At 37.0% G+C, this 123,806-nt stretch overlaps 15 protein-coding genes and 1 pseudogene across 23 annotated transcripts; 7 read left to right on the top strand and 9 right to left on the bottom strand.

Annotated features, from left to right (window-relative positions):
* The first annotated feature begins 8,165 nt into the window (after positions 1–8,165).
* LOC113771955 (protein O-linked-mannose beta-1,4-N-acetylglucosaminyltransferase 2-like) lies at positions 8,166–9,986 on the top strand. The gene is made up of 3 exons (XM_027316499.1): positions 8,166–8,268; positions 8,397–8,507; positions 8,812–9,986. The coding sequence occupies exons 1-3, from the start codon at positions 8,166–8,168 to the stop codon at positions 9,984–9,986; spliced, it is 1,389 nt and encodes a 462-aa protein (XP_027172300.1).
* A 1,051-nt stretch (positions 9,987–11,037) lies between these two features.
* Positions 11,038–13,611, top strand: LOC113770560 (protein O-linked-mannose beta-1,4-N-acetylglucosaminyltransferase 2-like). The gene is made up of 3 exons (XM_027315057.1): positions 11,038–11,464; positions 11,643–11,792; positions 12,131–13,611. Exons 1-3 carry the CDS (start codon positions 11,359–11,361, stop codon positions 13,309–13,311), a joined length of 1,437 nt encoding a protein of 478 aa, XP_027170858.1. The 5' UTR covers positions 11,038–11,358; the 3' UTR covers positions 13,312–13,611.
* A 3,494-nt stretch (positions 13,612–17,105) lies between these two features.
* Positions 17,106–19,754, bottom strand: LOC113772376 (ribonuclease 3-like protein 2). Of its 2 annotated transcripts, none has more exons than XM_027316971.1 (4): positions 19,118–19,754; positions 18,447–18,599; positions 17,592–17,875; positions 17,106–17,451 (listed from the first exon to the last, which is right to left on the bottom strand). In XM_027316971.1, the coding sequence occupies exons 1-4, from the start codon at positions 19,520–19,522 to the stop codon at positions 17,286–17,288; spliced, it is 1,008 nt and encodes a 335-aa protein (XP_027172772.1). In that variant the 5' UTR covers positions 19,523–19,754; the 3' UTR covers positions 17,106–17,285. The 2 variants fall into 2 exon arrangements, with proteins under 2 accessions (XP_027172772.1, XP_027172771.1); XM_027316970.1 differs by having other exon boundaries at positions 17,592–17,965; positions 19,118–19,753.
* A 7,363-nt stretch (positions 19,755–27,117) lies between these two features.
* On the bottom strand, positions 27,118–32,764 carry LOC113772320 (CCR4-NOT transcription complex subunit 9-like). The gene is made up of 9 exons (XM_027316912.1): positions 32,319–32,764; positions 31,132–31,203; positions 30,666–30,755; positions 30,212–30,254; positions 29,560–29,666; positions 28,766–28,861; positions 28,058–28,248; positions 27,799–27,868; positions 27,118–27,639 (listed from the first exon to the last, which is right to left on the bottom strand). The coding sequence occupies exons 1-9, from the start codon at positions 32,508–32,510 to the stop codon at positions 27,532–27,534; spliced, it is 969 nt and encodes a 322-aa protein (XP_027172713.1). The 5' UTR covers positions 32,511–32,764; the 3' UTR covers positions 27,118–27,531.
* Positions 32,765–35,248: 2,484 nt separating this feature from the next.
* Positions 35,249–46,632, bottom strand: LOC113772535 (1,4-alpha-glucan-branching enzyme 3, chloroplastic/amyloplastic). Of its 2 annotated transcripts, XM_027317157.1 has the most exons (21): positions 46,227–46,632; positions 46,040–46,111; positions 45,703–45,767; positions 44,747–45,427; positions 44,010–44,182; positions 43,823–43,912; positions 43,168–43,243; positions 42,213–42,320; positions 41,441–41,531; positions 41,118–41,219; positions 40,683–40,785; positions 40,006–40,143; positions 39,778–39,849; positions 39,518–39,622; positions 38,844–38,921; positions 38,645–38,755; positions 38,222–38,311; positions 37,523–37,627; positions 36,701–36,786; positions 36,539–36,593; positions 35,249–35,806 (listed from the first exon to the last, which is right to left on the bottom strand). In XM_027317157.1, exons 1-21 carry the CDS (start codon positions 46,556–46,558, stop codon positions 35,774–35,776), a joined length of 2,766 nt encoding a protein of 921 aa, XP_027172958.1. In that variant the 5' UTR covers positions 46,559–46,632; the 3' UTR covers positions 35,249–35,773. The 2 variants fall into 2 exon arrangements, with proteins under 2 accessions (XP_027172958.1, XP_027172959.1); XM_027317158.1 differs by lacking the exons at positions 35,249–35,806; positions 36,539–36,593; positions 36,701–36,786; positions 37,523–37,627; positions 38,222–38,311 and having other exon boundaries at positions 38,665–38,755; positions 38,844–38,913.
* A 1,487-nt stretch (positions 46,633–48,119) lies between these two features.
* Positions 48,120–51,629, bottom strand: LOC113770836 (pyridoxal phosphate homeostasis protein). Of its 2 annotated transcripts, XM_027315431.1 has the most exons (7): positions 51,321–51,623; positions 51,075–51,141; positions 50,471–50,517; positions 50,247–50,334; positions 49,670–49,803; positions 49,180–49,278; positions 48,120–48,465 (listed from the first exon to the last, which is right to left on the bottom strand). In XM_027315431.1, exons 1-7 carry the CDS (start codon positions 51,540–51,542, stop codon positions 48,391–48,393), a joined length of 732 nt encoding a protein of 243 aa, XP_027171232.1. In that variant the 5' UTR covers positions 51,543–51,623; the 3' UTR covers positions 48,120–48,390. The 2 variants fall into 2 exon arrangements, with proteins under 2 accessions (XP_027171232.1, XP_027171234.1); XM_027315433.1 differs by lacking the exons at positions 50,247–50,334; positions 50,471–50,517 and having other exon boundaries at positions 51,321–51,629.
* An 890-nt stretch (positions 51,630–52,519) lies between these two features.
* LOC113772396 (cytochrome b561 and DOMON domain-containing protein At4g12980-like) lies at positions 52,520–54,225 on the bottom strand. The gene is made up of 3 exons (XM_027316988.1): positions 53,601–54,225; positions 53,162–53,416; positions 52,520–53,062 (listed from the first exon to the last, which is right to left on the bottom strand). Exons 1-3 carry the CDS (start codon positions 54,015–54,017, stop codon positions 52,727–52,729), a joined length of 1,008 nt encoding a protein of 335 aa, XP_027172789.1. The 5' UTR covers positions 54,018–54,225; the 3' UTR covers positions 52,520–52,726.
* Positions 54,226–56,910: 2,685 nt separating this feature from the next.
* LOC113770057 (stigma-specific STIG1-like protein 3) lies at positions 56,911–57,378 on the bottom strand. The gene has a single exon (XM_027314409.1). It carries the CDS (start codon positions 57,376–57,378, stop codon positions 56,911–56,913), a length of 468 nt encoding a protein of 155 aa, XP_027170210.1.
* Positions 57,379–63,191: 5,813 nt separating this feature from the next.
* On the top strand, positions 63,192–82,338 carry LOC113770357 (UPF0505 protein). Its single transcript, XM_027314782.1, has 23 exons — positions 63,192–63,415; positions 64,202–64,423; positions 65,043–65,073; positions 65,350–65,534; positions 71,254–71,413; positions 71,603–71,699; positions 73,115–73,284; positions 74,179–74,345; positions 74,648–74,836; positions 74,951–75,040; positions 75,518–75,598; positions 76,239–76,382; positions 76,563–76,645; positions 77,997–78,138; positions 78,228–78,311; positions 78,877–79,038; positions 79,129–79,216; positions 79,574–79,651; positions 80,314–80,380; positions 80,456–80,555; positions 80,934–81,050; positions 81,206–81,262; positions 81,830–82,338. Exons 1-23 carry the CDS (start codon positions 63,302–63,304, stop codon positions 81,995–81,997), a joined length of 2,796 nt encoding a protein of 931 aa, XP_027170583.1. The 5' UTR covers positions 63,192–63,301; the 3' UTR covers positions 81,998–82,338.
* On the bottom strand, positions 68,699–69,787 carry LOC113770359. Of its 2 annotated transcripts, none has more exons than XM_027314783.1 (2): positions 69,341–69,787; positions 68,699–69,011 (listed from the first exon to the last, which is right to left on the bottom strand). In XM_027314783.1, exons 1-2 carry the CDS (start codon positions 69,726–69,728, stop codon positions 68,977–68,979), a joined length of 423 nt encoding a protein of 140 aa, XP_027170584.1. In that variant the 5' UTR covers positions 69,729–69,787; the 3' UTR covers positions 68,699–68,976. The 2 variants fall into 2 exon arrangements, with proteins under 2 accessions (XP_027170584.1, XP_027170585.1); XM_027314784.1 differs by having other exon boundaries at positions 69,365–69,787.
* A 3,332-nt stretch (positions 82,339–85,670) lies between the features above and the next one.
* Positions 85,671–89,604, top strand: LOC113770580 (splicing factor, suppressor of white-apricot homolog). 3 transcript variants are annotated; one of them, XM_027315088.1, is made up of 4 exons: positions 85,671–86,023; positions 86,276–86,436; positions 86,933–87,703; positions 87,958–89,604. In XM_027315088.1, the coding sequence occupies exons 1-4, from the start codon at positions 85,759–85,761 to the stop codon at positions 89,401–89,403; spliced, it is 2,643 nt and encodes an 880-aa protein (XP_027170889.1). In that variant the 5' UTR covers positions 85,671–85,758; the 3' UTR covers positions 89,404–89,604. The 3 variants fall into 3 exon arrangements, with proteins under 3 accessions (XP_027170889.1, XP_027170888.1, XP_027170887.1); XM_027315087.1 differs by having other exon boundaries at positions 86,273–86,436; XM_027315086.1 differs by having other exon boundaries at positions 86,270–86,436.
* Positions 89,605–90,309: 705 nt separating this feature from the next.
* Positions 90,310–97,935, top strand: LOC113769862 (imidazole glycerol phosphate synthase hisHF, chloroplastic). Its single transcript, XM_027314167.1, has 19 exons — positions 90,310–90,564; positions 90,722–90,804; positions 91,621–91,715; positions 92,329–92,432; positions 92,881–93,050; positions 93,188–93,302; positions 93,637–93,692; positions 93,780–93,818; positions 93,943–94,041; positions 94,209–94,271; positions 94,351–94,413; positions 94,520–94,602; positions 94,780–94,888; positions 95,001–95,054; positions 95,623–95,710; positions 96,179–96,216; positions 96,687–96,792; positions 97,131–97,297; positions 97,667–97,935. Exons 1-19 carry the CDS (start codon positions 90,369–90,371, stop codon positions 97,724–97,726), a joined length of 1,788 nt encoding a protein of 595 aa, XP_027169968.1. The 5' UTR covers positions 90,310–90,368; the 3' UTR covers positions 97,727–97,935.
* Positions 97,936–98,075: 140 nt separating this feature from the next.
* Positions 98,076–103,991, bottom strand: LOC113770282 (dihydrolipoyllysine-residue succinyltransferase component of 2-oxoglutarate dehydrogenase complex 2, mitochondrial). The gene is made up of 15 exons (XM_027314701.1): positions 103,762–103,991; positions 103,435–103,507; positions 103,227–103,301; positions 102,426–102,477; positions 102,290–102,314; positions 101,392–101,462; positions 100,819–100,893; positions 100,624–100,679; positions 100,488–100,532; positions 100,088–100,363; positions 99,870–99,964; positions 99,532–99,622; positions 99,327–99,437; positions 98,680–98,874; positions 98,076–98,585 (listed from the first exon to the last, which is right to left on the bottom strand). The coding sequence occupies exons 2-15, from the start codon at positions 103,486–103,488 to the stop codon at positions 98,394–98,396; spliced, it is 1,413 nt and encodes a 470-aa protein (XP_027170502.1). The 5' UTR covers positions 103,489–103,507; positions 103,762–103,991; the 3' UTR covers positions 98,076–98,393.
* A 1,166-nt stretch (positions 103,992–105,157) lies between these two features.
* LOC113770565 lies at positions 105,158–106,280 on the top strand. Its single transcript, XM_027315063.1, has 2 exons — positions 105,158–105,527; positions 105,796–106,280. Exons 1-2 carry the CDS (start codon positions 105,247–105,249, stop codon positions 105,923–105,925), a joined length of 411 nt encoding a protein of 136 aa, XP_027170864.1. The 5' UTR covers positions 105,158–105,246; the 3' UTR covers positions 105,926–106,280.
* LOC113770563 (rab3 GTPase-activating protein catalytic subunit) lies at positions 106,057–114,950 on the bottom strand. Of its 3 annotated transcripts, none has more exons than XM_027315060.1 (14): positions 114,580–114,950; positions 114,348–114,421; positions 113,731–113,922; positions 112,876–112,973; positions 112,233–112,426; positions 111,925–112,106; positions 110,467–110,811; positions 110,314–110,378; positions 108,537–108,585; positions 108,209–108,365; positions 107,769–107,853; positions 107,621–107,690; positions 107,345–107,485; positions 106,057–106,594 (listed from the first exon to the last, which is right to left on the bottom strand). In XM_027315060.1, the coding sequence occupies exons 1-14, from the start codon at positions 114,686–114,688 to the stop codon at positions 106,304–106,306; spliced, it is 2,052 nt and encodes a 683-aa protein (XP_027170861.1). In that variant the 5' UTR covers positions 114,689–114,950; the 3' UTR covers positions 106,057–106,303. The 3 variants fall into 3 exon arrangements, with proteins under 3 accessions (XP_027170861.1, XP_027170863.1, XP_027170862.1); XM_027315062.1 differs by having other exon boundaries at positions 110,716–110,811; XM_027315061.1 differs by having other exon boundaries at positions 114,348–114,418.
* Positions 114,951–116,298: 1,348 nt separating this feature from the next.
* LOC113771954 lies at positions 116,299–121,477 on the top strand (annotated as a pseudogene).
* The last annotated feature ends 2,329 nt before the right edge of the window (positions 121,478–123,806 follow it).

The following is a 123,806-nucleotide window of genomic DNA, read 5'->3' as shown; positions in this document are numbered from 1 at the left end:
CATTGCAACAAAGTGAGGTAACGGTCGTATTTGGTGAAGTATCTTTTGCTATGCATGTTACTAAAGTTTGGATCGGAGATGATAACCTCAAAAAGCTTATGCTGGTTTTATTTTCCATGGCAGATCAGGGCTGTACTTTTTAGTGCTACTTGAAACCTTGTGGATCTTAGGCACAATGGGTATTTACTTGGTACTACTCACTACTCAGGACGGTGCATGCTCGAAACCGACTTTTGATATAGTGAAAAAAAAAGGAAAAAAACAAAAAAGAGAACAAAAAATGCTTAACGCAACTCTAGGGAGAGATAAACTAATGTGGATCAGATAAAACATAAAAGAGACAAATGCCAGGTAGTTTTTTCACTTCAAAAAGTCCGATCCGATGAGATGGGATTGCTAGAGCTACTCAGCCGATCCTCGGACAAGTTTATCCAAATGGATGACAACATTATTGTGTCTTCTTGCCAAAAGCTTCGGTCTCTACTGTTTATCACCGGACATATCTTTATCTCTGCATCTCTAATGGGAAAGAGAACAGGCGAGTATCAAAGATTGTACTTTCCTTTCGTTTATCTTATCAAATCAGTTTCCAAGTTCCAACTAAGCTAAGCCTTAGAGAGTAAGCGAAATCCTCGGAAAGAAACAAAACCGGAGCAAGCAAAAACCCCGGAACAATTTGAACGGACATGCCTACAAGTGAATCTGAAAAGCTCATCCAAACAATAATATTATGAAATTCAAGAGAAAAAAAAAAAAAAGAAAAGCGTAAAAAAGGTGAAGATTATGCCTGGACCGTCAACTTGGTAAATTGTCCGCCTGCTGGCCCAATTGGCCCAGAGCCGTAGAATGGAAAAAAAAAAAAAAAAAAGGAAAAAGTATAATCGGATTTTGTGGCGGGGACTCCACGACCACGACTGCGAGCATGACAATTCTTCGAGTGGGCTTTTAGTCGTAGAGATAAGAGATTCCATCGGAAAACTTAAGCTACTTTGGGACCAGGGCAAAGATCACGCATCTGGATTTCTTACGACAGGAAAAAGGGCGACTGGATGGGTAAAAACGCCGCCGGCCGGTTGAAGCAAGTTAGTGGACAAGAGTAGAAGAGCTGCCTGCCTTTGCCTTTGTATTCTCCTAAAATCAGAAAAAAAAAAAATTCAAAAAGGGGAAAGATCGTGTGGAATGAGAATAATCAGTCCGTTTTCCCACCGACCTTATCGTATGAAAATGTCTAGTCCGACTCAGATGAACTTTTCCCTGTTTCGCGTGTTCTTTGGTCTCCTTGATGACGCAAGTCAGAATCAAAATCTCCTTACTTGAAGTTGACGATGATAAAGTTCAGATTATAGTTATACCACATCTCCCACGCAACTTACCACAAAGTTCAGATTTTTTTATTGATGCACAAAGAAGAATTACCGGCGAGCATTGCAAAGGAAGGCACCTTAGAAAGATTAATGTCTTCCATAAACCCTTTTTTAAAAATAACAAAATAACATGTTACTTATTTTATCATAACAAAGAAACATGTTACTTATTTTTTTTCTTTTTTAAAAAAATTAAAAGAGGATCAAGAGTTATTTCTTACTTATTTCCTTGATAATTCAAACTCATAACATGTTATTTATTTCATACGATATATTTGTACAATAACAATAACATAGTATTTATTGCATATTATACATATATTATACTATATTAAAATACAGACAGGAGGTGAGGCGGGGGGATTGCTCCTCCGCCCCGTCCCATTTAACGTGGGGGAAGAAAAATTGCCCCTATCCCATCCCCACAGTACTAACCCCGACCTCATTCCTCCCTCTATGGAGCAAGCGCCCATTTCCATTGCCATCCCCAAGGATAGTTGCTTGCCCTCCATGGTTGGCAAGGCCTAGTCTAAGATATATTCAAGTTTCAGGCAAATAAATTGAGATTTCCTTGTACAGTAGTAACAACTTTTTGGATTAATTTTCCATATGCTAATAATGTAGATGCCATTAGGTTTGGATGCTCGATAACTAATTTTAGTTTAAATTTGAAATTCAAAATTTTCATGTACGGTGTGCATTTGAACCCAATAATATATATGCATTGTAATGTACGAAAGATTAATTTACACACATAAATTCTAGAATATACTAGTTGGTTATCAATTAATCTATCCCACCACATCATGATTACTTGACAGGTTTCAGGGGAGGACAGCTTTTGGTGGCACCAGGCAAATATGAGTGGACGGTTTTGTCTAAATTAGTTTGGGGAAGATTTGTGTGAGGATATATATAGTTCGAACAATTCTCTTTTATATTTCAACCACTAAAGCTCTATATCCAGGATTTAATTAAACCCTAAAAGACAAGAAAGGATTCGGGCTCCAGTGTAACCCTACCATAACTAAGCAAGTTTTTCCACCATGTTCTGATTGTTTCGTCTTTTTGGAATTTTATTTGCTTCTTTTTGTTGGATTGCACGTTATTCTGTTCAAGGAGTATTAATTTATTTTCATAGGGAATCAGGATAAAGGCAAACCAACATTCTTCCAACCCGGCCCCCTTAATCTGATTTTCACCCCTGCGTCTGTGTATATAAATCAATAGGCCCCTCCACATTTCCACTCCACCGTACTAAAGCATCTACTGCCATTCGCTCCCTGTTCAAAGAAATTACACAAACACAAACAACATCATAGTGTCCATATTCCTAAACGTATTTTATTGATCATGGACAAGTTTAAGAAGTCTCAAATTCTAAAGCTTTTTTTCATAGCTATTCTCCTAAGCGTCACGCCTCTCTTATCTACATCATTGAGGTCTCCATATCTCTACTTTGTTTTCAATCTTCTCATCGTCGCGCTTGGTGCTGAAGCTGGCCTTCTTTCCTTCATTCTCAAAGCAGCAGAAGACAAGAAATCTCCTCCTTCTAAAAGTCATGAAACACAAAAAGCTAAGATGATAATTCCTTCAGATCAGTATTCTCCGAATGATAAAGAAATATCTGCTAACACCACCACCAAGGCAATGCTTCTTGAATCTGAGCCTACAACAACCAAGAAAAAACCTGATGTGGCCGAGAAGTTGTCGTCTGAGAAGATTGTTGCAGGTGTCAAGGTTCGGAAGATTGTCAAGAAAAGCCCTTCTACACCAAGCCTATTTTTTATAGCGGGTGCTGAGACTGAAGTAGAAGATTTTAGTTCAGATGATGATCAACAGGAAGCTGTTGGGGATGAGCTTAGTGGGCAGGAGCTATTTCATAAGGCCGAGACATTTATTGGGAACTTCTATGGGCAATTGAAGATGCAAAGAGAAGACTCATGGAAGAAAATTCATGAGCTTTACCATAAAGCCTTTTGATCAGCCGCAGCACCCCCACATACTCCTGTTTCTCCCAAAGTTCCTGATGTAAGATTTGGTGGCCTCTGATATTTATTATTGGGCTCGGCCGTTTGGGATGTGCATGCGATTTTCTATTCATGTTTCTCCAAAACCTTAGGAAAGGTCTGCCATTGTTTCTGCCAACTAGCCAGGTTGGTAGTTTTTAAAGTGCCAAAATTCTTGCCGTCCTTAGAGAGGTGGCTAATTTACCTAGTACGTATGGAGGATCTTATCCATCATCTACATATAATTTGTGTCAGATTGGACATGACACTGGTGAAAAAACAAATAGTACATTTCAAATTATTGAATTAGATAAAGTTTGCAGGTACAGGTTGAACCTATGTGTATATAATGTAAGTATTTTATTTTAATATAAATGACGTCTTGATGCTGTATTGGTACTTCATTTTTCATGATCACCGCTACCTAAAAAGAAGGCTACAAGGTGCATTAATTCAGAAAAAAATGGCAAAGGTCCTTGAGCTCTTTTGTGTAGCTGCATGCTCTTTATTTGTTCTTTTTTGGCTGTCAAGGGCAAAAGTTTGAATTAGCAAAGGCTAGATGTTAGTCGCATGCTTTTCCCCTTGTTTTGCTTATTATGGAGTGCGGGTTTTACCATTCGAAATTCTAACCATTATGTTCAAGTTCAAGGGAGGTAAAGAACGACTACTTTCATGATGTTGCCCGCTTTTCCAAGTAATCCAACTACGATTCTGCGGTATCGATGCAACTGCTTGGAGGCTACGACTTAAAAACGGTTTGCAAGGGTGCTGACTTGGCAGATAAAGCTAATATATTTGATACGCTTGTCAGTACGAGGTTTTAACTGTCCAAAATCTTATTCCGGGATTTTACCCTGTTCTTGTTGATACAGAGAGATAGGGTTAATCACACTTTACCCTCTTCCCCCCCCCAGATTTGGAAGTAATCACGCTTTAACGCCCTAAATCTTAAAAGTGTACGCTTTACACCCTAAGAGGACTAGTCAACTTTACAAATCTTAATTCCACGAAATGAAAAGTAAGTTCTATGAAAATATTGTCCTTTTTTTCCGAGTTTATCTTTAAAAAATAACAAGCTAAATATTACGTTATGTTTCCAAAGTTTTGCTAACTATTATAATATTTATTGTTATCGCCATTGTTATTCGTTTTAAATTATAATAAACTGAATAAAATATTTAAAACATGAACATGACCAATATGAGTAAGAAATGATTTATTTATTTTGTTTTTATCAATTTGATATTTTTGTATAGTGGATATTGTATTGACCATGCATATTTTTAGCAATAAAGGGACAACAATAGTAAAATACTAATAATTTCATAACTAAAAAATGTATAATGTCATTACACTTACATTTTTCTTTTTGATGGAATCAAGAATTTCTAACTTTGACTAGTTTTTACGGGGACAAAATGTATACTTTTAAAGCTTAAGACGGTAAAGTGTGACTAACCCCAAAGCTGGGGGGGGGGAGTGTGATTAACATTTTGCAGTATTAATCACCTTTTTTTTTTTTTTTCTCATAACCATCAAACTATCCCTTTGTATGTGGTATGAACATAATTATACTACGAGTTTTTACCAATAAGTCGTGCATTGGATACTCGCGAAAACACGGGACATTAATTACACAGGTAATTTAATCCGATCAAACGATGATCTGAATTTGCGGCAGAGAATCTAGTATTAACACAACTATAGAGAGGATCAACTGGAAAAGCAATACTAATCTTTTTTCTTTTTTTTGTTTGTTTGTTGGGCTTTTCCTCTCAAATTTATTCATGTTAGAAGCTTTCTAGCTCACACTCGAGTATTCTTTTTTGTGTTTTAATTAGTAAAAGTTTCTTGCCCTTTTCGTATGCAGCCAAATCCGTTTGCACCATGTGAAATCATATCTTTTCCTTTTGCGACGTCAAATCTGAAGGGAACCGGGGACACGGAGCAGGCCACTATATGCTTCAATTGCGACTCCTCATAGGGAAAAGTGCCATGCCACTTGCGTTAGTCCGTTTGGATGAATTGTTTTTGGGGTATTTTTAAAAAATTTGGTTGTAGCAAAATTTTTAGATTATATTTTAGGATATTTTTCCCAAAATATTTTGGGATATTTAAGAGTAAAAGAGTTTCTAGAATATATTTTGAAATATTTTTTAAAATTTTAAAAAAGTTTTAACTAATTTTTAGATTACCTTTTAGTGTACTTTTTAAAAATTTTTATTGTATTTAAAAAAATTAGTTTTTGAAAAACACTCCCATCCAAAAGTCGTTTTTATCGGATCCACCATTTCTTAGTTCCATTTTATCATCATCCAATTTCTATACTTCAAATCACAATATATATATATATATATATATTTTGCATTGAGAATTATTCACGTACATTTCTTCTCTTTGTTATAGGTTTTGTCTTCACAAGATTACCTAAAGAAGAATCTGCGAAGCGAGAGGATGGAGGCACTTAGGTCAGCTTACATATTATACTACTGTTTAGAATAGACACATCAAGTTGAAGTACGTCTCCTGGCTCTTTCTCGGGCAAAACCATGAATACGATGAGCTGTTGAAATTGTGAAGAATGTTCCTGCGAGCTGTATATTTCCCTTTCAAGATTTGATCTTTTTGAATGTTCTTCTCCATTTATCCGTATCAGTTGAGATTCCGGAATTTGTAAAAGATAAAGCCCTTTACTTTTTTATTATTATTTGATGGATAAGTGGTCGTCCCTGGGAAATAGTAGTGACATTTCTATGCTTTGAATCTCGGATTCCATTCTGCGCTTCCTGGCTTGTAAACGTCCATCCGGATTGAAAACGAGCCCGCTTACGCAGCAGCTTCATCACACCTTTATCTCGCTTTTTCATGATATTGCCTCTCAATTCATGCCTATAAAGATTTTTCTGTAGAATGTACGTTTACTGCTTTCCACGGATTTTTTTTTTTTACCCCTTTGTTCCTACCACATATAGAGATTTAACTTCACTGTACCCTAAACCCAGCTCCAATCATGGGTTGGCATGGCAAGACCTCAAATAAATAGCACACCCCAATATCTACAATTTCTTGGTTTGACATGGCTGTTTTTGAAAGAGTTTTTATGATTTCCTCTACACTTTGGGCCAAGTTTTTCGTGGCAGAGCTTGAATCTTTGATAAATCCACTCATTCTTCTTTGAAGTTTGGGTCGGACAAACTCCGGGCTGTGGCCCAGGAGAATATGGGCTGGCCTTTTATTAGGTTTTGTACGTGACGAAGGCTCGTACTCTCCAATCTCTCTCGCCGCTCCCCAAACCCGCCAAAGGAGCAGGGGGGGTGCCGGGGAGGGGGGTTTCGTGTGTGTGTGTGTATGGTGTGAGAAAGGAAAGCGAGAGCTTTTGGAGGTGAGGCTGCGGAATGGACGCAAAACAACCAATTTGGCTGTAGAGTTATTTCCATAATTGTCAATCAAAAATCAGCAACCTGGCAATTTCTTTGTTGGCCTCTGCCAACCAAACAGATAGATACTAAGCAGGGATGGCAGGGATGGTTTTGGGACTGAGCAAGCTTCCCCACCCCCCCACCCCCGCCCCACTGCAAAAGTTTCACGGTCCCCAGTCCCCGCCCCACTACTTCACGGGTGCAGCCGGCCCACCCCACTAGTATTATTATTATTTAATTAATTTTTTCTATTTATATAGATCTAATAATAATTTTATTAATCATTTTTTTTAAGTTTTAGCAAAATATTATATCACTGTATCATAATAACAAAACATGTTACTTAATTCATATAAATATATTTATACAATAACAATAACATACCATTTATTTTATATTATATATATAAAAACATACACAGATATTATACTATGTTACAATTTAGGCGGAGGAGGGGTGAGAAAAATTCACTCCGCCCCGCCCCATTCCTCCTCCTATGGGGTGGACACTCACGACTCTGCAAGCACTCGTCCCAATTATCATCGCTAATGCTAAACATTTTGCAATTAAGGAAAAAAAAAAACATAAAATTGCTTCTCGTCAAGGAATCCCACAGCTGTACCATGCAGCATGGTTGGATTAAAAGGAGAAATAGATTATACAGAATAAACACGAAGGCTGTCCAATAAATTCATACTCTAAGCCGTTCGAGGAGGAACGCCCGTGTGTTCATGCACGAAGCGTCTTTAAATCCTACATTGAACTAATCCCAGATAGAATATTACTACTACTTAACAAACGAATACATGTTATTGCAGTTCTGTTAAACTAATAATGTCGTTGCAGTGTCATGTCGAAGTACGTAGGTGATGAAGCCAAATGATCCACGAGTATAGCTGCCCCTTCAATCTGTGCCTGAGCCCAATGACTTGTTCATACCAGAAATGAGATATATGGGAGAAAGAGGTGAGCATAAAATATTGTCAATGTACTTGTTCGACGATGTAATCTGTGCTAAGTCTAGATAGATGCTCTATGGAAAAACCATTTAAATTCTTAGGTGAAAGATGCCCTCCTGACTTCCTCTGAGTTTGCTCAATTTAAAAATCGTAAAAAGATTGGAAGAGCAAAAGCTCCGGCCTGTAACATGCTCAACTCAACAGACATGCCCTTACAGTCCAGCTGGGAACCTGACATTATATACACCAACCTCAGAATAATTGAGAATTAAAATTGTAGAACCAAGGCAAGATGGGAAACTGAGAAGAAGAAGAAGAAAGGTAATGCCAACTGGTAATGTTGAGAACAACAGGCTAGTCAATAATGTGTGCATTTTAATTCGTAGAGAAATATCTATTGAAACTTGAAGAAGAATGGAGGAGTCAAAGAAGCAGGCTTGCAGCCTCTCAAGTTTCCTGATCAGCTTGCTAATCATTATCCCCTTGGTTTATTGTGCATTTTTCCAGCTTGATCAATGTAATTTAATTAGCTTTTCTTCATAGCGTCAGATTGGCATATCAATCTACCTTTGCATAATGTTAAAATGTGGCTAGTCATTTCATATTTATCCATTCTGATCTGTCAAAAGCATTTTTGATATACAGGGAAGGCAAATTTAGCAAATTGGAATAGTAATCTTGGCTTTGAGAACAAGTTGGATGAAGGTGCACCAGAGCAAGAACCCCTGAAATTTCTTCTCAGAAGGCTACTAAGAGGTTCTTTACTACTTCCCACATTCATCGTATCAATGAACATGAACTCTCCCTTTTCCGGTGATTTCTGAGTGACAGATATTTTTTTGTCCTCCCCTTTCTTCTTTTAAAGTTTTTTTTAATACATCTCTAAGTTGATAGACAGAAAATAGTTCTTATATGTAGATCCTAAATGTAAAGCTTTTTTCTTAGGATACAATTAGTATCTGAGATCAAAAAGAAGAATGTATCGTTGCCCAACAGAATCCAAACATTTTCAATTATCTTGCCCGATATCTTATACAGTGAAATTGATGATTTCAAACAGGAGAGCAGAGGATCCAATTCGAAGACACTGGATTTGCTTATCCATCTGAATTACATTCTGATATCTACGTTTCCAGTAAACAAGTAAGGTTCGACACCAATTCTTCCAAAATTTATATACATGCCAATCAGGCAGCGGCAATACACATAGTTCGGCCGTATGCACTAAAAGGAGATGAGGCGCCAATCCAGTTGATTTCACCTGTTGAGATACAGCATGGAAACACCACTCCACCTGCTTGCAATCACTATCATGACGCCCCGGCCATGGTTTTCTCCTCTGGTGGATTCGTCGGGAATATATTCCATGAATTCAACGATGTCCTTGTTCCTCTGTTCATTACGAGCAGGCACTTTCGATCCCACGTAATATTTATGGTTACTGGTTTCCAGCATTGGTTTTTCAACAAGTACAAGAAAATATTCTCCCAGTTATCGCGTTATGAAGCTATAAATGCAGCTGAAACTGCAAATGGGACCGTTCATTGCTTTCCAGGAGCAGTGATAGGGCTGAAGTATCATGACAATTTGTATTTGAACAGGAGTGACGTTCCCGGGGGTTATTCCATGTTTGAATTCAGGGATTTCCTCGTAAAATCATTTGACTTCAACATAAAGAAAGTCTCCCAGCTGATTGAGGAGGAAAAGCCAAAATTGCTGCTTCTGTCGCGTGCAAAAACAAGAAAAATCCTGAATCAGGTTGAGGTGGTAAAGCTTATGGAGGAGTTGGGTTTCCGAGTGGTTCCTGCTACGCTGGATATGATGATGAATTTTGAGGAATTTGCTCATATTGTGAACAATTGCAGCGTTATTGTTGGAGTTCATGGTGCCGGGCTAACAAATGAACTGTTCTTGCCTAATGGAGCTGTGGTAATTCAGGTGGTTCCTCTGGGTCTTGATTGGCCTGGAAATGCCTGCTTTGGCGGGCCAGCGGTTGACATGGGTTTGCAATACCTGGAATACAAAATTGAACCTCAAGAGAGCTCGCTCTATGATTTGTATGCTCCGGATCATCCTGTGACTGCCGACCCTGAATCCATGAAGGCACAGGGTTATCAAGCTTTCGGGGCTATATATATTGATAAGCAGGATGTCAAAATCAATGTTGAAAGATTCAGGAAGACACTTGTTGAAACAATGAGACTTCTTGGACGCCCAACAAATCCTCTGCCTTGATGGAAAGACTTTAGATTTTGGTGCTCTGTCTTTTTCGTTTTTTGTAGGTTATTTAATGATTCTTTTTGATAGTCATCTTGTAAATGAAGAGGCTTTCAGTAGATTCAATTCAATGCCGTCTGTTTTACTGAAGTACAGTGAGGCATCTAATTTTATAGTCTCAGTAACTTACTTTCATGTATATATGAAGTTCTGATTGTTGAGTTGTGTTTCTGAAACTATTACCTCCCTGATCTTTTGATCACCAATTCCACTGGTACAGACTACAGAGTCAATGGTTCGTTCTTACATATTAATATTGAAGGAATTGGTAGGCTATCAAAAATGAGAACTTCTTCTAGGATTCTAATGATCAAATATCATCAGAGATTAAAGAATCGATACTGTTTTTCAATTGAAAGAAAAGAATCAAAAACAAAAAATTTTTTTTTTTTTTTTTTCTGAGGAAAGCAAAGAATCAATACTTTAGGGTTGGACGTTTTTAAGCAGCAGCAGCAGCAGCTGGTATTCGACCAGTGAGAAAAGGGGAAAAAAAGGACCTGGACCATTAGACTCTTCAAATCAATTACTCAATTAGTGGGATTTCTGTAAAAGACAAAGTCGTATGAAATGCTTGATTATGATGTGGAAAGTTACTTGTGCGATGCAGAAACATATAGATTAGATACAGCTGGCGCAAGAATGTGTGTATTGATTTCCTTGTGTTACGGCTAAAGTATTGAGTGGCGATCATATTTTTAGGTAATAATCTCCCTCCCCTCCTCCCCATTTATGGGATATTATTTATAGAGCCGTCCTAGTCTAGATCTTAATTGTATTGTTTTATTTCCTTCCTTCAAGAAAGGGAAAAAAAAAAAAAATTGAATCGCCTTTGTCTTTGACAAAGAACGGCCCGAGTTTTATATTTCTCAAAATCAAATCTTTGACGTAAGAGATGCCCTCCTACTGCCTTTCCCTAAATATTATTTTATTTTTTTGATCAATTGACAAAGAAATTGTATATGTATATATATATATAGGAAAGTTGAAAGCTACCTTCTTAAGTAATGAAAAGCAAAAATTTGTAGGTCGCAAAGGTTAAACCGCGGCTGCTGCCCAAAAAAATTTCTAGGTCAGTGTTTATATGCATGAACCTTAGTTGCAAATTCTAGAAGCAGGACAAGGAAGAAGACAGAAAGGTAAAGCAATTACATGAAGTAACAGATATTGCTAATAAACAAGAAGAGAGGAACGTTTAAACCATGTTGTCTTAGACTTAGAAGAGAAGAAGAGGTCGCTGGATGAGAATTGAGTGCTTCTTACTCGTACGTTGAAGTCAAGACAGGGACTTGAATACAACAACAATTGTAGTCTGGTGGAGTAAAGAGGATCGATGGTGGAGGAATCCAAACGACTGGTTTGCAGCCCAACTTTCTTAATCTCCTTGCTCATCTTTCACGCTTTGGCCTACTCTGCAATATTTTGCCAGATTGATGAATGTAATCTAGCTCTTCTATCCACCATCCGATTGTTTTCTCTTGTTCTTTTTCTTTTTTGTCTAGCTAGGAAAAACATAATAGATTTTGTTTTCTTACTTAGCCTTTATGTGAAAAAAATTTGGACGGCGATTCCATGCATATTCCTGGATGTTCATCGATGATCTTTAATACGCTGTAGGGAAGGCAAAGTTCTCAAATTCAGACAGCAATCTCGACGCGAAGTTCACAAATTCGAATAACCATCTTGGCACAGGCAGAAAGGTCGCCGTCAAAGATGTCGTACCCAAGAAAGACCCGCTCAAGATTATGCTCAGAAGGCTATTAACAGGTTTGTTATGTTCTACTAGCCAGTCTGAGTTTCGATCTTTAGCACTTTCATTAATATAATATATCTCTCTCCCTTTGATTGTAAGATAAGAAAGATGCTTTCCCTTTCCTTTCTTTTTTTTTTTTTCCTTTTTCTCCCCCCCCTACTCATGAATTAACGAGTTGTGGAGCTTTATGGTGCCATCATACAAATTTGTTGTTCTTGAAAGCGGAAAAATTACTCCACAAGATTATGTATATGTGTAGAGATACCAATTATATTTGTTTAACATCTCCGAGAAATCAAATCAATTTTCGCCAAAAGTCTTATGGAGTCAAGAATTTGATTCTTTGGAGCAGGAGAGCAACGGACTCGATTCGAAGAAACTGGATTTGCTCACCTGTCCGAGTTGAACTCGGATATTTATATTTCTAGCAAAGAAGTGAGGTTCGACACGAATGCTTCCAGGATTTACATATACTCCGATCAGGAGGAATTGCACAAGTACACGGCTCAGCCGTACCCACTTAAAAACGATGGAGTGGCAATGAAAATGGTCAAGCCCGTCGAGATTCAGCACGGTAACATCCGCCCACCACCTTGTGATTTCAAACACAAGGTGCCGGCCGTGGTTTTCTCCTCGGGCGGATTTGCTGGGAACATATTCCACGAATTCAACGACATTATCATTCCCGTCTTCATCACGAGCCGGCATTTCAGATCCAAGGTGAAGTTCATGATCACGGATTACCAGCTTTGGGTGCTCAACAAATTCAGGAAGGTTTTAACCAAGCTGTCGCATTTCGAGTTTATAAATGCCGCTGAAACTAGTAAGGGGACCATTCATTGTTTTCCAGGGGCCATTGTTGGGCTCAAGTATCATGACAATTTGGCCATCAACACCAGCGACACCCCAGGAGCTTATTCCATGGTCGAATTCAGGGATCTGCTTAGAAAATCGTTTAATTTGAAGCCGAGGGACGTGTCCCAGATGCCGGGGACAGAAAAGCCACAATTGCTAATAGTGTCTCGCACGAGAACAAGAACTATAGTGAATCAAGAAGCCGTGGTGAGGATGATGGAGGAGTTGGGCTTTCGCGTGTTCATTCCTACCAATGATCTGATGTCAAATTTGGATGAATTTTCTCGGGTCATCGGTTCCAGCAGTGTTATGGTTGGAGTGCATGGCGCCGGGCTGACAAATGAAATTTTCTTGCCTAACGGGGCTGTCATGATTCAGGTGCTTCCACTCGAACTCGACTGGGTTGGAAATGCATACTACGGCGGACCGGCAACGGGAATGGGGTTGCATTACTTGGAATACAAGATTGAGCCTCAAGAGAGCACACTTTATGATTTGTATGGACCGGATCATCCCGTGCTTAAAGATCCCGAGTCTATCAAAGCACAGGGTTACAGGAAATCGAGGGTTTATTATTTGGACCAGCAGAATGTGACGATCAATTTGGGAAGATTTAGGAATACCCTTCTCGAAGCAATGAGGCTTATTGGGCGCTCCACAACAAACCCTCCAAACTGAAGAAGAAAATAGTTTCTTTCTCGTTTGGTTTAGTTTTGGCTGAGTATTTTTTTGGTTGTTTTATGACGTTACGTAATAGACATCCCCCCTGGAAAGAGAAAACCTTTGCCGCCTTGCTGCGGAGGGAATCAGTCATTGGTTGCAAAATTAAGGCAAACTTTGATAGAGGGTTGGCATAAACTATGGTCCCTCTAATTGTACAAGTCTTATGTGTTAATAATGTTGAGTAGTTCTTAATGTTGAAACAAACAATTGTACTTATTGCATTGGGTTTACAAAACATAGGGTGGTTTTCGAAGAGATTTTTTCTTTTTTGCCCCATAGAGTAAGAGCTAACTGGTAGTTGTGTTGGTCAACGTACGCACCAGAACTTGTATCCCTGTCGAGATTACCTAAACAAACATTCTGCGAAAGTGTTTTGTGCACATTAACTTCGTATACAAAACCTAATACTATGTACTTGGAAACTAGACTCAGATAGTATACAAAAATGTGTTTTTTTTTTTTTTTGTCGAAACGATACTAATTTGGAGCAAAGATCCCTCATTTTTATACAAACCGACACTAATAAGGCTAGACTTTTATTGGGCATTCACGAACATTTGTTCCCCAACGCACTCTTTCCTTCCAACCGGTTTAGTGCCTTCTATAAGTTGGTAAGTTATGCCTTGATGATGGAAGACCAAATTATTTTTCCTTATCAATTTGATAATGCGTATATTATGGTTTGCATTTTCCTGGCTTACTTGAGTGATGGGTCCGGGAGTAGTTGAAAGAATCATCTCAATATAAAGGTGAACTTATCTTTTGTTCCCAATTTTTGTGCTTGATTACGGGTTAATTCCACTTTGTCCCCCCAAACTTTGGACGATTATCCACTTAAGTCCCTAAACTTCAAAATGGGACACTTAAGTCCCTAAACTTATAAATACCTCCCACTTAAGGAAAATTGTTAACAAATCCTGAATGCCGTTGGTGGTCGAAGTGTCCCATTTTATAAGGGTTTAGGGATTTAAGTGTCCCATTTTATAAGTTCAGGGACTTAAGTGGGAGGTATTTATAAGTTTAGGGACTTAAGTGTCCCATTTTGAAGTTTAGGGACTTAAGTGGATAATCGTCCAAAGTTTGGGGGGACAAAGTGGAATTAACCCCTTGATTACGATACCGGTAAACTTTGGCTGCGGGACCAGTTGAACAATCGTCGCATGCATAAAATACAAAAAAGAAAATTCCCGAAATTAAAGTTCAGGTCGTTGTCAAAGGAAAAATTAATGGGAAAAAAAAGGCACACACACACACATATATATATATAACTAGTAGAAAAAAAAAAAAAACTCCAAGCTAGCTGCTGAGTCAAAAGTTGCCTGATTAGATCTTAATCAATTTTGGGGCTATCTACCTAATCTTCAAAGAATTGTAAAGTAACACGAGTAGGAGAAACTGGCTTGCGTTGCCATGCGTTTAAGCATCAGCTCTCACTCGTAAAATGGTGGCATTATTCAACCGTCCCTTGATTGCGAAATTCTAACAAGAAGCCCAAGTACAAAACTATACCATTCCGTTGTTGTCTTTTACATTGGACTAATACTCATTTTGATCAGCGATCTCATCATATCCTCATTGATCCTTGATTCAACCTTGGCTGTTATGACATGAAATTTATTCTCCCAGAATAATAATGGGATTGACAAGTTTTAACCCTTTTGTCGACTGTTAAAAAAAAAAAGAAAAAAAAGAAATCACATATAGGTGGGATTCAAATAATCCACTCATGATAAAAAGGGAAAGGGGTAATTGAAAATAAAATTCTGCATCAAAAAGGGAAAGGAAGTGCTCTACTAGCAAGTAGCAATAACTAAAAAAGGAAAAAGCAGGGTGCTGAATGAATAAAGAGAAGTGGAGAAAGAACATAGAATCTTCTCCACATTATTATTGGTTTTGGAGATTAACAAGAGGTAAGAGGGGCACTTGAATGGTGGAATCAAGTTATGTCTCTCATAGATATCATGACTCCTAATCATGGTGGATTCTTACGTGATAATTAACTTCGTAAGAAAATTCTAAATCATTTCTGCAAATTCCAACTTAAACATCTCATAACTTGACTCTTCTTGTCAATCATAATCTTTTGCTGTGTGACTTTTGCATATCAGAGATGGACTTTGCTGATAGATAGTAGCATCGTCAAACCGCTTATATGACGAATTGAATTTGGACAAAATGTAGGTGGAACTTGCACATCCCCACCCCCCAAAAAAAAGGAGGAAAAAAAATGATAATGATAATGACTTCCCTTTAATTTGTTTGATTTATGGTTTTTTTAGTAACCGAGAGACCAAAAATTCCGGGTATAGCATGTTCTAAATGGATTTTTGGAGTTGCCAAATATTTAAAAATGAAAATAAATAAAGACACGACGCTATGAGTTGAGGAACGATGCAGTAAAAGTGGCAGGCTGGTTTGCAGTTTCTCAACTTCCATCGATCAGCAGGCTTACCGTTTTCCCTTGGGATTACTGTGCGTTTTTCCAGATTGATCAACGTAATTCATTAGCTTTGCTTGATATTTTGCATCTAATTCCTTCTAACTCAATTTTTATCTACTGTTAAAATTCCTGACGTGTATTAGGTCCTAGCTCTCAATATTATGAAGCAAGGAAAGCATACTTTACATATTGGGCTGATAATAATGTTGGCACCACCATTTAAGGCAAATGAAAATATAAACAGCAAGAAGCACTGAAACTTGCACTTAGAAGGCTAGTTTACTTGGAAAAGAATTTTTGCCCCCTCCCCATTTCCTACCAACATTTTTCTGTCACGGATCAACGTATCTCTAGGTTATTACCAGTAAAGAGGAGTTCATTTGCGTACTAATTTCAACAGTAGGGCAGCAAAGATTACAGCAACCTATTCAAAGCAGCAGCCTAGTTGATGGAAGAGTATGAAGACACGAGTCCAGGCAACATAATCCTACAAATAGAGAGGACCGTCCGCTAGTACAAACAAACGACTCGGCGGAATCCCTCTGAGCAAGATTATTGAGTTCTTTCTCTTTTCCAATTGAACAGTATATCTTCTTTCAGCAATAGATAGCTCCAGATTTTCACTAACTGATTCTAATCACTGAATGCGAGCAGGACAAGATCCCAACAAGCTGGAAGCCACAGGCTTTGCTGTGATATTGCAATTTGCTTTGACATCTGCACTGCTAACATACCTGTCAGGATTGACACGAGGACAATGACGGTATGTTTCGCTAAGCTCTGGAAACTGGTAGTGCTGTTGGTCAGCCATATGTAAAGCAAAATGATGGAGATCTTCTCAAATATGTTAGACCAGTGCACATTTTCCAGAAAAACATCACACCACCAGCTTGCCTATTCGACCATGACACACCTGCTGCATCTTCACTTATAGTGGCCTCACGGGAAACTGCTTCCGTGAAAAAAAGGGAGTGATCAACAAACAACTTACCACTTCAAAACTCGTGTCCAGTTTGATTCTGCTGTTAAGGTGCTGGATCTAAAAGTGAGGAAGGTTTCCTCTATTGGAAGAAGTTCCCACCAAATCGAGCAAAGATGCAACAAAGGGAAGCAAACTAAGCTACTGTATGATTCTGCTTAAAGGTAGGGGCGACCCTCTGGGAGAGCCACAAGCGCAATAGTTGCAGCTGAGTGAGCCATGGACTACCAGCCTTCATTTGCCAACATGTAAGATGCAATGTCTTTGAAGATTGTCCTGTTAGGAAGTCATCGACCCTGTTGAAAATGCCAGTTTTCATGGTACAACAAGAACCTTAATCCATAGCAATGATCATTTATCGATTCAAAAGTAAAAGAAAATGCAATATTTATTGAACTAATAATACAGAACTAATGAAGAAAATCGTTCTGCTTTTCCAGCTTCTACAATGTCTACCAACACAGCAGGTTACAATTTTCCATGATTCTACACCTAGGTCATCATTAGTACTCAAGAGTCTTGCAGACCTAGTAGCATCAGAGAAGCTGCAGAGTTCTCTGCGTTCTTCACTCTTGATTTTTCATCTCCCATCACAAAAAGCACAGCCTCAGCAATCTCAATTTGAACAGAGCATATAAATCGCCTATCATGAGCTGGACCTATCTCCTTTTCAATTCTGTAAATATTACCAAATATTCAGGAATCTAAATTTAGAAGAAAGGAAAAACATACTGACTTCTAATTTGAAGTACATGGCATGGAACTAAAATCGAGCTAAATGCCTAAGTATAACTCATGAAACTGAATAAGGAGTACCTGTAGCTTGGTTTTGGCCATCTTTTCCTTCCACAGAGCTCATGAAGTTTTTGTTTTGCACTTTCAATCTTGGTAGATCCATTGACTTCACCTATAATGTCTCTACCAATCTTTTCACTAGTTTTGTAAGATAATTTCTGCAAAGCAGCCTTAGCTGCATGAAGCTTTGCGTTTTCTTTCTGATCAGAACATGCTGAGGCAACAAATTGCCCATCAACATAAACACTTGCAATGTTTTTTTCCCCTTTTCTCCAATGTCTTATATCGACATGCTTTCCATCTTTCTGGCACAATTCGAATAGCAATGTTACTGGTTGAGGCTGATGTTGTAGTACATCAAGTGTGACAATTGGCTCCAATAAGCCCCTAAATATCTGAACCCAACAAAGGTACAAACCTTGAGAAATTTACATTGATGACCCAAAACACTTTGTAATGAACAATAGCTTCCCATATGTTCAAGAATCTAAGACAATAATAAGGCCTATTGCAACACCATCTACTTTGAATTGTCAAAACCTTAGTGAAAGCATGGAGGAAGAGTTTTCCTAATACATTCACACAATAATTCATAATTCACAATTCATGATTAGCAGTGTTGCTAGGATTCTTTTTGTTTGGCAAACTATGGAATTAAAAACTCTTTAGTTTTGGAAACCCCGTTTCTTTCATGTAATTTGCTGATATTAAATTGTCCTAATATTGGAACAGACATCCAACAAAGCAGGGCAGGAAAATATCTTTTAACACATCTCATACTTCAACTCATAAGAATGGTCTAACATTATCATGTTTAATCAAAGGGGTGGAAGGCACAAATAATAGAGGGAAAAAGAAAATAGAAAAAGTGCTTACCACCCACAACGCTTGCAGATCAAACCCGCAATCTACATATACAGCTGCAGCCACTGACTCCACTATGTCAGCAAGAACCTTTGGAGCCTTAATTGCCCCTCCATGTACCTCTGTTTCATCCTCCTGCCCTACCGCTGTTGCAAAATCTCTCACCTAAACAATCACAACCATAACTGAATCCATATTAACAGCAATAATCATGCAAAAATCGCAAGCCGACCAAACTATAATTCTAAATGTTTATTGGACTTGCACAAACACTTGTAGCTATCGAAGGTACCAGCATTCAAGAAAAAAATTGCTAGAGAAAGGCTGCTACCTTTTATCTTTTCCAATTAATCACACAAACTGATAGGTTCATCTCATATGTAACCTATTATAGCAAAAAAACAAAAAAACATGCATACACGCCATGCATTCATGGTGGTATGATTTCCATCAATTCTAAGAAGGTACAATCATATAGCCGCAACGATCAAATAAAGTAGTACTGCTAGTATTTTTCAATTAATCAAACTATCTGCGAGAATCCATACACATACTGAACAACTTAAAAGCAAGCAAAAGTGTGCATCAATAGCTATACTTCATGCATTAACCATGGTACCTTAATTCCATACTTAAAAAAAAAAAGAGAGAGAGAAAATAAAAGGCAAAGAAAAACTTTTTACTTTATCGTGAAGAGCAGCGGCATTGTGACGAACATATTTATGAAGGCCATGTCTGACGGCAACACGAGCTAACTTCTCGGTGCTAATATTGGCAGCCCGAAGAAGAGAGAGCTGGCCCGGATCAAGGTCCGGGTAAGCCAGGAACACGTAGTTAGAGACGGCTAAGCCAAGAGCGGCATCGCCGATGAACTCAAGCCGCTGGTAAGATGCCGAATCAGTGTAAGAAGAATGAGTCAGAGCTTCTTCTAGAAGCATCTTGTTCTTAAACTTGTAATTCAGGAGTTCCTCCACCGCCCTCACTGATGCTGCCATGTCTGTAACGGTCTCCGTCATGTCCTCGTCGTCGTCTGATGACGTCTGGAAGGTGTAAGCATACGTCACAGCATACTTTTCAGATGATTTCATGGCAGTTTAAACAAAATTTATGGGATATTCCACAGAGGGAAGACTTGGACTACGGGTCAAAGGTGGTGTGCTTCGGAATTCGCCGTTTGGATTTGTTTGATTGTCGGAAGGCGTTTTGGGAACATCAGGGAAAGCAAAGGGTGCCCCGGTAGGGGCGAACGGTATAGGTGGGATTTTTTCTTTTCTTTTATTTTCCCCCTAAAATCGAATTGGAAGTGGGATTTCTGCTCCCCAAAATTTTGAGTATTCAATTTATGCCCTCATTTTCACTGATTAGGTAAGTGTTACGAAAAGGTTAACCTGTCCGTACAAGGCCCAGAAATTCCATAACAAACGCCCCTCCTTAGAGGCCGACGTCCTCGACGGCCTGGTAATTTTGGGACTCCCCCTTCAAGGAGGCAGAGCCTCTGCGAGATTCGAACCTGGGATGTTGGGTTCGTTGCCTGGCTCTGATACCACTGTTACGAAAAGGTTAACCTGTCCGTACAAGGCCCAGAAATTCCATAACAGTAAGACATATAGAATATAAGTTGAGGTGGATCAAAAAAATGCTCATCAGAATCCCAAGAATGCTGGGAGCATCTGTATGTATTCCAGTGACATCTTGTTTAAAATCTAGTATAATCTCTAAAATTGAAGACATTCTCATTTCCAACATTATAAAATACGAAATAAAAGAACAAAATATTCGAATTGTTGTCCCCTACATTAAAGAACAACGTCACCAAAAGTATTATATACCACCAGTCATCTTGTTTTTGTATAAAATACACGGAACCCCCCTATGATTTCGCGAAAAGACACGGAACCCCCCTATCGTTTAAAAACATACACATAAGCGCCCTAAACTTCATAACTAAAGTGGAAATAGACCTATAACCGGCTGAGCGAACTACTGATGATGGGTCTGCGAGGATCTTTTGAAAAGATCGTGAGTTTCATTCTCAAACTACCCTTCAATTACTATATAGAAGGCACTACATATTAGGGGAGAATAGATTTGAAGCTATCAAAGAGTGAAAGGAAAAAGGGAGAAGATCTACTTCTGAATATATCGAAGTCGTCATGTCCACTTCAGCAAATTTTGGAGGAGGTTTGACAGATCTAAGGTATGAATGGTCTCGGTGCTTCTGCAAGAAAAGAGCAAAAATCAAGATCGTGGAGTCCAACAAACCCTCAAAAGGTAGGTTGTATTACATTTGTGAAGATCAATCCTGCTCCTTTTGGGCATGGTGCAATCCTCTAAGAAGGGATGGAATGGGCAATGAATGTACTAGTAAAAGTCCAGAAACAAGATTAGACGAAAGTTCTGGATTCTCTCCAAGAGTGAACAGTAATGAAGGTGTGCTGGCTGTGAACAATGGTGACATTTTGTTGGGGCTACATGCAAAGTTGAGCACGGTTGAAGGCACTGTGGGGTTGTTGAAAGTGATAATGATTTTGTCTCTTATTATTTGTTGTTTATCTCTAGTTATTGCTGCTTATAGAAAATAGTAGTTTGGTTAGTGGCAGTATAATGATGTACCAAATAATGTAATAATTTTAGTTTATGAAAAAATTCCAAATTTTGTCATGATTTGTATTCCTGTCTGAAAGAAAGATAATAACCATACAACCTATTTACTCATGAACCAACTGTAATTTGGATAGTCATAATATGATAACCACAATCCAATATATGGCATTACAAAAAAGAGCAATAATGCCAATAATGTCATTACAAAAAAGAGCATCACTTACAAAATATGTTAATCCATTATACAATGTCTGCTCTAAAGATAGCATATATACCATTACAACTTGTTTACATGGATACAAGTCCTAAAAATAACATTCCTGATTCTAATTTTTCTTAAATCTTTTGGATCGAGAACTAGGGTTGTTATCAGTAATTGCAGCAGTGCTGCTTTGTTGAGATGCTTGATGCACTGGTACTTCTCTGGTTGGGGCTGAAGTGGAAGCTGTTCTTGCCCCTCGTTGGGTATTGCTTGGAGCCTGCAACCAGAGTCAAAAATTTACTGCTGGAATAATTATCAAGAGTACATAGTGCAAGAAAAATTCAAATACTTAAATGTACCTTGTACAACTTGGATTTGGGATGAGGAGGTTCCTTACAAGTTTTCCTATTATGGCCAGCTTTTAAACATCTCTTACAGTATACTGGCAACCCCTTTTTGGAAGCTCTTTGTGGATCTCTCGGTTCATCCGGACCTCTTCTCCTAAGTTTTTTAGGTCTCCCAGGTTGTTTCTTCACAAATGGTGGATTTAACAGCTGCATTCCACTATCAATCCAGTGTTCTTTGGATGGAACAGCTCCAATGCTATAAGCATATGCCCTCAAGTATGCCTCTTTACTATAGCACTCATCGACATAGTTTTCAACCTTCATCCGCATGCTTTGAATGGCAGAAATAGCATGCACACATGGAATTCCAGTCAACTGGAATGCACCACATGAATAGCTTCTACGTTGCAAGTTCACAACGGAGGTTCTGTTGAAACCATCAACCTCAAATGATTCAATACCATCAAATACAGCAATACAATGTCTGCTCTTCTCTACACTTTTAGCTAACTTCTCAACAATGTTTGGACACAATCTGCCTCCATATTTCTCCATGCCTTGCCTCTTCAATGTCAATCGTTGCATTAACTTTCTTCTGAAAAATTCAAGAAGAGTCACAATTGGCTCGTCTCTTGCTTTTAAAATGTAGTTGTTGAAACTCTCATTTAGATTGTTGACTGAAATATCAGTCTTAGCAGCCATTCCATAATGTGCTCTAGACCACAAATGATATGGCAGCCTTTTTAACCAACCAGCAGCAGTAAGGTTCTCTCCATTTTGTGGCTGAGCTATCTCCAAAGCATTCAATGCTCTCTTGAAATCATCACCATTAGTTGCTGATGCAGTAGCCCAAAACAATTCTCTCAATTCACTGTCTTTGAACTTTGCCTTAAAATTCTCAAACAGATGCTTAAGGCAAAATCTGTGTTCTGCACCAGGAAATAGCTCCTCTATAGCATGTACCAGTCCTTTTTGCCTATCAGAAATGAAGGTATAAGGCACTACATTGCCCCTTCCAATATGAGTAATCAGTTCCTTCAAAAACCAAGTCCAACTATTATAGTTTTCTGCATCAACAATGGCAATGGCTATGGGAAACATATTGTCATTCCCATCCCTTCCAAGTGCTGCTAACAGTTGACCTCCAAAGGGCCCCTTCAAAAAGCAACCATCTAGGCCAATGATTGGTCTACAACCTGCAAGAAAGCCCTTTTTAAGAGCACCCAAGCCATAGAAAAGCCTTTGAAATGTTGCCCTTTCCTCAATAGACCTCCTGTCTATTTGTATAGCGATATGACTGTCTGGATTTGACTGTCTAACCGTGGCAGCATAATCCCACAGCCGTTCATATTGCTCCATATCACAACCTTTGATTGTCTTCCTGGCCTTCCTCTTAGTCCTGTATGCTTTTTTGCTACTTATATTAACCATGAATCTTCTTCTGGCATCATTAATAATGCCATCCAAGCTGCAATTAGGGTCATCTCGAACCTTCTCTTGAAACTTTCTGCTCAGATAAGTTGAGGTTGCATGCTTGTTAGTGTACTCTCTGCCGCAATGGTGCTCTCCCTTTAGTGTTTTGATCTGAAAAGTGTCAGTCCTATTAACTCTGCTTGCATGAATCCTCCAAGAACATCCTTTTGCACATTTGGCAGTTATCCTCCAACTGTCATTGTTGATATATAAAACTTCGTATCCCTCTCTAATGTTCTATTCAACAAGTGCTTCTCTAAATTTTGTAAAATGAGTGAATTTCTTCCCAACCTTTAATTCAAAATTTGGCTTGTTAAACTCCACTGAAGCATTGAAATATGAGTAGTCAGGCCCATGTTCATCACCAGAATATAGGAAGTCTTCATCTGCAGTCACAGGCTCATTCCATTCCTCACTGTCAGGGCCAATAGGTTGGTCTCCTCCATGCTGATGCTGTGCTGTGGACTCCTCACCTTGTGCTTCCTCATGTTGTTGCTGCTGCTTATTCAAGTCTTCAGTTTGTTGATGCTGTGCTGTGGACTCCTCACCTTGTGGTTGCTGATGTTGTTGCTGCTGCTCATTCAAGTCACCAATTTGCTGATTTGTTTGAGGTACAGTTGAACCAGCAGTTGCAAAGATGTCCTCATCTTCTGCAAATTCTAGGCCCTCTCTCAACCAAGACGGATCAGGTTCTTCATTTCCATCACTGTGGTGCTGCTGTTCATTGTTGACTTGATTCTTCTCAACAGAGGTTCTGTCAAAGTCACAATATTGTTCATTGTTGACTTGATTTGTCTGAACAGAGGTTCTGTCAAAGTTACATTGATTTTCACATTCTTCTTTACTTTGGTTCACTGAAGAAACCTCTTGCTGGCTGTCGACAGCATCTATTCTGGTTGTTTGCTGAAATAATTTTCTGACAGTTTTTCTAGCTGCTCTCTTCACAGGTTGCACCACAGTTTGTCTCTTCCTCGATGGAGTTTTACCACCCTTTCTTCTGTTTTTCTTAGTTGGTTCGAAGGGATTTTGTGTGCCATCATTAGTTTCTACAGCAGTTGGGCCATCTAAATTATTTTCTTGCCCTCTTGTATCACCAATATATGGTTCAAAACCAGTCAGATCAACAGGATTTTGTGAAGCTCCAGCACCTTTTCTAGTCAGATCTGAATTTATCTCTGAAGAACCTTCATTGTACGGTAAAGCAAGTGGACCATCATTCGTCACTCTTTCGAATAAGAGCTTACCATCTGGTGAGATAATTTTGAGAGGCCTCTGACCTGACTCTACATATATATGCATATAAGGAAGCCCTTCATAACAGGTAGTCAACAATTCTATGTCCACGTCATCATTTATTGGGATAACACCTACATCCACATCATGGTCTGGAATGGAATACCAAAATTTTGCACATGCCGCTTCTTTTTCAATGTTGGAGTACAGGTTGAATAATGAAAATGTTGATAACTCATCAGGGTCGCAATTGTGAAACACTCTCACTAAATCACTTGTATACCTAATATTGGGATGATGTATAAACCGCCCACCATAGTGCATGTGGATATCTACTGTCCTAAAAGGATCTGACATGGTCCCCAACCTAAATTATTTAATCAACACTTTTAGAATTCAAATATAGATTAATAAACTATATTAAGCTACATCACACTTTCAGATTATAACAACAATTAGTTATAACAACAATCAGATTATTAAGTGAAATCTGATTTGTAGTCAAATCCAAACCCGACACATATTATTTCCTCCTGACATCGACCACATACTCCAAAAAAGACCCACATTCTCCAAAAAAAAGCTAAAAAAGTTAAGATCTTTACATTTTTAAACCCCATTTTCTCTGATAAATCACCTAAATATGGACCACCAACTATAAAAATGACAGATATGAGGTAATGTGGGGTAATGTGGAAAAGGAATAAGCAAATTGGAAAAGGATTACAAATCCTAAACATTAAATGGACTGAATATTGAACAATAAGTTCTGATTCTTACCTAGAAATGTCGAACAAGCTTCACGATCAAATTTCCTCACCAATCTGTCTTTCCCTTCTTCGCGACCGAATGCAGCTTCACGATCAGATACAACCACCAATCTGTCACTCCCTTCTTCGCGATCGAATTCAGCCACGACTTTTTCAACTCAGATTCACTATATTTCAGCAACAATTTAGTATACAAATCCCTTGTCTTAGGGTTTTTTTTCTTACACAGGATGAACGAGAAAAGAGTCAGTTGTTCATTCTCTCTCCCTCTCTATTATAAATGAGGGTATTTTGGGTATTTGACCTGCAGCCGGTAACTCAGCCGGTTAAGAAGTCTATTTCCACTTTAGTTATGAAGTTTAGGGCGTTTATGTGTATGTTTTTAAACGATAGGGGGGTTCCGTGTCTTTTCGCGAAACCATAGGGGGGTTCCGTGTATTTTACCCAAAAGATAAAGATTTTGTAATCTTGTAGGTTTTTTTTTTGGATATCTAGGATGTAATTTTGAAGAGCAATACATCAGTATGTATGAACTTGTAGTGCAAATCTGTTGAGGGGTAGAAACAGTGGTTATAGTAGTGGAAAGTAAATGTAGTATGATTTTTTTTTGTCAGACTTTTTCAAGTAAAGCAATTAAACCTAATCCCAAAGTCCACCTCAAAAGCCGGCAACTCTTGAGGCAACCTTGGGGACTTAACTACCCGACCCTCAAACCCCTTAGAATCGATGTGGGACAACGGGAAAGTTGGAAGGGAAGCTTCTACTAGACCTTAACTAAGACCCACTTACCCCAGAATTCCCCCCCGACTTACGTCTTTGTCTTTTTTTGTCAGACTTTTTCAAGTAAAGCAATTAAACCTAATCCCAAAGTCCACCTCAAAAGCCGGCAACTCTTGAGGCAACCTTGGGGACTTAACTACCCGACCCTCAAACCCCTTAGAATCGATGTGGGACAACGGGAAGGTTGGAAGGGAAGCTTCTACTAGACCTTAACTAAGACCCACTTACCCCAGAATTCCCCCCCGACTTACGTCTTTGTCTTTTAGTATGACAGGGGAGGTAATTTTAGTATGATAGGGGAGGTAATTTTAGTATTGTAAATCTGAAAGGTGTCAGGTAAAATTGTCAGAAATTGGGAAGGTTTCTAAAATTAACCCCACTCTGTCCAAGCTTCTTTTCGCATTTAACGCAAGTTAAATTGCTGGATACTGTTTATACTTAAAGATCTATCTGAATCCATGCTCTGCTGATTCCGGGATACTTTGTACCTTTAATCCAGTTACGTTTATGTCATATCCTGTGCCACATCAGAGTCGCGACTAGATTAGATGGAACTTCAGGAGTGCAACTTACTTTTCATAGTTTGGCTAACAGGTGCCTATTAGGCACCGGATAAGAGTAGGATTTGGGTATTAGTTTTTTAAGCAAATTGTAATTAATTCAGGAGGTACAATAAAATGTAAATGTGTCTATGTACATATTACCTTCGAGGTAATAACAAAAAAAAAAAAAGAAAAATTAACTTGCGCGCATTTTAGGTATCTTAATGAATGTCCATTATGCATCTGGTAGAAAATTTTAATTTTTAAAAAGGTTTTATAAATTTTAGAGGTAAACCAACTTAGGTGTTGATAAAGAAATATAGGAAAACATATTGGACATTAACCAGTATTCAAATAATTTGTATGTATTATCTAACGTAATGCATGTCAATCCAGGTCAAAAAGTGAAGAAAACAACTCCATGTAAAATTACATAATCCACGCCTACAAGTGATGTAATTGATTAACGAATGTATCTTGATATCTATTCTTTTAAAATATTATTCGCTTGCATTATAAATATGTTTTTCAAATCAACTTTTTTATTTTTCTAACAACTTTTTATGGTCTTATATACATTATATGTCCAAACAGACAAGTGTATACTCACAATGTGCAAGTTCACCTTGTCAACCATGTACAAGTTCAGTTCTAAGATATCAAATCTATGAAGTTGAACCAATAAATAAATAAATACAAAACAACAATAATTTCTTACATACTCTTTAGGAGTTGTGTGCCAAAAGTTATTGTTTTACACCTAAACCTTTAATCCAAAAGTCAATTGTGATTGTTATACACTTAATCCATAAACTGTAGACTAAAATTATGAGAAACAATTGTTGAGGCCTACGGTGTCATTTAACCTGCACCAGCTAAAGAGGTCAGGGCGGGGTGGACCAATTAAGAACACTATCAAGTGTCCGGCTACTGAAAAAAAACCTCTATAATAACATCAAATTCATTTACAAAATGACCTCGTATTCAAGTCGAGGCCTTTTAAGCCCCCTACGAAAAGTTACTAGAGTTGTATAAATACCTAATCTACAAATGACCTTTTAACCAAGCAACTAAAGCAGCATGCACTTGAAAATGCAAGCTTTAATCATCAGCAGTAACGGCAAACAAAAACGGGCTGGCCTCCAGTCAGTTCACTAGCATATGGTCGAACCCTGTCCCAGCTTGCAGTGCAACCCGAGGCCCTTGGACATTGTGAAGCAACTGTTGGAGCCATCGTCTCGTTGTTGGATCTTCCTGGCAACATGAAAAACATGAAAGATGAAGGTCCCCTCAAATCAGAAAGCTGAAGTTGCTTAATAGGTGTTGAAACATTTATATTTCCAGCATATCCACAATCAGAATACAAGATTATAAGCTAAAATCTGCTCAAGTTACATATTAGTGTATACATACACGAAGGCAACTGCTGAAGGTGGCGTCTCTAAGCATGTCAGGAAGGCAGCTCCGAAGTGCATCACAAGCCCTACACAAGACAAGTTGTAAAACCTTAATGTTTTTCATACTGAAACATGGGATGCATATGAACACAGACACCCGCACGTACACAAATTGAACATGTAAATGCAGGGACCTCGTCAGTATGCACAGAAAGAGGAGAGAGAAGGAAAGAAACAATATGCAATGAGGTAGCATATTGTTCTTGAAGCATCACCTTGGGTTATCTGACAACCTAAGGTAGCACCTAATAATGTGCTTTAGCAGTCGCGATGATGGCTGCTCAGCAAGTGCAGCCACCATATTTCCCAGGACTCGACCTACAGCGAAAAACCGCTCTGCTGTGGTGCATATGTAATCCAGGCCCACATCGTCCAGCAGAATCTTTTGTACAATAAATGTGGCAACCTGCCAGCAGACACAATAAAAATAGAGTTCCATAAAGAAAGATGGTGAAATTGTGACTGCACAAAAAAAATGTCTAAATTGTGCAAGAACAACCTTCAAATGAGCAAATGTGACATTCCAAAATTGGTCTCTTAATGGCTAGTTAGTATTACAATGTGGAAGTCTCCAGTTTAATCAAAAGGGTGGCAGTAACTGACAAACCCCACAGCCCTAGCAGCCACTAAATGACAACAATCGTTAGAGCAGATAAGAATCATTTTCGTATCTACATACTGCACCTTGGACTGTTGACGTTCATCAAATGTTGCTACACTAACTGCCGGAAAAGCATTTACTTCAAGAAAGAAATTCCAATTCCCATTCTCAAAGATTCAAGCGAATCAATCACACAGAGTCTGATACATCATCTAGTAACAGTTGTTGTAGGGCAAACTATACTTGGAATGCAGAACTGAGGAGACGTTTGTACTAAAACATCAGAGAACACTGTAAAACATAACATAAGGAGCCACTCAACTGTTTTTGATAATTCACTACCCATCTCCATTGTGCGAAGGCACAGGGGAATTATCTCTGTTGAGAGGAGGAAACTAATAACCTCAGTGTCATCAACCTGAAAAGGAGCAAAGGCAACCAGAAAATTATAGCTAGCACAATCCAAGTAATATAAACATGATACAAGTGAACTTCCAAAAGTAGCTCAAATAATGCATTTCAAGGATGCCATATTTCATTCAACACAATAACAAATCGAAGAAATGAGGATAGTTACATTAAAGTTGCGACTATAATTAGTAAGTTTCATATGCTTCACCCTGGGTGAACATATATAACACTTCAAGAAAAAGAAGAAAAGTTGAAGGAATCAGATAGAAATCAACCCTTGAAGTTGGTCAGTTATATCTTATGGGAGATAGCAATTTAAAAACACATAACAAAAGCAGCAATTAAGATAAGCAGAACCATAGATACGGCCTCAACTGGAGCTTCACTCAGAGTAGGGTGAAACAAGATAATATCTCATAAGGTTGCAGAAACTAGATATTTCTCTCCAGATGTGCAACTTTACAATATGTATTGCTCTATTCGGATACAAGCACTCAAAGTCCATTAATCATTGTTCTATGTATTCCTTTTCTTCTTCTTCTTTTTTTCCCAACCAGAAGATATGTGTTTTGCTGAAAACACCATGGCTGCTATTGAAGATTGTTTAACCTAGGAACGCCAAAACTGGCAAGGACATGGTTCATGATATATGGGGAGGAGAGGTAGAGGGACAATAGAAAATATGAACTTAGGATGATTTAATACCTTCACCAGTGCACCAATGACACCCAGACTGGTAAGCCTCAGGTATTCAAAAGGCCTTGATTTGCTTGTTGTATTGAGAAATGGATACAAATACAGTGGTATATGGGCTGCAAAGAAGAAAAGCAACACTAAGAATCAACTGCCATGACAGCAAAACAATATTCAGCTAAATGAAGAATAACCCAATGGTTTTGCAACTTGTCTTGCTCTTGAGATGAAAAGCACAAGGAAAAGATCCACAGCTGAATAGAGGTTGCACTACTGCTACAATAGTTTATGTGCAACAAAAGGAACCAGATATTTTAGTTCAGAAAGCAGGCATGATTACTGACTTATTTAGTCTCCAAGAAACTCAAACAGGAACATGTCCATTCAGTTTCAAACCTAAGATATTATTTAAAGCAGAGAGGAACAGTATCAATTCAAATAACTGGCTAGTGTTAAAAAAAAACTCTACAAATTTTCATGTAATTATCATATTTTTTCCACAGGCACACTGGGAGGTTGAAGGTAGATGCTGCATTATAATACACAGCTATTGAGGCTCCCTAAACTAAGGGTTCTTCTTTGTCTACAGATTTTGTCCGTTAGATATTTGAAACTTCAGGCAGATCCATGTAAAAATCCTAATCATGAAGAAAGAGTAAATTACCATTAAGGAACAACATTCTAGTGTCAGGATGAGAAGCCACGCACTGCAAAAGGCAAACCAACAAATTCATCAAAAGCAAATGATTTTCACAAAACAGATAATCTTTGCGGTGGAGCAAGATCACTTCAGAGCAGACGAATTAGATTTGGGCCATTTATGGCAGCATCACCAACAAAAAAATAAAAAAGGAAGGGAAAGATTCCAAATACTTTATTTTGATAAAGTTATCATGAATAAGCAGCTCTAAAGTCATTTTTTTGTCAGTGCCAAAAAAGGCAAGAGTCAAAAACATGAGGAACAAAGTTGTAAGATGGTTAATGAATCCACTGTTACAAAATCACAAATATGTTGAGTTTCTTTAGGATGTACATGCATGACCTGACTCACAAAAATGTGATACGAAATTCTTCCATCATCTTTTCATGAAAAAGTCAAAGAAAAGAATAAGTAGTACCTGCAGAAGAGCAAGTGCATTGCAAACCCTATTTGACTGTGCAGGAGTCAGGTTTGGTGGAGATAAAACAGGGTAGATAGAAACTATTTCCTGCATGCTCCCAAAAAAGAACACCAATCCAGTCAGCAAACTGTCTTTATAACAAGAGATGCATCAAATACACTACACATTGTTTTTCCATTATCAATGTAGTTTCCATTTCCTCACCATCAATGTCTCATGCACATACACAAAGACAATTTATTGAGTTCATATTGTCAAATTACATCGTAAAACATATATCCACAAAAAGTACAACAGTCAAAGAGTATAACCAATATACGAATTGGCGAAGTTGTTCTTTTCAAAAAAAAAAAACAGTTAATCAGTACAATATTCATGAATCAACTAACACTTTAATTGGCATCTTATGACAATATAAATACTGAGAAAAAAAACAAAAACAGAATACTTTCATACTAAATACCTGCAGGAGTGCAGCAATAGTCCCAAAAGAATTCCAAAGTAATGGAGCCAAATCTTGAAAGATTTCCCTCTTCTACAATTATGAACAAAAAAGGAAGAAGATGCAATAAGTTACTCAATAAATTTGAAAGCCACGATTATGCATAATATCTATGAGCTAAAATATGCAGAACAAGAAGTAATTTTCTCAAGGAAGAAAGGCATAGTGCTTTCCATGCCTGTAAAATACACCAAAGAGTTAGAGCATTAATTCATAAGAATCATTTAAGCAATAATGCACCCTTAAATAACTGATTTATATGGCAATGAAACTTTTTATACACCCACAAAGTTATTCTGGCAGCAACCATTGGCAGAGAACAAAACAGATCCTTTTGATATGTAATTCAAAGTCCTGCAATAATGTATCCCCTCATCATTTCTGAGTCTCTTAAAGTGAGCTTTAAACATTTAAAGTAGTGTCTAAGAACTTTTTTGTATACTGACTAATTGTTTCTGATTCCAATCCATTAACGATCACATTATTGCAGTATCATCGAACACAAAGCGGCATGTTAAACAAATCTCCTCTGGCCATTCAGTGCTTCCTTGCACCAATTGTAGTTGGATATCATGAGATTGCCCATACTTCAACATCCTGTGGCAGTTTGAACGTGGAAAATCCAACTACTCTAAGCTATAAAAAAATCCCAAATTTTTTCAGCCTCTTATCCCAAAAAAATATCGAGAATTAAGTCAACTTTGCACCAAATTAACAATTATAGGAAAAAATCACATATTTTAAGCAAATGATCAGTTGATTCACTGCCGATAGCAATTTGTCAATATTGTCTTATTCCAACAGACTCAAAAAAAAATTATTTTACCAAATGATAACCATATCGAACTGAGGGTGCGAAAATGAAAAATGGAAAAACAATGAAGGATCGCACCTTCTCATTTATCGCCAGTTTTAACAAATCATACTGAAATTTTAACTACCAAAATTCCAATTTCAAGAAAAGAACAGACAATTCCCTACAAATCAGAAAGTGCAAAAGACTAATCCACTAAATCAGCGAAGCCCAAAAAAAAGAAAAAAAAAAAAAAAGGTTCTCCAGTAAATGCTCCAAAAAGAATGTAAAAATACATGGCAATTCTCCTAATCATTAATGTAATTGTAAAATTGTCATAAATTGATATATAAACCTTGGAGAGTTCGAGAAGGGCATTTTCTCGGAGATCAGGGTTGCTAAGTTCAAGTACAAGCTGCTCGGCAGACATCATTTTTCGATCCTTATTGCCTTGAGTTCCAGCGGCGGAAGGGCTAGCCGACGACGAGCCTGGACCACCAAAAGCGGCGGCGGCGTTCATCGACAAGGACTGAGGTAAGTTCGCCATTACCAGTCGTCCGCTCAATCAAAAAGCTTTTTTTTTTTTTTTTTTTATTCTTCCCTTTTTTCCCCCCTCTCTCTCGTCTTGGGGAAACCTATTTTCTATCTATAAGTGAGGGATAATTATAGGTGGAAATTGGAGAAATCTTCGATGAAGAAATTAAGGTAAGCAGTAAAGAAAAGACAGCTGAAGAAGAAAGTGGTACTGTATTTCCATAAATTGGAAGAGGAACCGAGGCTGAGGGAGTAGCGCTTGGTTGGATTTCGTCATCCGTTTTGGTGGTTTTCCATTGAAGCCTTTTAAGTTAGCTTACACGTGCAGCCCATGCCAAAACAACGTTGTTTTTGGACTCTGGATGTCGGAGAAGGTTGTCTTATGTTGGGTTTTAATGTTGTTGCCTGGACTGCTGGATTGCAATGTAAGTATGTGCTCTTTGGTGAAATGGACTTGCCCAATTGCTAGCAAAAGGGCCCAATAATAGAGTAGCGAGCATGACACAGACAAAAACCGAGTTGTTGGTCTCAAGACCAGCTCACCCGATACAGCCATTGCTCCGGGTCTTTTGTTACAAATGTATCGTTCATGCGGGTTTTTTTTTTTTTTTTTTCAAAAAATGTACATTTGTGTGTTACACTTTTATTATACTCTAAATTTAATAAGATTTTGTATATCTTTTTTCTCGGTGTAAACTAATATATATTAGCGTATACACTGATTAGGTAACTAGGTGGACTGATATGTTAAATAGTATAATAGTTACTCCAACTTATTTGAGAAGCGTATTTAGGGGTGTATTAGTCATTTTTGTGACAAAGAATTTGCTTCTTTCTTAGCACTGAACCACCAGGTTACTAGGGGTCTGTTTGGTTGGAAGTAAAATGTTTTCCTTGGGAAAATATTTTCCGTGGAAGTAATTTTCCATGAAAATCATTTCCCTTTCATCATTTTCAGGTGTTTGGTTAGTTTATTGAAAATATTTTCTTACTTCATTTTTCTGGTGTTTGTTTAACTTTTGAAATATTTTCACTTTTATCTCTATCTTTACTTTCTACACATTATAACTACATACTTCTTCCATGCAAAATAAGAAAATTTATCTCATTGTTTAACTTTAAAAAATCTTGGAGAAATGTATATATGAATAAAAAATATCTCCTTAAGCAATAAACAAATTGCTGGCCATTTAGTGTCAAATATCAATCACATGCAATGCTTATTGTGACATATATCTTGCACTCTCACTGCTGAAAGTTTCTCTAGAAAAGAATGTCCCTATTATACATAATTAATTACTAGCATAGGATGAGTAGGATGATGTTTTTTTTTTATTTTGAATATACTAGGGGGAGGGTTGGGTTGGGTTGGGTGGTACGGGGGAGGGAGTGTAAGGAAGAGGTCTTGGGTTTGAGTCCTCCTGTTTACACTAAAAAAAAAAAAAAAAAACATACTACAAGATGTTTTGAGTAAGTTTGGAACATACTACAGGCGGGATGCATGCATTTCGGAAAACAACTTCAGTAAGTTTGGAAGGGAAGTTGTTTTCCATAAGATGAGTGAAAATATTTTACATAGGAAAATGTTTTCAGTAACTTTTGTGTAATCAAACACAGGAAATTAGGAAAATATTTTCCTGGAAAACATTTTCACCCGAAACAAACGGACCCTAGATGATCATGAGATCCCTTATTCAACTTTTAGGACTCAATTCCCTCCTTTCGACTTCTAAAAATTTTTTTTTTTATTGAAAAGAAGAACAATCATGGTTATTAGAAGTTCACGGAAATAAATGAATCAAAGTGTTTGAGCTAATTATTAAGTGATATGCATCGCGGAGCTTAGTTTGAATTATTAAAAGCATAAAATTCGAAAGCCATATATCCTTTACGTTAGCCTATTCATGATGCCAGCTTGCCATTGCTTCTGGTGTTTAGACACCGGGTTTAATCCTAACTTGTCCAATAAATATGTAATCCACTTAAGCTACAATTGTGCAAATTTTTTTTTTTTTTTTTTTGTGTGTATAAATAAGTAAATAATCAACTTTCACGTACTCTGATGTGAACGAACTTGAATCAGGAAATATCTATCCTCTTATAAGTGATTCATTCAACCGCGTCTTGCACCAGTCGAACTGGGTGCTGTAAATTTTATTCCATTGTTGAAAATGATCCACATTCTACAAGGCTCACTGAGTAAATGCAGTTTAAAATAGGGTAAAAAATAAAAAAAAATCTCCTGTGGTAAATCTAATATATAGAAAAATCTCCCATGGTTTCAAAATATACAACACGACCTCTCGTACTTTGAACTAAATTGTAAAGGTGACAAAATCCGTTAAACTTAACGGAAATGGACGAAATGACCAAAATGTCCTGATATAATTAAACAAAAGACAACTCAAAAAAATCATTTATTTTATTCTCTAAATAAAGAGAATTGAGAGTTAAGGGGTAGAATAGGTATATTTAATAAAAATTAGGTATAAAAATTTTTTTTGTAGGTTCCAATAAGTCATTTCCGTTAAGTTTAACGAATTCCGTCACCTTTACAATTTAGTTCAAAACATGAGGTATCGTATTGTATATTTTGAAATCATAGAGGGCTTTTCTGTGTATTAAGCTTACCACGGGGACTTTTTTGTTTTTTACCCTTTAAAATATTATCGTGTTCACTTTTGCAGATAAACTGTCAAGCTTCAATTGAACAAGTCATAAAAAATCCAAAAATGAACTTTACAAGTCTACTACATTGAGAATCTGCTGCTACGATGTCGAAGGCTGTTGCTTCCAATTAGAGAGCTTTCAACGCGTTTCTATGCCATCATTTCGTTGTATATCTGTACTACACTGGAGTACGTATACAGAGATGGCTCCAAAAAAAGATTGAGCTACATCTGTATATTGAATGATAATTACGGGGAAGCAAAGTACCATGAATCCAAGAACATCGAGAGTCCAAAACTCTCTCCCATTTCTTTGAATCGAAAAGGCAAAGCCAGTGGTTCTATATCCAAAACCTGCCCGACAAGATGAACAATTTCCAGATGGGAGTCCTGATTCAGGGCGGGCGAGTAGTTGGAGAACCTTAGGATCAAGAACCATGGACAATGACCAACAACCAACGAACCACAAATGGATGACATGGTCATGGACACATTATTGAAGGTTCTAGGACTGGGCCAATGAAATCATCAAGCTTGAATCCTGAATTTACGCTTCCTGATCCGCTCTAAATATATGAAGATATTTGGGGTTCTTACAGCAAAGAGTTCATACTCTTAGTATCCTCGTTAACTTGTAGACCTGCAATGACAGATGCAACTGATCCTCAATCATGGGGACACTGAACTTCGCACAGAGCAGAGATTGAAACAGTGACACCAAACAAGTGCTTAAGTTGTGCTATCTGGAAGGCAAATCTAGGATCCAAAGTGAAAGCAGATCACATAGGCATCCTAGAGTCAAACTGATGCTCACATAGTCACATATAGAGAATGCATATGATTTGGAGAATCCAAATTTTCAAAAAATCTACCCAAGTTAGCCACCAGAAAACCAAGAATGGTCATGAAAGTAAAATAATTTTGTTGCAGCTCTCTCTCAAAATTATTAATCTAGCACCATACCATAACAATTCTCCGATGATAATGAAGAAATAATACAATTGAACAGGAAAGCAATTTCTGTTTTCTGTGTTCCAAAAGTGTAACAGTATAACTACTCCTGAAGCAATTTGCCAAAAGGAGTACCTATTATGATTTTCTACATGCTTCGATGACCTTGAATTAAAATACTCAAGAGAACTTGATAGATCAAACTACTTAGATTCAGATTCCAATGATTTTGTCCCTAGCTCTTGCTAGAAACAGTTGGACAAGTCCATACACCCCTAGGCCAGAGATGGTGCATTTGCAGAAGTGCAAAAAGGCTTGAAACACATGCGACAACACAAATTATGATCCTTTATTCCCCCCCTTATTGTCATTCTGTTAACAGAAAAATAAAAAGGGAAAAAAACACTGTAGAAACACAAACCTGAGCAGTTCTACTTGGAAGAAACACTTCTAAGCAAGTATGCAATCCATCAACTCTGCAGAAGAGATCATGCTTGTTAACAACAAATTTTGGTGGTTCCTTATCAAAGACAGCTTGTCAAACTGAGGAAGACCAGCAAAGATAACTTGAGCCACTACTAACCTTCTATTGATAGTTCTTTGAACATACTGGTCATGCTCAAAAGATCCTTGACCGCCGTATTTCTTTTCGTCTGTATTAAGAATAATCTGAAGAAGAGATTCATAACTTCCCTTATTATGTAAAACAGGAAGATTAAACTTGCCATTGGAATAAATATAAGAATATCACACTCAAAATTGAGCCATAATAGAGAATCAGATATCTCCCTGTGAATGGGGGAAATGCTTTTATATCAAAATTCTCAAATGATTGTCACCACAATAGCTGGTCATTTTGTGGTTTTGTTGGACCACCAAGTGAAATAACCATTGATCAATATCAAACTTTCTCAATTTCATAAATTTCACCAGTTTTTAGACTAGTTAAAAAAACACGGCACATCTAGCTCAGGCTTAGATTGAAACAAAGGATGAATGAAGAACCAAGAGTTCCAATTTCTTTATCGACGGGAAGTCTACTAATTGCAAAATTAAATTACTATTTGCAAATGTTATTCCCTTGAAAAGTTTTGTATAGTTCTCAAATTTCAAGAAGGGTGGCCCAGGGGAAAGAGCCATATTCTGCCTACTAGGAACTAACTGTCAGTAAGAATCAAGTATTTCTAGAGTAATTTCTAGGTGCAGGTGCAATGAGGAAAGTTACCAATGGGCGTTGCTAGATGCTTCTATTAACCAATTGGCCAAAGTGTATCGAGAAGAAATTATGTCCTCAGTTCATTTCGAACTATGCCCTCACTTAGATCTTAGAGAACAAACCAACATGGAGTTGGAAATTATGATTTAGTTAGAATGTCAGATGATACCACGGCATAAAATCACTTACATGATACTCTCCAGCTTCCTCCACACCAATGCTGTATCTGTGATATGAATTTGTGGGATGAAAATTGAACACAAAGAGGAAAGGACCTCTAATATAGGCAATAACCTGTTCCATAAGGGACTTTCATGTTCAGCCATGATAAAAATGATGAGATAAATATGCTTAAATTTGTCCATAGAATGAAATGAGTTGGAAAGCAACTATAAGCGCATATGCAAAATTGCTACGCATGTTATGATTAATTTATTATCTGCATCAGCCATACAGACTAATAATGATAAAAGCAAAGGCTGCCAAACAAGAGAAAAAAAAATCTAAAGGCATTGACCATCTACTTTCCGGTAGCATCTCTTCTAACACCACAAAATAAGAATTTTAGTAACCCATGCTGGAGATCAAAAATCAGAAAAAAAAATGGAGACAACTAGTAAATTGCATTTCATATATTCAAGTAATAGGAATATACGTTGACTGCTAGATAATATGACAACTACTAGAACGTCAAAAGAACTATAGCATTTATTCTGAATAAGGGAACCATAAATTTCCTCATGGTAACGTGGAGGTGCCCACTTTTGAGTTAAGATGTTGCATCTTCATTTCCTGCAACTGAATTGCAATGAAAAAAGAACACATACAAACAAAAGCACAAGCAAAAGCATGTGAAAACAGATGTAAATGTGAAAGTTACTCATTTACCATAGGAGGATCATTAACGTGATGAATGTTGGAATGACCTCCTGAACCTTTTGAAAGAATTCCTTCAACTTCATCCAGGTGCATCATATCCTGGTTAGGAAGAAGATGATATTAGAGTAATAATTCCATCTTTGGTGATTACGTAGCAGTTACATTTTTTGATGTACCCAACATGTGTTGGATCAGATTTTTTATGTTTCTAACTTCATCAATTAGGCCCATCTTATTTGTAACCTATAATCTATTAGCAATTCATAGATGAGGAACATTATTGGTTTTGAACGCAGATCGTTATCAGAATATATAATTCAGAACAGAAAACACATATTTCAAGAAATGCCAAATGTTAAAAGTCAGGTGGTTTTTGGCTAGAAAGCCTAAAAGGAAGACAAAATACTAAAAGCACAATACCATAATCATCACCTTATCAAAAGTAAACAACTGATTGTGCACTCCTTCCTTCAACAAGAGGTCCCATTGACGATTAGCAAGTGCATATGAATAATTGTTGCTCACCATAGGGAATTCAACTCTCTAGCAAACCAAAATTATGTAATATATTTAGAGGACATAGCTGTGGATAGATGTACAGTAAAGAACACAGTTAGGTTATAGGCTTCACCTTTGGGTGCCCAAATTCATTACCCATGAAGTTGAGATATGCTGAACCACCAATTGTAAATGTAATCAACCTGATCATCTTGTTAAAGAACACCCCAAGTTAAACCGAGAAATAACAAGCACACAGTCACCTTGAATTGACAATAAGTACAAAAGTAAGAAAATTTTTAGAGAGTAAATAGACAATGCTGTACAAACTGAGGGTAAAAAAAAATGAACTTACACTAGTTGAGATACAAAAATAGAGAGTAATATTGTTGAGATATAAAATTTGAAGAAACTAAATTTGATTAAAATGATTTAAAAAATTGAAGAACTCAACCATTTGAGAAATATTGTTTGAAGTGCCTCTCCAGGTAGATCACAAACAATGTGATTGGAAACTATTCAAAATCTGAATATTTTCTGTGTAATCCATGTAAGAATCTAAACCAACTTCATTCATAAAAATGATTCTATCTACTCCATGTAGCATGAGATTCTTCAAGAACTAAAATTCTCTTAAAAGCATAACAATTACAAAATGTAAATACATAGATATATATATAGAGAGAGACAGAGAGAGATTATGAGAAGTATTCTGTCTTCTAGCTGATGAAGCTAGTGAACAACTGACCAAATCATAGAAATTTTATAGTTTTTCACAGTATGATCTGCAATGATCAAAAAGGTTACCTTGTGCAGCGAAGAACCTCTAAGCAATGACTCCTCCGTAACAGAAGAGCAGCCAATTGTATCACCAAACAATACTTCTGCAAAGGACTGCCCTCCAGATATGGACTGGAAAGCAAAGAACCAGTGATTAGCAAGATAATTTCAAAACTGTAAACGAATCAATTGTTAGATTAGACATACAACTTAATGATAGGATTAATAAAGTTGCCAAAAGTGGTAAAACGTTTACAAGAGGAACAGGCAGGCAAATAACAAGATACCTGGTTGTGGTTTTCAGCGTACAAGAGCATCTTTTCTGTATTTTGTTGGTTGCCTACTAAGGTGCTCACAATCTTGAAGAATAGAAATGAATAAGTGACCAAGAGATAAACTATTCTCCTAAACAAAAAGCTTTTGAAATATAAGTACTCATCAGAGGACAAAAAATTTGGAAAATCAATTCTGCACAAACAATTGTCAAGTATCCTAAGGCAGTAGCATGGAACAACCTTACTCATGCTCCATTCATGATCAGGGGTGTTCTCAAGGAATGATGACCACATCTCCGGTGCAGAAAGATTGACAAAATAATCAAATCCTAATCCACCCTGGGAAGTCAGCTCGCATAGTCCAGGATAAAGTGTTGCCTGAGAAGTGAAAGAAATTACTGACCTTTGCCATGAAAGGACAAGCTCAAAGTCACAGGGTTTGTAATGGGTGGAGAAGGCTTTCTTTGAAAACGGGTGGAGAAGGCTTCAAAGCTAAAGGGAATGATAAACATTCAAGGAATCTTATAAAAAGAGAGAAGCCAGGATTTTAACGCTGGGAAAACATCCAACTCCTTAGTGTTTTACTTTTACCATACAATCATCTTCATTCTCCATTACAGTAACTGATATTTCCAAGTTCTATATACTTTAATGCCAACCAATTTCACTAGCTGTCTTGATTCCTTCTAATAACCACAGAACCCAAATGTGGAGCTCTAATGAAATTTACACACACAAAACCAAATTAATTCCCATCCCAAAGTTACAGTTCTATTGAGTATGTAAACAATGCACTGAGCTTCGTATTCATGTCTATTGATCAAGGCATAATGTTTAAATTGCAAGACCATATTTGACCAAACAACATAAAACTGTGAGAAAGTTTTAGTGAGGACAAATAATACAAGATTACTCACATCTTCAGAAATGGTGATAATATTAGGATGAAGAGCATGTAGTATATCATTTGCCAAAATTAGGTATAACAATGCATCCTTGTCAACATATTGATTGCAATACCTGCAAGAAGAAAAAATAAAATTACCTTCTAGGCAAAAATGCAACATCTGCAACCATACTACTATGTATAGACATAAATTTGGTGCACTGAAAGCTAAATAAGATACACAAATCTATTTGCAACAGAAAAGTATTAGCTGCTACTGCAGAGGTTGTATATGCATTTTAAGACCAAATACAGATTCCGGAGGTGACCAAACTTACAAAGAAATAAATGGTCTTACAAGCCATGGGAAAATAATATGCTTCATAGAAATTTAAAGCATTAGTAAAAGAGAGAAAATCAAAACAAAAAGATGTCAAGTAGATCAATAAGATTTCAGAAGCCTCACTCCTCCAGGTCACCCGTAAATGTAGCAAATCCATTGTGTGTATACATCATTGATCCAAGGGAATGAAAATGGAAACCATCAACTTGATACTCCTCCACCCACCTGACAAACACCATTCCATGAGCAATGAATAAAATGCAAACTTTTGCAATTGGTATAAGAATGGAAAGATACTCAACACAAATGGAATAATTGGCTACACATTTCTAGGAAACGAAGGAGGAGATAGGTGATAAGAAAATATCAATCAGAAATCCCACATTTCTCTGATCAAGGGTCAGAAAAGAAAAACTTTTTGAGCAAGGTAGGTATGCTATACTCACCAATTCAGATTTGAAAGAAGAAAGTGCAGCACATCTTGATCTGCATAGTTGAACATTCTTGTACCCCAGAATTTGTGATTGCCTCGTTTACCTATCAGTGCAAAATGAGTTGGACAAACATAAAATTATGCTCCTTGTGCACCATATTAGAGAGTGTCTGTGTGTATGTACGTCTGCATATGTGTGTCTGCCAGAGAGAGAGAAAAAGAGATTGACTAAAAATGGAAAAAAAAAATGGACTTCAAAAGTTTAATGAACCAAAAAATATATAATTTCCTAGCTTCCCATAAAAAAACTGATACAATGACAAAAACTTCCAAAAGCCAGAAGCTCATATGGCACGGTCAAAAACTTTTCTGTGATGGAATAGAAAGGAGCATAACTTACGACCAGCTTAAAGTACATTTCTTTCTTTTTTTTCTTGCTATTCCCTATAACTTCTATTTCTAGTATGTAAAGTCTAGACCAACAAGAAAACAATATCAGCATACTGTCAGTAAGAATCTTGATCAACATCACAGTGCTAAACTAGAGAGCCCGGTTTCCACTGAAGCTGACATACAATTCTAACACCCTATGACTTGCAAAGTTACTGAATGAACATGCGAATTAATATTACTTTGAATAATTTCCTAAGATGAGACGGGACCACGCAACAGTACTCAAAAGGACATGAAGTAGTAGCCGGGCAAGACAACAATAGGATCAATCTGGAAATATAGTCAATGGTCATCTACAGTAGTTTCATTTTTTCTTGCCAAAAACAGTTTACCAGAATGGAAGTAGCAATCATTTGATCCGTCAAAAAGTGATAAACCAACCATTTCGTCAGCTGCTGCATATGAGTGGACAATGTCTAAGAAGACTAGTAACCCAAGTCCTGCAAAAAACAAATGGAGCTCAAGGGGTAAAATTCATTATGACATGAGCATGCAATTAGAAACCACTTGAAAAAAACAGATGTACAAATTATCACGACAATGACAGCTAATAAGGCATTGTAGCCAGAAAGAAATTAATTGGTTTACGAGGTTGAAAGAAAGAACACTGCTCCAGAAACAGGTTAATAGCAACAGAGAGACGTACGTGTCTGAGTCAGTTATACAAAGACACTCAATTCAAAGAAGTAACAATTGACTTTTGCATGTCAAGTAAAATCTATATGGAAAATGTAGGCCAAACTTCCTCATTGAGTACACATGGTTCACAAGAAACAGCGAAAAAACCAATATCTTAGACTTATAATTCTGTTATTCTTCTTCTCCTCTCTCCAATCAATCATTTGTTTGTTTTAAGGCTTTTTAAAAGGGTAGCACAAGGACAGCTCAAATTTGTCATCGACTATTTCTAGTCTTTTGGGTTGAAACAAAACTAAATTGTTTGTGAAGAACATTTCTCAACAAGAATACATAAAATTCACTCCCACGCTTAAAGGGGAGAATGGCTTCAATATTTTCTTCTAAAATCTTACAGCAAGTTAATATTGTTTTACTGAAAAATTAAGACCTCCAATTCATTTCCTAATTCTGATAAGTAGCAAGAAAACTGATTTCAGATGACAAATTTCACTATACCTGAAATCCACTAATTCTTCCAAGTATGATGTCAATGGTACAGATTAAATTTTGGCACACAAATGAACAAAGATGGAAATTAGAGGTCATAAGAGAAAAGAATAGAAGCATATCCATTTTGCTATGAATTATAAGTCAATTTTCAAGAATTACCATGTGCTACATCAACCAAGCGCTTAAAGTCCTCTGGTGTACCATAACGGCTGCTAACAGCATAAAAATTAGTCACCTGTTGAAGAACTGAAATATTATGCTACTGAATCATAGCGGCTGATAACAGCATAAAAATTAGTCACCTGTAGAAGAACTAAAATATTATGCTACTGAAAGGTAATTTGACAGCAGGTTAGCTTTTACTGAACTAGAAAATCCATTGGATAACCAGGTTGCATGGGTGAAAATATTTTCAAACTGAGCATGTACATCTCTTAGGACACTCAGTGGCTAGAAATATTAGAGGATGCATTCTAGCGCAGTTGAGATTCTCTCCACAGTAAAAAGCAGGAAGCATAACTTTCTTTGTTAGTCCGCATTCGGTCCAGGAGTTCCCCATATTATACAGAATACATGAGGACCCTTAAACAAATATTTTATCCAAAATATAAATAGTTCACAAGCATACTTCCAATTTGATAGTCCTATCTTGCAGCCTTTTCAAATCCTAATTCCACAGGAAGATTTATGCAAGTAAAACAATATGGTGCTAATTACTAAATTCAAGAATTCATGTCATGGTACATTAAAAGATTGTATTTCAACACTTAATCATTACTTCATATGGATAAGGAACATCTAATTCTGAACTCACTCTATACCCAACCGTAAAGTAGTCTTTGTGCTCAACAAGTCCAATCAATTGGATTGCATTGTAACCAGCTTCTTTTACGTGAGGCAGGACCTATAAAGATGAAGGAAGTTGCAATTGAAGGACAGAATATAACAGGAAATAAGGACAACAAAAGGGAAAACAAATGTAAAATAACTTGAAGAATTGCCTTTTGAATGAAAACATCAAAAGATGCAACTTTTGGGTCTTGTCCACTGATTCCAACATGACATTCATATATGCGTAAAGTCTTTGGCTTTGGTGGATGCTTGTGCTTCCATTTATATTTAGATTCAGGAGGTGGTTCCCAGTGGATTGCAAAAGCTTGCTTGCCATCTGCATCTGCATGTTCAAATAGCATTCAATATCGAACTGTTACAGGAAGACAGTATAGAAACAAAAGATATGCAAACTCAATAAACAGAAAACGTGTGCGACAATGATGGGAAGTCAAGTAGAGGTAAAGATAGATTCTTCATTTAACTCTGACATCAGTGCAGCATGAATGTCTAAACTTTGTATTTGCTCTATCTTTGTAGGAATACAAAAAAAATTAAGTAGTATTTCTTTTTCTCACGAAACTTGTTTTACTACCATTAAAAGAACAATACCGATACTGACACAAGAATATGTACCCGAAAAGTTCATTTCTGAGACCAAAATCCAAGCTAAGCAGATTAATTAATGTAAACAAGTACAGTTACCTAAAAAAATAAAAGGAATACATGATTAGCAATGGACCTCTTAAAAACAAAAAAAATTAACAGATCACACATTCAAAGCATGAAAATGATTACTTTTTACAAGTAAAGTGGCGTATGATAGTGTGAGCATCAAATTATACTATTTAAGCATCGCTATGCAAACTACGTGAACAGATAAGAGATGCTAGCAACCACTGGATACCTGGGACTACATAAGTGGCCCAGGCAGGAACCCTTTCCAGAGGCCCTGTTGGAGTATTAAAATATACTCTATATTTGCTCCCATGGGGGATACCAGGCATATACTTTTTCAACCACGCTTTCCTTCCTTTACGTGTCTCCAACCAGTAGGCAATGGGAGGACTCTTAGCACGGAATTTCTCTAGCCATACAGGATCGTCTATGATGTTGAAAACATCATACTCTTTCATTCCAGTATCTATCACATGAGTAGAAGGTAAGTTGCTTGGTGGATCATCTCTATGCTGCGCTTTCCAGGCCTTGTACCTAGTTTCTGGATCAGCTATCTCTTCCAGCTCCTCTTCCGTTTGAGGCCCATTAGGGCCAAATATCTGCTCATACAGCTTAGCTACCGCTTCATAACGTGACTTAATGAAGCGGTCTTCACCAGGTTCCCAATATTCATCATTTGCTTTCTTAAACATCTCTTCAACTGTAACACCACTGTCACCTTTATCGTAATCATCCACGTAATTGTACTGTTGAAAGTAGAATTCATCTGGTTCTTCACCTTCCCGTAATTTGTCTTCAAGAATAATAAACCAGTAACCATAGTCATCATGGCCAAAATGACCCTCCCTGGCACAATTTTCTGTGGGTGACCAGCCATTAAAATCTCCAACAATAGCACAATAACGAGCACCTAATGTCAAGATTTTCAGCTTCACATGTGAGCTACACGAGCAATGGTAATTGCATTCAGAAACAACACAAGTCTGAACTTAAAGTGGAGCTGCTAAATCCTAATCCTAAACTAACATCTATAGACACATTTTGAGACTGATAGCATGTAACTAAAACTTCTCTTAGATACTTAAGCTTCCAGACATGCCCACTGATGAGCTCGAATTTGAACTAAGCAAGAAATGACGCTTGCCCTTCTACAAGAAAAAAATATCCTCAGAGATGGTGTCAAACCTGGAGCCCACTCCAAGAAATCCACCCGATGCTGCGCATTTCGTTGCATTCCCAGTAGTTCATATCTAGAAATAAAAAACACAGGCATCACTCTAGTAGTTCACGTCTAGTAATAAGAAACATAGGCATCACTGGTAACACATATGGTATAATTGCTAATTACGGAGAGAGAGAGAGAGAGGGAGAGAGAGTTCAGCTAACAATTCTGACAAACACTTAGATATCAAAAACAACTCTCAGAAAGTCAGTAACTTTCAAAAACATGAGAAACTAGCACTTTAAATAACAGTATAAGATAGCCCAATATTAATATGTGAAAGAGAAAGAAAGCACTAACCCAGAAGCCAGCTCCTTTAGGTTGAGGTAACGATTAAAAATCTCATCCCGCAAGTCCTTCAACGCTTTGTACCTTGGCATAAAGTAAAAACCAAACTAGGTACCTCTTCCAATAAAAGGTCCAATAGAAACCATAACTTTCATAATTACGAGGAAAAGAAGAAGAGCTAAGGGACAAACAATACTACCTTTCACGAAGGAAAAAGGCGAAGGCTTTATGTGAAATGCCATGTTTGGTGAGGAACCCAACTGGGTCGACCCCTTTATCAGCATGTTTGGTTTGCTTTTTCTTGAATTTGGGTTGTCTTTTCTCGTTTTGTTGAGGTGGGTTTAGGGGTTGGGGTTGCTCGGATGCAGAGCAGCTCCAACTTTGTTTCTTTGGGGACCGAAATCCGAAACTGTTGCATTTCCGGAAAGTGTTCTTTTTGCCGATTTGGAAGGGGAATTTGAGAGGAGGATATCCGTTGGTATTGGTGGAAAGTAATGCAATTTTGGTTGAGCTTGTCAATGGTACCATCATAATCGCTGCTGCTAAATTTTTGCCGCTGCTGGCAAGTATAGAGCGGAGGCTTCCGCAGACACTAGTAGAGAGGAGCTTGCGTAGTTGAAATTGATGACAGGCGGGTAGCGCAGACTGTTATATAGTACTACCTGCTGGGTTGTACCTTGAGGACAAAAATGCCTCCAACCCAAGAAAAAAGGAAAATCTTAGACGTAGGAAAGAAATTAATAGAAGGGAAGTGATCGTAATATCCATCCAGTTCTTTGTGAGTTGAACAGAAAAAACGAGACATCTTATAAAACCCCCTGTTAGTTTGATACATTTCTGTATTACTGTATAGCATTTACATTATGAACTTTCCAAGGCCAAATTTGATGCTTTTGTCTAGGACTCTACGCTTCCCTTTGCCCCGTTCTTATTTAAATTCCCTTTTCCACCGACATCATTATGAATTAGGAGCCCATTGAAATCTTGAGAGATGATGGAATGCGGCATCAATGGTCTTGGATCAGCAAAATTTTCGAATTCCTTCCTTCTGCCAAAGGAATATTCTGCCAAAGGAATATGGACACTTGATTTTATTTTTTTTTTGGAGGGACGCTTGAGTTCTTGTTCCCTCCAGAATAATTGTAAAGCAATTAGGAAATACGATAACAAGGGCTGTAATCGAATCAAACTGTTTGCAAGTAAATTGGTCAAAAACTCAATTCGAATTCGAATTGATCAAGTTCGAATCAAATTCGAGTAGCTCGATAAGTCGAGTTCGAATATCCAATAGTAAGATTTGAAGGCTTGTCAAACCTTATCGAGTTTTTTAATTTTAATTCTTTAATATATTATTATTATTAAATTACCCTTATACCCAAAAGAATGGTTGAATTTACGAAATGCTTTAGGTCATATGAAATTTTTTAAAGGTCAATAATGTCTTTTCGCTCAAACATTGTCAAGAAAAATAAAATCCGCAAATCTTTCTAACTCGAATTTGATAAGATTCGCATTGACTCGAGCCCATACAAGTCGAGCTCGAGCTCAAGTTCCAGTAATGCTACTCACTCGAGCTTAAGTATCTTTCCTGCATGTCGAGTCAATCTTGAGTATGGTAATACTTGAGCTCGACTCGATTCGATTACATCTGTCACGATGACATTTATGGGTCTCAATATACTCAGCAAGCCATAGTACGTTTATCAGGAGCTTGATCGTTCAGCTTTGCTGAAGATGTGCATAATGATCCTGGAATAATAAGCTTTGATGGGATGGCTCTGAATCTGATCGGCTTTGGCTGATATAGCTATAAGCTGATCTTTAATTTAAAGTTGCTCTCGTATTTATCCGAGTCTCACTTCTAAGCATAGACGTCACATTATTCTTAGTATCCTTCAACTTAATTTAACGACTTTATTCTCATGATTGTAATCTCTTTGTTAACAATGGACTGGTAGCTACTCAATGCTTATTTGCAGGCATAGAAGTAATTTTCAATATGCTTTACCACCAAAGCAAGAGAAGTGATTGAAGAATTGTCCCATGCGGCGTGCATTTACGCTTGGTTATCTGAGGGGAGCAGATGTCAAAATGTTCAAGAAATTTTGTCCAGGTTCAACAACAATTTCTATGCCTGAAAGTAAACGCCAGACGTGGCATAACTGCAGTAGTTAAGCACCAACACAAACAGTCGTGTGACCACACCAGTACCAAGTACCAACACATCCATAAGCATCTGGTCTTCGCAGGATAATTCAATTGAATTAACTGATTGCAGGTCAATGAACATGTTGGATCTATCAGAAAGCTAATAAATATAGCATGACAAAAGTGATGCAGCAAAGATACTATTAGTTGTAAATCTATTGACCCTTTGGATATTCTCTTGGTCCAAATATTGTTGATCCAATTCTCACGTTGGTGCTGCCCATCTTGATCTGCATGTATGGGAAAGCACAGTCAGAGTTCACAAACACCTATCCAAGCTCTAGCCTCAAACGATCTAGATTCATTGTTTAAGATGGATAGTGAGTGAGACTTGCTGCGAAAACTAGCATAATCTTTTTACGTGAAGGAGAATAATCATCATTTCCAACAGATAAATGCAAATCTTCAGATTGAGAATTTCAGCATACAATCAAGATTCTAATCTTAGACAAACATTGTGGTTATGATTTTATATCTAATATACGTGTGTGTGTGTGCATACACACATAAATATAATTGTAATTATCAGCAAAATTGAGCTCATGGTTATGTATCATAACAGCTTCAGAAACACCATTAATCTTCTAAGATTTCAATTGAAGCAAAGTTCAAACTTTGCACACAGACCATAAATAGAAGCAACAAAGAAATTACAAAAGTCCAGCCTAAAGGAAAGTAAGAGACTACTTTAGCCTAACGACAAGTTCAAATTCTAAGATCAAAGGAATGGCGAAAAACTGTTGGTGAAAGATTTGCAAGACAGTCCCAGTTTTCAAACAAACCAAACCCCAAAGTTACATAATACTGGGGAATCAGTTGTAGCACGTATTCGTTCAGATGTAAGCCTTCATAAATTGAACAGGAGGTAAATAGAAATTACACAGAACTCAATCAACAATAAAAATTCAACTCTTAAAATCTAGGCATCAAGAATCCAGGCTTACTGCTTGTTCAAAGTCATTAGACATGCCCATTGACAACTCGCACTGGAACTCAGCCATCCCTAGCACCTTGCAGACCTCAGTTCTACACTTGAATAGAGTCTGTAATAAAGCCATACAAATAAAGTGGATGCGTATGTGGTTAGCAAGTGAAAAATGATCTGCCAGAATTCAGCTTCTGTTCAAAATTTTACATTTACAAACTGGCACTTCACACAGATATATTTAGCATACAGTTTCACATACGAAGAAGCCATAAAAATTAAGTTCATATCTCATTGCTCAAACAAAAGAATATTCAAAAGAAAATAGAAAAGAAATAACTTTTGCTGTTAAGCAAAAGACACACAAAGAGGCAACAATAACATGAATGCTAACCCTGTGACCCACTGCTTCTTGCGTGGATTATATAGCTATATCATACCTCTGCAAAAGCGCAAAGAAGTGAAGCCATTACAGTCTTCAATCACGCCTAAGAAGGTTAGGAACTTACCTTGAAGTTTTCTGGAGTTGAGGAGTAATCTGGCATGCCTATGGTCATTAAACCAGAGAACTCAAGATTTGGACAACCCAGCCTGACATGCTTTGCAAGCTCTATGCTATCTGATGGCTCTACACCAGATTTTGCTGCATGTAATCACCAATTTAACTGTTGACTAATGAACCTTAATGAAATCAAGATAAGGCAATACTAATGCAGCTCTAGTCACTACAGAGTAAGAATCATGACAAAATGTTGTTTTTGCAAGAAAATAAGAACAAAGTTTTTTTCCCCATTTATAATGATCCAAAGTGATAAAACATGCTTCCACAGTACAACTACAGCTGACTTGACTGATTAACATAATTTACTAAAATAACTCAAAAATATCCCAATGTTGCTGTGCAGCTCTTGGTATCATACTGCCAACCAAGAAGAATAACTAAAAAATGTTCTTTTAAAGATAACAAGACTCAGGATAGTTCTGAAGTAAATATATTAGCTCTGGTGCTGCATTAGTTATCAATTGTCAAGCTCAAACAATCTGACTAGATAGACTTTGCTGTAGAATCAAAATGTGAGCACTTACATGCTTCTCCACTCGTATTCACTTGGACAAACACCTTCAAAGGTGGACGCCCAAGCCTTGAAACTTCACGATCTAGATAATTTGCAACCTATATGTGAATTGGAGAAAGGCATATTTACAACTATCCTTGTGAGTTATAGCCTAGAACATCTGTCATAAGCATCTGGATTTCATTTGAGCTCTAATCTTGCAATTCCAAAATTCACTTCAAATCAAATACTTGCCTTTGTGTTGTCTACACCCTCAACTGTTGCTAGATTAGGAATGGCAGCTGCATGCGGTAGAGATCAGCCTTAACATGTATCACAATCTCACTTATATTCCAATTTGGCAACCACACACCAAAACAAAATGAGTATCATGCCCAGTTTGATGGCTTTTGAACAAAGGTGTTTTGCTAGAGACTTGGGATGAAATCCATAGGCCCCGATTATATAACTGTACAGCTTAAGTTTCTAAGTACCGTGTGATGCCTTAAAAAATACGGGCGACATGCCTAGAGTTTTAGATTTTTGGAGTTCAGAATATCATCTTTAATAAGTAAAACATCTTGATTACAAGGATTTTTGTCTCCGAAACAGATATAATTTTCAATAACAATGTCTCTGGCAACAAGGAAAAGGTAGAATTCAGTTGAGCTGTTAGCAATAACGAACCGTAAAATGAACATTCCGTTACTAGTACAACCTAATAAATGACAAATTAGAAGGAAATGTGCCAACTTCTCAGTTGAAGAAAAGGTTTAATCTTCAATAGTTCAAATGTTCAAGAACACAAGATATATGAGTTTAGTAAAACCACATGGTTCAAACATCAATTACAGCATACCAAGAAGTGACTTCACTTTATTGCTCTGCAGATGCCCAATGAAATGCCACCTAATGTCATCAGGAAGCTGCAATTCTTACACCCAAAAAAAACTTTTATTTATGGTCCAATTAACAAACCTTTACTCATCAAGAACCCAATGATCTAATCTAATAATGGTTGAATTTATTTAATGATCCACCAATCATTAATAAGAAACTCTTCAGACGAAACAAATCCCAGATAGGGAGAGAGGGAAAAAGGCACCTGCGGAGCTTTATCAATGATTTCTTGAACATAATTCTCGCCAAAGCACCTATGACCTGCGTCATAGATTTCCTGAATAAGAGAGACTGGCTTTGTTTTGCCTACAGCTACTACCCTGACATCTTCAGCATGGCGACCGGATTGCTCGGCAGCTTGCCGTACACGGTGGAGAACTGACCTGAGGGCCGTGGCAGCTACGCCCTCTACAACTGTAGCAGACATGACCAAAGTCTGTCCCAGGTTCTTTTTCTGTCTATCATATTATCAATAAGTTCTTTTTTTTCTGAGCAGATTAATTTCTGAATCTCATTTTCTGGTGAAATTGAAGCCTCATGATAACATGAGGCTGAAGCTCCCCTACCAAATACCAATGGAATAGCAAAATGAAAAGTTAATTTTTTTTCGGACTACTAAATTTTTTTTATGGCCCTTTTTTTCTGTAACAAAATTGTAAACTTTTGTACCAACAGTTAAGTTCAATTTAATATTTTAATTTGTGGGTTCACCAATGAAATGTATGTCAAGTTTTTTTTTTTTTTTTCATCACAGTGGGTATCTGGGGCCGAGGACTGGTTACCGTACGCCCCAACTAATCCCACTGCGTGACCGCGAGAGGCTGCCCGACATCATCGGTCAATGGTAACGACTGGGATTCGATCCTTGGTTGGTGGCTCTCACCCAACTGGGCTACAACCACCGGACCGAACCCAGACTGGGCAATGAAATGTATGTCAAGTTACCATTGCAAATAACTGAATATTACTGTAGGCAAGTTACCAATTTTGTGGGTTCACCAATGAAAAGTATGTCAATTTACCATCGCAAATAACTGAATATTACCGTAGGCAAGGTAGGTAAAATGTTCATAAGCTCGCAACTTTTGTGGTGTCTCTAGATTTTTTTGTCTCCACTATGAAACTAGTAGGACAAAAAGAAAGAAATGGCATGCCTTACCAAGATTACCATTGTTGTAAGGTTAATTGGTGATTCATAAACGACAATCAAATTATGGGAGGCTCTGCTTTTATTGCTTGGTTTATGTCTGGACTTAAAAGACCATTCTTTGCTTGGACAAATCTGCTCATATTAGAGCATGTAGACCAAGTAATGCGATTATTATAAAAACACGATTCACTTAGGAAATGACAAGTATACAAAGAACCAACATTTAAAAAAAAATAAATAAATAAATCTCGTACATAAGTCCCAAAACCCAACCTGAAACTAGTCATAGCTTCTCTACCTTAAGGTGTGAAATGCAGAAACAATTTCTTGAATTTTAGCACTCTGGCCTCCCAGCCTTTTCATAGTTATGGCTGCATTTTGGTCTTTGGTTCCACCTGAATTTTTTTTCACAACTTGGTTGATGAGTTCATGTATCTTGAAGTCTTGAACTTGGTACGGTGCTAGGAATGGGATGCTGTGCTTGCACCTGAATCGTTTTTGTTACCTCTTTGCAAGTCTTTTTGGTCCTGATCTTGAGTTTTGTGAATGCCTGGCGATTCTCGTTTCCAAAACTTTATCCAAGTGTAAATTTCAAGTACTACAGCAATCGATCCTAACAGGCAAAGCAATCCAATATAAGCCCATTTCCAGGTATGATCTGCGTTTAAGATGGAAATCCCGTGAAATATGTTAACTGAGATAATGGCCAGTAATGAATAGCCCAGAAAATGATGATACATGTTCCAGTACACACGATAATCATCGTTACGCTTTGGTTTTAGTCGCAATGCGAACATCTGCAGATAAATATAACGTTATGCTCTTTGCTGCCATTGCAGAGACAGAGAAAATCAACAGGGAGGGGATATATGAAGTGCTGCATTGGATAGACTTACTTGTAGTGTCGTAAATGTAAAGATAATTATTCCTAAAACTCGATGAGTATGATAACCATAGTATTTGGAAGCGTTTCCGAGCCATAATCCAATGATCCAGCCAGATGTGCCGAGTAGATATCCAAGAATTTGACATGAAACATGAAGACGAAACCATTGGGACCATTCCACGGGAAATCTTCTGAAATACCTCGCAATAATTGCACCCACTGGAAGAAATGATCCCCAACCCACAATGTTCAATATCCCATGAACCTGCAAGAATTCAGTGACAATGATAAGAGTTCCATAATAACTTTTCAGCGCTGTCTTTGGTACTGTATAATAAATGGAATTGTATAGCTCAAATCAAGCTGCATTTCAATAGGTTAGGTGATTATCAAAAAGAAGAGCTATCCAAGATTACAAGTAATTCCATTTTGTGTTGGTATTAACTTACTTTTCTCAATTTCTGCAGTTTATGAGCTCCGTCGCCTCGAACACTCCCTGAAATCAAATTTATTGTCTCTTTGCAACTAAGATGCCAGATATTCTTGGGATGCATGAAGGGCTGTTTTTCAGCTGCAACATTGCCAACTTGCCAGACGACATTTGTACTTGAATCATTGTATTCTCGAGGAAGAACTATTGTAGCTTGTATCACGGCGAACTCAGCTTCCGGGAAAGAAAAGCTAAAATCCCCAACTTCCAAATCGATCTTGGATGGTAGGAGTTTGCAACCTAACTTGGTAGAATCAGTAATGCTGTATGTATCATGCGATGAGGTTCCATTACTTAATTTGATACCTATAAGGGCTTGGGTGCCTACCATCCCTGCATGTTTCCCAGGGTTCAAACCCCAGGCCAGCCACCCCATGTCACCGTGTAACTTTGCCCCGAATAGAATCTCAAGTCTCCTTGTACCATTGTTGTAATTCCAAGCAAATTCAGCTCCCAAACTTTGCTTCCTGCAACTTGTTATGTTTATTTTCTTGGCAGCTTCTTCTCGAAATCCATTACTACAGTGCGGGACATCTGCAAATACAGGGAGAAACAGAGATAACACGATGGCTACCCTGAAACGATTATCAGGGGACATTCTTTTCCTTATTTGCTGGAGTGATGCTGCTTTACTATATTATGGTAAGTGCGTGGGATTTAGCAGCTAGTGACAAGAGCCAGATAGAGACTTGTATCAGGAGAAGATGTTATTCGATTACTACCAATTACCACTACCGGATTTAAGAGCACGCTATATAAAATATTCTTTTCTTTGTGCTCTTTTTTTGGGAGCTGTGTTATGTTGTGGTACGTGGTGGACACATCCTTTTCTTGTTTACTAGTGTTGGGGCAAAGAATAAATCACCATTTTTTTTTCACTTACTGATTAGGAAAAAAAGGGTGTCTTGACTCTCTAAATTAATGCCCGCGGGGTAGCTCGGACGGTTCGCTTCCCCTCCTTAAGGTATAGCAACTTACCTGGCTTCGGTCAGGATTCGAGTCCCGTTGTTAATCTGTTCGGTGTGGAGTGGGGTCTCCTTTTCCGGACAGCAGGGGATTAGTCGGACCCCGTAAGGATTGATCCCGACACCCCCTGTGTTGACAAAAAAAAAAAAAAAACTCTCTAAATTAATGAACCTCCGAGGATAATATCACTCCGAGAGGGAGATTAACATTTAATTCGATGTTAAGTTGGGATGCAAAAGGTGTGGCCGTTTTTCACGTTGTTTCTTCTGCATGACATAAAGCATGAAGAATTCCATCGAATGTCTTTTTAGCTTTGATAAGGAGGACTAGAACAATAGCTGAGAGACCTTTGACTTATGGATTTTAGCTATCAGCAATTGGGATTTTTTTTTTTTTTTTTGGATACTGCTTCCATAAAGCGATTGATCGGCATCACACCAAGGTCCCAATACATCATGAAGCTATTCTTATTGTAATCCCTGCATAACGCACCGATGTTTTAAATTGGAAGTACACAACCAATCAACTGATCTTCTGTCAAAATTTTCAAAATTACTTACTGTTCCTGACTCTTCCTTCTGATTTTTCTACAAATCCAGTGGAATGCAAATTGTTTCTTATCTTTTAAGATTGGATTTGGAGGTGAAATTGTCAAGACTCCTCACCCTGGACTTGAAGTGAAAGCTCAAATTAGGCACACTTCCAGTCAAGGAAAACAAGAGGACATGGTTTCAAGTTTACAAACCAATCTTGACTCTTCATTTTGAATTTTCCTTTTACGTTTAAAATTCAATTCGTATCAGTGGTTTGAAATTTGGAAAGGACGGTCCGATTGGACCGATTGAAAGAGGAACGGCGTAACTTAAACTAAGCAGGCAATCGACTCGGTTTTGTTCGTTTTTGCAAAATTGTGTGTTGATTGAGAGAAACCCAAAAAAAAAAATTAGAGAAAAAAATCATTTTTCTCAATTTTCTTTTTTTTGTTGTACTTTTTCATGTAATTTAGCTATTTTGTAATGCCATTTGGTTTTTAATTATTGGTTCAGCCGGTCAAACTTCTTAACTCTTAGTGTCAGCATATTATCCAATTTTAATTTTAAAATATAGGTCGAAACACCTCACCTAAACAATAATGTTTTGAAAATTGGACTGTACCGGCCGGTTCGATCGATTGAATCGCAAATCAGTCATGTCTTCGGTCCGATTCAATTAAAAAATTAAAGAATTAATTGAACCGGTCAATAACCGGTAAAAAGTGGGAGGTTCAATCGATTTTTATTAAGTATTTATTTTCTAAAATAATATTTTAGTTTTATTCAAAATTCTTAATGCTAAACTGAATAAAAAAATTATTAAACCTTTGAATCGAGATCGAATTGGTTGAACCAATCAAAACATGGCATGTGAGAATGTTGTACGTTTGGGAAATCAGTCATCTTCACAATTAACGATGGCATGTGATTTAGGAAGCCAAGTGGCCGGGGGATGACCAGTGATGGGGTGTCCTGCAAGGGAAAGGCATGTGGAACACAAGATTTTCTTGCACGGTTGTTGCTTAATTCTTCGGCTCCTTGAGAGTTTCATTATACTTCCATGAAGAATTTGCGCGATGTACTCCGGGATCAATTAACTATGACGACTACACGATAAGATTTTGGCTTGCTGGTTAATTAAACAATTGACCGATGAGAATACTAACATTTACGCTGCATGCATGTATACTTGCTGAAATAACAACGGTATATTTCTTTTCTGTTCATTCTGGCAAAAAATTAATAATAATTTATTGGCGACAAATGGAGTAGAATATTAATATTACATTATTAATTATTAATAGGTTGAATGTGGTAAATAGCTAGCAACCTTGGAGTTGAAGGTGAGTACGACTGGCTGGCTTTCCATCAAAACAATATTCATTGAAGGAACCAAGAAAATTTCTTAGTTGCATAATACTGCCTATCTCTTTTTTTTTTTTTTTGTCAAATACTGCCTATCTCTTTGGCTAGCAAAAAAGTTAGCTAAGTATCAATAATTGCTCATGATACATGGGGGGCTTTCATACAGATTATTAGAATTAATTACACACTTGGGCATAAAGTAATCCTTGAGGATTTCTTGACGTATAGAGTAGGAAGACACTATTGACGACTTGTACGTATTTCATCAGTATCTGAGAGAACCACCATACTAGATGCGGCCTTTTATTGTTATGTCTAACAAATGACAAACCGTATAGCAATAATTAATAGTGCTGTAATGTTGCCAAATAAATGGAGAGAGAGAGAGAGAGAGAGAGCTCTGTTTTAAGCATAATCGCAGATGCCGTATATACAAAATCCCCCCGGCATGCACTTTTTGTTGCAAAATCCACAGTGCCTCTTATCAAACGAAAGATTAACGCATCGCCCGTTGCAGCAAGCTTCAAACGGCAAACACTTGTTTTTGCATGCTCCACAATTGTAAGGATCGTACACCAAATCCACACATTTGTTGTTGCAGCATGTAGAATTTCTCCCTTCTTCACCCGGGATGTTGCCACAAATGTCATTATCTTTCTTGCAATGATCAGCTGCTCTGGGATTCTTTGGCTTTCGTTTTTGAGCTAGGAAACGGCTTAACCTTTTGGACGGCATCAGTATCTTCCCCCGTTCGGAATCCGAGTTCTTCTTGTTCTTCATTACTGATTCTTCGGCAGTGTTTTTCATGGTGACTAGAGTTATGGCTAGTGCCATGGCTAGGGCGACCATGAAAATGAGTCTGATCACCTTCATGGTCCGTGCAGGCCGTGAGGTAGAAGGGAGGGCAGGGAAGATGTGTGGAGGTCTTCGTGGTTGTTAATTCCCCGTCTGGGAGAGGAATTCTTGAGTGAATTTGTTGGGAAGACTTAGCATTCATGGGGGTGATATGTAGAGGGGTGCAGTTGACGCGGAAAATGTGGTAAAAGTAGCAAGGGATTTGCTGCAAAGAGTATGGTCGAATTCTAGGAATATTTCTATTTCTATCTCTCAAGATATGCCGCCAGTGATTTTGGAGCTGCCACAATTTTTTATTTGGCAGCTCTTTTGTTACGTCAAGACCCTTCTGCATGCCCCCAATTAAAATATCTGTTCTCTTTTTTATTAAAAAAAGTATTCTTAATTATTTTAAAATTAAAATTGAAAAAGAAAGGAAAAGATGAATGCTAAAAGTTCGCAACGGATCTTCTGTCCCACATCCTGTGTCATTCTCTGTCCCACTTTTTATTATATTGCTATTTCTCCTATATAAACATCATGTTTTAATTCTTTTTTGTTTCCTTAAGATTCAATAACTATTAATTAAGTAAAACATAAATACAACAATTTCAAAAAAGTAATATATAATAGAAAATTTAAAAATACAGCAGAAAATTCATAAAAAATCTCATTTTTTATGCATTTTGATTTTTTAAGTTTGTTAAATTTTGTGTATTACTCAATTAATAGTTATTGAATTTTAAAAAAATAAAAAAGAATTAAAAAATGATGTTTATATAGGAGAAATAGCAATATAATAAAAAGTAGGACAGAGAGTGGCACAGGATATGAGACAGAAGATCCGTTGCAGTTTTGAACACGAAAAGGAATTCAATTAGAGGCAAGCTTTTTGGATAACAAGACGAGAAGCAAGCTCAATCGCTGGAGATTCACATTAATCAGTTTTGTTTATTCTTAAAAGGGGTAGAACTGAAATTTTATTTGCATGTTAGCATTGGTCAACATGCAATGATGCAATGAACATTTATAAGAAATAGAGAGGCAAGAAGAAAACTGGTAAATGCCTGCTGGACGAAGCAAAGGGAAAAGACAATTATGAAATGGAAAAACTTCGAAAGCATTTCATGGGGCGGAAAACATCGTGCTGATCAATAGAGTGCATTTGCAGACCAAAACTTTAGCTGGAAGTTGGCTTTGGGTTTTCCGCAAGATTCAGAGGGTTCAGATTACAATTCAGATTCAAGAATCATATGGCCGAAGAAGTCAACCAACAATCAGAATATCTCTGAGACAGGAACTGCTTACACGTATATTGAGTAACGAGGAATTATGCATCAGATTCCTGTCTCTGCGCCTAAAATTTTGTGACCATCCATTGGCAACTGGTCATATTGCTCTCATTTTGCTCAAGTTCCCAATATTGGATCTCTGTTTTTTCTTTGCTTTATCCATGGTTTGAATCTTCTAACTCAACTGGGGTCAAAAAGTTTATTTTCTTTTGGGATTTGGAAGAGGAGAATTGGTAATGAATATTCATTAATTGTCACGACCACTAAATTCGGGCAGAAAATTTTCGAACCAGGAACCCAATGTATACCATAAGTCAATCAAATCCCATCTTCGTATTTGATCTTTTTCTGCATTTTTTCATTTTGTATTTGACCACCACCAGGTGATTTGGTCTTTTGACTTTTGCGTAGACCGTAACATCACAGGCTATTTAGCTTCCTTTCATCTGACTCTAGCAGAGTTTAACGTGTATTGACCATAACCATGCTGCTAATTTAAGTTAATAACGTCAAATTCTTTATATGTATATATATATATATATATATATATATATATATATATTTCAAGGGCACTGATGAAGTGCAAGTTGGGTTGACCACAGATGAAGAAATTTAAGTCAAACGTTTTCTTTTTTCCTTTAACATGAAAAAATGAATGTCAACTCAAGAACTATTTCATCCTTATTCATCGGGGTGGAAGCCATTTTAACCCTTCTAGATTAGTATACATGTGACTTGGCAGGTTGAATCTTTCTGGTTCAGTGTCAATTACCGCCGTCAGTGTAAAACTAACTGTAATAGTCTACTGGAAATCTAGAAATGCCAGTTACTCGGAACTCTAGTCTTTAGCAGTTGTACAATTTCATGTTTTGCCTCTTTATCTTTATCCAATAATCATAGAGGAGGGTAATTCAAGTTTTAATAAGATTCAGAAGCAAAAATAAAAAAAAAACAAAAAAAAACCGTAAGTTTTAGATAGTCAGTTTTAATATTGATTACATATCAGAAATTATGGGAGAAAATTAAGATACACTTCTTTTTTCAACCATGTCGCAACAAGATCCGAATTTTTTTAGCAAAATTTTCTGGGGAAAATGATCAAAATAGTCTCCCACATTTTTTTAAAAAAACTTTTTTAATCCCTTACATATAATAAATGCATAAATTTGGTTTCAAAATCTATTTTTGCCCAAATTTCTAGTAAAAAATGCTCACTTAAGTCACATATTCGTACTTTTAGTAGGAAGAAGAATAATTTGTGCCTTTTTTTTTCGATATTTTAAGGTGTGCATTTTAAAAATTTTGAGGAGTTTTTTAAAGTTTCTGTATTTAAAGTTGTTAAAAATTAGTAGAAGAATAATTAGGCAAATATTCTCTTCAAAAAATCCATCCCATTGCCATTGTGGGAAGGAGAGTTGGGATGACTTTTTTAAGAAAATATTATTCTTGTTTTTATTTTGCGGTTGAAAGTATTGGACATGTATCTTTTGGCTATAAATTTGGTAGGAAATATGTTCTAGGATCAAATTGATATTTGTCATATGTGAAGAACCATTTTGCATGGTTTTACATGTAATGAACAAAAAGATAATTTTATTGAAATATGAGGGACTATTTTGATAATTTTTGCTATCTTTTTGAATGATTTCTACGATGAATCTATATCACGCGCAACCCATCAACCATTCTCAAATGATGTCAATGTCAATAACCTTTTATTAGTTTTCCTCCGCATGGGAAAAAAGACTGTCAGTAAATTTTAAGTAGCAACTCACTCAATAAGACAGTAGCAAGCAGGATTCGGTGCTTCTTTCTCTAGTTGAGGTTCTATGACTTGTATCTAATTTTTGCCTAGCTGTGTAAAATGGTATAATTTCAATATAAACTAATATATGTTTGGTACAATTATGAGTTTTACATCAATTTAATTATAATTCACATTTAGACCAAAATTATACCAATATACAATATTAAAATTCTATTAGTTTACACAACTGGACTGTGGACAGAACTGGAACTAGTCTCTTACGACGGGCGGTCCATTTTGTTGTATCCAGTTAAAACTAAACTTCTCCCCAGTTGGGGAAGTTTTGTCTGGCTTACCTTGTCAAAAAACTTGGTGATCCAAGGGAGAAGCTTCATTTGCATCCTTTCATAAGTCCAACCATTCGTGTATGATCGGTTTTGTGCTCCTACAGAGAGCGTTAATGGTTTCGGATCCCATTGCAAGTGTCTCTGAAGTTGGGCCAGATGGTCGATGGAATCTAATCGAGTTGAGCATGAGTGAAATGTCTTGTATAGCTCACAGCCTAATTAAATTTTAACTCTAATTTTTTTGTTTTTGACTCAAATGCAATTTTCGTTTAGAATTGAATACTACGAATACAACTAAATCGACTTGCAAATTAAAGATGTAATATTGGTGTGAAGTTTTATTAAACTTGACTAGTTTAAGCTATTATTCAATGTAGATAGGTTTATTATGCACACACGATAATATGTGTGAACAAATCTAAAATATATGAAACTCAATTAAGCTGAGTAGCTTGTGATTTGAGTATAGATGAATTAGTGGTCCCGAGTGAAAATCATGCAGAAGTTATTTTGATTGCTTGAGTTTGTACCTATTATGCTCTACTCCAAGTATCATTGCGTCCGTTTTAAGTGCGAATGATGGAATTGGTAGCCATTGATTTCGTCAATAAAGCAAGAAATTTATAGTAGTGTTTTTTGAGAAAAATATATTGTAGGGATATGATGTATACGAGGCAAGGAAGTGATTGAAAAATATGTTACGAAAAACTTGTAATCTAAACAAACCCATATACTCAAATCATATGTGAAATCTAACTTATTGCGGTCATAGTATTACATTCCTATTTTATCACAACCCATCTAAAATGTTATACATTATTTTGATCTCTAGCTCAACCCCTTTGACACTTAACTGCAAATCCCCTGGCTCCATGAATGTTTACACTTTAGAAAAAAATCGAATAATCGACTAAATTAAGATCAGAGATTGGATGTAGTAAAACGGAATTTGAGAAAATCATTTAATATATAATCTTAAACTCTGGTAAAACAATGGATATTGAAATTTGATTCTCGAATTCCTAATTATCGACCGACTTACCAAATTTTATATTTCAATTATATATATATATATACATACATACATACATATATATATATTTCATACCTATTAATATATTATAAGTCTGTCTAACGGATCCCTATTTAACAAGTGCCTAATAGGCACTAGTTAAGATATAATTTGAATGTCATATTTTTAAATGTAAATTAATTAATAAAAGTAAATAAGTAACGGGTGCCATTAGACACACGTTAAGATGTACTTCAAGTGTTAGATTTTTTAAAATATAAGATAAATTAGGAAAAGTGCATAAATGTAAAGGTCGGTAGTAATTGTTAATATGTTTATATACAAAGTAGATTAAATGAAATTTAGATGTGTTAACGAGTACTCATTAGACATTCCTTAGAAAAGTCATATAACTTTCTATCCTATACAAATAGGTGACTTTAAAGCGCATTAATTAACATATTGATAACTCCTATATTGTTAATTATATATTAAATCTACCTAACTAATCTACATAAAAAAACCCAATTTAAAACTTTAGATATTACCAAAATAATGACTATTCAGCCGAAACCCATCAATATCCATATTATTATTAAGGGTAAAAAACAAAAAAGCCCCATGTGGTAAGTCTAATACACAGAAAAGCCCCATATGGTTTCAAAATATACAACACGATACCTCATGCTTTGAACTAAATTGTAAAGGTGACGGAATCCGTTAAATTTAACGGAAATGACTTATTGGAACCTAAAATTTTTTTTTTATCAAATATACCTATTCTACCCCTTAACCCTCAATTCTCTCTATTTAAAGAATAAAACAAATGATTTTTTTGAGCTGTCTTTTGCTTAATTATATCAGGGTATTTTGGTCATTTTGTCCATTTCCGTTAACTTTAACGGATTCCGTCACAGGGGGGCTTTTTCTGTGTATTAGGTTTACCACAGGGGGCTTTTTTGTTTTTTACCCTATTATTAAATATCCTATACAAAATTGTGACTTTAAAAGCACATTAATTAACATATTAATAACTCTCATATTGTTAAATATTTATTAAATCTATTTAATTAATCTACATAAGAAAAGCCAATTTGAAAATTTAGATATTACCCAAATAATGACTATTCAGCCATAATCCGTTAATATCCAAATTATTATTAAATAAAAGTTTAGACAGTAATTAAATGTTGAGCTTGTTGAAAAAAAATTGAAAAAAAGCGAAATTTTTTATCGCGTTACCGACAGGCCGATGGAGACCCTCACCTGGTTTTACTCAATTTAAGGGCAACTAAAAGCTTGATTATAATTTATAACGGTGAGTTGACTCTTGATTGTAGTTCCTTTCCCTTAAAAAAAAAAAAAATTTTGATTGTAGACTTGTAGTTGGACCACTTGAAAAGGCGTGGTATAGGAGCCTTCATTTCTACGTCTTCCCGTCAACCAAACGGGGTCAAAACTCTTCACTTCCCTTCCTCGACGGTAAAACCCAGAACCGGAGTTGGAACGCCAAGAACTCTCGGATTCACACACTCGCTAGTGTCTTGCGAGCTAAATTTCCTGGATGGAGCTCGAGTTCAGACATAGAGATTATATAACAGAGGAAAAGGCTTACTCTCTCCCTCGTCTACCTGCAGGAACTCATCCTCTGTCCACTTCCCCTGAAACGCTTCACCAGGTCTTTTAAACATTTTTATCTTCCCCATCTTAAAGTTTGAAAAATCTTGAATTGAAATAAGAAGAATCTGCTAGAATTATGGTCCAAAATTGAATCTTTTATGTACTCTTAACTAAATTTATCTGGATACGATATGACAACAATGCTTGCTTGGACTCAAAAAGTGAGTTTCTGGTGGACTTCATTGAATGCCTGTGCCCAAAACGTTTAATCTCCCTATGTTTTCTGATTGTTTTTGAGGTTGTCTACTTCAATGTGCAAGTCGGAATATGGTTTTTAGGTTCTCTTGTTTTGTTTTGTTATGTTATTTAAGTGTGAATGATAAAATGGAAGACGATTTGGAGAGAAACGGGAAGCTCTATGAATTAATCATAGAGCGCGACTTCTTGTTGGTAATTATCGAAACAATTGAACATTTTAGTTGAAATTTTGTGGGATAGAATTAAAACGATCGGATTTGCCACCTTGTGTGATAGAATTAAAGGGATGGGATTTGCCACCTTTGAGAGTTTTTACGTCTCGCTAGGATAGGTGGTGATGCACAAATCAAGTTGGATTACCAAAGTCAAAGAAAGATTAGATAATGGCTTTTAGTAAATAATCCCCATTAATATGATCCATAATCAGTGCATAAAGTGTAAGCTATGCTTAAGTTCAACAGCTTGTCAATTTCACGTCTTCAATAAGGAATGTTGTCTTTTTTTTTCTTGTTCTAACCAAATCTGCTTAACATTTGTTTGATCCTTCGTATAAAATATGCTGATGGTACTTAGGAATCTGTTAAAGGTTGATTTGGTGCATAAGGAGAAGGAAGAAAATGATTTTTTTGATCCACTTAGGAAGATCAATGAGAAAAAGGAAGTTTCTTTTGAGGATTTTCAAGATGAAGAGATTACAGGAGGACCGTCCAATGAAGCTTCTGTCCAGTCTTCTTCCAAGGAATGGACTTCTTTTAAGAAAATCTTGATGCAGAGATTTTCTGCATCTAAGAATATCCCGTTATCTTCAGTAAGTCTTTTTTTTGGGGCTTTTTAAGCTTTAATTAAGAATGTAATTTTTGTATATGTTTGTTCATGTTTTCCTGTGGTATTTGTATTATTTAGGAACTAGTTCTATAAATTATTGTCTATAAGAATGGTAACTCTCCACAACTCATTGTAGTGTTGGAAGCTCGGCAAGAAATAACCCGGATCTTTTTTTATTAGGATCTTATGTTTGCAAACTCAGTATGACATGCTTGGATTTTCATGCATTTGTCTATGGTGAAACAACTGCATACAAACCTCACAGGTTTTGCATTATTAGACATCTGCGACTTAATTAGTCTTTCGAAATGCTGGATGAATTATAAACATCATATCTTGCTATCCTCAAGACCTATGAGACATAAGTTTTGTTTGCAGGGCTGTTATACCCTTCTAAAAGAATGGCAGATGTAGTCTCATCTACAGCTTAGGTACAATTTGTGTAATTTAAATGAAGAATAGTAACTTAGTTAAAAAAGAGGAATATTGCCAATCCCCTACTCCGCCACTCCCATGTCATCTTAACAAGCATGATGCCATTTTGATCTTCTGCATAAGAGTTCTATTTCAATTGGTAAATGTTTATCGGCCACATTTTGCAGATTTCAAATGCAATTATGAAGACTGGAAAGGGTATGATGCATCTTGTATTGGCTTTTTTATTCTGTACCTAGAATAAGCTTATTGCTCCCAGGGGTAAGGCTGTACAAAACCTAATTCTTCCAAGACCCTGCATTTATAGGAGTCGCAATTGCTTGGTAATCAGTTTTCTACCCCTTCCTTTTCTTTTGCTGGAGCTTAAGTGTCTCTATTGTTCCTGAAGGACCTTTGGATTGTAATGGCAAGGTAGCTTATCTTTATTAGCATTCAAATTTCTTTTAAACTTTGTGGTGTATAAATATTTTGCAGTAACTGACAAATCACTTGTGGATTCACATTTGGAAGAACTGGATGATCCTCAAAAATTTACAGAAGAAGGTCTTAAAGTTATAAGTCAGAGGGAATATGTTTTACGTTTATATGAACTCAAAGATGAGATTGCGCTTTCTTGGAGTAAAAAGGAGCATGTGACATCTTTGAAATTGTGCATCAGGGTGAGCTTTATTGTTTTGCAAATCGTTTTAGCCGTATTTGATGCTAATTTTTGTCAACTATTATCATAAAACTATAGGAAGTAGTGAAAGTTTTTATAACAACATTGAGGAAGTCTTTTGTCCTGTCATTCGAGAACTCAGACTACAGTTGCTTCAGTAAATGGGTGTGGTTTATATCTGTAAACTAAGAAAAATGGAGAGAAAAAATACTTTTCTTCTATTTCACTTTGGACTACACAATATACAAATATATATATACACAAGTGGATACTATAATCATATGATACTATAATCATACTATTACCTAATTAATATATGATACTATAATCATATGATACCTAATTAATATATGATACTATAATCAAATCTTTCCTAATATTTATATTATCAAATCTTTCCATAATATCAGATCACATATCTTCAACACTCCCCCTCAAGCTGGTGAATATAGATCTTCTATTCCCAGCTTGGCAACACTTTCATGAAACATGTTGCTACACAGTCCCTTTGTCATCACATCTGCAAGTTGAAGTCCTGTCGGAACATATGGAGTACAAATCAGTCCACTTTCTAGCTTCTCTTTAATAAAGTGCCTGTCTATCTCTATGTGCTTCGTCCGATCATGTTGCACTGGGTTGTGAGCTATACTTATAGCAGATTTGTTATCACAATATAGCTTCATCGGTTTGCTCCATTGAATCCTCAAGTCTTCTAGGATAATTTTAACCCACAATAATTCACATACCCCTGCTGCCATAGCCCTGAACTCTGCTTCAGCACTTGACCTTGCTACCACACTTTGTTTCTTGCTTCTCTAGGATATTAAGTTTCCTCCAAGAAATGTACAATATCCTGAAGTTGATCGCCTGTCAACTGGAGACCCTGCAAAGTCTGCATCTGTGTAAACTGCCAGATCAATTTCAGGACCCTTTTTGAATAAAATTCCCTTCCCTGGATGTGCCTTTAAGTAATGAAGCACTCGATAAACTGCTTGTAGATGAACTGCTCTAGGATCATGCATAAACTGACTAATAACACTGACTGAGTAAGCTATATCTGGCCTAGTATGTGCGAGATAAATGAGTTTCCCAACAAGTCTTTGGTACATCTCTCTGTCCACAGCTGTATCTCCATGAGCCTCACTTAATTTGTGATTCTGCTCAATGGGAGTTCCAACTGGTTTGCTTGCTGTCATGCCTGTTTCCTTGAGCAGGTCCATAACATACTTCTGTTGAGAAATAAAAATTCCCTGCCTTGATCGAGCCACTTCAATTCCTAGAAAATACTTCAATTTTCCTAAATCCTTTATTTCAAATTCCTTGGCTAGGCGCCACTTCAAAGTTTTCTTCTCTACTTCATCGTTTCCTGTCACTATGATATCATCTACGTATACAATCAAAACAGTAACTCCCCCCAAGGCTGAATGCTTGATGAACAGGGTATGATCTCCTTGACTTTGCTTGTAACCATTAGCTATCATTACCTTGGCAAATCGTCCAAACCAAGCACGTGGGGATTGTTTCAGCCCATATAATGCCTTTTTTAACCGACAAACCTTGTTCTTGTCAACCCCACTGAATCCCGGTGGAATGCTCATATAAATCTCCTCTTCTAACTCTCCATGAAGAAAAGCATTCTTCACATCGTATTGCTGTAATTCCCAATCAAAATTAACAGCCAAGGATAGCAGAATTCTCACTGTATTCATCTTTGCTACTGGAGCAAATGTTTCCCGATAATCTACTCCATATGTCTGTGTGTATCCTTTCGCGACTAACCTTGCCTTGTAGCGTTCTAGGGACCCATCTGCTTTAAACTTTACTGCATACACCCATTTACAGCCCACTACTTTCTTGTTCTTTGGTAAATCAACTAATTCCCAGGTCCCATTCTTCTCTAATGCATCCATTTCTACTTCCATAGCAAGTCTCCATTCTTTCTTTGATAATGCTTCAGACAATGAGCTAGGAATAGAGACTGTATTTAAGGTGGAAAGGAAGCTTTGATGGCTCGGGGAAAACTTCTCAAAAGACACAAAGTGAGACAATGGATATAGGGGTCTTTTGGTGCATTCTCGGGGTTTTTTCCTTACAGCAATAGGTAGATGTAGGTCCTGGTCAGGGCTAAGAGGCTCAGGACAAGGTGATTTAGAGCTGGAAGAATGGTCGGTCGGTGGTGTAGAATTCAGATTTGATTCACTCATTGTTACCTCATTCCCGGAGCTTGGTTTAGAGGATTGTTCTTGCCTTGTAACCACGATGGGATCTCCTTTCCTTGTATACACTTGGTCAAACCGGAACCAGTCATAGATTTTACGGTCTTCCTTTTTTTCTTCTACCACATCAGATTGAAGAATTGACTCTTGGAATTCAGATTTGGATGACTCAGATGTGGTCAACTCTAAGGAGGGAAATTTTAACTCCTTATCTTCAAGTGTATCTAACTCCCCCTGAAGATAAGGAGTGATGAAATAGGGCTTATTTTCAACAAATGTAACATCTGCCGAGACATAGAGTTTTCTAGTAGGTGGATGATAACATTTGTAACCCTTTTGAGTAGATGAGTACCCCACGAAGACACACTTAAGAGCACGAGGATCTAACTTCCCACGGTTATGACTATGGACATGAACAAAGGAAGTACATCCAAAAACTCGAGGAGTGAGATTAAAGGAAGATCGAATATCGGGGTAAAATTTGGATAGGTTCTCTAGTGGACTTTGAAACCCCAAGACCTTGGAAGGAATTCTATTTATGACATAAGCTGATGTGAGTACAGCTTCTCCCCAATATGCTTTTGGCACACTTTGTTCAAACAGTAAGGCTCTAGTGCACTCAAGAAGATGTCGGTTTTTCCGTTCTGCCACTCCATTTTGTTGTGGAGTGGCAATACAGGATGATTCATGTATGATTCCTTCTTTTTGGAAAAACTGACTCAAGGTTTGATTGAAATAATCACGAGCATTATCTGAACGAAAGTGTTTGATCTTGGTGCCAAATTGATTTTGAATCATTGCATGAAAAACAGGGAAAATATAACTCAAATCAGACTTATTTTTGAGTAAATAGATCCAAGAGACTCTTGTGCAGTCATCGATAAATGTGACAAACCACTTAGACCCTGAGATGTTTGGAATAGTTGATGGCCCCAAATATCACTATGGATTAAAAAGAAAGGAGAAGACGATCGTTTATTACTGATAGGAAATGGGACACGAGTGTGTTTAGCATACTCGCAAATATCACAATGAAAAGACTGAACATCAAATCCCTTGAACAAGGAAGGAAACATTATTTTTAATGCAGAAAAAGACACATGACCTAGACGTCTATGATGTAACCAGATGACATCTTTATTGGAGGGTGAAGACAATGTGGACAGGGCAGATTTACTAAATTCTGGTTGACTTGATGTATCCAAGTAATAGAGTCCATCATGCTCCTTAGCTAGTCCAATCCTCTTCCCCGAGCCCCGGTCCTGAAAGTCACAATAGGATTCATCAAATATAACAGAGCCAGCTAGATCCTTGGCAAGTTTTTTTACAGAAACCAAATTTGTAGATAATCGAGGAACATGAAGAACATTTTTAAGAATCAAATTTGGAGTAACTTGGACATCTCCGATACCTGCCACAGTGGTTGTAGTACCATCTGCAACAACAATCTTTCTATTGCTAGGACAGGGATTATAGGTTTTGAATTTATTTGAAATATGAGTCATATGGTCCGTAGCACCAGAGTCAAGAATCCAGACATTCCTAAGCTCATTGCCTAAAACACTAAATGCAAAAGAGACTAGAGCCTTACCTGAAAGTGTCAATGAACACATACCCGGATTCCTTGATTGAGAATTGTTAGTTGCTGGTTTGTCAACTGTCTCTAACATACTTTTAAGCTTCTCAATTTCCTCCATACTAAACCCTCCAATCACTTGAGTTGGATCTTGAACCGACATATGAGCCTGCCTTTGCTGGCCACCTTTTTGTCCCCATTCACGAGTGGGTGGTTTCCCATGTAGTTTCCAGCATTGATCTATGGTGTGTCGTGGTTTCTTGCAGTATGTGCACCACAACTCCTCGCGATTCTTTTGCCCACTTGTTTGATTGGTCTTGTCCGCAGCAACCTTGTTCAGTACCAACCGCTGAGATTTGGAACTTAAAAGGGCTGAATTTTCTATTGAAGGTAGCTCTAACATAATACCCCTGCGACTTTCTTCTCCACGTACTTGGGATATTGCTTCTGTTAAAGAAGGAAACTCTGGCTTGCCCAGAATTTGAATTCGTACAAGATCGAATTCAGAGTTTAGGCCAGCCAAAAAATCATAAACTCGATCCCTTTCTATGAACTTCTTGATAAACACTGCACATTTGCTACAGTTCAAATCAAGTGCCCTGTAATAATCCAGTTCCTGCCACTGGTTTTGCAGAAAATTGGCATACTCCGTCACTGTTTTTGTCCCTTGTTTTGCTCCAGTTGTCTTTGTCTTGATGTCATAGATAAGAGCTGCATCATTAACCTTGGAATATGTCTGATGAAGGGCATCCCAAATTGCCTTTGCTGTAGGAAGAAACATACATGTATCGCTGATTTCAGGAATCATGGAATTCCATAACCAAGACATGATCATTGAATCCTCTTGTTCCCATGCTTCAAACCCCGCCGTTTCACTATCCGGTGCTATTTCCAATAGATGACTCAACTTTCCTTTTCCTTTCAGGAATGTTCGAACCAATTGAGACCACTTCAAATAATTTTTTCCATTTAGTCTATATGCTGCCTGGATGTTTTGAAGCTCTGTTGTGTTCCGTGTACTTTGTTCTTCTTCCATAGTTGAAGACAATTGCCGCGTTGAGGATGTAGCATCCGCCATGATTGAATAGGAGGGGGGAAAAAAATGTATAGTAACAGGAACAGCAATGAAGGCTGGAGAGAATAAGAAAGGAACCAGCAATTAAGGCTGGAATTGACAAGAAGCAAAGGTGGTATTTTTCCCAGAACCCTAGACGGGCTCTGATACCATGTAAACTAAGAAAAATGGAGAGAAAAAAATACTTTTCTTCTATTTCACTTTGGACTACACAATATACAAATATATATATACACAAGTGGATACTATAATCATATGATACTATAATCATACTATTACCTAATTAATATATGATACTATAATCATATGATACCTAATTAATATATGATACTATAATCAAATCTTTCCTAATATTTATATTATCAAATCTTTCCATAATATCAGATCACATATCTTCAACAATATCCTCTGTTTATGCTAGCCTTTTCTTATTGGGGCTGACAAAAACAGCTGGAACAAGGGAAACAAAGCTGAAGCTTTATAGTAACAAAACTACTTTCCTGAAAGTAAAGATTATTTGCTCACCTTTCTTCGAGAAACTTTCTTTGGGCACTTGTTAAATGAGGATACCTGTGCTTTTTTTTTTTTTTTTGCTAATGTCTCTGGCACTTGATAAGTAATTTTAACCTGTACTGCAACATATTAACATGTAGAGTTATGACTAAATTGCTGTTAACTTGTAATGAACTAAGATCCGAAACTTCCTTGAGATCAAAGAGCGTTTTTGGACTCTGCTTCGCTTAGATGATTTTGCGCCATGTTTACTTTGGCATCAACAAAAACAGTCAAGAAGTGGATAATAGGAGAGATATTGTTAGCTGTTGCCTTTTGAAATAGTATCTCTTCTTTCCAGGTTGCCAGACTTCTGATGGACACATCTGTTGTACAATTTTATCCAACACTATTCGTTCTAGCCACAGATGTGATGGATATGCTGGGTGATATGGTATGGCAACGAATTAGACAGAAAGCTGAGCACACGGAAGATGGAAAATTCGTTTCTTCTTTGCCAGGTTTAACCATGACACTTAGAATCCTGTCTCTTCTTCTCTTGCAGATTTACACCCTCTTTCTGAAGCTTAAGTCTAAATCTCTGTACTTTTATATTCTGCAGATGATTCATGTAATTTCTTATTTGGATATTGAAATTTTTAAGAGATTCATTATGATATTTGCATCAACTTGTGTGTAACTTGTGGCAGATGATTTTGAAGCCAATAGTATTTCTGATGATGCTAAAGAAACTTGCAACAACTGGTTCTCCAAAATCGGTTCCATCCGTGAGCTTCTTCCGCGCATGTGACGTCTTTAAACTGCCTTCTCAGTATTAACATATTGTTGTCATTGAATGAGTTGCTAATCCTGCACATTATCAAATTTTAGGATTTTCCACTTAGAAGATGTACTGGTGTAGTAAACTATAGTCTTATTCTCCCAATCTGAATACATGGGAAGAATGATGGAACCCAAATATGATTTCTTTGATCCTTGAAAGAGGTTCATTAACTGCGGAGGATCAACCAGCATTACCTCAATTGGAATTGGCACACGAACACTTGGAACTGCCTCTCTTCTTGTCCCAAAACCTTAGTCGGGCGACTATGCTCAATAAACAGATATGCTACTTTGCCATGGGTTGATTTCAGCTGCTCTTTTGGGGAGGACAAGTAGTTTGACTTCAGTACTCAATTTGAGACTTTCATAGACTACTTGGCAGAAGTAAGCCTAGGTCCATCATTGGCTGGTAGTCTTCTACCAATATCCTTTGCTTACTGTCATTGTCCACTCCATCAAGGAGCTCTCTCATTAGGTTCTCCGTCTTATTTGAAAATCAATCTTGCAAAAGTAGCACTTTAAGTGTACCTCTTGAAATAGAGATTAGGTTATCGTGCAAGAGAAATTTCGAAAATTTCTAGCAAGATGCCCCTTCACCTTTTCTATGCACCTGTGTGTTTCAAACAACCCAAGCTTCTTTACTGTCAATTACAAGCCATATGCTAACTTGTTTAAGCCCCAATTTTATATTTCATGTCCTTGATATTACTTAAATATATACACCTCAGTGCACCATTGGTTTTAATTCTCCTTTTTAAGCACCCAAATTCAAAAAAAAAAAAAAAAAAATTATCCTGGTAAATGTCTTTTCTCCCTCCCCCACAAGAAAAAAGAACAAACAATAAAACAAATAAAATTATGGGGATGGTGAAGGTAATGGAGTCTAAAAGTACATAACTTTACTCTGTTTGAATTATCTAATACATCTTAATAGTTACAAAATTAGGGAACCTGATTTTTTTATGCTGGTTGCACCTTAAATCTGAATTTTTGTTTCTTATTTTTTTGCAAAATTAAATTGTTAAACTGATGAGGAATTGTGATAAATCCCTGAAGTACAATGATGAAAATTACCATAGAGATCATCTCAGTGTCTTTATTGTATAGAGGTTATCTCAGTGCCTTTATTGTAAATCCCTTCTGGAAAATCTGCACTCAACTTGCTTTGGTTAGTCATGTAAAAGAGTTAAATTTGATGCTTGTGAATAACTTTTAACACGACTTTCCAAGAGAAGTTGAATGTAAATTCAGGGGAAAAAAAACCTTAGGGGGTGTTGGTGGGAAGAGTTACGAAAGTAAAAGTTAATAATTTTAGTGATCTGTTTTTTGCATGTTGGTTTGTAATCATATGTGCTAACAGCTTTCATCGTCCTCATCAGCTATCTGGAACTGGCCGTACTGCCATGCTGGCGTTTCCTTGTTGACAATCCTATGAGTAGCCTCCAGCGCTTGGCCATGATGACAAGAGGCATTGCAGATCCAATTGCCTTGGCCTACTGCCACTTATATATGGTTCACCGAGCTCAAAAACTACCTCAACACGATTTAGGTATAACTACTTTTATCCAAAAACTATTTTTAATGGTGCACGTTCTTTTTACTTAAGGTTTGAAAGTACGTAAATTTCCCAAATAGAGAAAATAAGCTTTAAACTAGCAAAATATACATCATACGTCTTTTCAGTATACAATTTTCTTAAGCCGAAATCTTAATGTTTTCAGAGTTGATCAAAATCCTCTGCATATGAGTATATAGTGTATGAATAGTATGACTTGTGGCATATATATGGAGTTATACTAGAATGCGATTAGTACTCTGGATCTGACTCAAAATTATTTGAATAGATTGTTCATGCTAGTAATTTATTATACAACATAGATAGTCATTACTGTTTGAACATTCATATGTATACTTTTACATGTATTGTTCTCATTTTTAATCTCTGCACATCTAAAATTTTCGGTGTTCAGTGCCAATTCCCTTCAACTTGGTTCTTTAATGGAGGATAATAAGAAAACCTGTTAATTTTACTGCTTAAGTCCATGGGATATCTATCGAAATTGCAGTTTTATTGCCAAGCATGTTAGATGCTGCTTATTGAAAAGCTTGAAGCTAATTTTTGCTTCATTTTCCCTTTGGAACCTTGTACTTGGAAACTTTTCTGGCAAAGCATAAAGCTTAAGGGAAAAAAATTAGGACTGCTTAAGGTTGAAAAACTTATTTAGCCTATCTTTGCCTGTTCATATGGATTGTTTTCCGAACTTGGAACAAATCAATTTACAATCTTAAAAAAAATTTTCTGGACTTGGCTTCATTCTGGCCATGTGTGTTTCTATTTGAAATTAGATGTGTTTGATGAGGTATATCAAGTTTTTACTCTTAGGCTCTTACCATCTTTGATTTATTTCTCCCAATTTAAACTGCGCGTTTCGGTCTCCAACAGGATACCTTGTCACTGGCATCAATGACTTGAAATTTGTAATGATGCGCATTCTTTCACTGCAAGAAACAACTTGCATAATCTCTCTAGCAGATAGAAGGTTGCTTTTGAGCCTCATGGAACCTGCTATTGAGTATATGATGAGATGCATATTTAAGGATTTAAATCAGGTATGATTGCATGATACATATATGCATACTTGTTTGCTGGTTTTACAGTAATTTTTGGGGGATAAAAATCTTTCTGGTATTTCTAGGACCAATATTGCTTTAATATGCTGGTTAGAATGAGCAACTTGGATTTGGGAGTAGAAATTAGGTGTCAGTCATCTTGTGTAATACTGTTTTACAGAGAATGGTGTATATTTACTATTGTTCTCATGTGGAAACAATAAATTGCATTTTTTGGTAGTAATTTTTTATGAACTGTCCTGGCAATGATCTGACCGAGAGTATCACTCTTATGTTAAAAGGTTCAAGTTCGTGATGTAATTGTGGGGCTTGGACTTGGAAAGGACAAGTCACATTTATTTGGAGACTGTTCATGCATTTCAGTTATTCTTCATCATTTACTAAAGGAGCTCCCTACTGGACTAATCTGTGCTAATGCCATGAGTATTCTTCATCTGATTGAGTGCAATATTGATTTTTCATATGATCAGGTAGCTAATATTTTATTCTTGCACAATTTCTACATATCTAGTGTTCAAGTTACATATCTCTACTGTCATTTATGACACTTATCCTAGTGCAAAATTTTCACACTTTGAATGCAGTATTTGAATTACAAGTTGCTTGGACTCAGGCTGTGTGAAAACATTTCTCGAGTGAATGAGGCCATAGCTTTAGTGGATAAGGTCATTCAGGTACTTTCTTTTGATTTTTATTGTTTACATTTTACCAGAACTTCATATTTTGCATCACATGCTAACTTGCTCCCTAGGTCATCTAGAAAAGGTTATTATTAGACGTTAAGCATATTACATGGCAAATTGGAAATTTCAACTCATTAATGTGGTTCCTGTTATAACTAAAAAAGTCCTGAGGCTGCTTTCAAATTTTAATTTGCATACTAGGTTTGATTGGTTTTTTGGCAATTCGAAAAAAAAAGTATAGAGATGCAGAAGAAACTTCATTCGATGTGTCTAGATTCTACAAAATGATATGCATGAAGGGATCTAGAGTCTTACCAACCTTCAAATATCCACAATCAGGATGAGTGCAGAAATCTAGATGTATTCTCAAAGCAATATCTCATTACATGTTATGTATGAAAATTGTAAATTTTTATGAAGAAATTTCCTTAATGTTCACTGTTCATGATTTGTTTGTTATGTCTTCAGGTCATTTCTTGCTATGATAGACTACATGAATATTTGGAGGTTTTAGATGCTTATGTGGATATTGTTCTGCATAATCAAATGGTAAGTTGCCTGTATTGCAGTTCAGCATGTTGACATTGCAAAATTTTTCTTGCTTATATTTCTAATTGGTTTACTTATGGCCTGACAAGAGGTGCATTTATTTTGCTCCATAGTTTTAAGTTTGCTTATGTTTATGGATCTTGAAGATTTGAATATAGAGCGTGTGAGGATCTCCCATACAGTGCTATAGGTACATGTGAAGTAACCTAGTGATGTACTCTTCCTGGTCTTAAATGCTCAAGTCTAAGTTTGTAATGGTATATTGTCCTGGTAGAGACCAGTCTAGTGCACTTAGTTTGTCACACATAGATTACCTCCAGAGCCTGCTCTGATACCAACACTAATGTCCAAAGTGGAATGCCAATCAAGTAACTGTTGGAGGCTAATGGATAGAGCCAATACACTTACATCACCAAATTATTTATTTATTTTTTACATGTTGAGCCTCTCATTGTTTATAACTATTCAAATGTTTAAAGACAAATTTCAAGCATGTGTTCTAATTGTGGATTATATGAAATACTCACTGTCCTGTATCTTAAGGTTTGCACTAAAAGTAAAAATTTGAGCATGTATATTACCTTTTAAGCAGACTGAAGAGACTTTGCTGTAGTTGACCTTGTCTTTCTTGATGTTGCAGCACATTTATTTGAACACAATATTGAATGAAATATTTGAGCGATTATGTGCTAAAGGGATTGATAAGAATGCTCTATCAGGCTTGCAGTCTTTCCTTTTGAAGCTCGTTACTCATTTTGATCATTTGGAAGATATATTATCACTGGTATATTGCTCATTAAACTTCTGCTTCTGCTCCCTCACTCTGCCCATCAGCTTCAATTTGATTTTGATTAAGAAGTGGCTACTAATTAAAAACTAGTAAATAATTGGTAAGATTGCCTGTTTCACAGTTGCTGTGGATTGTTAAATATCTATAATTGACTCAGATATAATAAATTTGTAGAGCCATTTTGTTGACATCTTAGACGTGATGCACGGAAGCTCAAGGAACATCATCAACATTAGCATCCTTAGAATGGCAACAAGGTATTGGTTTATGTCAGTCACATTAAAATTGAACTTTCTTCAAAACGTTGTGGGCACTCTTTCAAGCCAGCCACCAATATTCTCTCGGTTTCACGGGAAAGTAAGTTGGATTCTTTTTCTTTAAAAGTTTAGCATAGGCTGGCATTATTGCCAGAGCAAAACCTTTCCTGCCAGAGTAATTTTCATCTAAATGCTAGAAATACCCCTATAAAAGTCAACAACAGCTTGCTGAATTTTGCAGACCTGACAAAGCTGCCTTCTCCTTTTCTTACCCATTCCATTCTTGAATTTCTATGCTTAATAAAACCACCTAATTGCAGTTAAAAAGCCACTCAACAGAGCCACCAACAACCACAACACCACTGTGGTACTCCAGTTTTCACCTGGAAACAAAACAAAAAATTTGATGACAAAATTTTGTTTTTAGAAGGTGTCTACTCCTAACTTTTTAATCTTCAATTATATCAGACAAAGAGCTTTTAAAAGTTCTGGTTTGGGGTGACAGTGATATTGAGGAGAGAGATTGGAAAAGGGAGTTTATAGTGCTAGAAAATAGGTGGATTAAAGGGAGGGATAAGGTGGCTAAGAGATTGTAACCTGTTTGAGACATGGAGTGACCTTTCTTTGAGGGGTGAAGGGGTTAGACCAGAGGGTGCTTGGTGAAGGAGCCACTGAGAAATTAGAGGGATTGGGTGCAAAAGTCTCAGGCATAGATGAGGTAGAGGGGAAGACAGCAAAAAGCTACCATGGACAAGGAGGACATGGAAGTTGGAATTCAATGGAGAGAGAGTAAGAGAGGGAGAGAAGAATGTGATGCTGAGCCATGAGCACTGGTTTTCCTTCAAAGGGATAGTCTAGGTATTCAGGTCAGCATTGCTCTGGCAAAAAAATTTTTGTGCTGGCAATATCGCCAGCCCTTAGCATACTGAAGTACTTAACCTCTTCATCTGGTCAATGGGTGCCATGTGTGCTATATAATGCGGTGACTTTTTAAAATTTTGTAACTTCCGGTGCTTATTGCTGCTTAAAAGAATTTACTGGTCTTCATGCGTAAGATGTGGTGACTAAAGTTTCCAACTACTGCCCAAGTTGAATGGGACATTCACTTTTGGAGTTTGCTGGCATAGGTTGATTGGGAGATTCACTTGTTTAGTTGAAAACCTACTACATCCTAATTTTGACATAATGTCAAACAGAGCTGAGCATATTTCTTTTGTATCTGAAAAGAAGCCTCAAGATCAATTTGGAAATGTCTTCTTCTAAAATTTGAGAGAGAAGAAAGCGAAGTAGTGTTACTATTGCTTCTTATTCTGGAAATCTGCTGACTCGGTACCTTTTGTATATGTGGCAGGAACACTTGCATTGACGATCCAACTATCATTCATTTTCTGTTTGAAGTTTCTCAGGTGTTGCATGATGGGACAGACTTCTCAAACATAAGAAATGATGAAAATCAACATTCAGCACGCCTAATTTCTCGTTTTGTGAACATGGTAGGATAAATTCTTCTCAGGCTCCTGCCAAGTAAAAAATATACAGCTGCACTTATATATTTTAATATAGAGATGTTTTACACTTTCAGGTTGATTATGGGCGAGATTTTGAACGCAATTTGTCATTTCTGGTTGATTGCCGCGGAGCCTTTGGTGACATGATTGAACTCAAGGTTCTCTATCCATTTATGTTTGCCAAAAAGGAAAAGAAGATGATTAAGAGATTGTGCTATTTATGTTTATGATGCGAGTGTTTGGAAAAGATTAGTTTCACTTCCACTGCTTGGATTTGGCATTTTGCTCAACCTGAAATTCAGTGAACAGAAGTCTAGCAAAAATTAGCACACTGAAGTTTGTTGCATGCGTCTTCCCTACTAATCTAAGATGGACTCAGTGTCGCTCATCATTAATTTGTCTCTTTTGTCCTCTCCTCTCTCTCTCTCTCTCTCTAATAATTTTCTATTTTTTGTGTTTGTGGAAACATGCTGTCAGAGACAAAATTATACATACACTGGTTGGACTGGACAATCCAATGGCATCTGCCACCAGTTTTGTGTTTGTGTACTTTATGTGCTGATTATATGTGCTTTTCCTCTTTGAATGCATATGAAACAGCATATGTTCATTATGTATTCCCTTTTTGGTAATTGGTGTATGATGTAGAATTGCTTGGTACAAGTCTAAGTAGTGGCCTGTAAGATACGGAATTACATGTAAGATTCCTTGGTTGACTTGCAGGAGACGCTTGTTCACTCCAGCAATCTTTTATCCATTAAGCTTATGAAAGAGAGCAGTAATCTTTTCGCTTTTGCCAAATCTTGCCTAACATTTAGTGAAGTTACAATAGCTGCTATTCCTGATCGCTTTAGGCGGTTCAGTCTCTATCTTGAAACAGCAGAGGTACTGATTTGGGTCTTTCTTTCTAGTTAAGGTAATATTATTGGCAGATGCATATATCATTTGGTGTACATTGCCTTCTGTATCTATCAGGTTGCTTTGATGGGTGGATTAGTTTCTCATGCAGATGGACTTATAGATTCAGCGCTCTGCTATTTGCAGGACTTTGATTTAGTGGATGGTTAGTTCATTCTCTTAATTGTACTGGTTGAATGTATCATTGAAATAATTGCAGGGAAGTCTACTTTTTTTTCCCCTTTACTATTTTTGGTCTTTTCTTATTTGGCCCGACAGCTCTAAATGATAGATCTATAGACGGTAAAAGGATAGAAAATTTATTTTCATTGGTCGTTTCTCTCTCTCTTTCTTGGTGGTTTGTGTTTGTGCAATGCATAGCTGAGTTACTTGGTTAAGGTATAAAGACTTATCTACCAAATATTTGGAATTTATTCTGTTTATCATGTTTTTTCCCTGATATATGTTTTTTGCTTTTATAAGATTAGATATCCATATTAAATCTGCGCAACTCTTCTTGTAGGTTTGCGGACAACTAACGATACTGAAGCAAATCTTTCCTTGATATGCAAGCTATGCAATCTCATGATTGTGGTCCCAGGTTTGATTTACCTTATGAATTTTCTTCTTACAGAAATCTATTTGTTGTCTACTGAATCTGCCTAGGCTTTTTTTGCTTTATTTGGTTGGTGTATTTACAAGTTGATGCCACTAAATGCATGAATGGTCGCTGAATATAAGTACAGTGAGTGTGATTAAATAAGGGGGTGACATCTAAAATTTAGTGCTTATCCTCTTTGGTGGAGGGAGGAAGGCACCTACTATACTTAGACTTAAGATCTCATGCTTTTCTCCCATGCCATCACATGTCATGGTGGGGCCTTCTTCCTACCACTGTTACCTGCACATCTCAAAGAACAGGAAGTATTTTGAGCTGATTACCTTGTTAAAATTGAATATATTTTTGATTTACACTAACAATTTTAAGCTATTGTACCTGTTAGTTTTCATCTAAAATTTTGTTTTCTAACTTTTCTTCATTGTTTAGAATGATAGGTCCATGACCACTGAATGTTTACATATGTGAATGTATGTTAAAGGGAAATTAGCTGATTCTGTTTTACAGTAATAGCTGGAAGAATTTGTAGTATGTGAGTGGAGCACTTCATATATTGAAATGATGAGAGAGGAAGACAAGAGAAGACTTTGATTTTGTCTCATTTTTTTTGGTATTTTTACTTGGTTCTATTAATATTTTTTCAGGTAATGTTGAACAAGGATTCTTGGATGGCCCCAAGAAAATATTTTCTTTCCTCGATTCCCAACCATGGTAAGGGCTTCCAACTGTCTTGTATACTTATGTACAGTGTGGACATTTCATTACTGCTCTGTCCTATTATTGCAGGATGACCTCAAAATTAAAGATCAAGGGGATGTGCGCTCTTATTTCAATTTTAGCAGCATTTTCCCAAAATGCAATACCCTTACAATTAATACCTGGGAAGGTATTTTGTTACTTTACTCAAACTATTGTTACTCTTTCTGCCCTATGTTCATGTCAAATTGAAACTGAAATGGTTGAGGATAACACCTTAAAATGTAAATTGAGCTCTGCTATTGTTATTTAGTTTTGCATTTGTGTAGAAATAGTTGGGTTGAGATTGAAATATTAAAGCCAGTTCCAATTATGTCTCAAAACTTGCAATCTGCAGTTCCAATTATGTCTTTAAAGTCACAACCTTGATATCACCTAATGGAGTTCACCAAAACATGCCCATATGATTTTGCATTCGAGTTCCTTCTTTTTATCTGATTGATTTATGTGTTATATGCATATGCTTTACACTGTGGTCTGAGCTAATAGTGATTTATTATACAACCAGGTAATAGGCAATCATGAGTTAATTTATGGTGATCCAACTTGTTCAGAAGAAATTTTGTCATTTTCTCGTGCTATTATTGAGAAAATTGTGGATATTGTCTTACAAGAGCCTTCACAGGTAACTTGACATCTTCCCTCCCTTTATACTTCCTCTCTACTTTCTAGTTGTTTCTTCCTTCCATTTTGCTTGTAATTAGTAAGGAAAGTCCATGGAGATGTTATTTGATCCATCACAACCATTCTCATCTTGTAACTCTTTATTCTTTGTTTTAGGCTACTAGTGGAAATCTTGCACTTGAAGGTTGCAGCTCCATAGCTTCATCATTTAGAGTAAGTCGAGCATCATTTGCTGGTTTCTGTGTGACAAACAAACCATTTGATACGAGATATTCTAAGTTACTTCAGTAGTTGTAATGAGGGGGAATTGATAGAAAAGGGCAAGGATCTGTACAACATTAGAGTTGCTGAAGAATATTCTCTTAGTACAGTATCTTGTTTTCCTTGTTCCAATTTTTTTCTCTTTTTAACTCAAAATTATTGGAAGAGAGAAAATGAGGTAGAATCTTGTCTTACCCTAGCATTTAATCTTCCTCAACTCAGAGATGTCTCTTGTCACAAGTCTTCTGTGGCTATATAAATATTTGAGTTGATATAATAACTATTTTCGTACTCGAGGGCTTATTACATTTTAGCATGAAAAGAATTTGATTGCCAGAATACAATGCTTTGATTTTTAAGTGGACGAATGTTGTTTCAGTTACACTGATTAGTGTCATGTTTAATTTCAATCATGTTGCTCTTTGGTGTTGTCTGCTGGTTATTTTGATATCTCATTGTTGTAAGTGGTTCTTCCTTTCATCTTTTATGTTTCTGAGCCTGCTCTGCTTATTCGGACAGGTACGCACAGACATACTCACAATCTGCTCCAGACTGTTGGAAATAGCCGAGTTAAGCCTGAGTTCTGATGATAGATATTTGGTGTCTACCAAAAACTTTGTAAATACGTGCCAACTTTGTTGTCAGGAGGATGGACATTTGCAGAATTCAGAAAGCATGACTGGTTAGACTTTTTGGTGCAAAGGTTTGTGTAGTTTTGTATAGTGTCTTTGTTGTAGGTATCATCTTCCAGAATCATAGATTTCTCTTTCACATTGAAAGAGTGAGTTCTTGTTTCAGTTATCAGAGTTTCGTGGTATAGGAGAATGTTGTAGCCTTAGCAGTAGGTTTTCTGAAGGAAATAGCCTTAGCAGTAGTTAGCTCATGACATTTATTTACAAGGGTTGTTCTGGCTGTAAATGCTCGACTTCGGGGGAAGAAAATCTCCATTTGTTTCTGCACTTTCTTCCCCCTGTTTTTCTAGTCTTTCATCCCTCTTGGGGGCAGATAAATACTTCGCCTTTCTTTTACTTTTTTCTTGGGGGCGGGGGGTGTGGTTTGTACATGGTGGCCTTGGAGCCATTGAGAATGGGCTTCTTTTTCTTTTTCGGAGACGACAACTGTCGTATAACTTAATCTATTCTACACTAAGGGAGAGGGGGCGGATCTAAGGAGGCCCAGAGATAACTCCAAGGGGATTGAACTACCACCGGACCAAAACGGGTGCACAACTAGAGAATGGGCTTCTTGATGCTGAAAATTTTCGTGCCTTGTATGGACTAATATCCATGTACTGTATAAAGGAAAATTCTAGTTGTGCCTGCATGAAATTTTTCAAATTTTGAGCAAAGAGAGATGCCGCATCTTTCATTAAGATTTATCTCTAAGACCCAACTCAATTAAGAAGGATATTGACTAGGTAATCATCAGGTTTTTAGCTTAGCTCCCAAGTTCTCTCATTTCTCCTCTTCCCTTTGTAAGGCACTAAGGCGTAGAATCCCTTCCAAACCGACAAGAAAATAATTTTTCAATATAGATTTGGAGATAATGGCCAAGTCGTCTGTATCAACTTGAGCTTATTTCATATGAGCCACACGGAAAAAACCTCAAACAAACTCTAGAAGTTTTAACGTTGTGTTGCATGATTTGCTGAATTTGCAATGACTTGGAAGATTAAAATTACTAATGTACGTGAATTTGCAATGAGAATGGCCCAAGTGCATGGAAGTCATTCAAAAACCCATAAAGCCCAAGAGCATGTTTTCCGCAAGTGAACAATTTATAGGCCATTTATAAGCCCAAAACCGCTAAACTAGGTAACAAAACCGGCCACCTCCCGCAATCATCAAAAGGAAAAAATGCACTTTTCATCCTCAAAGGTTGCATTAATGACCAATTTCATCCTCAAAGTTTCACCAAGAATACATTTCATTCTCAAAGTTCCTGAATTTTGGCCAATTAGAGACAATTGACAGAATAACACTCAATTTGGACGGAAAGCTGTACGTAAGAAACATGCCCTATTAGAACCGACTTTGTACCCAATAAAAAATGGGTAAAACCTGTTCTTGCTTCATTTATGTCCTCTCTGCTATTCTATTTGTTGTAGTTCTAAAAAAAGTTCTAACCACTCTTACTATTCTAAATCCAGTCATTTGCTGGCAAGAAGGTTGACATAAATGGTCGACATCCACTTATTCATGCATTATAAATGACTTAGATTTGAGTATCTATCCAAACGCATTAAATTAGTCCATCCTTTTTAATTTATTTTATTTTTTATTTTTTACCTATCAAAAAGATATATAATAGAGGAAACCCTATTTGCAAAAATAGATGAAAGCTATAAAAAGCTGATTGGTTGTTGTTTCTTTATCTTATACAGAAACTACCAGCTATTTATAACTTTATTTTAGGGATGATTTCAGAAACCTCAGGGGAGGTTTTTGACTATTGCAGGTAGGTCCCTTCTAATTTAAAAGATTACACCTACCTTCTCTACTATTAGCATTTCAGTAACAATATAAATCCACTATGTTAAATTTGTCCTAAAAATCCTAAAATACCCCTTTGTTAGTTAGAAGGGGGGAAAACTCGCTTATGAATTTCTTCCACATTGCAACTATTACAATCGGCATAACTACTACCCTAACGAAGTCAATAAGCCACTTTAACTTAATCCTCGTATTCTCATAATTTCGAAAGCCCAACTTTGCAGCCCTAAACCTTCTTGTGCAAATCAATCATGACAATTAACATTTGCATTCAACCTAATCTTTACCTCAATTTTTTTTTTTTTGCCTAAATTTTGCCTCTAAATTGACCAATGTCAATATTCAAATTCAATCAAAATGAATGCAAACTTGTTGACGCTAAAATAATCTAACCCATCAAGAATACCAACATGGAGCAACCAAAAGCAACATTAGAGATCACATTCTATGTCTTTAGGCAAATTTGATTATAGTTCTTATATCCCAAATTTTTTTTTCCTTGCACATTTGGTATAATAGTGTAATCTTCCTCAATCTATGTTTCGTTTTTAGCCATCATTATTATTTTCTTGTTTATACTCTGTATCATCGCCATTTTTTTTTATCTTCATTTAGTTTGACAACAAATATGCTTTGACAACTTGTCGTTTAGCAATTTCAATTCAATAATACTTACAAAAAAGGAAAAAAAAAAGAGAGGATCTATTTCCATAATAATGAGGATTTGGAATGTATTAGATAATTGTGTAGATGGCGACTATGGAAAAAAGTGGACTATGAAATACATGAGAGAAAAGGTAAGCAAGAGGATCGAGAGAGAGAATAAGAGTTTGTTTTGTGTGGTAGCTGTTGTTTTAAAATGAAATATTAGTTTTAGTTGTAGGCTTTTTTAGAAATTATCTATAAGTGAAGGATATTATAGTCATTTTATTGCATAAATGGAAGTTAGTGCAATTATTCAAAACTAAGGGAGGTGAGTGAAATTGTCAGAAACCTCCCCTGAGGTTTCTGAAATTATCCCTTTCATTTATCTTGTCCAAAATTTATCACCTCTTTATTACTTCTTTTTTTATCTCCTTAGTGCAATTTTGCACTACTATTGTATTAGGGGACTGAGTCCAACTTGTATATACTTTGATAACTATAAATAAAAACTCCTATCGTTTCGTAAAAAAAAAATGCATGGGATTCTTTGTGGGTTTCTTTTATTTCCCATAGACTATCAGCCGTTTGTTGCTTTCGTCCATTATTTCAAAAAAAACTACCAGTTATTTATGTGTATGATTTTCAATTCCAACCTAAAATAGGCATTATATAAAAAAAACCACCAGCTATTTTTATCTTGATGCTGATTTACATGTCAATAAGATAAGAAGGAAAGTTTTGGTAGAGTTTTGTCTAAAATTTTAACAATCCGAAGTAGCAACCAAACTGGATATTGTATCCAAATTAATATAACCAATTAAAACCATCAAAAAAAAGAGGCATAGGCTTGTCAAAAGTGCATTCCAAGTGGTCATTGACATGGTTCCTATTGAATATGGACCATGAACAAAATAAAACAAAGGTACAGAATATAGAATTCAAAAGTTATAATATTAGTGTCTGCACTTCTGAACAGCTTTTATCCCTTTTTTGTTGGTTCTAACAGAGTATGTTTCTCACGTGCAGCTTTCCGTCCAAATTGAGTGTTATTCTGTCAATTGTCCCTAATTGGCCAAAATTCAAGAACTTTGAGGATGAAATGTATTATTGGTGAAACTTTGAGGACGAAATTGGTCATCAACCCAACCTTTGAGGATGTAAAGTGCATTTTTCCCATCATCAAAATTACGTACATACAGCCAATAGACAGTAATATTGCAATACAAAATCCTAATCCCTGACAGTAGCATTAAATATAACTTGTAAGCTAGGGTTTCATTTCAATTGGATCCCGATAAATTGCTATAGACGATGATGGATCTAGAGGTGGTGGGGCGCCATGCCCTGCTGTTCGACGACGATGCCATGGCGTCGTTTGTGAACTCCGGTGACGCACTCGTCGAGTGGAATTCCCTACTAATCGACCGCTACGACGTCCGCCACCTCCTCTCCGGTCCACTGCCTCCCGGCAGGCGGCGCAATCCTCAAACTTCTCCTCATCTCATCGAATCGTCACATAATTCTGAGCTCGATCACGAACGCTACCTCGACCTTCCTCCCCCTTCCGATGAACCAGGTAAGATAATTTTTGTTCTCCTTTTCCACTTTTAACATTTTTCTTTTTAGATTTCGTAAAATTTTGTGCTGCTTTTACTTAATTGAGGTCCACAAATTGTGAAAAAGTTAAAATTTGACTTATCTATGGTGAATTTCCTTTTCTTAGAGCCCCGTTAGGATAGTTCTTATGGATTTGCATATTGATTTTTTCATTTTTTTTTATGAACATACTGACTTGGGTAATTCTAATATCTGTTTTGCCTAGAAGCAGAAGAGGCTGAAAAGCCTGGGGATGCTGGGGGTTATCGTGCTGTGGCCTTTTCTTATGAAAACACCAATGGCTCAGCTGACCAGAATGACGCAGATGGGGGGCTAGAATGTGCTAAATTCCTTCCTCCGTTCCCTGTGCCTGAGAGCCTTCTTCATAGCTTGGTAAGTTCATTATCGTGAACATGTTTCATTGGACATTTCCATTTTGATTTTCAGGGTTGTTTATTTACTTGCTCTAACTTGACTGCAAATGTGGCCAATAGTAACCCCAGTAATGTGCATGCTATTCTAAGGCTCACCCTGTCTAAGTTTTCAGATGCTCGGAGCAGGAATGGAGTTATTGTGATCTAAGGTTGCCATTCACTGGAACCTTGTGTCGTTTTGATGTCATGACCAAGTTGCAGTGCAGGTGGGATTAGGATTGTACATATTTTCATTGTACGGAGTAGCATTTACTTCTTGAAGGCAACTGCATAAGAAATATTTCGTACAGCTTTTCAATGTGGGTATATGTTATTAAAATACTTGTTTATGTCAGACTATTTTGATGTATCTTTGGAATGTGAGATTTTAAGCTACTATGCTTTGGATTTGCAATTTTGAATTTCAAATTCTGACAGACCTTTGGTGATTTTCTTGCTTTTGCCTGTTTTTCCAGCCTCCATCAGAGAAAGTACATCAGATTATTGCAAGGACTGCTAAATTTGTCAGCAAACATGGTGGGCAGTCAGAAATTGTATTGAGGGTGAAACAAGGAGACAATCCAACATTTGGGTTCTTGATGCCTGACCATAATCTTCACGCATACTTCACGTTTCTTGTCGATCACCAAGAATTATTGCAGTCAGATAGTGATGGCAAAACTCAATCTTTAGATGAAACTGCTGATACTAACCAGAATAAGGCGGGTGTTGGAGGCGCTTTGTCTTTGCTAGGTTCTGTATATGGGTCTGGAGAGGATGAGGAGGATGCAAACGAAACTGGAAATGCTGTTCCAGACAAAGTCATGAATACAACCAGTTCAGTTGTTTCTCATGGTTCAGAAAAGACAGATTCTAGTTCAAATGCGCCTGAGAAAAAGGAACCTCTTGCAAAGCGTCCAGTTCATACTAATGACAAGCTTTCTGCTCTGAAGAAAAATCCTTCAATTGCAGCATCTAAGCCTGGAAGAACAACTAATGTTAAAAAGGATCATGTCTCAGGCTCATATTTGGCTTCTTCGGAGAAGTTAAAGGAACCTTTATTTTTAGAGCCTCCTTCTGATCTGAAGAGATTGATTGACAAGGTTGTTGATTTTGTTCTGAAGAATGGAAAGCAGTTTGAGGCTGCACTCCGTGAGCAGGACAGTAAACAGGGGAGGTTCCCGTTTCTTGTGCTGTCTGACCAGTATCATCCATACTACCTAAAAAGCCTCCAAAAAGCTCAGGAGGTGTGCCCTTTACCTTTGTCTATGGTGCTGTTTGTGAATGTATATGGGTGGTGTTCTATTTGACATTGTATACCTTCAAATTTGGGCTCTCTCTCTCTCTCTATATACCTGCTATACCCATTGTTTGTCAGTTTTGGAATGTATTTCTTATTCTCATATCGAACATGCGTCGTATTTGTTTCCTCTGATAGATTATGTATACAGCCACTTATTTGACTCCATTTCTTTGCTGACTTTCCTTTACTTTTTTGCAGTCAAAAGTGAGTGCCAAGAACACCTATGGGGAGGATGATTCAGCAAGACTTTGCCTAGACAAGAATGAGTATATGTCGTCCAACTATCTTTGTTCTGATATTCCAGATGAATCTGACAGGAAAGAGAAATTTAAAATGATAATTGGTAAATCAAGAAAGGATCTACAGGACCCACCTTCTAAAGCAACCCAGCAAGACTGTGGAGTAAGTTTAGATGCAGAAGCTGCTGCAGCTATTCTTCAGGCTGCCACAAGGGGCTTCAGAATTCCAAATAGCGTCAGTTCGAGCACAGCTCGCAGTGATAACAGTGGGGGCCATGACAAGGACGTTGGACAGGCCTCAGGCTTTGGGTCCAATTCTTTGGGCTATAAGGCAGAGGAAAAAGCTGCCGTTTTTGAAACTAGCGGTGGGGCTGACTCTGAAGCACACTTGACCAGAGAGCAGAAGCTGAAAGCTGAAAGACTGAAAAGGGCAAAGATGTTTGTGGCCATGTTAAAAAGTGGAGCTGTGCCCTCAAAAACTGAGCCCTTGCGTGCTTTGTCAGTAGAACCTTCGGAACCAGGGGTTTCAGGATCCCCTGCTGAAGTTAATGATGGTATTAAAGAAAGAGAATGCAGCTCAGCCCCTACAGATATTATTATGTTGGAGAAAAATGAAAATCCTGAGAGAAACAGTTTGAGTGATGAACGGAGATCAAAGAGGAATTACCGATCAAGACCTGAGAGATGTGAAGAAAATGATGATGAAAATAATGATGAGGAAGAATTGGAACAGGATAACTCTAAGGAGGAGCATGAAGGAGGACAAGATGAAGAGAGAAAGAATCACAAGCACTCCAGAAAGAAGCATCACTCGCATCATTCTTCCCGTGAAAAGGATTATGATGACGATTACAAGAAGGAAAAGTCGCATAGGCGATCCAGAAAGAGGCACCGATCTCATCGTTCTTCTCATGAAGATGATGATGGAGAAAAAGATACTGATACAAGTTATCATAAACAGTCGAGCAAGAAGCATTCATCTCGTCGATCTTCACATGAAAAAGAGGATAAAAAGGATCACAAGCACTGTAGAAAGAAGCACCAGTCTTATCGTTCTTCACATCGAAGTGGAGGCAGTCCTAAGCGCCAGAAAGTTTATTCATCTGAGGATGGAGACATTCAACTAAAAAAGCGTGACTGCTCTTCTAGTCCCGAGAATGAGCATTATGATAGATATGTTGGAGATAGAAAGAGATCTTACTCAGAAAAAGATGAATTGGAGGAAGGCGAGATCAGTCCTAAATTCTCTGATCATTCTAGGGTTGCGGGTGGTCATCATAGCCGTGAAACTTCTGTAGACATGGCAAGTACATATTCGAGGGCTTCTTCTCAACCCTCTGAGACAACCCAAATCTCTGATGATCTCAGGGCCAAGATACGGGCAATGCTGATGACAACTAGGTAAAAGTGCTTTCAGCATTGATCGAACAACGGGAAAAATAGAGGAGGACGGGGAAGTAAGAGACATGGACAAAAGTAGCCGTGTCTTCTTCTCTCTATGAAACAGAAAGCTGTACACTCGTAATTTACCACAGGTTTTGACAATATATTGTCACCGATTTGAGCAATGGGTTGAAATTCAAAATTTTCGTTTTTCCCTTATGTATTCCTGAGCTCGTTTGCCTGTTTTCAAGTGTTTCCTAAGCAAAACAAGATGCATATGCTAAAGATTGGCATTGCTGCATATTTTAGCGAACGCGTTCTTGGATAGGAAAAGGCTGTTGCACGTTTAAGGGATAAGTTGCATGTTTAAGGGATAATTTGTTGTAATGTATGTGAAATAAAAAAGTAATTAAAAATAAAATTGTAAAAAAACAACCTTCCAAACAAATCCTTAGGCGAAAAACTACAATTAGAATGTGACCTTTCGGAAGAGCTTTCACCCGTTTCGTTCACTTGTACGTTCCCAGAATTTTAAAAATTAGCGAAATACAGAAGTGCGATTTCCTTGTAGTCGACAACACATTATGACTCAAATGGTCTCCCGCACCTCTTCACCCTCAAAATGGCTTCCACAATGTTTCCAAAAAAAAAAAAAAAAAAAAAAAATGGCTTCCACAATACACATGTTATTGGGAATACATCCATTAACTCCATCACCAATCCGTGATATCTATAGCTGGCCTGCAAATGAAATAAATTAGCCCACTATGCTTTTGGACTTCATTGGGCGTTGATAGAAGTCCATAGTAGCATTGAACTCAAAGATTCTAATGGCGCCCACGATCCTTTATCAACCGAACCAAAAGACAAGTATAAATACGCAAGTTTTGGAAAGGTAATAGGAAATGTAAACGACCGCTGAGGCTTTTGAGTGCTCTACTGTTACAACACTCCATTCAACTCTGAAACTGCAGTGACAAAGGAGCCATGGAGGCGGCGACTTTTGCTTCAGCTACTTCGCGGATGCTAACGCTAAAATCTCGTTCAAATTCGTCGTCTCTTTTCCCCATTCCCTCTGCTTCTTGCTCTCTCCATTTTCTACGCTCTAAGCCTGCCGGAGAACCTCTCAAATTTGAAACTTCCAGAAGCTGCTCCGTCCGCGCCTCCGCTTCCGGCGACGGAGGTAATGTCACGCTCTCTCTCTCTCTCTCTCTCTCTGTGTGTGTATATGTATGGCGTTTTAACTGTATATGGCATTATTACTCGATGTGGAATTGTTTGAATTTAAATAGGTGATATTGTCGGTTTTGAATTTAACATTCGTCTATTCAATATTTCAGTGGTCACTCTGCTTGATTACGGTGCCGGGAATGTCCGGAGCGTGAGAAATGCAATTCGCTACCTCGGCTTTAATATTAAAGATGTAAGGTTTTTCAACACCATGCTGCTGTTATGATTTTTCCGACTTAGTTATTATCTTGGTGAATGAAACTTAATTTCATTTCCTTGTTTTCTCAAATTTTTTAAAGTAAAAACAATGTAAACAATAAGCTATAAATAAGACTCGTTAGGACTTCTGCTTTTAGGTTATCAACTTTGTTTCAGCTTCTGATTACCGACGAATATTGGTTTATTGACGTTATTTACTAAGAAATCAATAGATATATCGCTGGCTCTTTTTGATTTACAAGATTTGAAATTTGAGATTTTTTTTTTTTTTTTTTGAAGCCGTTCTGATGACATTGAATTGCTAAGTTGACCAGTCACAGGGAAAGGATTGTTGGTGTGTGTGTGTTTCTTTTTTCCTTTTCGTTTTTGAGGTCTAGAAAGTGAGATGATCGAGGAAGTATGTAACTGTTAATTATCTAGTGATTTACTTTATCTACGGTAGAAAATTAGATTCTGAAGCTTCATGGAGAACTTTATCTGTCGAAGTTATATACTGTGCCTAAATATTCTACTTAAAATGCGACTTCTTAAGTCTAAAATAAGTGGCCTTCATTCTTTCTTCTTTTCTTGATTCCAGGGGTGGGAATTCGGGGTAGGTGTGGGGGTGGACTAGGTGGTTTTCGAGGAGAGAAAAGGGAGGGTAGGCATAGATTCATTCAACAAGCTATAAGCAAAATTGTTTCTGAAAATGAACTGGGGATCCTAGAGACTAGACAAAAATTAATCATTTGAGTCTGTGTTGAGAATTGTGCTTCTATTAATTTCAACACTCTGTCCGGAAAACTTTTAGGTTCAGACTCCAGAGGACATCATGAATGCAAGACGCCTTATATTTCCTGGTGTAGGTGCATTTGCTGCTGCCATGGATGTGTTGAACCAGAGAGGGTAACTCTTTATCCAGTTCTGCATTTGTCCTGTGAAATGTCAATCTTACTACATCAATTTTGTCCGTAGATAATGCTTAATAATGTTCATCATTTAAGAAAACTAATATCTACATTTTTTTTTCTGATCCAGTGGAACACACCTTTTTTACTCCCTAAATGATCTGTTCCAAATGTTTTGGATAGAAGTGAAAAACAATTGAGATTTAAAGATAACAAAGTCCATCTTGGATGTTGTAGTTCCTGGACATCAGTAAATTGAAGGAACTTATTAAAAAAAGTCCCGAATACTGCAATTATATTAATTTATATATATAGCACTATTAAGCAATCAAGTCCTCTATACTGCAATTATATGAAGTCGGACAAAAATCGTGGACTGAGTTGACTAGAAAGAAAGATAACTTTGAAGCAAAAGTGGCAATCTATAATAAACTTCTATTTGTGTTTGTCTGGACCTGTGTCTCTGTCTGTTTCTTCTTCTGTATCTCCACATATACACATCCAGAAATATAACACACTTCTACCATATTTTTTTGGTTTCACAAATGTGGATTCCTTTGTGTTAGTCAATCAAACTAGTTTCAGAACTCAAGGAGTGCATTCTTCTGTAGGATGGCTGAGGCTCTTTGCAGTTACATTGAGCAAGATCGCCCATTCTTAGGCATTTGTCTTGGACTTCAGCTACTCTTTGAGTCAAGTGAGGAGAATGGACCGGGTAAGGCAGATAACAGCTTTTTTTGAGCTTAAGAATCAATCAAGTGTTTCAAAATGTAAATCTCAAGCTTAGTTGTGACTTTGCGGGTGAAGGAAAAGGATTCATCAAGTTTATCCCAGCTAAAATAGAAAACATATTTTAGTTGAGTTCTTCCAGATTTGGAGGTGGGATGTGATGAACCTCAGCCTGAAAATACACTTGTGAATTGAGTTGTGTAGTCATATAATTATATGTGAGTTTACATGTTTCAACATTTTTAGCCTCATGCTATTTTAGGTGCTAGTAATGGTGTATTTTGCAATTTGTATGATTCGTGCTCTGGAGGTGGTGAACCATTCAGGTTAAATGTCAGACCACAAGACTTGCTGTTGTGGCTTAAATATTCTCTCGTCACAAATAATGGATCTGTTGCTTTGTGGATGACCTGACAATTGCTCATCTCTCTTAGTGAAAGGCCTTGGCTTGATTCCTGGCATAGTTGGAAGATTTGACTCATCAAAAGGTTATAGCGTACCTCATATTGGCTGGAATGCTCTTCAAATAACAGAAGACTCTGACATTTTGGATGATATAGGAAATCGACATGTGTATTTTGTGCATTCTTACCGTGCAATGCCGGTATGGTATCCTATTTGCCAGTGCAATTCACATCTGCCTTTTGCAGCATTTTCTCATTTCATTGTCACACATCATTGTTTTTTTTTTTTTTATTCAAGGTCTCTGGCCGTAATGTTTTGCTTCTTTTACTCTTTTAGTCAGATGATAACAAAGATTGGATATCTTCTACCTGCAATTATGGCGACAAGTTCATTGCATCAGTAAAAAGAGGAAATGTTCATGCTGTCCAATTTCACCCAGAGAAGAGTGGAGGTATGATTGGATATGATAATAATTATTATCATGTAATCAAGTGGAAAGAAGTTTTTGCTCATTTCTTTCTTTTTTTTTTATTGATTTTGTCTTTTTTTTTTTTTTAGTTTTTCTGTTTTACAATCTTTGAAAGATGTCTCTCGTAATGAAGTTGAATTATCCTGTCTACCCTTGTTTTTGTTGTTTCCTATTCTGCACTTGCAGTTATTGTCATGAATCTAGAATCTCCTGCCTATTTTTGCTGCTTTTGCTTGAGCACTCAAGTAGCATGATTACCATCATGAATTGTAGAAAAAATCTCTTAATTGTCATTTTGTTCTTAAAAATAATCCAGCTGTTGGCCTTTCCATCCTGAGAAGGTTCTTATATCCAAATAACGAGTTGACAAAGGTACCGATCTCCCCTCTAAATTGTTGTGTGACTCTCAAATGTTTTTGCCAAAGGCATCTAAGACCTGAAAGCTTCATGTGAAGGCAGAAGCCAGTCCAAGGGAAGGCCTCTAAACTTGCAAAGAGGGTGAGGACTTGATCCAATTGTTCATGTCACTTTTTTATCCTTTATTCATTGAGGTTATATTTATTTGATTTTTGTGATCTAGCTATGAGGGGATACTTTCTATGATTGGTTTTCCAACTTTCAGGTTATTGCATGCCTTGATGTGAGGACTAATGACAAAGGTGATCTCGTTGTGACCAAAGGTGACCAATATGATGTAAGAGAGCACACAGAGGACAATGAGGTCAGGCTATGCAATATTTGCATTTCGTAAATTTCTTCGCTTTACAGACATAATGGTGGTCTTGCTATTTTACTTGACCATATCAGAATCTTGAATCGGAGATAAAAGCTATCAGTAAAGATAGAGAGCAAAATGTTAAATTTATTGTATCTTTATCATTCTTAAAGGTGCGAAATCTTGGAAAGCCGGTAGAACTTGCTGGGCAGTATTACAAAGATGGAGCTGATGAGGTATGTATTAATTCTAAGAGCACTACAGCTTTGCGTTATTCATGTGCGCCATAAGCTAATTAAATTTTCTGTATTTCAGGTTAGCTTTTTAAACATTACAGGTTTCCGTGACTTCCCTCTTGGCGATTTGCCAATGTTGCAGGTATGTATGCAACTGATTTAAATATCAGTGTGTCATCATTTTTACTTTCCATTCTCCTCTATCTTAAACTTATCATATCCCGTTATCTTTTTTTTTTGTGTTGTAGGTACTGAGATATACATCAGAGAATGTTTTTGTACCACTAACAGTTGGTGGAGGCATTCGTGATTTTACTGATGGAAATGGAAGGTAAAACATATAGTTGTAGCCAATTGTTTTACACCTCTTTAGAGAAGAAGGGAGGGGAGTCATTACACTTTAGTACTTGATTTCCTTGTACTGCTCTAGTGCTTGCACATGCTTCAGGAGAGTAGCAGGTGATTTCTGAGGTTGAAAGACTTAACACTCTGGCTTCTCATTCCTCAGATACTATTCCAGTTTGGAGGTTGCTTCAGAATATTTTAGATCAGGGGCAGATAAGGTTTCAATTGGAAGTGATGCAGTTTATGCTGCCGAAGAATTTCTGAAAACTGGAGTATGTGATACTTGCAGCATGTTGCAAATAATATACCTGCTTATTAATTCTTTTTTTTTTTCCTTACGTCTTTTTATTTTGCTAACAACATTTCTTGAACCGCTTTCTCAAGGAAAAAACTGGGAAGAGCAGTCTAGAGCAGATCTCATGGGTTTATGGTAATCAGGTAAATTCATCACACATGTTCTATATTATGTCCCATTGCACAAAAATGTGCTTATATTAGAATATTGGCTGGAGAATCAAGATTGACTATTCATTTTGAGGATTGTTCGTTTTGTGCTTGTCCTGTGTAGACGATAGTGATATGTTCCAGCGTTTTCTTTTTCAAACCATAGCTATTCATATCAAAACATCGGCATTACAAATTATCATGTAGTAGAGAAGAAGCACTTCTTCGAACAGGTTGTACAGAAACTTGCTGATGGCCAACCTCTTTCTATGCTACATTAGGTTGAACGGTTGTTTGTTTTGTTGCAATACAATATCTCTTTGCTTTTGTAGTCACTTTTGATTTCATTTTCTCTGTCACTCTAAATTGCATAATAGGTTCATCCAAATGTTGTTTTCTGAGCTTTTTTCAACTTTTATCATTGTATTTTCCTCTATGCCAAAAGTAATAGCTAGCAGTTCCTTGATTCTCTCCTGTTAATATGTCGTTTATATGTCTTGTTTTCTATTTATGGGTACTTGTATGGTCTGATTACTTGCTTCATTTAATGTTGATCTTGTAGGCTGTGGTTGTTAGCATTGATCCTCGGAGGGTCTACGTGAAGGATCCAGATACTGTGAAATTCAAGACCATCCCAGTTAGAAAGCCAGGTAGGATATCTCATTGCAGTTGCAGTGATATTATCCTGTAGGTTCCTTCTGGGTATTTATTTTATGATCTTCTTATTGTGTAAAAGACTCCTGGTTGGACAATGTGGAACATAATATGTGACTAAAATTGACGAAAATAGCAAATTTTGACTCGGGGAGATTCCAAGAATGCAAGTGTGACGTTGATCATATATACCAAAGCTACCCTTCATTCAGCAGGATCTTTCGAGGAGAATTTTCCAGTTTAAAATTTTCCTTTGTTTCTTTAACCTTTTGGCAGTGCAGAGACCCCGTGGGAAATAGAGGATGAAAAAACCATTTTTGGTTGCCACATGACTTGAGCTGGTGAACGCAGAGACACTTCATGTGTGTGGTACAGGTTTTCTCATTTAAAATAGACTAGAAAGTAAAGAAATGGTTTTTTGCCTTGTTGGGGGGCTTATTGATTGACATACTGATTACTTTCAGGTCCAAATGGAGAAAAATATGCCTGGTATCAATGCACGGTAAGTAATCATATAACTTGTAGACCTTCATCATGTCGTCAGCTATAAAACAATCGAAGGATAGAGAGTTGCATTCAGCAGCAGTAATTGTTGACATTTGCTATTGGATTGCATGTGAAAATAGTAGTAGGTTCTTGTACTGAGATGCATCATGAGGCTATAATTCAGGAACTGGTCTGATGTAAAATTTAACCGACTTTCACTATATAGTGCTGTTTTGTCCATTAAATATAAGGCAGCTATTCTTAAATTCTTTTGGCATTTCTTCATCTTTACTGGGGAAGAGTGCTGAGGACTTGGGTAGAAGTGAGTTTTACATTTCTGCGGATTCTCTTATCTAAAGCTTTCTACATTCTTATATCAACTTGTTTTGTGCTTCTTGCATACTCAATGTACATATTGGTCCATCCCATGGCATTAAATTCCATTGTTTTTAATATTCTAGAGTAACCTTTGTTATTATCCTTAAGGTCAATGGTGGTCGTGAAGGTCGACCGATTGGGGCATATGAGCTTGCTAAAGCCATCGAGGAACTTGGAGCTGGGGAAATCCTATTAAATTGTATTGACTGTGATGGTAAGTGTGATTCTATTGCCAGTAACTGGCACTAATAATCATTTAAATGTATGGTATGCATGATGAATCTGTTACCAAATGCCACTGACAATAGGATATTTAGTTAATGAAATCCCAGGGGAATGCATATAGCAGTGGTGGTAACATTTTGAATGACTAAATCGGGAGGCTATTTACTTTGAACAAACCTGGATAGTTGATTCACGCTTTTGCTGTAAAAATATTCGTCTTCTAACATCTCTGCCAAGTTTTATGAGTATGTCAAAACTTTCATTGATCTTTTATTTAATAGTAATGATGAATCTAAAGCCTTTCAAATGCAAATGATGCCCTTCTAGGTCAAGGGAAAGGATTCGATATAGATCTGGTGAAGTTAATCTCAGATGCTGTTAGCATCCCAGTGATTGCAAGCAGCGGGGCTGGAGCAGCAGAACACTTTTCAGAAGTTTTTAACCACACAAATGCATCTGCTGCGCTTGCTGCTGGCATTTTCCACAGAAAAGAGGTATTAATTTTGTAAAAGATGTGCGAAGTCCACCTTGTACTCTTGCTTTTTTTCCTTTGGTTTCTTTAACTGGTACTTGAGAACTGGATTTGCTTCCTCATTATCAGCAGAATTTCTTGCATTTGGACACGTATACATCACCTGGTGAAACAATCTCTGATGCATCAGGGATGAATTTTGACTCATTGTTTTCTGTAGATACCAATAAATATTAGACAAACTTTTGAACGCATGGATTCTAATATCGGTGGTTTCTATAGATTTCGACTGTTCTAAATTTCTATCATGCATTTTGAGAAATTTCTTCAGATCCTTTTTCTGTATACAAATTATTGGATAAAGTCTCGGTATGAGCATATTCATTTTCAGGTGTCTATTCAGTCTGTTAAAGAGCATCTATGCGAAGCAGGGATTGAGGTTAGAATTTAGCTGGATTATGCCATACCAGCTGGAGATGCGGTAATTTTATATGCGCTAGCATGGGAATTACCCAACTCATGTAACTCGGCAAAATGCCCCTAAACCCGTACGCAAAGTTTGTGTTCCAATTCGACTTTTTGACTTCATTATCATCTATGTATAACTTTAAGTAAAATCTTGTATAATGAGCAACATGGTGGTTTTCGATTTTGTGCTTCTACTTTTCGCATCTTGCATTGGGATACAAGCTATGATTATATCTACTACTCTGTAAGTTCTTAAACTGAATTCCTCCAGGTCCTCTTTCATGTTCATGCATCAAGACACCACAAAAATCCAGGAGCAGAGTTAAAACATATGGGTTAAAACTACAGGCGAACTCGCTTCATTGAGATTATTATCCAATAACTTTTGAAACTGAGAAATAATGCTGCCAACTAAGGGATCTTCAAGTTTAGCACAAATTCCAACAAATTCCATCATGCCCAAAATAAAAAGCACTAAACACAAGTTTAGCACACTTAAACTAGCGTCTAAAAAAAACCTTCTCATTTGAAATTAAAACGTGGCTGGCCGCAACTGAAGTGCTAAACATTTATTCGTTTAGCCGAAGTGTGCTTTTAACTGCAGTATATTAAGAATATCTATAAAATCAAACCCCCAAATGACCAATTCTTCATACATCAAGGAGCAAGCGACGTGGATCTTCAACCACATCTTTGATTCTCCTCAAAAAGAGCACTGCCTCTCTCCCATCAATCAGCCTGTGGTCATAGGTCAGTGCAACATACATCATAGGTCTGGGAACTATGTTACCTCCAACAACCATCGGACGGTTGACTATTGAGTGCATACCCAGAATTGCCGACTGGAAAATGGCACAAACGAATTGCAAATTTTATTGTTGATAGCGACAAAGAAAATAGCACGCAATCAAAACAATGACTTTCAAAGAGCCACACCTGAGGAGGATTGATTATTGGAGTGCTCAAGAGGCTTCCATAAACACCACCATTGGATATTGTGAATGACCCTCCTGCCATCTCATCGATTGATATACTTCCATCACTTGCCTTCTTAGCCAACGTGTTGATCTCCTTCTCAATCTCAGCAAAGTTCATCTTATCAGCATTGCGGATAACAGGAACGACAAGGCCCTAAATCATGAATACAGACCGTCAAAAGGTTACAATTTCATATTAGGTGCATATTTTGTATCCCACACCTTACAAGTTGGTAAATCAATGAAAATACACAGACAGTTGTTATGTGGGAATCAGCGATACAGAGATTACCTAAACATGTCTGATTATATTAAATTTTAAATATGATCGTTAAACAAAGCAATCCACAGGTAAGAGGGGAACCACTCACAACGATAAGTGTCAAAATAACACAATTTATTGGAGATCTCCACATGCAGAAGCAAAAAGCTGCTAACACGTGATAACTAGCCATCCAACTTACATGCATACTCAAGTTTGATCAACAGTAGCATTCTTCTTAAGCACATAAAAGTATTAAGTTCAAGTAGTTCAAGCTTCTTTGGTTCTATCTCAGTCTATCAGAAATTTATACTATTTCTTGCAAGCAGAATGTCTCAGATTACCTTTGGCGTGCCAACAGCTATACTGATGTCTATATAGTCTCTATAAATGATATCATCACCATCAATGACAGCATTTATTATGGGCTGATTCTGGAGTCCGCTAACAGCAGCCTGAAAGAGAGGCATGGAAAGAGACAGGATTTCAAAAAAAAGGAGACTGGCCGTAGAGAAAATAACAAAACATACTTCATGATTGGTTACATACTTTTACAAACCCAGACATAAGACCTAGCTTCACACCGTGCTTTTCAACAAAGGCATCCTTGTAATCGGAACGAAGTTTCATCAGATTAGTCCTGCAAAAAGCAACAATTAAACAGAACCAAGTATGGGAAATAGAATGGTACATGCGAAGCTTCACCCAAAAAAGGATATTTTTTAGGATGGTAAACTCGGGATTTTAAAGAATCAACCCACTAAAGATCGTCTAGAAGTTCTTTTGAAAAAAAAAAAGCCAAACTTATAGGAATAAGCCTTTGGCATATTTCACCATTCTCAAACATACTGGTCTTCTTAAATTCTATGAAATGTAACTAAGCTTACATATCAACTTCATTGAAAGTTGTCAACAATGCAAAAGTGTTTTGAGAATCTTTCAAGCGCGTGGCAACTCGTTTTCTGAGCCTTGTCATAGGAACCTGTTACAAGGACACATTCAAATGCATTATAGGAGGAAAAAGAATGTCGAAAAACATATTGTAAGATCACTAAAATCCAGATAAACCTCAAGATGTAGTGCGATATAAAGATCATGGGCTTACTCGTCTTTCCCTTTCTTTTGGGGGAAGCTGGGGTTCTGTGGCAGTTACTTTAGGAGGAGGTGGAGAAGCCTTGGCTTCAGTTTTTGGCTTCTCAGCTTTCTTTACTTCTGCAGCAGCAGATTCAACTTTCTGTTTTGGTTGCTCCACCTTTTTCTCAGGAGTAGCTTTTTCGGCGGGCTTCTCAGACGGAGCAACATGAGTTACACCATCACCAGATTTTGAAATCACAGCAATTTTAGTGCCAGGTTCTACAGTATCCCCTTCCTTGGCTACGAACTATTGCAAATCACATAAAGTATCAGGATTAAGCAATTCGGAAAGAAGCAAGAAAGCATAAAAATAAAAATTTAAAAAAAATAATGAACCATAATTAACTATTCCAAAACCCTTGATTGTTTACCTTTTGGATTACGCCTGCTTCAGGACTAGTAACATCAATTGTCACCTAATGGAAACAAAGAAAATTGAAACATTCACTCCATTTAGAACTACAAACATTTTAAAGCAACAAGTAAGAACTGAACTATGGAAAGTACCTTGTCTGTTTCAATCTGAGCAATAGGCTCATCAACTTCTACTTTGTCACCAGGTTCTGGGGAAAAAAATTGTATGATCCATCAGAGGAACCGAGAAAGCAAAACCAGAAATACATTGAGGGCAGTAATGAAATTGAGAACCAAAACTGTCTTTAGTAAAGGCATAATTGGAATATCGATTTAAGGGAAGCATACTCTTCAAGAACGTTGCCAATGTGCCATCGGATATTGATTCCCCCATAAAAGGAACAACAGCATCAACCAGATCACCTTGAGCATAGGAAGTGGTAAAGAGAAAGAATACAAACATTAGTTAGCAAATGAAAGCCATTACATGAATCCACATCCATATTAAGACTCCACACCTATTGCTTCATTGAAATTGAAATTGAAATTATACTAAATATATCAGTATGAAAATACTGGACTTGGCCACTAGAAATAATAAATGAAAACTACACTAACAGGTTGTCAGAACTGTACGCAATTCACTTAAAAAGCCCTAGAAGTTTTTGGTTTCCATTAAAGGCTGGGTTACGGTGTAAAACCAATCAAACTTACAACACATCTAGAAGTAGACAGGAAAACAACATTTATAAACCATCAAAAGTACGGGCACGTGACAGAAACTACTAAAGGAAGGGTTCAAAATTTTCCTATAAAAGTGCCTAAAACCTTCCAAGAGCATCAAATTCAGAACTGTCATTTTTCAAATACAACTGCATTGCCAGAAAAGCAAAGAATGGAAGACAAAGTGCTGTACTATACCACTATTAGAACAAAATGGCCTTTTCCATGTATGCATGGTGAATTGAGGCAGAAAATTGTCTTTGATTCCCCTGCAAATAAAACAGCCAACCATGAATGATAGCATTATCTGCCAACAATACCGTCTGACTTAATGTGAGTTTATATACCTTGGATTTTTTGAAGCTAGCTATTCCACATACCAAAAACATCTATTGTATAAGTCCAAGTGTTATTACCCTTGCGGGAGTCTAATCACAAAAACACAATTTACAGACAAACTTTTCTTTGGTTTATACCACGGATTAGGTAAAATCAAACCAGATTGAACGACTCTGGGTGAAACTGTCTCAGTCAACTTGAATAAGGTCAGCTAACACAATGCCAAATAATGCTGTATCAAACTAAATATGAAAAGCACTCTCAATACTCATAGTAATTACATCTCTTACCACTGACAGAAAACCACATGAAATGCAGTACCTAATTGAACTTATTTTACAAAGCAGAATTTGGTTTACAATTAAATCCACTATGCCTTGCCCACATTGGAAATAGTTGTGCAAAATGATAATTAAAAGATAGAGTACTGTGCTAAGCTCTTAAATAATGACTTTTCTTGGAGCGATGATGTCCTCTGAACAAGAATATTAAAATTCAAAACATTCTAGTAAAGAAAGTGCAGTGAACTGTAATTGCGAAAAGATTGGAAGATCTGGCCAAAGAAGGTGAGAGCCCGGTAGATTCGTTCCCATGGGTCGATCCTTCCCAGTAAAACGTGGCGTGTTCGAATTCTGATTGCTTTTATGTCAGAAAGGGGGACCACCCTCTCTAAGCCTAAGTATTCCTCAATGACCGATAGCGTACAAGTTAATAGCAATTATCAAGAGGAGATTAAACAAGAAAAGATATCACTGACCTTGACGATGTCAAGTCCAAAGATCCTATACCGAAAGAAAATAGAAAATAGTTCAAACAGAGACATGCTGGAGGGGGGCAAAAAGGAAAAAACACACACACACGTGGCATTGACTAACATAGACACCCAAGATTACCAGAGAAAGTGAAGTCAGAGAAACTGCGAGTGCATCCTGGGTGAAAGAAGATCTGTTCAGAAAGCAAAAACAAACAGTTAAGAACAATTGCACAGGAAGAACTAACAGCAAACATAAGCTTTGATGGCCAAACGTAGAAAGAGAAACAAAAAGGAAGAAAACAACTGAAACTGACACTTCAAGAGACAGAAACAGTAAATAATATTATTTGATCATAAACTTGTAGTTGAATAACATCTTAGAGACACAGTAAATACATGTTCTCAATACTGCTTTTGAGAATTGTAACCTAACCGAACTCCAGACAAAACTAAAACTGGATAGCAAAGCAATGTCACATATGCTATCTTCACAAGCCAACACCAGAAAATGGAACAGAGTTCTCTGAGTTTCCAAGAAAGACAGCCACCTCAACTCAACCTCTATAACTTAACTCTTACCCAATTTCCATATAATTCCCCAGCTTGTTAAACTATGCAATAAATTTTGTACTATATAAGGCTAAATCACATTTAACTAATCTAAACTCGTCTTAATGAGTTAGAAACGTTTTCTTATCTTGACTAATAAAATGAGTTTATTTGCCTAGAAAAGAAAAACTAATCTAAACTCAAGCAATTTTGACCAAACCTCAATGAAATTACAACATTACATCCTTGAAAAGTATAAACTACTTGTTTGTCTACAATATCATTTTCATATCAGGAACATCATTTGATTCACCATGCCTCTTCGCACGTCAAACTATTATCACCACTAAGCAGTATCAACGCTGAATTGGAAAAGAAAGCAGCGAGTTACCTCTTCAGCTACAGCAGTAGAAACTCTAGGCGTAGAAACCACAGGCCGACTCCAATGCCATGATTTCCTTTTAATCTGGTCCGCAAACACAAAGGAGATCGGTGTTCTTACAAAAACACAACTAAATTTTACTATAAAAAATAAATCTGCCTTCATGCACATATGAATGCATATCTAAACACACATGCAAAACTTGAAGTTTAAATACCAAAGCAGAAGAAGCATCAGAAGCCACTTTTCGCCTTACAACGCCCAGCATCATTGACTTTGATCTCCTAAGGCTGTTTTAGACAATTTACAATACCGAAATTCATCAATCTTAAGAAAACAAATTTAAAAACAAAAATCAAAATTATGAACAAGGCAAATCGCAGAGTAAATAAACCAATAAGCAAAATGATTGCGATCTGCTAAGGAAATTTAGAAGAAAAAAAAAATCGTTTCGCAAATTAATATCCAACTTTCCAGAGCAAAATCCATATTCCTTTGTTCACTTTCTTCTCTTTTTTTTTTTTTGTAAATAATAGGAAAATACCTCGACGAAGACAATGAACAGAAAAGGCTAACAAACGACGGCGAACTGATATAAACAGCGTAAGCTAACAAAAATCCGGAGCTTCTGGTTCGTTATTCTTGTATAGGCTTGACGGCGGCGTTTTTGCACCCTTTGGTGGTCGTCCTCCTCTCTTTCCCTTCTGCAATATTCTGTTCCTTCTGTTACTCAACCTTCTCTCATTTTTTTGCCCCTTTAGCTTTTTCTTTTGGTAATTGATATACAGGCCGACGATTATTTTTTGCCGAGATTGTGGCTTTCCCAAGTCAGAAGTCAAATTGTGACTTTTATAACGTGGCATAATATGAGTTGTCGGAAGTGAAATAATTGTTCCTGGTCTAGCAGCCTTTATATTTTTCATTAAAAATGAAAATATTATTTACATCTCCATTTTTATTAATCACACTTTCATTATCATTTTAAGCATTTATAAAATTATATAATAAAATAAATAATAGGAGTATAAATAGCACAATGAAATGCAAATAACATTTTTTTTAAAAAAATTTCTTCAGAACGATTTTATTGAGAGAATTCTCTGATTCCTACCTTTTTTTTTTTTGTTTTTGAGGTTATCCACGATTTTATTGTAATAATATTCATTCACATAGCTTCTGCAAAGGCAATTTCATAATGAGGAGAATTTAACAGTCTAATGAAGTATTTCACTATTAAGTGTGATGGCCGATGGGTCTTGGTGACATGTTTAATTATTTTTAATTGAGATCTAGTAAGACATTAGGAGATGGTAATGCATGAAATATGCAGAGAAAATCTGATCTTATCAATAATTTAAAGTGTAAGCGATAAAAAAAAAAAAAAAAAAAAAAAACAGCCTTATATGACTCATAGTTCTGGGCCCTTGTGATGGGGCCTGGGCTGCTACAGTTGCGTTTTTTGTCTTGTCAATTGGAAGACAGTAGTTTTCTCCGGCAAATGACAATGAATTCGTAATAATTGGATATTTAGGGTCCGTGATGTACCCAGACAAACAAAAAGCTAGGCCCCAATTGGCTATTTGAGTGTATCCTAGTGGGCCACAAGCCAACCAGGGTTACAATACCACTAACCAACAGGACCATCTATTTGGAATATTTGGCATGGTGAAATTCTTGGACTTCTGAAAGGTTTTTGCAAGAGATATTGAACCAATCTGCAATATACATTTTGGAGTTTAATTGAGCAGCATGTATTTACAATTTACTAGCAGAAACATGGGTTAACAAAAATTAGACCAGCATATCCGGTGTGTACGTTCTGCACAAAGTTCTGGTAAAAAGGTAATTGGTATCACATAGAATGCATTATTTGCACATGACACAAAATTTCGTGAAAGTAATTAGATTGGGCCAATTAACAATAATGTATCTCAAACTCCCCGGACCCCAGTGAGTGTGGTCCACCTCCTATAGAAAGGAACATATTATCTATTGCTCCCTTCAATTTATCTACGTTCACTCGTTCAATATGAATGAACCTGAAGCTTGCAAGATGAATGGCATCGGCTCTCAGTGCCCTTCCATTTCTATATTTCCGTACAATGACTTGAAGCCCCCGATCAGCTCAACTAAGCTGCTGTGGCTCTCCAAATTCAGTAAATATGAACCTGCTACTTGTGGGTTTCTCTGTATGCATAAGCGGAACAGAGTATTTTGGTTTCCGACCAGAGTTACCTCCGCTCCTTTTTTTCTAGCCGCCACTTCGCCGCCGCCCAATTCAGGAGACTTCTCAGTCCTGTTTCAAACAAGGTCTATTTCTTCCTAACTCACTCCCATTTTGAGATGAAATTCACCCTTCTCTTGATCTCATAAAAGTTCTCCAGGTTGATACATGCCATCATACTCTATTGGTAATAGTTACGAGTTAATGCTTGAACAATTTTAGGACTTGAAGCAAAGACATCTTTTGATACCCATATTGACAGTATCAGTTTGTCACTGGGGAGGCCAGTTAACGAACTGCAAATATGTTAGTAACATTTCTTCCATGGCATAACCTTTTTTACGTGGCTAACAGTGCAGTGATGCTTTTGATGTACTGGATTGCAAATTTCGTTGTGCCATGGTGGGTTCTAAAAGATCTTGAAGTTGACAAAACAAATGACGAGAGGAAGCGAGACAGAGAAAATTCTTCAGACAACCGGTAAGGGAGCAGACAAGGAAGAAGAACGTCAAGTTCTGGCCAGAAAAGAAGCGGCTTTTACGGCACGATGCAATGACAGCAGAGGATGTTCAGAGATTTATCCATTCTTGTTTCGTCAGCAGTTGATATTCTTGCATCTAAGACATTGGAACTTGTTAGTATGCGTATTATCCTTCTTTGTGGAACAAAATCTCTTTGCTAGTCCTCTTGATCAACGGAGCTCCTCCCAAAAGATGCTATCGGAGTGCATGTTTGCAATGTCTGTTTTCTGCGAAAAATTTGTCATATCCAACTCCTACGTTTTCCATTTCTAATCCCTTGAAAAAATCAGTAAAGATGGCATCTGGGCATTGCTTTTAGCCAATTCCCAAATATATACAATTTACACAATTGTCCAGTCATTATCTACAGAACCAGCAGCTTTGTCAGCTGACGATCCATTACTTGGCTTAGGAGGCTTCTTTGAGAACATTGATGAGAATGGTTGGCGGGTTGGGTTATCCTCCATATTCTTCTTGTCTTTTTGTGACTGCCTATCTTTGCTACCAAAGATGAAGTTAAGCCTTTTGAACTGGTTTTTCAGTTCACCTGCAGGTGTTGTTTCTTCGGGTGGAACTGTACTTTTTGTAGCTTCATGTGGATTTAGCAACATTGCCTCAACTGTTTCATACACCTGCAAAGGAGATTTGACGAGTAGGAATATTAGTAGGTGAATATGCAATCCTGTGAATAATGTATGCTAATCTATGGATAATCCACTCTCTAAGTCTGACTGTATTCATGTTAAGCATAGTCAACATGCAGATCCGTCTCCTTATTGCAGCTTTTAGCTTAAAAAGTCATAGTAGGAATATTAGTAGGTGAATATGCAATCCTGTGAATAATGTATGCTAATCTAAGGATAATCCACTCTCTAAGTCTGACTGTATTCATGTTAAGCATAGTCAACATGCAGATCCGTCTCCTTATTGCAGCTTTTAGCTTAAAAAGTCAAGAATAGAAAAACTATAATCAGCTGATCTTAAGCTGTTGACAAGAAGATCAATTCCATCTATTATTCCAATATGGCCAATACCATTTTTGATACTGCCAATGTAACAGAACAAAAAGCAACAGAAGCTTCTATTTTTATTTTCCCTTTCAAGTTTCTTTTTCTTTAACTTCACGAAGTGTAGGGAAAATGGTCATCATGCTGCAGGACAAGAGACAGTTCGATGACATGTTGAAGAAGTTCAGCCTCCCTGGGAAATGAATATTGCTGTATTGAAAGCAGTAAACAAGTGGAGGAAGTAATGAAGTCCCAATTCTGAAACCCTAAGTATTTAGCAGGCAAGAGAGAATTCAGGAATACCATATCAGATTGTTAGCAAATATAAATCAGTCAATAACCACACAGTTCCTCGTTCAGCTAAATATGACATACCTGGCATATATCATCAATTTTTTCAAGCCAGTTGCCGCTTTGACAAGTGGCAACAATATAGTCCTTGCATTCATTAAATAGCTTTGACAGATCTAAATTTGTTGAGAGCGTAGACTCAGCGATTACAAACCCTGAACCCAGCTGACATACTTAGATCATCAGTGCCAGTTTGTACCAAGCATGAAATCTTAACAGTATTGCTGACTGGAACAGCTGAACATATTAATTCCAGCCAAATGGTTTGGCAATTTCCAAATCCAAGTACATAATACTTACAAGAGAAATAAACAGCTGTTCAAAAAGCTCGGAAGGTGAGATGTCCTCCAAGATATTAAGAATACCTTCCCTACCCAGCAATGGGAGCAGAAAATCATCAGAAAATAATGTCTTTGTACAGTAAAATTGTTTATGTCTTGCAACTTACACAGCAAGATCCTCATCAAAGAGGGGAGTCTGTCTCATTGCAGGTATTGGTTTTGCAGTTTCCCACAGTTCCCGCCATAAATTACCTAGACGTAAATCAACAGCCATTCTATCAGTCAGCTAATTCCACCATAATTAGCACAAAAGTCAATAAATTGGTGAATACAGATGAATATCATGCTAAGAACACCCAGAATAACAAACCACTGACTAATCTATTTTAATATTTTTCACATAAGAAACATAAAATTGTGCAAATTACATTTGATTTCCAAAACAAGAGATGCCAGAAGGAGAACAAAAGAGGCAAATAATCTGCTGGAATTAAAACCAGTTGTTTTCTCTCTTTCATGTTTGGCTTTGCTCCTTTCAGGTAAAATAGTTGATGTCAAATTAGTTATGACAATGTTCCAGGTTAACTAATGTAACAAAAGAAGTAACCTTCTTTTTGCATCCTCCTACTAAGTTGACCTCTCGTTGACAACAAATCACCACCATCAGATGTTTCATCGGCTTCATCATTAATGTCACCTTCCATCCAATCGGGGGGTGAATGCCACCTTACGAAATCTTCTAATATACAACCTGGATTTGCTGCCTAACAGAAAACATCGGAGCTTAGGTGTGTAAATCACAATCCACAAATTTCTCACAATGCCGTTCAACAAAAATAAATAAATAAATAAAACAAAAAAATCCACAAATTTCTGCTATAGTAAAAGGCCCCAGAAGAATCTTGAAAAGACAGTTATTTACTGCAGAGGGTCACCTTGAAAGCCTGCATGTCAGACAGAAGTTGGGAACAACCAGCACCAACACTGAACACAATAGGACAAAGCAGCATGTCACACTGTGCCTTAAATTACAAAAATTCAAGATATAGTTGATGCATATGAATCACAGTAATTCCAAATTTTCACCTATCTGTCAAATTTCTAAAGAATATGCAAGTAAACAACACAAAAGAGCTACAGCATGGACAAAGGTTGAAGAGTATAATGACTCAAGTGATATTGAAGTTATAGCCACAATTATAGCAGTCCGTACACAGAAAAAACTATTCTGCCACTACAAATTTCCAAGCCTAACGTATCCATACCAATTAATGTGGAAAAAAAAAGTGTTCCCTTTAATGTTTCCAAACCATAAAGCATACATATATCATGGAAACTAATCATCTCCTTGAAGAACCAAAACAAAATGGGAGACAAAATCTAGGGATGTCAGATATGAGAGACATACAATAGAAAAGCCTTTACATTCTTCAAATAAATCCCCAATAGTTCAATTATAAGCACACCACGCTCCTGCTATGTGTGAATGATGAAAAAATAGTTAAGTAACACTAGAAGTAATGGGCAATCCCTACCAAACTAAAGAGAGGTGGAAGCAAAAGGAGAAAGGTTCCTTACCCCTGCACGGCAGCTTTTCACAAGGTTCAAGAATGGGAGGTTCAATTATTTCTAATATTTTGAAATGCTTGTTAATCTTTGCTTCATTTCCAGTGTCAAGAGAAAGATAAGATTCTTAAGCATGCATGACCCTTTTTTTTCTTTTTTTCTTTTTTTTGCTTCCACTTTTCGGCTTACAAAAAGGGGACCGGGGACCTTGGAAAGATACCATTTTGAACATGTCCTGTCAATGACCCCATTAAATGGATTTAAAAATTTCTTACCCTCAATGCCTGCATTATTCTCCAGTCCTTCAACCAACAGTAGTCTTTCACCCAGGATATTTTCACAAACTAATCATTGCACACCATAGTCCACAACACATAATATTTAATCCTACTTACAGTTCCAAGAATAGGGTAAACACCAGCCTGATTTCTCAGGATACTGGATGAAATCTACCTTGTGTCTGTTAAGCCATCTCAAGATGCTGAGAAAGCATAGAATTCATGTGATTCGTCAAACCATTCTTTCAACCCAAGATATTCTTCTTTGCTCCAAAAAAATAAATATTCTTATTATAATTATAGTCCAAGTAATTAACTCCCTCTCCGGGATAGTTTTTGGAACAAGGCAATTGGCTTCACAATTCAACGAGGGAACACGGCCATTAAGAGATTGGCCACATAGAGTTAGGAGTAATAAAAACAACTGGAAGATTCACCGAGCATTCATAATTCGGCACAATTGGGTTGGCAAAGAGATACACAATCAGGTATACAGATTTGAGCACTTTCAGTAGACTACATTTAGCATAAAAAATAACAATATTGATCAATTGAAAGACTTCACCAAATTACTCACATAGAACTTATACTTTTATCATACGTCAGCTCTTACAATGTTATACTACCCATCACAAGCATTTCTCCAATGCTTTTACTATAAGGTCACCCTATTGGTGCTTTCAATTTTTACGTAGAGAGCCATATCTCCCATTTCTAAAACCCCACAACGTACCAAAAATTTCAGCAAAAATGTGATTAGGTTAAGACAAATCTAAGTAAAGAGACATTGTAATTCAGAAATCAAAACCAATCTTGCGGTCAAGGGGAAAAAACAGAGCAGGAAAAAATGCTGAATTAGTTGACCAACCTTCCAGTTCGCAGCACAAACTCTTCTGTTTCTTTGATAAGATCTTCCGTTAGCAAAGGTGCCTCCTACATATGCATGCATACAAACTCAGTAAAAGGTTAGAGTTTCTAGAAGACAGTAATGAAAACTCTAAGCATCAGATATCAACAGAACCTGGGTGACAGGTGTAAAAACAGGTTCACCAGTTTCCAGCATTGTCAAGTTATCAAATTTTTTATCAGCCCCTAATCGAAGAACAAGTTCCTCAGTGCTAGTTCTTGCATATAAGACAGAATTTAAAGCATTTAAGCTTTCAGAATCAGAAGACTTGTCGACAGTTGGACTAGCTTGTCTTAAGACTGAATCTAATGATTCAGTTGCAATAGCACGACGTCTTTTTCTGGAAATACAACAGTTGATGACCTGTAACTGCTGATACAAAAGACATGAATTCAAGTCTGGGACGTCATCTGGTGGAATGCCAGGAATATACTGCCCTTCAGACCAAATTCTTCTAAGCTGCATAACAAATGAAATATATATATTGCTCAATTAATTGAGAATGTACTCAGGAACTGTATCAATAATTTCCAAAAGTCAATGAGGTTTCATTCAGTAATGCAGTAAGGATCACTTCTCAAGAAACAAAGGCATTTGAGAAATAAAGTCAAAAGGTCATAAATTACTTCTTGCTGAACCACAAAAAGAAATATGCTGTGCAAAATCACCATGGTAATTTGTATTTGATAACAATAACTGATAATCACTTGATTGAACAGATCTAAAAGCTTAAAAAAGGAACTCCATCAACTGGGGAACATAACTAACCACAACTCAAACTTGATTTTAAATGCAAGAAAATAAAAGGTCAACGCTTTTTACTAGAGCAGGGAATATTTGGAGTCCACATCGAGCAAAGGTCGTCATGTATGTAAGCTTTAAGACAATCAACTAAGCAGTATGGGGGGAGGGATAGGTTGGGCGGTACGGGGGAAGGGAGTGTATGTGAGAGGTCTCCGGTTCGAACCCTCCCGCTTACAAAAAAAAAAAAAAAACTAAGCAGTAAAAACCAATCATGGTTGACACCCTTTAAAAGACAGTTTAACTCCATCGCCTTGTTCCTCGAGGAGGAGGAATGTCAATGAGTTGTTGAATTGCCTCATAAAATGACTGTAGAAGAGTGACCATCTTAACTGTGACGCGAGAAGAATTTTTTCATGTCAATCAACTACAGCTTTGAAACTAAGTAACAAAACTCAACTTGTACTAAAAGTCATTATACAAAACATAATGTCAGAATTATTTCATGTTATTCAGGCAAACAGTAGTCACAGACGGGTAGGAGCCACAACTTCAAAGAAAAGAGTGTTTAGCACACAACAAAGGAGGGCTTAAAAGGTCGGCAATAACATAATCCATGCCAGGATGTACAAATTAGGTCAAGCTTGGGCTCTGCTCATTCTCGCGTGGTAGCATTTAGAGAAGGGTGTCACTACGACAGGAGCTGTAGCAACATGTCAAGCATGTCCTTGGTTGCAGGAAAAGCCAAAAAAGAAATAGACAGAGGATTTAAGTTTTCCCAACAGAACAAGTCCAAATATCTTGAGTTCAGGTTCAATTCCGTCCACTTACTTCAGCAACAACTCTACACCAAAAGGATGACATTTTCCGCAGGGTTTTCAAGCTTCCAATTGCTTCAGAGAGCTTAACAACAAAACTTTCAGCTGGAGCACCATGAATATCTCTAGTCAGAGATGAGACAGTGATAAATTCTCCTCGGCCAAGGTCACCATTCTTCCCAGGAAAATGTCCTTCTGTGAGTATCATGCAAATATTATGATGGAAATAAAAAATATCACACAGCAATGCAAAAGCTGAATACAAAGACTGGAAAATGCTAAGGCAAGACATACTGATAAATCAGCAAAGCATTCATCTACCTGCATCTAGTAGTGACTTGATCAGAGAGACTACTTTCTCATCCGACCCAAACTCATTGATGAACTTATCATCCTTTTCCCGTAGTACTAAAGACTTCATTGCTGAGAAGCCCAACGCAGCCCTCTCTCTCACTGGTGAAGAGTCTCTTGATGAAGCCTGGAGATCCTTCAATGAATTATATTTCTTCGCGGCCCTGGATAAGAAGTGCCAAAGAAATTAAAATGTTATAACACTTTTAGGTCCAATAACATTATCATTTGTATGTCTATTGACTTAATCAAGGTGTGCCAAGTTTGCATCAAGAAGTTGGAAGAGTATCCTCCTTTTCGCATACAAAATGAGGAAAAGCCAAAGAAGCAAAGATAACAGGCGGTCCAGTATTTGTCCTGTCGAGGACTGAAGTGTATAAGAAAATACATTCCATGGTTTGTTATGCACATTAAGAATTTACATCTTAACCTCAGTAGCTATATCAAATTACATGGACCAAGCACCTGTATGAATAAGAGGTGCTGATATAACAAGTAGAGTTTTACTTGTTTTGCAATCCTAGTACAGTAGTACTAAAGTCAAACTTCAAAACCAGTGAAACAAACTACTCAAAACTGAAAGTACACCAAAAGTGGTGAAGTGAAATCTTACTCAACAGCTACTGCAAGCTGTCTCATAATAGCTGTAGCAGGAATAATGTTTTCATTTGAGATATTCGAATCTTCAGACAGTGAATCCAGCTTTGAGTCCTGAAAATACAGACTGATACATAAATAACCTCGTCATGGCCGAAACTCCAGTATTTTGGCAACAGCTAAGGGAAGGCCCAGATAATTCCAAATTATCCAAAAATACTGTAATAATCCAATCTTTCCAAATAAAACAAGAATGTAGTCATTTGCATCTTGACATTATTTATTACCAAGTTTACTCAATTGATTCATTGCAGTCCACCCATATTAGGGGTCTCCTAAGGCAATAGAATAATTAAAATCTCCATCCTGTCTGACGCTAAAGTTACAATACAATGCCATTGGTGAAAGTATAAACACATTGCGTAGCTTGTTATGTTTTCAACATGTAGCAGTGGCACTGGCCTACACTTATAGAGCTTTTAGCTTATAGAAGACTGACATCTAAGCCTTCAATTCTTTTGAACTGTTGATCATGAGGACACAAATTCAGATGTTGAGCAGCAATTTAAGAATATTAAGATTCTTTTAGCATCTACAAGTCAACCAAGTGAATGAATGACAAGCTCTCCAAATTGCATGTCAGAGCCACAAGCTATGATAGCTGGACTCGGGAATGGGTCCCGCCAATATGGCTACTCTAGTGCAAAATGAACAGTCCGACGTGGGTACAGCAGGGAAAGTGAAGAGTCCAGGTAACGTAGCCAATGAACTTTCTGACATTCCCAGCTACGGACGTCAATGTTTGTTCAGTCAAAACCTAAAAGCTTCAAAATCTTCAACATCAAGCAGACAAGTGACAAAGTTTACATACCTTCACTTCTCTCTCACTTGCAAAGCATATATTCTCATCAAAAAGTGCATAGGCCATTGTTGGATTTTCAGCTTTCTCAGTTTCCTCAGCACCTCTTCTTCCTATCCTTAAGTTTCTAAACCTCTCCTGCCAGTCGTGCTTTGTCTTTATCGGAGCCGGTCTCCTCCTTGAATTCCTTGCATCACTGCTGTTCTGTATCATTCCAGTAACAGATTCAGAAAATGCAAAATGCCTGGTTGAGTTGACGGTTCTTTCATTACAACACAAAACGACCAAAGCCAAATAATTCTAAGATTACCCACATTTACCACATTAATTGGGACCTAAGGACAGAACAATCAAATGGAACTTAGGCAAATTTGACATGCCATGGCCAAGTTGACTGCTCTTTCAGTTCGATCAAAGGCGAATTTTGAATCTCAAACTTGGGTTATGGTTTCTTTAATCTTCTCTTATTCCCATCAGCAATCAAACAGAACCTGAATTTTCCCATTTTCTTAATCTCAAAACCACCCAAACCAGGGGAGTGTAACAGATTAAGATAGTTTCAATAAATTTCAAAATCAATTATAATGCGAAACAAATTGAGTAAACCAATAAAAGAAGAAATGCAATACCTTTGATTCGTCCTTGCTACTCACAGAATCCGGCGTCGAAGCAATCGGCGATTGTCTATCAGAATCTTCCGCTGCTTCAAGTTTCGCGATCGTGTTTTGACCAGAAAATAATTGATTAAAAAATAGTGAAAAGGCCGCGAGTTATGGAGTCTAAAAATAGTAAACTGCAATTCATGACAGAAAAATAAAATACACAAAATAGTTGGATTGGGGAATTAACTAATTTATGTACCTCGATCGGCAACCGAATCAGATTTTTTGATGTCCGCAAAGACTTTTTCCGCTTTAGCAGCAGCTGAATGAAAGGCAGTCCTAGCTTTGGACACGAAAGAGGCCTCCATTTTGGTGCGCCGGGAGTGCGTAGGTTAAGCTGAGAAATGATGATAGGCTGTAAATTGTGAAGGCATGGTCGAACTAATTTTCAAGCGGGGAAAATCAAGGAGGGAATGAGAAACAGAGCCGAGGGAGCTCACAGGACAGCTATGGAGTACGGATTTGGATTTTGGACTACGGATTGCGGCCTTCGACGTTTAAGTTTGACCTTTCCCTCAGTGGCTCCAAGTCCAGGGAAAAAATCAGGCAGTGGCGGAAGGAGGAATTGACTTTTTTTCTTTCGATTGAGATGTTGAAATGGCCAAAGAAGATTGAATATTTGAATTTGTTCCCTCAAAAAAAAATATTTGAATTTGCATTATTACTTGTCACAATGCTAATGTATAGTTTTAGTACGATTTATTTGGGTTATTTTTGCCTTTGGGCTTTGGCAGCAGTTCGTTAGTGTTTGGAGTTATTGCATTGCAACATACAATATTTTACATCTTGGGACTAAAGTACATATTAAACTTAGTTAACATATTTAAGGTGACAAGTTTCTAGTTAATCACTGAAAAATAATTTTATGGAAGTAAAACTCCCTTTTTGGATCTCGGATAGATTTTTTTTTTTTTTGAGCTAAGGCGAGTCTCGATTTAAAAGAGAAAATAAAGAACTTAAAAATTAAGGTCGAATTTTTTTGAATTTAAAAAAGAGTTACAGCCATGCACAGTTATCATTTGTTCACTTGTGATTGAGTTTAGCCAATACTTAATCACCACCAAGATCATTCAAACTTTCTTTTTTTCTTTTTTTTTTTTGGTGCAATGGAGGCCATCAAGCCATTTACACAGCGACTAAACGTGGAACGCAACTCCCCTTAGATCATCATTTAAGCACTTCTTAACAACATCAAGTGGCCTGCCAGGCTATCCGCACAACACCCATTTCCTTCTCTTCAAGTGTGGTTCAACTCGCACTCCTATTCCTTCCTTATCCATTGTCTAATTTGTCTGAGCTTCCTTCCTCTTCCTCATCCATTGTCTGATCCATTTTCTGATCCTTCCGTTCAAACTTGTTCAATTTGCTTCCTTAAGTTTCTCCTGAGTTTCACAATGTCCTTTTGCTCCGACTTGTATATCCTCCTTTCCATCCTCTTTTTGATCTCCACCTAGATGATGATGGTACTCGGTCCCCTCAGGGTTAGGCAACACCCAATTTGGTGTGCTCTAGGGTGTCGACAGATCTGGACAAGGTGAAGACGTTGAGATAGTTTTGTCTTCAATGTGGTAGGAGTACAGGGACTTGTCTTGGTAACATGTGAAGTAAACCCGATTTCCTATTCGTTCTATATCAATTGTCATAATTTGGCATGAAATTGCTTCACAATTGCTCAAGAAAAAAGCTCTATTTGGGTAGCTGTCCACTCTGTTCCATATCTTAGTTGGGAAGTCCAATTTGAAAACATCAATATTCATTGCTTCCCTGGAGTGTATCTCAAAATTTATCACAAAGAGATCCCCATCGGATTCCACCAAGTACATTTTTACGTGATCGCATACGGATTGAAAAGAGGTAGCTGACAGTGAAGAGATCTTATAACAAGCCTTTGTTTGACAATCTCAATCTCTGCCAGACGATGTCTGCAATAGGTAGTAGCATATATTCTACCATTGCAGACAATTGGCAAACAAAAATGATGCCAACCATGGTCGGTCCCGCTTATAATCTTGATCTCTTCTTTGCTGCAGCTTCTTATAGTCCACCTTTGGTCTTTGATGTAACAGAACGTAATGCTCTAAGGATTAGCCAAAAATAACAAGAGAATGCTTCGGGATTTGCAGGAAACGATGGTAATAGGATACCTTCCAAACGTTGTCTAGGTTGCAGGTTCAAAGGAGGGAGATAAATTGATTCCAAAGATTTTGGATTCCAAAGATGAAACTAAGTTTTTTCTGACAAAACTAACCAGTCGTGGGCTGACAGCCAAGATCTTATGTTCTGCAACTCAGGAATTGATCTAACAGTTTTAGTACTGGGCTGAGACTGGCAATAAAAGGTTTGGTTTTCCATATTTTTGCCATGAAAGAAAACAAGCCAGGGGTATAGGCTCGGAGGGGGTGTACAACAGTGGATTGGTCTGCTTTTTATTACCTCCGCCATGTTCAATTCTAGACTAGTGTTTCTCTCTCCGTGCTGAAGTGAAAACGATGTAGGTCATGTTCTTTATATAGGGTCCATGACCACGACCGAGTCCTGGTCCTTTAGGACTTCTTCTTCCAATAAGGAAGTGGATTTGGAGTTCTGTTCCTTTTACACAGCAAATTGCATCTAAAAATGGATTTAATTTGGCGACCCTCCATCCTACCCTGCCTGTACACATTAAAAAACATGGTCCTTATTTGATTGATTGCTGTTAGGAAGCGGTCCATCCCATGCCCGCCGAATAATGTAGTGAAATAAAAGGAATTAAATTCACCACCCATGTTTTTATTTCGACTTCCATAGGTAACTGTAAATACTAAATACCAAATAACCCTGTCAATTGTACTTAAAAAAAGTGATTTAAGTCGTTATTGTCTGGCATTCTAAAATTAAAAAATACAATACCTCAGCTAATAAAAAATGTCGACGGATCCAGTTTGGTTTCCACAACAATAGGCCCACTAAAGAGCACACATCACTGACCATTCCTATGCCCCGATATCAAAGTTAATAAACAAGTCTTTTCCTCTGTTTTGAAACTCGGACCGGACCGGCCGGTCGAATCGAGAACCGACCAAGTGTCTGGTCCGAGTCATGGTAAAAAACCGGAAATTTAAAGCCCGGTCAAGATTGGTCAAAAACCGGATTTGACCGGGTTTGATCGGAAAAAAATCGATTTTTCCGGTTCAATGGGCATTTTTTAAAAAAAAAACTCAATCTTTTCAATATTATGTTTTGGCCCCCTAAATTGTTAAAACTTATTAATATATCTCAAATATTTCATACTTTATAAATATTGTCCTAAAATTTGATGTTATTTTTCAATTAAATTCATAATTTTAATTCTAAACTTGTTAATATTTATTAAATAACATAAATTGCTACTTGATTGTTCTAATTTCTTTGTATTTTCTTGTTAAATATATTTGAAACATCAAATATATATGAATATACCTTTATTAATATTAACATATTATTAGATATTTTATATATAATATTTTAATTTTTAAATAATTTTTATTTATAACGTCATCCGGTTCGACCCCTATCGACCCCCGGTCGAACCCATTGACCCCTGACCCCTGACCTCGGCCGAGTCGATATCCGGTCCGGTTCTGAAAACATAGGTCTTTTCGACAACCTGATGCCATCCACAACCATCAACACCCCAAGCCTCTTTTTAAGCAAGAACCTTAATCCTGCTGAAATTTACACGACCTAGATGTAAAATTCAACATGAAGATGAAGGAAAAAAGAGGATGCTGATCTGGGATTTATTCCCTTGGTAAATTTGATTTTTCCGCCAGTAAAGCATAAATTTGATTTTTCCAGCTTTATGGTTTTCCGAATGGGATTTAATGGTAACATTCCTAAGTGTCTTTTGATTTAACGATAGTTTGGTTTTGGAGATCCCATCTGAAATTTGAGAAAAGGACAAATTGGCTTGGGATGTTTTGTTTCTTCTTCATGCATCTTATAAATCCTTTTACTCTACTTCAGTAATATATCAAGCCAAACCATCCGTCATTCACACAAGCACAAAAAGTGAGGAGCTATTCTCACTGTTAAAGTGGCTAACAAAAATTTCCTGCATGTCAAATCACTGTGACGTGTTTAAATATTGCAGATGGAACAAGTAATGCAGCTACTGTAAAGCTTATCAAGAGTTCATTATTCAGCTACGAGCAAGCATGGCATGGGTATGGAAGATACAATAGGATGTTGCATTAGTACATCCCCTTGCATAGTTCTGTTCAGTCTAAAAAATAAAGTGAATTTCCACCGAAGTGAATATAAGTTATATAACTTGAAACGGCCCTATACTTCACCTTATTCTCTCTTTCACCAGTACATTGTCCTTGCTTACTGTTTCATTGCAGTATTTGAATGTTTGCGACTTTCTTTTTTCCGTAAAATGGGGATATGTGTTCCTTATAACCATTCGTTGGCCACTAAAGTACTTCACGAACATGAGAAAATAAGGAATTAGCAGATTGCTACTTTTTTCGGTTTCTTGTTGGGCTGCTATGATGCAGAATCAATGTGGCAGAGTGTGTCTATGATTTCATTTGAAGCAATCCTGAACTTCCAAGTTCATTTGTGCGTTTCTTTCATGAGTTCTTCTGGTGATGCTGTCATCAAATAGTTCATTAGCTTTGTTCTCACAGAGAACTTTACACATATATTCTTGTTTGTTTTTCTGTTCTTGCCCTGATTAATGTACCTTCGGGTCACAGGGATGGATGATGGGTTGAACATAAGGGAAAGAATGTCTTTTGTAAGTACAGATAATTTCTTGATTCGGTGTTAGATTGATTTGTCATGCCTCTTATTATAAGCACTTTTGTTTAGCTCAAATTGACTGTTCAATACTATAGGCTACTCCACAGGCTTTTCATTCAAAAAGATGTTTGTTGCTCTTTCCTCGTGCTTTCTACAAGAAAAGATTTTTTAAAATCTGCGAAGTTGAGAAAGAACTAGTTTGGTGGTTAAGGGAGAGAACTCATGTTCCCATGTATTCGCCAATGTCTACTGGAAATGAAAGATCAACTGTATGCAATCACTCGCATCGCATCTAACCTGTTTCTTTTCATAATTTCAGCTGAACTCCATGATGGACATTCAAAGTGAGGTCCAAGTTCGTGCAACTGGAGGGCTTCTTGCGGTTCTAGAGAATGAAAGGATTATAGACACCCTTGAACAGAAGGAGTGTGGAAGTGCATCCATTGATGTTGACTCGGTCATTGAAATCTTACTGCATCTTAACAAACTTGAATATTAAGTTCTCCATTTTTTGGTTCATATGATCCTATTTTCTTGTTATATTTTGTCCAAAAGTTCAGTGCAATGCTCTAATTAACAAAAAATGCAGAAACAAGTTTCTCAAAGTTGACTCGGCTGCACATTAGGCATTACAAATATTCCAAATTGACAAACATCCGAGCCACATGGGGATTGGCAGGGCAAAAGAAGGGTAAATGACGAACCACTCTTGGGTTCTTAGTTTATTAACTTGGAAATAAAATAATACCCTTAAGTGCAGGTTCTCTTTATTTGTAATGATGAATAAGGTCAGAAGCTGCTGTTAGGTTTTAATAGCCTGTTCTAGTCTTAATTTGCAATTGCTGATTGGATAGATAATTTCTGACTGTGCCAGTGTGTAACACCAATGGGCGGACGTCTTTTGAGGTTAGTTGACAATCAAGAATCGACATTGTTAGTATTGGTCTATTAGTGCTACCTCAATCCTCTGACCTATTAACTCAATTGTCTACTAGGAACTGGTTTTTGAGGCCTATACTGGACATTGAGAAACTGAACAAGCGTTTTGATGCTGTATCCTTCTATTTTGAAGCAGCTGTATCCTTCTATTTTGAAGCAGCACCATACCAGTGCTATTGGAGTTACTATTAATTTGAAGTGATGGAAAATGAGATTGGTCGTATTCGAATGAAATCTTTGATGACATGGTGCTAAAGAATTTAAGCCCAGAGTTGAAGGTTTACCTACCTTGAGACTATGCAATGAAGATGGCTTCAGGGATGTGTGGAATACCAGTTCATATTAGATTTATTCTTTGACAAATCAAGATAACATTCTTCCATTCTGCTGAAGAACTTTTGGCCACTTTGCATGATACACTGCAGTCCATAAAAGATATTCCTCACATACTCAAGGTGCATCCATATTCTCTTTGTTTCACCAAATAAGCCCTTCAAGCACTTCTTTATTCGGATTTGTCTAGCACAACCAAATCATTGATGATCATGTAAAGAGTTGCTCTTAGTAGTTTAACATGGTGTGTTTTCTCTGTCTTTAAAGAAGTTCAATTCTCCAAGTTCTTTTTCCACAAGTAGCGACTGGAAAGCTTTTGTAAAGGTAGGCTTTTTCTGCTTCAGTGTGATCATCTCCTTATTGAATTTGAACTAAAATAATAGCTAAAGTATATCATATTTGCTCAAGTTTGCGTAAAAAAAAATTGCTTAAGTTTACTTTAACCTTTGTTTACTAAGCATATAACACTTTCTGATTAAGTTTTGTCATGGAGATTGGTATAGAAATTTAAGAAATAAACCTCTGGTTGATGGAGCCCTCAATAAATTTTTTTGGACGAGCCTAGATTGATATTACAATGGTCAGAAATGGTATCTGCCAATAACTATTAGGTTGAAGCAACATGTTCTTTCACATCTGCACTAGGTTCAGGGTGGCTACACTTCTGATGTCTTTCTAAGTAAAAATAAGGCTTAAAAAAAGACAATAACTGCATTGGTTTTTGTTGTATTGAGTTCTTTATGCTGTTATTTGTAGGTATTTGTCCACTCTTGAACATTGAAGTTGTTATTGTCTACTGCTATACATTAAGATTCTGATAGGGAAGTATTTACTGGATAGGAGATGTCGTGATCCCTTATAGCTGGAGCTACGACTGCCATTAATTTTAACCTATGTACTGTGTTATTAATGTGCCTAATTTTGTTTCATATGCTTTTCTTTTGTAGAGCATCTGTTCTCTCTTGCACATAAACAAAATATTTGAAGTTGGCATTTCAGAAAATCTTCGAGAGGAATTGAAGTATTTGAACCAAGTAATAAAACTCAACTTGTACTAAAAGTCGTTATACAAAACATAATGTCAGAATTATTTCATGTTATTCAAGTAAACTGTAGTCACAGACGGGTAGGAGCCACAACTTCAGAGAAAAGAGCGTTTACCACACAATACAAGAGGGACGGCTTAAAAGGTCGGCAATAACACAATCCCATCTCAGGATGTACACATAAGGTCAAGCTTGGGCTCTGCTCATTCTCGCGTGGTAGCGTTTAGATGAGGGTATCACTACGACAGGAGCTGTAGCAACATGTCGAGCACATCCTTGGTTGCAGGAAAAGCCAAAAAAGAAATAGACAGAGAATTTAAATTTCCCCAGCAAAACAAGTCCAAATATCTTGAGTTCAGGTTCAATACCGTCGACTTACCTCAACGGCAACTCTACACCAAAAGGATGACATTTTCCGCAGGATTTTCAAGCTTCCAATTGCTTCAGAGAGCTTAACAACAAAACTTTCAGCTGGAGCACCATGAATATCTCTAGTCAGAGATGAGACAGTGATAAATTCTCCTCGGCCAAGGTCACCCTTCTTCCCAGGAAAATGTCCTCCTGTGAGTATCTTGCAAATATTATGATGGAAATAAAACATATCACATAGCAATGCAAAAGCTGAATACAAAGACTAGAAAATGCTAAGGCAAGACATACTGATAAATCAGCAAAGCATTCATCTACCTGCATCTAGTAGTGACTTGATCAGAGAGACTACTTTCTCATCCGACCCAAACTCATTGATGAACTTATCATCCTTTTCCCGAGAGTGAGAAAGACCTCATTGCTGATTGCTGAGAAGCTCAACGCAGCCCTCTCTCTCAAAGGTGAAGAGTCTCTTGATGGAGCCTGGAGATCCTTCAATCAATTATATTTCTTTGCAGCCCTGGATAAGACGTGCCCAAGAAATTAAAACGTTATAACACTTTTAGGTCCAATAGCATTATCATTTGTTTGTCTATTTGCCAAGTTTGCATCAAGAAATTGGAAGAGTATCCTCCTTTTCGCATGCGAAATGAGGAAATGCCAGAGAAGCAAATATAATAGGGGGTCCAATATTTGTCCTGTCCAGGACTTAAGTGTAAAAGAAAAATATATTCCATGGTTTGGCATGCACATTAAGAATTCACATCCCAACCTCAGTAGCTATATCAAAATATATGGACCAAGCACCTGTATGAATAAGAGGTGCTGCTGAAGTTTTTGGATAGAGTATTATTTGAAATATTATTCATAATAATTATTGTAGTACTTTTTGTGATGTGATATATGTGAGATAAAAAGGTGATTAGTAATATAAAAAAGTGGGTTGAAAAATGAATTTATGATGTATACAAAATATTATTTGAAAAAATAAATAATGTATCCAAACAAGAGTTTACAATCCTAATACAGTAGTACTAAAGTCAAACTTCAAAACCAGTGAAACAAAATACTCAAAACTAAAAGTACACCAAAAGTGGTGAAGTGAAATCTTACTCAAACAGCTACGGCAAGCTGTCTCATAATAGCTGTTACAGGAATAATATGATTTGTTTGGATAGAGTATTATTTGAAATATTATTTGGAATAATTACTGTAACATTTTTTGTGATGTAATGTATGTGAGATAAAAAGATAATTGAAAATATAAAAAGATGGGTTGAAAAATATGTTTATGATGCAAGCGAAATATTATTTGAGATATTTGTGCTATCCAAACACTCTCATTAATGTTTGTTCAGTCAACATCAAGCAAACAAGCGACAAAGTTTACATACATACCTTCACTTCTCTCTCACTTGCGAAGCATATATTCTCATCAAAAAGTGCAAAGGCCAGTGTTGGATTTTCTGCTTTCTCAGTTTCCTCAGCACCTCTTGTTCCTATCCTTAAGTTTCTAATCCTCTCTTGCCAGTCGTGCTTTGTCTTTATCGAAGCCGGTCTCCTCCTTGAATTCCTTGCATCACAGTTGTTCTATATCATTCCAGTAACAGATTCAAAATATGCAAAATGCCTGGTTGAGTTGACAGTTCGTTCATTACAACACAAAATGACCAAAGCCAAATAATTCTAAGATTACCCACATTTACCATAGTAATTGGGACCTAAGTACAGAACAATCAAATGGAACTTAGGCAAATTTGACACGCCATGGCTAAGTTGACTGCTCTTTCAGTTCGATCAAAGGCGAATTTTGAATCTCAAATTTTGGTTATGGTTTCTTTAATCTTCTCTTATTCCCATCAGCAATCAAACAGAATCTGAATTTTCCCATTTTCTTAATCTCAAAACCACCTAACCAGGGAACGTAACAGATTACGGTAGTTTCAATAAAATTCAAATTTTAAATAATTTC

The sequence above is a fragment of the Coffea eugenioides genome, chromosome 5 (assembly GCF_003713205.1).
Source record: "Coffea eugenioides isolate CCC68of chromosome 5, Ceug_1.0, whole genome shotgun sequence".
Classification (NCBI taxonomy): Eukaryota; Viridiplantae; Streptophyta; class Magnoliopsida; order Gentianales; family Rubiaceae; genus Coffea; species Coffea eugenioides.
The sequence above is the reverse complement of the archived record's forward strand: the minus strand, read 5'-3'. Positions and strand labels throughout refer to the sequence as shown.

What these genes read in the sequence shown, in the direction of transcription:
- LOC113771955 (XM_027316499.1), top strand. Translation starts at nt 8,166, where the DNA reads ATGGAGGAGTCAAAGAAGCAGGCTTGCAGCCTCTCAAGTTTCCTGATC. An exon ending in ATTTTTCCAGCTTGATCAAT is followed by an intron (nt 8,269 to 8,396) that starts GTAATTTAATTA and finishes TTTGATATACAG; the next exon opens with GGAAGGCAAATTTAGCAAAT. An exon ending in TCTCAGAAGGCTACTAAGAG is followed by an intron (nt 8,508 to 8,811) that starts GTTCTTTACTAC and finishes GATTTCAAACAG; the next exon opens with GAGAGCAGAGGATCCAATTC.
- LOC113770560 (XM_027315057.1), top strand. Translation starts at nt 11,359, where the DNA reads ATGGTGGAGGAATCCAAACGACTGGTTTGCAGCCCAACTTTCTTAATC. An exon ending in ATTTTGCCAGATTGATGAAT is followed by an intron (nt 11,465 to 11,642) that starts GTAATCTAGCTC and finishes AATACGCTGTAG; the next exon opens with GGAAGGCAAAGTTCTCAAAT. An exon ending in GCTCAGAAGGCTATTAACAG is followed by an intron (nt 11,793 to 12,130) that starts GTTTGTTATGTT and finishes TCTTTGGAGCAG; the next exon opens with GAGAGCAACGGACTCGATTC.
- LOC113772376 (XM_027316970.1), bottom strand. Translation starts at nt 19,522, where the DNA reads ATGAAATCATCTGAAAAGTATGCTGTGACGTATGCTTACACCTTCCAG. An exon ending in CCGCTGCTCTTCACGATAAA is followed by an intron (nt 18,600 to 19,117) that starts GTAAAAAGTTTT and finishes GTGATTGTTTAG; the next exon opens with GTGAGAGATTTTGCAACAGC. An exon ending in TGGCCAAAACCAAGCTACAG is followed by an intron (nt 17,452 to 17,591) that starts GTACTCCTTATT and finishes TAATATTTACAG; the next exon opens with AATTGAAAAGGAGATAGGTC.
- LOC113772320 (XM_027316912.1), bottom strand. Translation starts at nt 32,510, where the DNA reads ATGGCGAACTTACCTCAGTCCTTGTCGATGAACGCCGCCGCCGCTTTT. An exon ending in TAGAATGTTGTTCCTTAATG is followed by an intron (nt 29,667 to 30,211) that starts GTAATTTACTCT and finishes TCTTCTTTGCAG; the next exon opens with CCCATATACCACTGTATTTG. An exon ending in TCATTGGTGCACTGGTGAAG is followed by an intron (nt 28,862 to 29,559) that starts GTATTAAATCAT and finishes GCTCCTTTTCAG; the next exon opens with GTTGATGACACTGAGGTTAT.
- LOC113772535 (XM_027317157.1), bottom strand. Translation starts at nt 46,558, where the DNA reads ATGATGGTACCATTGACAAGCTCAACCAAAATTGCATTACTTTCCACC. An exon ending in TTTACGGGTGACCTGGAGGA is followed by an intron (nt 40,786 to 41,117) that starts GTGAGGCTTCTG and finishes TTCTTCTTGCAG; the next exon opens with GTATTGCAATCAATATGTTG. An exon ending in AGGAAGCTGGAGAGTATCAT is followed by an intron (nt 36,787 to 37,522) that starts GTAAGTGATTTT and finishes TCTCTTCTTCAG; the next exon opens with ATTATTCTTAATACAGACGA.
- LOC113770836 (XM_027315431.1), bottom strand. Translation starts at nt 51,542, where the DNA reads ATGTCTGCTACAGTTGTAGAGGGCGTAGCTGCCACGGCCCTCAGGTCA. An exon ending in GAATACGAGTGGAGAAGCAT is followed by an intron (nt 49,804 to 50,246) that starts GTAAGTGCTCAC and finishes GATTACATGCAG; the next exon opens with CAAAATCTGGTGTAGAGCCA. An exon ending in CAACTCCAGAAAACTTCAAG is followed by an intron (nt 49,279 to 49,669) that starts GTAAGTTCCTAA and finishes GCTTTATTACAG; the next exon opens with ACTCTATTCAAGTGTAGAAC.
- LOC113772396 (XM_027316988.1), bottom strand. Translation starts at nt 54,017, where the DNA reads ATGGGGTGGCTGGCCTGGGGTTTGAACCCTGGGAAACATGCAGGGATG. An exon ending in AACTGCAGAAATTGAGAAAA is followed by an intron (nt 53,417 to 53,600) that starts GTAAGTTAATAC and finishes GAATTCTTGCAG; the next exon opens with GTTCATGGGATATTGAACAT. An exon ending in TTACATTTACGACACTACAA is followed by an intron (nt 53,063 to 53,161) that starts GTAAGTCTATCC and finishes ATTTATCTGCAG; the next exon opens with ATGTTCGCATTGCGACTAAA.
- LOC113770057 (XM_027314409.1), bottom strand. Translation starts at nt 57,378, where the DNA reads ATGAAGGTGATCAGACTCATTTTCATGGTCGCCCTAGCCATGGCACTA.
- LOC113770357 (XM_027314782.1), top strand. Translation starts at nt 63,302, where the DNA reads ATGGAGCTCGAGTTCAGACATAGAGATTATATAACAGAGGAAAAGGCT. An exon ending in TATTTAAGGATTTAAATCAG is followed by an intron (nt 74,346 to 74,647) that starts GTATGATTGCAT and finishes TTATGTTAAAAG; the next exon opens with GTTCAAGTTCGTGATGTAAT. An exon ending in ATCCTTAGAATGGCAACAAG is followed by an intron (nt 76,646 to 77,996) that starts GTATTGGTTTAT and finishes TATATGTGGCAG; the next exon opens with GAACACTTGCATTGACGATC.
- LOC113770359 (XM_027314783.1), bottom strand. Translation starts at nt 69,728, where the DNA reads ATGTTAGAGCTACCTTCAATAGAAAATTCAGCCCTTTTAAGTTCCAAA. An exon ending in GTGTTCATTGACACTTTCAG is followed by an intron (nt 69,012 to 69,340) that starts GTAAGGCTCTAG and finishes TGTGACTTTCAG; the next exon opens with GACCGGGGCTCGGGGAAGAG.
- LOC113770580 (XM_027315086.1), top strand. Translation starts at nt 85,759, where the DNA reads ATGATGGATCTAGAGGTGGTGGGGCGCCATGCCCTGCTGTTCGACGAC. An exon ending in TCCCCCTTCCGATGAACCAG is followed by an intron (nt 86,024 to 86,269) that starts GTAAGATAATTT and finishes TGTTTTGCCTAG; the next exon opens with AAGCAGAAGAGGCTGAAAAG. An exon ending in AGAGCCTTCTTCATAGCTTG is followed by an intron (nt 86,437 to 86,932) that starts GTAAGTTCATTA and finishes CTGTTTTTCCAG; the next exon opens with CCTCCATCAGAGAAAGTACA.
- LOC113769862 (XM_027314167.1), top strand. Translation starts at nt 90,369, where the DNA reads ATGGAGGCGGCGACTTTTGCTTCAGCTACTTCGCGGATGCTAACGCTA. An exon ending in CCTCTAAACTTGCAAAGAGG is followed by an intron (nt 93,819 to 93,942) that starts GTGAGGACTTGA and finishes TCCAACTTTCAG; the next exon opens with GTTATTGCATGCCTTGATGT. An exon ending in AGCACACAGAGGACAATGAG is followed by an intron (nt 94,042 to 94,208) that starts GTCAGGCTATGC and finishes TCATTCTTAAAG; the next exon opens with GTGCGAAATCTTGGAAAGCC.
- LOC113770282 (XM_027314701.1), bottom strand. Translation starts at nt 103,488, where the DNA reads ATGATGCTGGGCGTTGTAAGGCGAAAAGTGGCTTCTGATGCTTCTTCT. An exon ending in TTGGACTTGACATCGTCAAG is followed by an intron (nt 101,463 to 102,289) that starts GTCAGTGATATC and finishes TTTTATTTGCAG; the next exon opens with GGGAATCAAAGACAATTTTC. An exon ending in AAGCAGGCGTAATCCAAAAG is followed by an intron (nt 100,364 to 100,487) that starts GTAAACAATCAA and finishes GATTTGCAATAG; the next exon opens with TTCGTAGCCAAGGAAGGGGA.
- LOC113770565 (XM_027315063.1), top strand. Translation starts at nt 105,247, where the DNA reads ATGAATGAACCTGAAGCTTGCAAGATGAATGGCATCGGCTCTCAGTGC. An exon ending in TCAGTCCTGTTTCAAACAAG is followed by an intron (nt 105,528 to 105,795) that starts GTCTATTTCTTC and finishes CGTGGCTAACAG; the next exon opens with TGCAGTGATGCTTTTGATGT.
- LOC113770563 (XM_027315060.1), bottom strand. Translation starts at nt 114,688, where the DNA reads ATGGAGGCCTCTTTCGTGTCCAAAGCTAGGACTGCCTTTCATTCAGCT. An exon ending in TGATTCGGTTGCCGATCGAG is followed by an intron (nt 114,422 to 114,579) that starts GTACATAAATTA and finishes CGAAACTTGAAG; the next exon opens with CAGCGGAAGATTCTGATAGA. An exon ending in AACAGCTGTTTATTTCTCTT is followed by an intron (nt 107,486 to 107,620) that starts GTAAGTATTATG and finishes TAAGTATGTCAG; the next exon opens with CTGGGTTCAGGGTTTGTAAT.